We start from the raw sequence: 144,179 nt of genomic DNA on the forward strand, positions 1-144,179 counted from the left end.
TGATCTACAATAGTGAGATGCTAACCTAAACCCTGTAACACTTAAAAGTTCTATACCAGTGGTCACATGATGTTCAGAGAGGCAGATTATGTCAGCTGGGTTTGAAGACTCTAATTCATCTATGCAGATAGTTAATTCATTAATTTTATTTCTCAGTCCTCGAATATTTTGATGCAATAAAGATAGCTGACATTTCACATTGACTGACTTAAAATTGGATGGAGTTAAAATATCTGCTGACAGTTGAAAATTCTTAACCAATGGCTGTTTATGTTGATGTAATAAGCTGGAATTATGTTTTTTGATTTCTTTCTCAAACTGAAGGTTTGTCTCAGTTCTAACCTCTCTTAAAATTTGTTTTCTTTCTGTCCTCCCTACCCTAAAAAAGGGTCTTTTCTGAATCCTATAACCACTGGTATTTTACCACTCATGACAGTGCCTCCCCCCTTTAACTTTCCTGCTATTTCCCCAGCCAATTTACCCTTCCCCTTCCTGTTGAGGTGAAGGCCATGCCTAGTATAATCCCACCTACTGACAGAATCAACATGAACCACACCAATGTGTGACCCCGCACCCGACATGAGCAGCCGTTGCAGCTCCAAATTAACTCTCTTGACAGAAGAGTTCAAATGAGGTCGGTCATGGCGCCCAAGAACAGATACAAACTCAACACTGGAGTAGTTGAAGTTCAACAATGTGTGATGAACTACATTTTTGAGTTTTTGGGTAAAGAAAAATCCAGAGACTGAACTGAACTAAATGCATGTAGAAAACCTTGCCAGTGCAAAATCTGCAGTACAGTAGAATTTTAGAAATCAATTGAGACAATCATGAATAATTTCTGCCCTAGAAGTGGCTGCTTTTGCTACTATTTGGAATGAACTATGGATTTTGCACATTTGAGGTATTAGTTTTTCTGCTAATTTTATGATGTTCATTTATAGGCCATGGAAGCTGATGCAGCCATAACTGATATGCTAGATGTCAGTAATGCACATTTTAGCTACCAATCCTAACTTGTTCATAATGTAAGCTCAGTTGCAGGTAATTCATACATGTGGCAACATAGTACCTTGGCAATGCAAGAAAAGTATATTCTGACTCTACAATAGTTGTGTGTGAGTGAAATGGTGAACTGTAAGTGGACATTTTGTATTTGCATTTTTATTATGCACACTGAGAATTGACACAAACTAGATACTAAAGGTTTTACACCAGACTGAATTGCCATCTTCATCATGTGAAGTACATGAAGAGAAAAGAGACATTGCACACACTATCTTCAGTTAGATTAAGAAACTTTAAGCTGCCACTGTCACTGAAGTCCTCAAGAGTGAAGAACTGGAGCAAATGCCTTCCAAGGACATTAATGACATCAAACCAATTTATGATCTTTTTACTGATGCAGCTAATAACTATGCTCTTTTCAATTTCTCCAAGAAAGTAACTCAAGCAAAAAATAAAGGCTGGTAATTGAAAACATTAATGCATAACTTCAGAAGGTGAAGGACAGGAAATATATCTCATTATAAAAGATATTCTGAAAAGCAAGGACCAAAACATGAGAAACTTGCAGTCATATCGGAGTATGTTTCGTCTACTTTCCAAGACGCAAGGGTTAATACCATGGTTGTGCATGACGTTCATATAAGATAGTGGGAATTCACAGCAGCTAGGGCATTTGGATGATTGATTTCAGAACTGAATCTGCTAGGGTGTAGAATTTTAAGGCAGTTCTCAAGACTATGAGTTGCAAAGTTACACCATTTGTATTGTACAAACATTCTCAAGTGCAAGAAGTAGTACAGAATTCTGCAATTGCATTCGGTATTGAATTCATGGACCCTACCATTCCTAATTATTTAGCAGCCGAGATTCTAAATACTGACTAGTCTGAATTTAATTATGACTTTCACAGAGACCACACACTACACGCAATGGGTGAAGTAGACACGATTGTCAGGGTGCATTCAGCATCTGGAACATTACATTATTTCCACAGACGGTAGTCTTCTTTCTCCACTACTCCTTATCTTCTGTGAACCAAGTGGTACGTTTTGTCCCCATGTGCAAAAGAAAATGATCAGCTACTAATTGTATGCATACTGGTTTCAAAATCTGGTGAAGTGAACAAGCATATTCTTGAATACTGGCATAACAACTGGCTCTCCCCCAATGTTGGAACAAAATGTTGGTCTGGTTCTGGATACATTTTCACTCCATTCACAGGGTCTGTTCATAATTCCAGATAAACACATACGGGGACTACCATTCCATATGATGCTGCATCCCTTGCTCAACCTTTGGATGTATAGTTTTTTTGCCAGTGGAAAAAGTTTGCTAAACATTTTTATGAGCAAATTTCACTCAACCACAATGATACTGAACTTCACAGTGTTAACCCTATCATCAACCTTCATTCACTTACCCATCATCATCAGTTCAATGCCTGCATATTCAACAATGTGCTCAAGAATGCCTGGAAGAAAGCTACATTTTCCAGTTGATTGTGATGCTTTTGATGCCCTAAAAATTTCATCTGGAATACAGAAGATTCGTGTTGTTCAACAGCCAACTTTGTCACTTACCCAATGTGTGTATTGTCATCTACATTTGTGTTTAACAGGTTGTAACACCAAGACTCACAAACATGTTTAATAATAGGCATGTACAGCTAAGTGGAACAAATAATCATCAGGTTATACCTGTTCCCTGTCCTAATCATTACTATATCACTATCTGTAAGGCTCACCAACATTCACAATTACTGCTAGGGACAGCTACAATTGGTGCAGTAAGTGCTGATTACACCTGATACTTCCATTGTAATTAATTTTACTTCAATAACAGTGAGATACTTTACAAATGTACCATGTGAGCTGTAATGAAGAAACAAAGCTTTTTGGGTCTTTACAGCATTAATCCTTTAACATCTGGGAAGCCTACATCAAAAAATAAACACACTATCAGAGAACAATGGAAAATATAAATGCAGAAAGTGTCTTACACATCATTTTATTTAGACTAAATGGACTACATTCCACATGGATATAATACTACAGTGAAGTGCGAGACTTACACTATATGTGGTATGTTCCACATGAACATCACGATATAGCAAGTATCAAGGAAAAAAAAAATGTCTGGTTTTGTTTTGGGATAAACAGGAAGTATATTAAGGAACATCAATTTGCTGTGCTATTACGGAAATCAAAACTGTTGGTGCATTTGTGGTATGTATGGAAGCATATTCTTCACATCTTATTTTGTCGGGAGACAACTGTGGAGTATCTTTATGTACCAAAAGCTGTGTCCTAATGAAGTCTTTGGCAGTTTTACCTTTCCTTACAATATTTACAGTTTCTCAGTCTTCTAGTTAACTGAATATTATTTTGATGTGCACAGCTCCAAGGGAGTTAATTCAAATTTGTGCCACATAACTGTTGTTTTGAAAGGTGATGAAGGTTCAAATGGCTCTGAGCACTATGGGACTTAACATCTGAGGTCATCAGTCCCCGGTGATGAAGGGTGCACACACGTGTGGCGAGGGGGGGATGGGGGAGCGTGCACATGCATATGCATTTCCCGTATCTCCTTAACCACTTGACCAATTTCAACCAAACTTTGTACATAGATCCCCTACTGTTGGGCAAAAATTGATGTGGGTAAAGAAGCATCTATCAATTATATTTCAGAAGATAGAGACTCCATAAATAATGACATCTGTGAAAAATTGGCCCCATCAAGCGTGACATGCAAATTTATTACTGGCTGCAACTAAAACTATTTGCAATAAATTTCACAGACAGTATCCACATATTCTATTAAATGTACCTACAAACTGTACCATGGTAGCACACACAATTGAGGAGATATGATGTCAATCACTGAGTCACACGAAAAATAGTCATATTGCATTAAGTCTTCAAACATTTATTTGCTACTACTATGGCACTTCTACAGTCAAGTCAGCTGAAGGAAATCCTTGATATCTGGCAGCACGTTTGACAGCTTTCAACCAACATGAAGCAGCAGCCCAAACAAATACTGCTTATCACATCTGTCACACGATGCCCAGTGCATATGGAAGGCATTGGTTTGTTTTCTGTTACGAACAAAATGATTTTTAAAACAGAATTTTACATGATTAGCCAACATAGGTGCCCCAAATTAGTCTAGTGTGATATTCATTTTATTGTTATGAATTAACAGGGACAGTAAAACACAATGAATAACCAGCATTCCAGCAGGAAATGAAAAGCATGCTGCTGCATGGTGGTAGCAGTCACCATAGGCCTGTAGGGTGTTACAGGGTGTTTCAAAAATGACCGGTATATTTGAATCGGCAATAAAAACTAAACGAGCAGCGATAGAAATACACCGTTTGTTGCAATATGCTTGGGACAACAGTACATTTTCAGGCGGACAAACTTTCGAAATTACAGTAGTTACAATTTTCAACAACAGATGGCGCTGCAAGTGATGTGAAAGATATAGAAGACAACGCAGTCTGTGAGTGCGCCATTCTGTACGTCGTCTTTCTGCTGTAAGCGTGTGCTGTTCACAACGTGCAAGTGTGCTGTAGACAACATGGTTTATTCCTTAGAACAGAGGATTTTTCTGGTGTTGGAATTCCACTGCCTAGAACACAGTGTTGTTGCTACAAGACGAAGTTTTCAACGGAGGTTTAATGTGACCAAAGGACCGAAAAGCGATACAATAAAGGATCTGTTTGAAAAATTTCAACGGACTGGGAACGTGACGGATGAACGTGCTGGAAAGGTAGGGCGACCGTGTATGGCAACCACAGAGGGCAACGCGCAGCTAGTGTAGCAGGTGATCCAACAGCGGCCTCGGGTTTCCATCCAAATGACGCCAATGTCCACGTATCGTCTCATGCACCAGAGTTTACACCTCTATCCATACAAAATTCAAACGCGGCAACCCCTCAGCGCCGCTACCATTGCTGCACGAGAGACATTCACTAACGATATAGTGCACAGGATTGATGACGGCGATATGCATGTGGGCAGCATTTGGTTTACTGACGAAGCTTATTTTTACCTGGATGGCTTCGTCAATAAACAGAACTGGTGCATATGGGGAACCGAAAAGCCCCATGTTGCAGTCCCATCGTCCCTGTGTCCTCAAAAAGTACTGGTCTGGGCCGTCATTTCTTCCAAAGGAATCATTGGCCCATTTTTCAGATCCGAAACGATTACTGCATCACGCTATCTGGACATTCTTCGTGAATTTGTGGTGGTACAAACTGCCTTAGATGACACTGCGAACACCTCGTGGTTTATGCAAGATGGTGCCCTGCCACATCGCACGGCCGACGTCTTTAATTTCCTGAATGAATATTTCGATGATCGTGTGATTGCTTTGGGCTATCCAAAACATACAGGAGGCGGCGTGGATTGGCCTCCCTATTCGCCTGACATGAACCCCTGTGACTTCTTTCTGTGGGGACACTTGAAAGACCAGGTGTACCGCCAGAATCCAGAAACAATTGAACAGCTGAAGCAGTACATCTCATCTGCATGTGAAGCCATCCCGCCAGACACGTTGTCAAAGGTTTCAGGTAATTTCATTCAGAGACTACGCCATATTATTGCTATGCATGGTGGATATGTGGAAAATATCGTACTATAGAGTTTCCCAGACCGCAGCGCCATCTGTTGTTGAAAATTGTAACTACTGTAATTTCGAAAGTTTGTCTGCCTGAAAATGTACTGTCGTCCCAAGCATATTGCAACAAACGGTGTATTTCTATCGCTGCTCGTTTAGTTTTTATTGCCATTTCAAATATATTGGTCATTTTTGAAACACCCTGTATAACTGCTGGAGAACCAGCTATTCATCATGTTTTACTTGATCTGTCAATCCATCTTGCTAAAACAAATATTGAACTCAACTAATGTGGGACTGCTCTATTGAATGGGCACACAAAATTCTGCTTTAGAAGTTATTTTGGCCGTAACAGGAAACAAACTGACAATTTCTGTAGAGACTGAGCATCACATGAAAAACATGGTGAGCAGTACCTGTTTTGGCTAACTCTCACTACACACTGCAAAAAGAATTTGCACATATCTGTAGGAACAGAAGAGAAAAATCATCTGATAACTCTTGGGAGAGACACACTGTGTGTGTTTCACACACTGTGTGTGTTTCACACACTGTTTCTGTTTTGTCCACAGCAGTTGCCACTCTAAGTCATGACATTTTGTCTGTTTCCAGTTAGATCATAGTAATGTTTTAACATTTCAGTACACAGAATAAACATATTATACAGTGGAATTTCAATTTTACATTCTCCAATTTTAAGTTTTTTGTGATTCTTCGCCACAAATTAGCAGCCCTTGTGAGGAACCCATAAGATCAATGCTAAAACTTCCCTGTTTTACATTGCTTCCCAGTGAAGTTTACCTCAGTTCTATGTTATTACTGAATGATTCACTTGACTTCGTTTGTTTTCTTCCTCTTGACACTTAATGTGAGGGAATGAATTGTAAGTGGCACAAGATGGTTCAAATGGCTCTGAGCACTATGGGACTTAACTGCTGAGGTCATCAGTCCCCTAGAACTTAGAACTACTTAAACCTAACTAACCTAAGGACATCACACACATCCATGCCCGTGGCAGGATTTGAACCTGCAACGGTAGTGGTCGTGCGGTTCCAGACTGTAGCGCCTAGAACCGCTCGGCCACTCCGTCTGGCAAGTGGCACAAGAGACAGATGGTTCACAACACCACTGGTGGTGGCATTAAGGGACTATTTTAGGCCATTGTCGAGAAGGGAGATATGATAGAGTAAATGCTGATGTAATCCACTATCGGTATTGCCAACAGAACTTGCAACATTTACCTTCACCACACAATTATGATGCAACTGCTACTGAGTTGCAGTAGTAATGGAAAAATGTGGCAGTTGATGCTAAATGTCCCAGACCCAGCCAATATCTGATGAAGGGGCCCATCCACCATCTTTTCTTTTGTATAGTAAACAACAACAATATCAATTGTCAACCTTTCAGATTCAGATACCAAGTCTCAAAGAATATGGAAACATTGGTCATTTCCAGCTAGTGAACTCTTGTTGGCTGGCAACTTATTGTGAGGGGGGATCAAAAAGTAAAGGGAACTAGGCTGCAGTGGGGAGGGGGAGTGGGGAAAGCCGCTATTCAATCAGGTATCCATTACAGTCACACCACCTGAGTCAGTGTGTTACGTTGTGTTGCTGTGAGTGCATTGGTTTGCACACGAGGTTTCTTTTTCTTTTTATTTCTTTATTTCTTTTTTTCTTTTTGAAACTATTGTAATGTTTAAGAGTGCTTATGGGTGGGGCTGTTGCCCTAAGTAATACCAGAGTCTAAGAGTCGTTACCACATTTTAAAGATGGAAAAATGTCAACTGAAGACCAACCCCATTTGGGACACCCCTCAATGTCAAGAAATGATGAAAACATCTACAAAATCAAAGCCCTCGTTCATGAAGACCATCACTGAATCATTGAGCAGCTCCGTGAGGTGCCAGGAATATCATGGAATTCTATTCAGAGGATTTTATCTGAAGATTCGCACCTGAGAAGGGCTGCAGACAAGTTTGTCCCTCACCTTCTCAAAGAAGAGCAAAGGGAGCATCACCTTCAGGCATGTTTTGAGCTTCAAAATCAGCTCAAAGAGGACCCTGAAATTTTTTCCGAGGTGATTGCTGGTGATGAATCTTGCCCCCCCAAAAAAGCAGCAATCGAGCAAGTGGAAGACAAGTGGCTCTCCTCATCTGAAAAAAGCTCGCAAAGTGCAGTCCGACCTCAAGAAAATGCTCGTTTATTTCTTTGATTGCAGAGGTTTTCTGCATACAGAATTCATCCCCCCCCCCCCCCCCCCAGGTCAAACTGGGAGATTTTGAAAAGATTGAGGGAGAGTATCCGGAAGAAAAGGTCAGGTTATTGGCACACAGGTGACTGGTTCTTCCACCATGGCAATGCACCCTCCGACACCATTCTCTCCATTTCCTAACATACTACTGTCACAAATTACACATTGAAACCACAATTTTGATGGTTCTTTCACCTCAAAAGTAGCAAAAATTTGTATCCTACATGGTGAAATAAACTGAAGACTGTGAAATACATTGAAAACTGCTGGATGAAACATCTCGAATGTTTGTTTTCTTCCTGGAGCCAATTGCAGAATAGCATGGTGATGTCATGGTAATGCAGTGGATTCTAGCATACAGAGTGATCAACAGCAAGCTTACTTGGTGGCTTGTTCCAAGTACAGTTGATTTACCAGTGTATAGCAAATGGAGTGCCCACAGCTTCCACTTGGGTATAATTTATATAGTTATGCTTCATACATCCTTCACTACTGTACAATAATTTTATCAACAGTGGTTATGCTCTGAGCCTGTCAACAAAATCTGCAACATTTCGTGCCTCTACTGACTGCAGCCAACACAGGCTACTCCTTGTGCTGTGTGTCACACCACAATTAACAGAGCACAACCAGTGAACAGTTATTTGATGCCGTGTTCGTATCTAACACAGTCCTCCATGGTGTTCAATGTACTGTGATAGCAGACAGATTGTTGTAAACATAACAGATTATTGGGACAAAGAAACACTGAAATCACAGCAAGCTTAACTTTATTTCATGTTCATTTGTATGAATAAGTACCACATGAAAAGAAAAACTTGTGTGTGTATATATGTGCTCTTACAAAACCTGCTGTGTTTACACTACAGCAAATATCAAATTCAAAATACAAATGGCACATGTTGGCAGAACTGCAGAATGCTCCAATTTTACCACTCATCACAATGACCAAGGAAAAGTTTACAAGCAATACACTAGAGGTCACTGTCTTTGCATTACCAGAGTATACTACACAGTCATTGGCTACAGAAGGAAAACACACTCCCAAATGTTAGTTTCTGGTGCCTTTCACCATACTTCACTGTTTTTAATTTAACTCACCATGTTCATCAATTTTTGCTTTTTTATGGGGTAGCTCGAAAGAGAGATCTCTCAATGATGCATGTTTCCATTGATAATTTGTGGTCTTAGTGTCAGAAAGTAAGTATTACCTAGTACCCCGATTCCAATTTCAATTTATTGATGAGTTTTTACTTGCTGTTACATCTGTAATTGTTTAAGAACTGATGAAATTCATTACCACAAACTACTGTATGAAAATTGTATTGTACATTTGATTTCCTCCACTTATACAGATTTTATGCAATGTATTTGAGAGAACTGTGTTTTTTTAATCCAAATATATTTGTTTTTGCTTGGATTTTAAGGGGTTTTAACATTTGCTTGATTCTGCATTTTCCTGCATTGTATGTTTTTGAAGTCTGGACCACATGAAAACACAAAAAAGGGGGTTTCACTGCATTAATTGTTACACATGACCCTTCACCCTCCTACCATACTCACCTTGTTGCCTTACTGCTGTCATGAATGTGTACACAGAAGTATTAACACAGGAGTTGGTTTTATTAAAACAAACGTAGTATGTCCAATTGGAACCTTACATACACTACTTGCTTTGTGGCAGCTTTCCTCATTATTTTCATATTTAGCAGTGTGCCTCCTTGTGACTAGCAGTATTTGAACCAAACCCATTAAAAATATGCCCTGTGCTGTTGCCTTCAGTCAGTAGGACTCCTGCAATAATGTTGTACACATATGGTATCCTAAAGGATATACCAGCAACACATTTTCAATATTAGAGGTACGGTATATTTTATTTGAAAATAAAATATTCTTTTGTTAACCCTGCACACATCATTTCTTGTTATTCACTCTGTGACACTGGAGTGTTTATTAGTGGCTGATAACTGCTGCATTTAGCTAGTGTGGCAATGCTTTGACCGTGTGAGCAACACATTTTCTAATCCTATTACTCTATGCAGCTAGATGTAACACCATTGTCTCGACACTGCTTTGAGTGGTGTGGATATATAAAGAAACACTGAAATCACAGTAGGCTTTTTATTTCATATTCATTTGTATGAGTAAGTACCACATGTGAAGAAGAACTTTTCTGTACATACAACACTTGTGATTTACTTCAGGGTCTATCTATTCCCTTGCCCTGTTCTTCCTCACCATCAAACTACTTTCTTCCATCCACATTTCTATAAATGAAATTACTATAACATAAAAAACTGCTTCTCTACTCAAATCAAGTGTAGATTGTTTCCAATTAACACTATATATTGTCACAAACTTACACAAAACGTTACATGTTACATGGGAAGGACCTAATATTACTGAGTCAAAGAGCTCTCATTAACATTCTGTGAATGGTATATATCAAGAACTTATATACATCATATCTGTCTTCCTTGGTACCAGAAATTTTCTGTGGTACCCGAGCTGCAGCTTTCCTCAATGCTCCACAGAGATTACTACTGCTCTCCAGAAGGTAGACTCCAACCTGTTGAGTAATACTTTTCCACAGCATGTTGTCTGATGTTTGCAAACTAATTGTGATCATGCACATCTTTACTCTGAGCTCTATATTTGATGTATGTGATACACACCCCTCCATGAATGGCACGGATCACTACAAGATATTGTAGCACTGTTTCCAAGCCAGATAACAGTCATGGTCTGTAAAAAAAAAGCTACCTTTATTGATCTTTATTTTGGTGGAACTGTCTACCCAGAACTTTTAGTCTATTCGACACCTCTAACTCAAGCAATTTTTTATCTAATATTCACAGAACCACAACATTTATAGCCATTATTGTGCATAATATTTTCTTCCATAGCAAACACACATTCACAACACAGCAGAAGCATCAAGAGTAATAAGACAAGGCAGTAAAATGCTGTAACTTGGCACTGATTAGAATAGTAAAAGAATAGTGCACAAGTCTGTTTGGTTACTGCAACTCACCTTTAATTATGAGACAATTTTAGACTGATGAATGTCATGTAGACTGCACCTACATCATGTATTAGCTGCCACTTAAAGTAGTTACACAGAATTTGTGATAAAGTGCTTTTCGTACAGTATTCTTGCATAGACATAACACCAATACACTGAATAAAATGCTATTTTTTGAAATAGTACTTAGCACATTAAAAGTGTTAGGTCCTCATTTGTCAATGTGAAGAATAATTACTTTCTGATAAGAACTTCTTTTAGTCAATGAGCATCGTGACTTTTTTCACCAGGCTGAATAGTTTTGGGGAGAGAGTTGAGTAAACTGATTAACCAAGGTTTGTGACAAAGCAAGCTGGGATATTTTTACTTCTCCTCTTGTTTTACCATCTGTCTCCTTAAATTTGTTTTTTCCCTTTTAACTAGTTACCATTAACAGAAGTGAGTATAATCTGCATTTTCATAAAAGAGAAATGTTGGCCCTCTGTTTTAAAGAATAAAACACCAGATCTAGTTTTGTGTACATAATCAGTTTCCTAATTTATTTTGACTATTCCTAGATAGTATCTTTCGTTGTAGGATGAAATCAGTAATTGTTTTGTAACTTAAATTCTATTGTTGACTTATGGACAAATACAAATTCTGCACTAATTATAAACATTTTAAAAAACAAACACTGGCATTCTTGAAGTATTTATTTGGCTCTGTTTGAAAACATGTTAGCAAAGTCAGCCCTTAATTCCAAAGTAATTACGAGTTTTGTCAAAAGTATTGTTTGCATAACTATATCTGTTAATTGTGTGATTTAAACAAATAATATGGCTTAATGCTTGTAGTAGAAGAAACTGTTAAAAAGACAAAATTTTTCTGTGTATTCAGTTAATTTAATGAAGTAGTTTCAGTTGTAATTTCTGTAAAGACTGATTTTTGATCCCAAAACAGTCAGTCCACAGCTGATTTTCAGACAAGAGACCATGCTGGTTAGGTCAACAACAATGCATCAACTTAACTGTGAAGTAAGTATACGACAAATAGGCCATGTGTTAAAACAATGACAGTGTTTGTTCAATACATACGATATAATTCATACTGTATATATATATATATATATATATATATATATATATATATATATATATATATATATATATATATATATATATACAGTAAACTATTGTAGCAGTATGTTGATGTTTGCCTGTGAACTATTAATGAGGCTTATCAAAAGTTAACCAAAAGAGAACTAACCACGTGACTCTGTATTATTTGGAGGAGGGGGGAGGGGGGTTGTGAACAGTGGAAGTAAAGAACTGTGAAAAGCAACTATGCAACTGTCAGCTGCATCATTTAAAGTAGCCAGTGCTGACTTTCAGTCCCCTATTTTTCAGCCAGTATATCAACACAGTACATTGACACTGAAGACTATCAACAGAGTAATAAGGGAGGTGAACATCACATATGGTGTCCTTGCGGGTGAGGATTATTGTATGTGGGCACAATAAACTAGGACTTGCGAACTTTGAACAGTGCACTCAAGAGCAGTTTACAGTGCAGTGATTTTAACAAAGGAGGTGCAACAGCCAATCAGCACTTGCGTTTCATGGCCACAATAGGACAGCAGCCGATCAGCAAGCAGGTTCTATGGAAGCAGATATTGAGTACAGGAGCAGCCGATCAGCACAGCCAACTGGGATAATCAAGAGGACTCACTGAGAAAACTGCAACTTGTAACAGCTGTTCAGATGATGAATCGAGATAACAGCAGCAGCAACTGCGATAACAGCAGCAGCAGCAGCAACAGCAGCAGCAGACAAGTGAATAAGAATAAGGTAACTTCATAGCAAAAGCTATTTTGTATTGAGTGATACAGAATGAGTGGCATTAATGAATGAGATAGTGAGATGGGAGACAAGGGACAGCAGGGGACTGATTCTGTAGATGATAGTGATTATAAATCAGACATGAATGTAACTTTGAATGATGGGGACAAAAGTCCTATTTTAAATGAGATGATAAAAGTGTCATCTACACTGTATGGCGATGTGAGTGAAATGGATGAAAACAGTACTGAACTGGATGAGATCGTTCAGGTTAACAGGGAGGAATCTAGTAGCAAAAGTCAGAAAGGGCAACAGGTTATGGCAGACCAAAAACTGGAAGTGATGTCAAGGTAAATTGTGAGTAGTATGCATACAAAATAAGACAGTAGTAGGGTGGAAAGTAGTATGAAAGAAGACATTAATAGAGTGGTAAAGTAAACTGATAGCTTTAGGGCTGACATGGTTAGCTTTAAGGATGAACTGAAGAAACAAATTATAAAGGAGATTCAGGTAGGCAGCTTGTTAAATAACAAGGTTGAGGCAGTAGCTAAAGATTGTGATGAAAAGATAAAGAAAGAAAGTAGAACATAACACTAATGAGAAATTAATATTAGTTAGTAGTAAGTGTGTAGAAGAAAGAAAGAAGCTTTGTGAAGACACTTGTAGGAGCATGGAGGCTTACGAAAAACAGTGTAAAGATGTCAAAGCTGCCAGGAAATTTTGTGCTGAAAACAGGGTTAAACTTGAGAACCAAATCAATCAGATTAATAATGATTTTGAAACGGAGGTGGAAACCAAGGGTGCAGTAGTGGTAGAGGAAAAACTGGTAAAATAAATAAAAATGTAAATTCAAAATTTGCTGAAATACAGACAAAGATGGGAGAGGTACAAAATCTAAACCGTAGAGTATGTAGTGTCCCAAACAGAAATTTAATAATTTTCAACCATATGGGGAACTGCATCCATTGGATTTCATTAGGGAATTTAATGATTTGCCTGAAACATGGAATGACAGAGAGAAAATGTGATTTGTGAGAGGTTTTTGAAAGGTGGCACTTATGGCTGGGCAGCTCAGGTATCTGATAGCTGTACTTCATGGCAAAGCTTTGAGAAAGCATTTTTAGATGAATATTGGTCCAAAGAGAAGCAGCAGGGAATTTTGAGTGAATTTTGAGGAGGAGAGAGATTTGTCTCTAGGAAGTGTACCGTGAAAGGTTTCTGTCAGCTTTGGATAAACAAACTGAAATATCTGGACAAAGAGCTAGGTAGTGAATCAATAATTTTCGGTTTAGAGACTAAATTTCCTCAGAAAGTTAGATAATTGCTTTTACCTGCCCCTAGAGATAATATGAGTGATTTCTTGAATTATGTTCATAAAGTGGAGAGGGTGAAGCCCTCAGTGGAAGACTGATTATAGTCATCAAAATCAGGGAGAGAATTTCAGGTAAACAGTATGAACTGGACTAATTACAGTAGAAATTTAAGGAATGGTTGGGTGGAGGATAGCCAGAATAGTTGCGAGAAATTTAAGTAACAGAAATGGAGGAGATGATTTTAATTCTGTATCAAACCATTTAAACTAGATAATGCTCCAGTTTTGGCTTGCACTAGAGCAGGTAGTGATGAATAGCCCCTTGTATATAAATGTGCTGTAAATCACAGGTAAGGGTAATGCAAATGATAGCAGTAAGATGAGTGTAATTACTAATTACACCGAAATGTTGAATGATGATGTGGGTAGCAAAGGTTTTCCTGTAAAAAGATATGAGGAACTTGCTATAACGTGCATTGAACCAGAAGTAAGACCTACAAACAAGTAGGGGGTTCAACATTCTGTGTTGGATTCATTATGTGGTGATAATGCTTACCCCATCTGTCTGTCTCATTTTTCATAATTGTGTGAATCTTTTTGTTGTGCCTATTGCAACTCAGCATCTTCACTATATGGTGAGTAGCAACTTTCCTTCTCTGGTGTTGTTATATTAGGTTATGTTAGTGACAAGTAAGGGAGTAAGAAGATGTAAGGAAGTAAGGTGGTACCATGGTTAACTCTCCTGTTACCAACCTTTTTCACACCTCTGTTTTACCAAGCGGGGTATTTGGACTACCCCAAAAGATTTTTGTGTTTTATTGTAATATTTGTTCTCAGATTTCATTATTTCCTTTGAATTGTTTTATTTAGTATTGAAAAACAGCTTTTCAGGTTATTAGAAATATTTAATCAGATCACAGATACAAAGTACAAAAAAATTTTTATATCTTTCACTAAATTCAGTACTCAACGAACAGAAAATTAATAATCTATGTACCTCAACAGTCACTGCAGTAAAATAACACAAGACTTTTTTCAACTTTTCAGTCAAGTACATTTTTGCACTGCATGCACTTCATGGTAACAGTTTCTTCTCTGTGTATATTACAAACAGGTTTCTTGCACATTACACAACAAAATCTTGTTTTCTGACCATTTCTCTTGCAATCTCGACATCGTTGTGGTGTTGGTAACTTGGAACACTGGGTCTGGATCCCTGAGGTAGGAATTGCAATACCACAAGCTTTCAGTGCATCTTGTACATCTTTATGAAGACCATTGATATTTTTGGCTCTTTCTTCAATGTTGCCTTTGCTGAGTACAAATGCCAGTTCAGTCAAGAAGAGTTTACATTGGCTTCAATTATTCTTCTGCCATTCATGAAATCTTTGAGTGTACAGAATAAATGCATTCAGTGCTGAAATATCTATCATTTCCATGAAGATTCTTAGTGGCCACTGCCTCGTTCCTCTAACACAACTGTATTCTCTTGTCATTTTGTCCCCATTTTCTATAGCATCTTTGGTTTTGTTGTAGTGCAGTATGATTTTGGGTTTGTGTTCACTTTCTTCACCATTCACTTGTCTCTCATTATGCTGAGTAGAGAGTAGTATTACTGCCTTTCCCTTCTTTGGAACATAGGAAACTAGGGTCAAGTCATTTGTGAAACCAAACATTGAAGAGTGAACTTCTCTCTTTCTTTTTGGCAAGAATTCCTTCAGAATTTCTTTATTATTGGAACGCAATCAATGTTGCGTATCATTTTAGTAGTTCAGCAGCCAATGGAAAACTGGTGAAAAAATTATCAGTTGTTACACCATGACTGTTGTTAAGGAATGGTTCCATCAGATCCAAAACAACTCTCTGTCTTTGATTCACTTCCCAAGTATTGTCTACCATTCCTGTGTAAATTTTGATCTGTGATAAGATGTCTTCACATCAGCACGAACCAAAATTTTAATGCCATGTTTGCCAGGCTTGCTCTTCATATAAACCCTAAAAGGGCAGTTTCCTCGGTACGTTGCTAATCGCTCATCAATAGTCACGTATTCATAAGGATAGAAGTTCTTGCACAAGTTAGATTGAAATGTGTCGAACACTACCCTGTTGGCTTGTAGCTTGTCCTTGGCTTCTTTAATTCTCTGTGCGTTTGTGTGACTGTTGTCAAATCGCAAGAATCAATTTCTTGACATGGCAGCAGAAAAAAATGGTTGCCGAAAGGCAACATTACCTCCCCACAAATCGGAAGCACTTGTGTGATGCCCATGATTTCGACCAGCTCCTATTAGAATTGCTAATATAGCGTACACTTCAGTTGCATTTATATCTCTCCATGTCGTTTTGTTTGAAGAATGAGCTACATTCCACAAAGAAATTACTTGTTTGGCTTCTCTGTTCGTTTCTTCTACAATGGTTCTCACGATTTCCTGTAAGATAAATAATAAAAATGACTCTGTTATTGTTTTGATTGTTTCTGCATCATTCACTGGGCCAAGTGTTATGTTCAAAATGTTGCGACGTCGACACTGGCCATCTTTTGGTGGTTTACTGGAAAATTGTAGTCCACTTCTAGAAACAACTTCTACTACTACTACTACTACTACTACTACTACTTCTACTACTTCTACTTCTACTTGTTCATGTGAATGTGTAGTGTCTTCTGATGTTTCATCATCAGCTTCATCTGATGCTATGATATGGTCTTTGTCAAGAGGTTCCATATATTCATTCAGTTCATTATCAATGTCCCATTCCTTTTTATCATCACTGACATCAGAATTGTATAGAATTTCCTTAATCTCTTCGCTAGAAAGTCCTTTGTACATCCTTACTTGCAGATGAAATACTGACTCGTGTAATGTCAGCTCAACAGTGAATGTCAAATACAACTCAACAATAGTAACCAGCAACAATAACAAACATTGGATCTATGGCAAAACTCAACAAAGAAAATGAATGACAGATATATTTCCCAAAATAAGAAAAATAAGACATTTCATACCAAGTGGGGTACTCTCACAATCCCACCAATAAATGACTTGAGTAACAATGATAAAGCCAAAAAAATTAGACAGTCGTGAGTGTTAATTCAATGTCAATCATTTTAATACCAAGTCATGAAACCACAGGCATGTGGCCCTTCAGATAACATTATTATAGGTAAAAAAATCAACCTGGGGAAGTCAGAATACCTCGCTTGGTAAAGTGAGGGTTAAAGACTTTCTGTCAAACAAAGAGGTATGGTAAACAGAGAATTAAAGTTGTCAGCATGCATGGGGGAGAAGGTCTCTGTAGTAGGGATATTTTTTGAGAATGCACTCCACTAGCTAACAAGATAAGAAAAGTAAGTAAAATAATGGAGCTGACAGACATGATTGAGATATGGAAAAGGTAACTGTATATAAACAAATGTGGCGTAACTGTACTGATGATTAATTTTTGATTGGGTACTGTGTATATTGTGCAATTCATGACAGTGCAGTTGGGAATGAGAGCTTAACTGAAAGAGTAAAATTCTAATGAGGTACAAGTCATATAATTCTGCATCATTGGCTCAAGAGGTTATCTGCAAACTTCTGTTTGTGTTCTGAGGAATTATGAGCTTAAAGTGGTAATACTGGGATGAACAACAATAATTTTGCTGATTAATTGATAACTATGATGCTAGACTGATGTGAATATTCTGACAGGTAAACTATTTGGTAACATTTCATGATTTTGTGAGGATTTTATTTAATGGTTGAGTGAGAGTAGTGCTCAGAGTTGAATAGAGAAGTGGGGCAATGATTTGGTACAACTTCCACTCCCTTAATTTTGATCCGTGTAGTAATTAAGTTGTGTGATAGTGACTGTTCTTTTTCCATAGTAATGATTAGTAAATCTATATTACTGCACATCTTGAGTTTCTGCTATTTTGCAAATGTGAAAGAGACCCAAATCTTTCAAGTTTAACCAGTTTCAGACAGGGCTATAACCTAGGGTAATGTTTTGTAGTGTAATGGGACTTGATTTTAAATTTTTACTAGTCCCCACCTTACGTCCTATGGTCAATTTTAGTGCAAATTATTGTGATGTTATGAGGACTATGTAATGTATTTAATTATCAAGTAATGAGCATTATTTGGCATTAGTGTTAAACATTTTTTCCTTATATTTAGAAGTAAAAGTGAGTGTACTAAAGTAAGGTATTTTGTCTGATTTCTTCATGTGGCAGAGGAGAGCCACCTCCAAGGGAACTGACAGTGCATTTCCTTTCTACCTGCCACTTGGATCTGTTGAAGGCATGGACAACTTGATGAGGAAATGGGTAAAAAATCATTAAAAGAGTGAAAGTGCTTGTGAAAAATACTAAACACTGAGCAAGAGAAATGTTCTGTCTAAAAAGTGAACTGAAATGTGCAGTGTAATTTAACTTTCTGCAACCCATGAGGATTTATTTGTTTAAGCAACACAGGACTTGTATAAACTGATATGAATCTTTGAACGTAATCCTAGTTTACCCAAAAAGGACATCACTTACAATAAAGATGCTTAAATTTTATCAACAATATAACTTGTGGATATTTTGTACAATTGTACAATACACTGTATGTAAATATTTTGTATGGAGATTTTCATATGGCCAGTTCATATGTGTATAAATTTAAAAAAAAAAAAAAAGAAAAAAAAAATTGTGTAGTTTTGATGAGATTTGTGTGTGTGTGTGTGTGTGTGTGTGTGTGTGTGTGTGTGTGTGTGTGTGTGTGTGTGTGTGTGTGTGTGTGTAGATTGTTAAAGCCAACACATCTGGGGTCACTTATGATCACTGAATTGCCCAGTTAGCTATTGACAATATCTGTCTGGTCAATCAAACGAGGAGGCGATATGGCGATGCAAGCAGAGATATTTTAACTGCCCCTCTTGTTTTATCACATGCCTCCTTAAATTCTTTTTTTTTCACTTTCAACTAATTACCATTAACATACACGAGTATAATCTACAGTTTCATAAAAGAGAAAGGTTGGCCCTCAGTTTTAAAGAATACAACACCAGATCTAGTTTTGTGTGTGTCATCAATTTCCTAATTTATTTTGACTATTCCTAGTTAGTATCTTTTGTTATAGGATGAAATCAGTAATTGTTTCATACAAACTCTATTGTTGACTTACAAACAGGTATAAATTCTCTACTAATTATAAATATTTAGAAGAAGAAACACTGGTGTTCTTTGAATATTTACCTGGCTCTATTCAAAAACACGTTAGCAAAGCCAGCACTTAATTCCAAAGTAATTACCAGTTTTGTCAAAAGTATTGTTTGCATAACTATATCTGTTAATTTCATGATTTAAACAAATAATACGGCTTAACCCTCGTAGTAGAAGAAACTGTTAAAAAGACAGAATTCTTCTATGTATTCAGTTAAGTGAATGAAGTTGTTTCAGCTGTAATTTCTTTAACTTTAACATTGAACAATGTATAGTTTCAGTGCCTATTATTTTGATAATATACAAAGGCCTGATGTTTGGTCCCAAGACAGTCATTCCACGGGCGATTTTCAGAAAAAGAGACCTGTGCTGGTCAGGTCAACAACAACGCATCAGCTTAACTGCAAAATAAGTGTAAGACAGACAGGCCATGTGTTTAAACAATGACAGTGTGTTTTCAATATGTGCCATATTATTCTGCAAGAACTTTGAACTGGTGGTTAGGTTTTTACTGCTCATAGATATACAACAGTAAACTACTTTAGCAGTATGCTGATGTTTGCCTGCAAACTATTAATGAGGTTTATCAAAAGTTAACCAGTAGTGAACTGGCCATGTGACTGTATTATTGAGGGGGCGGAGGGGTGGGGGTGGGGGTGGGGTGGGGGGGGGGGAGGGGGGAGGGGAGGGTGGAGGCGAGGGGGGAGGGGAGGCGAGGGGGGAGGGGAGGGGAGGGGGTAGGGGAGGGGGGAGGGGGTAGGGGAGGGGGAGGGGAGGGGGTAGGGGAGGGGGGAGGGGGGAGGGGGTAGGGGAGGGGGAGGGGAGGGGGTAGGGGAGGGGGGAGGGGGTAGGGGAGGGGGTAGGGGAGGGGGGAGGGGGTAGGGGAGGGGGTAGGGGAGGGGGGAGGGGGTAGGGGAGGGGGTAGGGGAGGGGGGAGGGGAGGGGCAGGGAGGAGTTGTGCACAATGAAAGTAAAGAACTGCGAAAAGCAACTGCACAACTGTCGGCTACATTATTTAAAGCAGTCAGTGTTGGAGTTTCACGCCCCCATTTTACAGCCGTTATAGCAACACAGTATGTTGAAACCGAGAATCATCAATGGAGTAATAAAGCAGGCAAACATCACAAGTTCAAATATCAAAGATGTATTATAACCTTCCTTACCAGAAACCAAACTGACATCTTCACGAAGTCTACCAGAACCAAGATTTTCATCTGTGAGGTCAATGATGATAACTGCAGACTCATTTTGTGATGAATCTCCAATCATAATTTTCACGAGTGGGTTTTCTTTCAATTACCTGCAAAAATTTGCAAGTTAAAAATGTAGTGTAAGACAGGGTACCAAAATAATTACTAATACTCATTTATCACTGAAACAATGCTGTTTATATACATGTATTTCCTAAGTACTTGTGCTTCACATGGCAGTCCTCAAAATAGGAATTAAGATGTCAAGGACAAAAGAATCTTTTGGTACTGAACTACCTATATATTGTACCATTCTTTGTTGTGCAACATGTACAGTGTAACATCATGTTATTATGTGATGACAGATGTTTGGCTTAATGTGTGGAAGTGGTGAAGATTTTCCTATGAGAACATTATAAAAATTTTTTTTTGACACACCATGTCTAGCAACAAGATGCTGTTAAATATTCCTACAGTTAACAATTCATAAAGTTTTAAGTAATCAGTCACATAGTCAATGTGCTTTTACAGACAATGTCCACATACCATACATTCCTCTGTTTTCCATTATGGTTTGCACTTAAGTTACTAGTGATCAAATTTTCAGTTTTGTTTCATAATGCAAAGGAATATCTTGCATTTTTGTAGCATGTACTTAATGGAAGCTACTTTAAAATGAGTCTTTTTTAAAATTTATACCATTAAATTTCTATAAAGCTTTTTTCCCTTTTTCTAATAGGTCAGTTTTGTCTAAGTGTTACGTAAGTTAAATGTGTATATCATAGTTTTTCTTCATTCATTCTGGAAAGGAAGATTTTTAGTAAGTAAATGCAAGTTACCTGGTTCCTTCTAAGGTATCCTCTAACAAATAATATTCCTTCTAGAATATACAAAAAATGCAGTGGAAGAATTTACAGCTATGTAAACAAAGTTTTGCAGGAGTTTGCTGAAGCAGTTGATTGCATGGTTTTGTTAATACTCCATGGTACTTTCAAGCTTTTTTTTTTCTTTTGCAGTTCAGGATGAAGACCACAGTTGTAACTTGTTTTATCTTAAATATTACTAGTGGCAAGATTCTACAACCTGAAAATAAGGAACCACTACTTTACAAGCTTACATTGTGTAACAAGAGTTTTCAGTCTACCTTTTTATTTACAGATTAGATTAGAGATTAGATTAATACTCGTTCCATAGATCATGAATACAACACTTCGTAATGATGTGGAACATGTCAGGTTAATAAAAAATGTCTGTACGAGATATTACATTACACAAAATATTGCATGACACTAATGTTTAAGTTTTTTTTCTTTTTTTTCAAATTTATATCTAAAAATTCAGCCAATGAGTAGAAGGAGTTGTCATCTAGAAATTCTCTTAATTTACTTTTAAATGTTAGTTGGCTATCTGTCAGGCCTTTGATGCTGTTTGGTAGGTGACCAAAGACTTTTGTGGCAGCATAATTTACCCCTTTCTGTGCCAAAGTCAGATTTAACCCTGCATAGTGAAGATCATCCTTTCTCCTGGTGTTATAGCTATGCACACTGCTATTACTTTTGAACTGGGTTGGATTATTAACAACAAATTTCATAAGTGAATATATATACTGTGAGGTTACTGTGAGGATCCCTAGATCCTTAAATAGATGTCTGCAGAATGACCATGGGTGAGCTCCAGCAATTATTCTGATTACACGTTTTTGAGCAATGAATACTTTTCTACTCAATGATGAATTACCCCAGAATATGATGCCATACGAAAGCAGTGAATGAAAGTAGGCATAGTAAGCTAATTTACTGAGATTTTTTATCACCAAAATTTGCGATAACCCTAATAGCATACGTAGCTGAACTCAGACGTTTCACAGACCATCAATGTGTTGCTTCCAGTTTAACCAATCATCAATGGACACACCTAAAAATTTTGAAAATTCTACCTTAGCTACAGACTTCTGTTCAAAGTCTATATTTATTACTGGAGTTGTGCCATTAATTCAAAATACTACTGGCAAAAAATTAAGTTTTTTAATGAAGACAATTCCGTTTTCATATTATAGAATTTTAACATGACCAATGTATGGCTGTAAGCTACAGAACCCCATAAAAAAAGACATTATAAGATGATATAACATACAGATGGTAGAGGTCACTTGTGCTGTAGGTGTAGTGTCTTTGACTAGTAATCAAAAGGACCTCAGTCCTAGGTTTGAATTCAACCACTGCTTAAATTTTGAATAGAAATTATCAGCAATTGCAGTCAAAGACTTCTGGCATAGAGGGCACAGGAGCAGACTACAATCCAGTGCGCTCTCTTCCCCTAAAAAGTGGAGGAATATGCAATGATCAGTGGTACTTGGCTGTAGAACGCAAGTATTAAAGGTACATAACATGTATCCACAGGGCATGTGGCCTATAACTGCAAAAGTCTCTACAATGGCAAAAGATTACAGAATAGTACCCCATTTGGCTCTCCGAGAGGGCACTGCCAAGGAGGTGGTGACCAAGAGAAAAAAATCGAACAAACAACAAAATGATAACATTCTATGAGTCAGAATGTGGAATGTCAATAGTCTGAACATGGTAGGGAAGCTAGAAAATATGAAAAGGGAAATACAAAGGCTCAATCTAGATATAGTGGGGGTCAGTGAAGTGAAATGGAAAGATGACAAGGATTCCTGGTCAGATGGATTTGGGGTAATATCAATAGCAGCATAAAATGGTGTAATTGGTGGAGGATTCATTTTTTAATAGGAAAGTAGGGCAGAATGAATTACTGTGAACAGTTCAGTGATAGGATTGTTATCAGAATCAACAGCAAACCAACACTGACAACAATAGTTTAGCCATACATGCTGATGTCACAAGCAGAAGATGAAGAGAGAGAGAAAGTATATGAGGATACTGAGTAGGTAATTCTGTACTTACAAGGAGATGAAAATTTAATAGTTACAGGAGACTGGAATGCAGTTGTAGGGGAAGAGGTAGAAGACAGGGTTACAGGAAAATACGAGTTTGGTTGTAGGGATGAGAGAAGAGAATGACTGAGTTCTCCAATAAATTTCAGGTGGTGATAGTAGTGGTGGTGGTGGTGGTGGTGGAGTAGTAGTAGTAGTAGTAGTAGTAGTAAATACTCTGTTCAAGAAACAGAAGAGGTGGTATACTTGGAAAAGGCTGGGAGATGTGGAGAGGTTTCACTTAGATTACTTTGTGGTTAGGCAGAGTGTCCAAAATGGGATACTGGATTTTAAGGCATGCTCAGGACAAAATGTAACTTCAGAGAATAATTTAGGAATTATGAAGAACAGGCTGAAGTTTAAGAGACTAGTTAGGAAAAAATCAATGGGCAAAGAAGCGGGATGTGGTAGTACTAAGAAATGAAGAGTTGTGTTTGAATTTCTCTGAGACTGTAGTTACTGTGGCAATGTAGGCAGTTCAGCTGAGAAGGAATGGAGGTATCTAAAAAGGGCAGAATTTGGGAAGAAAAAAACAATATGGGTATAAGGAAGAAAAAACAAAATGGGTGTAAGGAAGGAAAAACAACACAGATATAAGGAAGAATAAACAGCGCAGTCATAAGGAAGAAAATTGTGAGGAAATCATGGATAACAAAAGGAATACTTCAGTTGATTGACTGAAGAAGGAAGTACAAAAATGTTCTGGGCAATTCAGCAATGTAGAAATATGAGTCACTTGGGAAATGCAGGGAAGCTAAGGTGAAATGGCTACATGAAAAATGTTAAGAAATAGAGAAAAAAGTTATTGTCAAGAGGACTGACTCAGTATACAGTAAACCTAAAACAAGTTTTGGTGAAATTAAAAGCTAGGATGGTAACATTAGAGTGCAATGGTAATTCCACTGTTAAATGCAGAGGAGATAGCAGAAACTTGGCAGAAGAGAAACAGGTAGGGGATCCAATATTACCATCAGAATTTAAAAAAGCTTTGGACAACTTATCAAATAGGGCAGAAGGTTTAGATAATATTCCATCAGAATTTCTAAAATCACTGGGGCAGGTAGCAACAAAACAACTATTCTTGTTTGTGTGCAGAGTGTATGAGACTATAATAATAATAATAATAATAATAATAATAATAATAATAATAATATTATTGTCTTTAAGCCATTACAGCAATAGACAAAGTCATACATATAATACAATACAGTACATGCTATAAAAGAACAGAATTGTCATTAACGTTACAGTTTAATATCACAGGTCATGAAATTTTTTATATTGTAGAATGGGCTTACAACTAACCAGTCATAGAGTATTTGTTTGTATTGTTGCTCTGGTGAATTTTGTATAGCTTGTGGAAGTTGGTTAAATAATTTGTGGCCCATAAGTCCATAACTTAACTGATTTTGACAGTCTGTGGTAGGGTGTGTAGATACAGCTGTTTGTCCTAGAGCTGTAACAATGTATATTTGCCCTGCATTTTACTTTAGGTAAGTTGTTTTTTTTTGTGTAGATTAAAACATAATAAATTTATACATTTATCACTGTCACGATTTTTTGTTGAGTAAACAAAAGGTTTACAGTGAGCCTTGTATGATGAGCCTGTCATTATCCTAGTAGCTATCTTTTGCAGCAATAGTATATCATGCACAGAAGTGGAGTTTCCCCATAAAATAATACCATAGGGTATGATGCTTTGGAAAAATGAGTAGTAAGATCCTCAAACATAATTTTTAGGTACAGAGTGCATTAATCGCCTTAACAAATATATTGTTGTTGTTATTGTGGTCTTCAGTCCTGATACTGGTTTGATGCAGCTCTCCATGCTACTCTATCCTGTGCAAGCTTCTTCATCTCCCAGTACCTAAAGCAGCCTACATTCTTCTGAATCTGCTTAGTATATTTATCTCTTGGTCTCCCTCTATGATTTTTACACTCCACGCTGCGCTCCAATACTAAATTGGTGATCCCTTGATGCCTCAGAACATGTCCTATCAACCAATCCCTTCTTCTAGTCAAGTTGTGCCACAAACTTCTCTCCAATCTTATTCAATACCTCCTCATTAGTTATATGATCTACCCATCTAATCTTCAGCATTCTTCTGTAGCACCATATTTCGAAAGCTTCTATTCTCTTCTTGTCCAAACTATTTATCATCCATGTTTCACTTCCATACATGGCTACACTCCATACAAATACTTTCAGAAACGACTTCCTGACATTTCAATCTATACTCGATGTTAACAAATTTTTCTTCTTCAGAAACGCTTTCCATGCCATTGCAAGTCTACATTTTGTATCCTTTCTACTTCGACCATCATCAGTTATTTTTCTCCCCAAATAGCAAAACTCATTTACTACTTTACGTGTCTCATTTCCTAATGTAATTCCCGCAGCATTGCCCGATTTCATTCGACTACATTCCATTATCCTCGATTTGCTTTTGTTGATATTCATCTTATACCGTCCTTTCAAGACACTGTCCATTCCGTTCAACTGCTCTTCCAAGTCCTTTGCTGTCTCTGACAGAATTACAATGTCATCGGTGAACCTCAAAGTTTTTATTTCTTTTCCATGGATTTTAATACCTACTCCAAAATTTTCTTTTGTTTCCTTTATTGCTTTCTAAATATACAGATTGAATAACATCGGGGCTAGGCTACAACCCTGTCTCATTCCCTTCCCAACCACTGCTTTCCTTTCATACCCCTCGACTCTTATAACTGCCACCCGCTTTCTGTACAAATTGTAAATAGCCTTTCGCTCCCTGTATTTTACCCCTGCCACCTTCAGAATTTGAAAGGGAGTATTCCAATCAACATTGTCAAAAGCTTTCTGTAAGTCTACAAATGCTAGAAATGTAGGTTTACTTTTCCGTAATCTTTCTTCTAAGATAAGGCGTAGGGTCAGTATTGCCTCACGTGTTCCAGCATTTATACGGAATCCAAACTGATCTTCCCCGAGGTCAGCTTCTATCAGTTTTTCCATTTGTCTGTAAAGAATTCATGTTACTATTTTGCAGCCGTGACTTATTAGACTGATAGTTCGTTAATTTTCACATCTGTCAGCACCTGCTTTATTTGATATTGGAATTATTATATTCTTCTTGAAGTCTGAGGGTATTTCGTCTGCCTCATACATCTTGCTCACCAGATGATAGAGTTTTGTCAGGACTGGCTCTCCCAAGGCTGTCAGTAGTTCTAATGGAATGTTGTCTACTCTGGGGGCTTTGTTTCGACTCAGATCTTTCAGTGTTCTGTCAAACTCTTCACGCAGTATCATATCTCTCATTTCATCTTCATCTACATCCTCTTCCATTTCCATAATACTGTCCTCAAGTACATCGCCTTGTATAGGCCCTCTATGCACTCCTTCCACCTTTCTGCTTTCCCTTCTTTGCTTAGAACTGGGTTTCCATCAAAGCTCTTGATATTCGTGCAAGTGGTTCTCCTTTCTCCAAAGGTCTCTTGAATTTTCCTGTAGGGAGTATCTATCTTACCCCTAGTGAGATAAGCCTCTACATCCTTTCATTTATCCTCTAGCCATCCCTGATTAGCCATTTTGCACTTCCTGTTGATCTCATTTTTGAGACGTTTGTATTCCTTTTTGCCTGCTTCATTTACTGCATTTTTATATTTTCTCCTTTCATCAATTAAATTCAATATTTCTTCTGTTACCCAAGGGCTTCTACTAACCCTCGTCTTTTCACCTATTTGATCCTCTGCTGCCTTCACTACTTCATCCCTCAGAGCTACCCATTCTTCTTCTACTGTACTACTTTCCCCCAATCCTGTCAATTATTCCCTTATGCTATCACTGAAACTCTGTACAACCTCTGGTTTAGTCATTTTATCCAGATCCCATCTCCTTAAATTCCCACCTTTTTGCAGTTTCTTCAGTTTTAATCTACAGTTCATAACCAATAGATTGTGGTCAGAGTCCACATCTGCCCCTGGAAATGTCTTACAATTTAATACCTGGTTCCTAAATCTCTGTCTTACCATAATATAAGCTATCCAATACCTTTTAGTATCTCCAGGGTTCTTCCATGTATACAACCTTCTTTCGTGATTCTTAAACCAAGTGTTAGCTATGATTAAGTTGTGCTCTGTGCAAAATTTTGCCAGGCTGCTTCCTCTTTTCTTTCTTAGCCCCAATCCATATTCACCTACTATGTTTCCTTCTCTCCCCTTCCCTACTCTTGAATTCCAGTCGCCCATGACTATTAAATTTTCGTCTCCCTTCACTACCTGAATAAATATATTACCCTAGACAATTTGCCACTAATACACTTAATATGTGGATTCCAAGGCAGTTATCATCCAAATATAACCCCCAAAATTTAACACAACTAGAATCATCTGATGGGAACTTGTCTTTTAAACTAAATACCATCTGCTGGGTTTTGCTTTCATCAAGAAAGAACCCATTTGCCTTAAACCAGAGTGAAGCTCGCTCAATTGTCTCTGCAACAGATGTTTTAAGGATATTAAGATCATTACTGCTGTTCAAAAACGTTGTATCATCAGCATAGAGTACTGTTCTGGATTTAATAAATGATGGCAGGTCATTTATCATTACTAGGAAAAAGAATGGGCCCAGCATGGATCCCTTCGGGACACGTACCTTAACTTGTTCTATACTGGACATATCTTTCCGAACACAGACAGCTTACTTACGGTTTTGTAAATGTGATCTTTAACACCATAAATGTCCATTTTTTCTAGTAGTAGTGTACGGTCTACACAGTCAAAGGCTTTGCTTAGGTCACGAAAAGTCACTTGAGCAAGGCATTTATCTTCAAATACTTGATGGATGTATTTATCAACATTGTCTATGGCATCAATGGTTGACAGGTTTTTCCTAAAGCCATACTGTGATCCACTTATCAATCCTATGTTATCAAAGTAAACAGATAATTGTTGGTAAATTATGCATTCTAGAACTTTTGAAAAAACTGGGACTATGGATATTGGCCTGTAACTTGCGACAGAATGTTTATCTCCTTTTTATGTAATGGAACTATCCTAGACAATTTAAGCTCGTCTGGGAAAAACCCCTCCAGTACATATTTGTTTATACAAAATGTTAGGGGATAAACTATACAGTCTATTAATTTCTTCAGCCTGTTACAAGACACGTCATATATGTCTACACTGTTGATGATTTTAACTACTTCTCTTTTCTTAACACACAACCAGGTGAGACCTCAGAGAAATTGAAAGTACTTGTGTTTGTTGATGACCTAGCAACATTTTTTGACAGTAACTGTGATGAGCTGATTTCGGGTTTGATTATTGCACTTCCTACTTCCTCAACTGATTTAATAAAAGAGTCATTAAGTTCCTGGGGAGAGATACTAATTTTGTCACTTCTTTTATTTTTGGTGACACTGTTTATTAGTGTCCATGCTGCTTTGCACTTGTTGGTCGATTTCTCAATACTTCTGAGATTGTGCGCTTGTTTGGCTTCCACATTTGCTTTTTTGTACTCATTCTTAGATCTAACATAGGCTGATTTAGTATGGTTGGCTTTCAGATTTTCATAAATATTTTACAACAACATAACTTGATTTTTCATAGTAGACAGCTGTTTTGTATACCATGTATTTTGTCTATTTGGAGCTTTTGCTTTTAGGACTCTGTCAGTTACTTAGCATTTCTTTATTGGAATGCAGTCATTAAAGTGTCCCAAAAATGCTTTAAGAAACCTATCAAATAGTACCTTTGCTGGCAGATAATTGCTTAGAGTATAATGCGTGTTATCATTACACAGGCCAAAACAATCTCTGTTAGAAAAGGACATATGAAACTTGTCAATTTTCTCATCTGTGACTGCTCTAGTGACCACAACTTGTGAGACAGGCTTATTTACATTACTCTTATCAAGAGGGAACCTATTTGTATAATTTAAAGATACTGAATCGTGATCAGAATATGGAAATACTGTCACACAACATGATTCTTCTGTTTTAAAATTTACAAAAAATATTGTTAAGACATGCATGTTCTCTTGTAGGCTTGTTATTGATTGAAAGTAAGTTGTACTGTCTTAGTAGGTTTTGGAGTTCAGTGACAGTATGTTTTTGTGTTGTAACATCAAAATCAGCATTCACATCTCCACCTATCACAATATCATAATGTATCCATCTAGTATCTGTAAGTACATGTAACAGCAGTTCAACTTTTTCTAAAAATACATTGGTTATACCCTTGGGTGACCTGTACAGGGAAATTACAACTAACTTAAAACTGTCTATTACTATACCAGCAGCTTCAAAGTTTTATTCATCACACAGAAAATCTAGATGTAATCTATTGACTGTGCCGCTAAGTGACTTGTTAATATAGATTGCCACACCACCTCTTAAATGCAATTTTCTGCAGTATCTACTGGCTAGATTATAATTATCAAATTTAATAAATGTAAGTTCACTCTCACTAGCCCAGTGTTCACTTAAACAAAAGATATCAAACTTATTTTCTAATCCAAAGTCATTGACAATAAATTCTTTATCCCTTACTACTTCAATGTTAAGATAACAGATTATAAAATCAAACCTGTCTTTCTTTACAGATGCACTATTTTGCTGAGAGGCTATTAAATCTCATGCACTATTCATCTTATGGGCTTCTTCCCCTTGCTGCCTTCTACTAAAAAATCATTTAGACGTAATGGAGATACAGTTTTCCGTTTGCCCGCTACACTTGATACTGCTTCTACTCTTGGAGGTCTCTTTTCTTCTTGTTCATGACATGATCTAAGTGGCTGAGTTCCCACTGTAGGTAGTTCAAATATTGCTGCTGAATGGACAGCTGGATCACCTGTTGGTACACTTTTTGCTGAATATGCTGCCACCTTTGTTGTTTCTATTATCTTAGTTCCTGAATAAGGTGTTCTACCTGTTGTAACTATAGTTACAGCTTCTTCTCTCCCAATACATTTTTTCTGTACTCAGTGATATCTGATGATGTGTTACTGCTGCAACTGGAGTAAGATACTTTGCAGTTGTCCTTTACCAGTGGTAGTGCAATAGGATCACTTTTCTTACATCTGGGAGAAACACTATCCACTAACATTTTGATCTTTTGACTGAGAAATGATTTGTCCCATTTATTTAAATGCATTCCATTGTTGTGCAGTGCCATCTTTCAAGATCATCAATACCGAGGAAAAAAGCATTTGAAGAGGTCTTGCAGATCTTTTTATACACCCTGTTTGCTTTTTGGATTTCTCTGTTCACACTAGAAGATTCAGTAAGTTCATGTCTGTGTGTTATGCCTACAACAATAACTTTTTGATCCTCTGTTGTACAGAGTGCACCTCTTAGCATTCTGTTTGCTACTATTAGTTCATTTTTCTACACATCGTTTGTGCCACTCAATATTACAATGCAACTGGTAATGTAGCATCAGACTTTTGGAGAATCATCATCCACACAATTATGATGATTGCAAGAGCCAACAAGTGTGGGAATTACTGCGCAATCAGTGTTACAGATCATACATTGAAGTTGCTGATAAAAATGATATACGGAAGAACAGAAAAGAAAATTGAGGACCTACTAAAAGATTATAAATTTGCCTTTTTGAAAGAAAAAGGCAGCAGAGTGGCAGTTCTGATGTTGCCATTGATAATGGAAGCAAGACACAAGAAAAATCAAGACACATTCATTGGATCTGCAAGCCTGGAGAAGTATATCAAACCGTACAAGGTGTCTGAAATAATGAGAAATAGAGGGAAGCTATAGGAAAAAATGAGTGATATACAATACATACAACCAAGAGGGAACAATGAGAGTGGAAAACAAAGATTAAAGTGATCAGATTAAAAAGGGGTGCAAGTCATGGATGTAGTCCTTTTCCTCTACCATTCAGCATATGCATCGAAGAAGCAATGACAGCAAAGAAAAAAGTTTATTAATGGGATTAAAATTTGTGGTGATAGGACATCAGTGATAAGATTTGCTGATGACATTGCTATCCTCTGTGAAAGTGAAGAAGAATTACATGACCTGTTGAATGGAATGAATAGTCTATGGAGTATGGAATATGGATTGAGAGTAAAATGAAGAAAGATGAAATTAAGTAAGTGTAGCAGGAAAGAGAACAGCAACAATCTTATCAGAATCTGTCATCATGAAGTAGAAGATAACGAATTCTGGTACCTAGGAACCAAAAGTAACCCATTATGGATGGAGCAAGAATGACATGAGAAGCAGAGTAGCACTGGCAAAAAGGGCATTCCTAGAGAAGGGTAATCTAGTAGTATCAAACACAGGCTTCAATGTGAGGAAGAAATTTGTGAAAATGTACGTTTGGAATGCAGCACTGTATAGTAGTAAAACATGGACTGCAGAAATACCAGAACAAGAGAATTGAAGGATTTGAGATGTGGTGTAACAGAAGGTTGACAATTGAGTGGACTGATAAGTTTAGGAATGAGGTGTGTTCTCCACAGAATTGGTGAGAAAATGTATGTATGGAAAACACTAACAAGATGAAGATACAAGAATTACAGTGCATCTGTTAAGACATCAGGGAATTAATTAATTAATTAATTAATTAATTAATTTACTTACTTACTTACTTATCACCAATATCATCACATTCATGATACTGAACTTGTCAAAGTAAATAAAATAGTGTAAAATATTATACAGGGTGGTCCATTGATCGTGAGCGGGCCAAATATCTCATGAAATAAGTGTCAAATGAGAAAACTACAAAGAAGGAAACTTGTCTAGCTTGAAGGGGGAAACCAGATGGCGCTAGGGTTGGCCTGCTAGATGGTGCTGTCATAGGTCAAACGGATATCAACTGTGTTTTTTAAAATAGGAAGCCCCATTTTTATTACATATTCATGTAGTATGTGAAGAAATATGAATGTTTTAGTTGGACCCCTTTTTTCACTTTGTGATAGATGGCACTGTAATAGGCACAAACATACAGCTCACAGCTTTAGATGAACAGTTGGTAACAGGTAGGTTTTTTAAATTAAAATACAGAACGTAGGTACGTTTGAACATTTTATTTCAGTTGTTCCAATGTGATACATGTACCTTTGTGAACTTATCATTTCTGAGAACACATGCTGTTACAGCATGATTACCTGTAAATACCACATTAATGCAATAAATGTTCAAAATGATGTCTGTCAACCTCAATGCATTTGGCAATATGTGTAATGACATTCCTCTCAACAGTGAGTAGTTCGCCTTCCATAATGTTCACACACGCATTGACAATGCGCTGATGCATGTTGCCAGGCATTGTTGGTGGATCACAATAGTAAATATCCTTCAACTTTCCCCACAGAAAGAAATCCGTGGACATCAGATTTGGTGAACCTGCGGGCCATGGTATGGTGCTTCGATGACCAATCCACCTGTCATGAAATATGCTATTCAATACTGCTTCAACCGCATACGAGCTATGTGCCAGATATCCATCATGTTGGAAGTACATGACCATTCTGTCATGCAGTGAAACATCTTTTAGTAACATCAGTGGAACATTATGTAGGAAATCAGGATACATTGCACCATTTACATTGCCATCTATAAAATGGGGGCTAATTATCCTTCCTCCCATACTGCCACACCATACATTAACCCACCAAGGTCACTGATGTTCCACTTGTTGCAGCCATCGTGGATTTTCCGTTACCCAGTAGTGCATACTATGCCAGTTTATGTTACCACTGTTGGTGAATGATGCTTCGTCGCTAAACAGAATGTGTGCAAAAAATCTGTCATTGTCCCGTATTTTCTCTTGTGCCCAGTGGCAGAACTGTACACGACATTCAAAGTTTTCCTTTCTCAGATGCTATGTCTGGTTAAAAATGAAAAGTGACATGGACCTTGATCAAGCATGACTTCCTTTTAACTGTACGGTATATGTTATATTGCATTTAGGAACTTTCGGGTAATTGAACAGGTATCAATAATTACAGATTTCTGTAGTTGTATATATACGTTTGGATGTAGCTGTATTGCGTTCATGTACTGGTGGATATTGTGTGGTATGACTCCTGCAGCTGTTAGTATAATTGGTATAATGTCAACTTTATCCTGATGCCACATGTTCTTGACTTCCTCAGCCAGTTGAATGTATTTGAAATTTTTTATCCTGTTTTCTTCTGTATATTTCTTGTATTAGGTATGGATATTTTGATTAGTTGTGTTAATTTCTTCTTTTTATTGGTGAGTATAATGTCAGGTTTGTTATGTGGTGGTGTTTTATCTGTTGTAATGGTTCTGTTCCAGTTTTATTAGTTTATGCTGTATGGCAAATTTTTGATGTATTATTTTTGCTACATTGTCATGTCTTCTGGGGTATTCTGTATTTGCTAGTATTGTACATCTGCTTGTGATGTGATCTACTGTTTCTATTTACTGTTTGCAAAGTCTGCACTTATCTGTTGTGGTATTGGGATCTTTAATAATATGCTTGCTGTAATATCTGGTGTTTATTGTTTGAGGCTGTATTGCAATCATGAATCCTTCCATCTCACTGTAAATATTGTCTTATCTTAGCCATGTGTTGGATGCGTCTTCATCAATGTGTGGCTGTGTTAGATGATATGGGTGCTTGCCATGTAGTGTTTTCTTTTTCCAATTTACTTTCTTTGAATTTGTTGATGTTATGTGATCTAAAGGGTTGTAGGAGTGGTTATGAAATTGCAATGGTGTAGCCGATGTATTTATATGAGTGATTGCTTTGTGTATTTTGCTAGTTTCTGCTCGTTCTAGAAAGAATTTTCTTAAATTGTCTACCTGTCCGTAATGTAGGTTTTTTATGTCTGTAAATCCCCTTCCTCCTTCCTTTCTGCTTAATGTGAATCTTTCAGTTGCTGAATGTATGCGATGTATTCTATATTTGTAGCATTGTGATCGTGTAAGTGTATTGAGTGCTTCTAAGTCTGTGTTACTCCATTTCACTACTCCAAATGAGTAGGTCAATATTGGTATAGCATAAGTATTTATAGCTTTTGTCTTGTTTCTTGCTGTCAATTCTGTTTTCAGTATTTTTGTTAGTCTTTGTCTATATTTTTCTTATAGTTCTTCTTTAATATTTGTATTATCTATTCCTATTTTTTGCCTGTATCCTAGATATTTATAGGCATCAGTTTTTTCCATCACTTCTATGCACTCACTGTGGTTATCCAATATGTAATCTTCTTGTTTAGTGTGTTTTCCCTTGACTATGCTATTTTTCTTACATTTGTGTGTTCCAGAAGCCACATTTATATCATTGCTGAATACTTCTGTCATCTTTAGTAATTGGTTGGGTTGTTGATTTGTTGCTGCCAGTAGTTTTAGATCATCCATGTATAGCAATTGTGTGATTTTGTGTTGGTATGTTCCAGTAATATTATATCCATAATTTGAATTATTTAGGATGTTGGACAGTGGGTTCAGAGCAAGGCAGAACCAGAAAGGACTTAATGAGTCTCCTTGGTGTATTCCACACTTAATCTGTATTGGCTGTGATGTGATATTTGAATTTGTTTGGATATTAATTGTGGTTTTCCAATTTTTCATTACTATGTTTTGGATCTGTATCAGTTTAGGATCTACTTTGTATATTTCCAGTATTTGTAGTAACCATAAATGGGGTACACTATCAAAAGCTTTTCAGTAATCAATGTATGCATAGTGTAGCAACCTTTGTTTAGTTTTAGCTTGATACGTCACCTATGCATCTATTATCAGTTGCTCTTTACATCCTCGTGCTCCTTTGCAGCAGCCTTTTTGTTCTTCATTGATAATTTTGTTCTGTGTTGTATGTGTCATTAATTTCTGTGTAATGACTGAAGTTAATATTTTGTATATTGTTGGTAAGCATGTTATGGGGCGATATTTTGCTGAATTTTCTGTTTCTGCTTGATCTTTAGGTTTCAGATAAGTTATTCCTTGTGTAAGTGTATCAGGGACTGTGTATGGGTCTGCAATGTAACTGTTAAATAATTTAGTTAGATGTGAATGTGTTGCAGTGAATTTCTTTAGCCTGAAATTTGCTGTTTTATCTTTTCCAGGGGCTTTCGAATTGTGAGTAGAATTAATTGCTCGGGTGACTTCATGTTGCAAAATTATCACTTCAGGCATTTTTGGTGTCATCTTGTATGTGTCTGTTTCTGCTTGTATCCACTGTGCATGTCTGTTATGTTGTACCGGGTTTGACCATATGTTGCTCCAGAAGTGTGCCATGTCTGTTATGTTTGGTGGATTGTCTATTTTAATGTGTGTGTTATCTATTGTCTGGTAAAATTTCGTTTAGTTTGTGTTGAATGTCTGGTTTTGTTTCCTTCTATTTTCACATTTTTTTGTATCTTCTAAGTCGTTTGGCCAATGCTTGTAATTTCTGCTTCTTTTCATCTAATTGCTCTATCGCTTCTTGTTGTGAGATTTTACCTAACCTTTTTTGTTTCTTGTCCGATATTTCATTTCTTATAAATTGTGTTAGCTGTCTGATGTCTTTTCTCAGTTTTTCTATTCTGATCTGTAGCCTGTGTTGCCATGCTGGTTTTGTGGGTTTCTTCTGTGTGTTGGTTGGTTCTGATCTCTGCCTAGTGTGAATATTTAGTGTAGTGAGTGCTCCTATATAAACCAGTAGTTGTAACTCTTCCATAGTTGTGTTTTCATTTATTTTGTTGTGTATGATTGTGTTGATAGTTTTTATAGTTGTTTCGACTTGTGGGTTATTTGGCGGTCTATGCAAGAATGGTCTAATATCTGTATTTGTGTCTTTGTATTCTATATATGTCAGCTGAAATTTTTCTTCTATATCTAACATGTGTGTCACTTCGTGTTCTATTTGTGCTTGTTCTGGTGGCTGTCTTAAGATTTCGTTTTCCTCTGATTGTTTAATTGGTGTGTGTTGTTCTTTGTTTGTTTGCTGTGGGATGTTTGAGTCCATTACTGTATTTTCTTCTTCTTCTTCTGATTGCACATTGTTTTGTTCCAGTATTTGTTGTACTTGTTGTTTGATGTTTTCTAATTCTGACTGGGGTGTCCTGCTATTTTTGATTATTACACGGATCTGATCAGCTAGTCATTGTTCTGTTAAAAATTTTAATTCTGGGTATCTGGTAATAAATGTTGTGTATACTTGGGATCTGTATCCAGTTGTGTTGGTTCCTAAGTTTGTTGCTTGGTAATAACAGAACATGAGGTGTCTGTTAACTTCATCTGACCATCTCATCCTCTGTCTTTGTTTTCCTTCTAGAGTGGTTGCAGGAAGCATATCCTGCAAAACACCTCTATTTGGATTTAAATCATTTTCCAGTTGGCTAGCAGTGTCGTTACCATTGTGGGCGGGCATAGGGTTCAAGTGTCGTCCCCGACCATGACAGCACTTGTCCGAGGCTTCTTTAGTTCTGTGCTGAACCAACTAATCAGACTAAAAGGGGGGTTAGCCCTATTAGTGATTTTTTCTTTTCATCGCCTTTTACGACTGGCAGAACACCGGAGGCCTATTCTTTTCCCGGGCCTCCACGGGAATTATTATTATTATTATTATTATTATTATTATTATTATTATTATTATTATTATTATTATTATTATTATCATCATCATCATTATCATCATCATTATTATCATTATTATCGACCTACAACAACAGTTTTCAATAGCTGATACTATATTATTTGCTGATGATACCAGTTTCCTTATGAAAGGAAAGAATGATTGTGAGATGAAGCAATAACGGACAAAACAGCAGAAGTATGCATGAACTTCAACCATATAAGGAACAAAAATAGTACCAATGTGAAACTCATATGGTCATATAACCAAATTCAGCAAAAGAATTGCATAAATTTTTTAGGATTATGGGAGGATGAGCATCTAAGATGGAACAAATGTAGACATGCTTAACAAAATAATTAAGCATGTACTGTTACACATTAAGGCTGCTTAGATTTCTGCAATACTGAAACAGTGTTAAGAGTTTATTACACGTACATGTGTAATCTATTGAGGTACGGTATAGTATTCTAGAGAAATTCCTCTTTTGCAAAGCAGTCTTACTAAATTCAAAAGGAAGCTGGGAAGTTAGTAAGTGATGTTGCTTACGGAGAAACATGTAGAGGTATATTTAAGGAATTAAAAACCATGGCATTACCTTCTATATTTATATTTGAAAGTATCTGCATCATCAAAAACCATCAAGTTTCATCTTTGAATATTGAGTCACAATTATGAAATATTAATACATTTAAAAAAGAACTAAAAGTCTACTAATAAACAACAGCTTCTACAGCATTAATGAATACCTGGAATTTTGTCCAAATTTGTAGTTATACGTCATAATCTCTCTAAACAAAAATTCATAATCATCAATGTATTCTTAGATAAATGATATGAATATAATAGAGGGAAACATACCATGTAAAAAATTTCAAGCTTTCGCAACCGAAGGTTGCTTCATCAGGAAAGAGGGAAGGAGAGGGAAAGATGCCTTTTTCCCCCCTAAGGTAAGTCTTTCTGCTCCCAGGATTGGAATGACTCCTTACCCTCTCCCTTAAAACCCACATCCTTTTGTCTCTCTCTTTCCCTCTTCACTCTTCCCTGATGAAGCAACCTTGGGTTGCGAAAGCTTGAAATTTGTGTGTGTGTGTGTGTGTGTGTGTGTGTGTGTGTGTGTGTGTGTGTGTGTGTGTGTGTTTTTATTGTTTTTATTGTCTCTAACTACACACCAATGCTTTTGTTTGGTAAGTTACAGCTTCTTTGTTTTTAGATATATTCTTAGATAAAACTAGACTTCTACTTCAATTTAAGTATCTAATTAGGCACATATTGCTATTTTGCTAACGTAGTGGTGTTTAATAGTTTTAGTAAAATTGACCAAGTTGTCTGACTAGCATTTATTTTATGTGTATGTATGTATTTAATTATATAATCTAATTAAGCAGAATAATGGTTTTGTTATAAAGATTGGTTGATAAGAATGATAAGATTTTGTGCATGGTGTAAATATACAGGGTGGTCCATTGATAGTGACCGGGCCAAATATCTCACGAAATAAGCATCAAATGAAAACACTACAAAGAACAAAACTCATCTATCTTGAAGGGGAAAACCAGATGGCGTTATGGTTGGCCTGCTAGATGGCACTGCCATATGTCAAATGGATATCAACATTTTTTTTTTTTTTTTTTCTCTTTTTCTTTTTGAGAAGGAACACCCCCCCCCCCCCCCCCCCACTTTTTTATTACATATGCATGTAGTACGTAAGGAAATATGAATGTTTTAGTTGGGCCACTTTTTTCACTTTGTGATAGATGGCACTGTAATAGTTACAAACATATAAGTACACGGTATCACGTAACATTCTGCAAGTGCGGACGGTATATGCTTCATGATACATTACCCGTGTTAAAATAAACCACTTACCAATTGCGGGAAAGATCATATATTCAGTTCTTTGCAGATTCTGCAGAAAACAACCTCATTCTTTACTTTATTAATTCACCCAATTTTTATCATTCTTCTGTAGCACCATATTTCAAATACTTCAACTCCCATTCTACTATTCCCACAGTCCATGCTTCACTATTGTACAATTTTGTGCTCCATATGTACATTTTTAGAAATTGCTTCCTCACCTTTAGGCCTATGTTTGATAGATGTAAACTTCTCTTGGCCAGGAACGCTCCTTTTACCAGTGCTAGGCTGCTGTTTATGTCCTCCTCACTCCATCCATTATCAACTTTTTGCTGCCTAAGTAGGAGAATTCCTTAACTTCACCTACTTTTTTATCCCAAATTCTGATGATGTCAAGTTTCTCACTGTTCTAATTTCTGCTACTACTCATTACTTTTGCCTTCGATTTACTCTGAAATCATATTCTGGTCTCAGACTGTTCATTCCGTTCAACATATCCAGTAATTCTTCTCCACTTTCACTGAGGTTAGCAATGTCATCAGCAAATCATATTGATATTCTTCCACTTTTAGTTTTATTTTCATCATTTCTTCTTTGAAGTACAGATTGAAGAGTAGAGGGTGAAAGACAAAACCCCTGCCTCACACCTTTTTTAATCCAATCACTTCATTCTTGGTCTTCCACTCTTATTGTTCCTTCCTGGTTCTTGTATATATTGTGTATTACTAATCTTTCCCTGTATGCATGTACCTCAGAATTTCTAACATCTTGCACCATTTGACACTAGGCCTAATGCTTTTTCCAGGTTGACAGATCCTATTTGTGTGTCTTTATTTTCTGTCAGTCATACTTACAGTAACAATACCAACATCAAAACTGCCTCTCTGGTGCCTTTACCTTTGACAAAGGCAAATTTATTGCCTTCTAGCAGATTCCACATTTCTTCTTCTGTTCTTCTGTATATCATTCTTATCAGCAACTTTGATGCATGAGCTGTTAAGCAGATTGTGCAATAATTTACACGCTTTCTGACTCCTGGAATCTTGAGAAGTGTGTGGATGTTCTTCCAGAATTCTGATGGTCAATCATCAAGGTCATGCAATCAGCAGACCAAAATGAATAGCCATTTTGTTGCCACTTCCACTATAATTTTGGACATTCCAATGGAATGTTATCTATCCCTAGTGTCTTCTCTGATCTTAAGTCTTCCACGGCTCTCTTACATTCCGATTCTAATTCTGGATCCCCATTTCTTCCAGTTTTTTTCCCCTTCTTTCTTCTAAGATGTTATGAGACAAGTTCTCCCCCTCTTGAAGGCCTTCAATATTTCCCTTCCACTCATCTGCAATCATCTGCATTTTAACAGTGGCATTCTCATTGCATTCTTAATCCAGTTACAAAATTGTGTTACAGTGAGGCAAGATCAGCGAGAATCATCCCTACAATAATAAGGAGAACTTGCACCAAATTCTACTACAAATACTTCCAAATATGAAGCCACATCTCTCAAGATGGTAAAAGCTGAATGACAGGAAGGATTTGCTAGTTTCTGTAAATTTAAAATTTTAGCAGAATTAAGTTTTCCTTTGTTTCTCTACTTTTGCTTTCCAATTCCACATATACTCTACTGTAAAGATATTTCTTCAGAACAATTACAGTGTAATAAACCTTGTACCATGTGCCAAATTCAGAAATTGTTTTGAAAAAGGACGATTATTTCAATAAAGAAGTGGAATGAACATTAGCATTTAGTCTCCCATCAATGATGATATAGTAGTTACATGTACTAGTGAACGTAGTAGTTACATGTTGTAAAGATACAATGAAAGACCTGAGAAGACTGATACAAGATTACTGACCATTATCATAGCAGGATATAAATTTTGAACACGAGATGGCACTGGTAGGTAGGTTGGTTGGTTGTTTTAAAAGAGAGGGGAAGGGACCTAACAGCTATGTCATTGGTCCCTTGTTCTGAACAAAACCATGCCACAAGGGTGAGAATAAAACAAGCAAGACTGAAAACACAAAATGGAGAGAAAGGAAAAATCACAAGATCAACAGAAGGGCAACAAACACGTAAATGGAAAAAAGGGGAAAAGAAAACCACAGGAACACAAGAAACAGGTAGAAGAGATTAAAATGATAAAACAGATTACCATGGCTGGCAGACCATGAGAATAAAAACGAAAAGCCAGTCACACTGCAACACATCAAAACTTCCACCCTAAAAGCACTAGGGTGGAGGACACAGAGGGACAAAGGAAATGCGCTAAAATTTAGATCTAGTGATAGAACCCACCCTCACAAATAAAACGTAAAACTAAATGAGCCAGTGAGGCAATGTCAGATAAAATTAGTGGTAATGAGTCTGGTAACCAAAGACTTTAATGCATGGCAGTCAAATTGGGACAGTGCACCAGAATATGGGCACTGTGAACTGGGTGCCACATCGACACTGAGGCGGGTCTTCAGAGCCCAGGAAATAGCTGTGGGTCGCCCAAATGTGGCCAATGTGGAGCTGGCAGAGAACCACAGAGTCCCTGCGAGAGGCCCTAATCAAGGGACCGAGCGAGGTGGCGCAGTGGTTACACACTGGACTCGCATTCGGAAGGACGACGGTTCAATCCCGCGTCCGGCCATCCTGATTTAGGTTTTCCGTGATTTCCCTAAATCACTCCAGGCAAATGCCGGGATGGTTCCTCTGAAAGGGCACGGCCGACTTCCTTCCCCATCCTTCCCTAATCCGATGAGACCGATGACCACGCTGTCTGGTCTCCTTCCCCAAACCAACCAACCAACCCTAATCAAGGACTGCCACACATTCGTAGTCTCCTTAATGGCACAGAATTTGTTGTGCATATTCAGACTATGCCATTCTGTCTCCCAAAGCCAAAAAACCTGGTGACATAAAAAAGAATGCAGGTCAGTTATCTCCATAAGCGGTTTCCGTGTAGCCTGTTTGTCCAGCCTGTCAGCAAGTTCACTGCCAGGGATTCTGACATGTCCTGGGGTTCACACAAACACCACTGAATGACTGAACCATTCCAGGGCCAGATGGACTCCTGGATGGATGCTACCAAAGGATGACGAGGGTAGCTTGTAGGCTGCTCAAGGAGTCTGTACACAGAAGAAACGACTCCCCAGGGCATGAAAGGATGTGCTCAAGAACACCAGATATAGCCACCAGCACTGCAGTGAAAACACTGCATCCATTGGGCAAGGAATACTGTTCATTATATCCTCCCTGGACATATGCTAAGCCGACATGGCCATCAGCCACTGAGCCGTCACTGTAAATCATTTCATGGCCTCAGTACATGTGAAGAATCGAGATGAAGTGGCAGTGGAGGGCCGCAGGGTGAACTGTGTCCTTTGGGCCATGTGAAAGGTCCAGGTGAAGCTGAGGCCTAGGTGTACACCATGGAGGTGTACGTGACTGGACCTCGAGTATAGGTGGTAAGGGTAAGGGCTCCAGTTCAGACAGAAGGAATCAGACGTGAACTGCAATTGGAAGCCCTGACCTGGGCCACCAATATGGAAGATGGACTGCTATGGGTTGGAAAAGGAGACAGTAATTCGGATGTGCAGGAGAACTATGAACATGTGCAACATAACTGGCGAGCAGTTCTGCACACCTGACCTGCAATGGAGGGACTCAGTCACCCACCAGTATGCTGGTCACTGGACTGGTCCTAAAAGCTCCTGTCGCTAGTCAAACACCACAGTGGTGCACTGGGTTGAGTAAACGCAACACTGAGGGTGCTGCCGAAACATAAACCAGACTCCCATAGTCAAGGCGGGATTGAACAAGGGCTCTGTATAACTGCAGCAGCGTAGAGTGATCTGCACCCCAGTTGGTGTTGCTCAGGCAGTGGAGGGCATTAAGGTGCTGCCAGCACTTCCACTTAAGCTGACGAAAGTGAGAAAGGCAAGTCGATTGGACGGCGAAAACCAGTCCTAAAAATCGATACATCTTCACTACAGAGGCAGGTTCGTCAGTAAGGTAAAGTAGTTGTTCCGGATGAACGGTACAACGCCGACAGAAGTGCATAACACACGACTTTGCTGCCAAAATCTGGCATCTGTGAGCTTGAGCCCACGACTACGCCTTCTGGATGGCTCCCTGTAGGCGCCGCTCAGCAACATGACTACTGGTGGAGCAGTATGAAATGCAGAAGTTGTCTGCATACAGAGAGGGTGAGACAGACCACACTACAGCTGCTGCTAGACCATTAATAGCCACTAAAAATAGAAAGAGACTCAATACAGACACCTGCAGGACCCCATTCTCCTGAATATGGGGAGAACTATGGGAGGCACCAACTTGAACACGTAAAGTATGAAGCGACAGGAAATTCTGGACAAAAATCTGGAGCGGGCATTGGGTACCCCACTAGTATTATGTGACAAGGATATGACGTCGCCAGGTGGTGACATATGCTCTCCATAAATCAAAAAAGATGGCAACAAGGTGTAGGGTTCTGGAAAAGGCTATTACGATGGGAGACTCGAAGGACACAAGATTATCAGTGGTAGAGCGTCCCAGGCAGAAACCACCCTGTCACGGAGCCAGCAGGCCACGTGACTCCAGGACCCAGCCCAACCACTGACACACCATACGTTCCAGCAGCTTACAACGTACGTTGGTGAGGCTGATGGGCCAATAGCTATCCACATCAAGCGAGTTCTTACCGAGTTTGAGAACTGGTGTGACGTTGCTGTCCCACCAGTGTGACGGAAAGGCGTCATCGCACCAGATCTGGTTGAAGATCACAAGGAGATGTCGCTTGTAGTCAGACGAGAGATGTTTAATCATCTGTCTGTGGATCCAATTGGGCCCAGGAGCTGTGTTAGGGAAATGTACAAGGTCACTTAGGAGTTCCCACTCCATAAATGAGGCGTTATAGGGTTCACTGTGGCGTGTAGTGAACGAGAGGAATTTCTCTGCTATGCACTGTTGAGAGAGTGAAAGGCTGGGGGATAATTCTCCGATGCAGGGGTGCGAGCATAGTGTTCAGCAAAGTGCTCGGCAATCGCGTTTTTGTTGGTAGATAACACGCATCTTATGCTAACACAAGGAACACCTGTTGGGGTATGGTACTCAAAAACTCGTTTTATCTTTGCCCAGACTTGGGAAGGTGACGTATGGCACCCAATGCCTGACATGTACCTCTCCCAACACTCCTGTTTCCACCTTTTGAGAAGCTGGCGAATGCGGGCACAGAGCTGTCAGGTGCTCCAGTGATCGGTGCCGCTTATGCCGCTGTAGAGTTCACCGGCACTACTTTATTACCTCAGTGACTTCCGGCGACCATCAAGGGAGTGTCTTTCACTGGGGGCATCCTAAAGATCGAGGGATCGCCTTTTCCGCCGCAGAAATGATCGTTCTAGTTACCTGCTCAACCTCTACAATGATGTTATCATGTGGGGGGAGTTTCAATGGTGACAACAGAGGTGAAAGTTTCCCAGTATGCCTTGTTTAAAGCTCATCTGGGCAGGTGTCCATGGGCCTGATGCTGGAGCAGTGACAGGAAGATGGGGAAGTGGTCACTATCACGCAGCTCGTCATGTGCTCTCCAGTGGATAGATAGGAGAACGCCAGGAGACGTCAATGGCCGAATATGTGCCATGTGCCACACTGAAATGTGTGGCGGCCACAGTATTTAAGAGGCAGCGGTCGAGTTGCGACAGTAAATTTTCGACATCTCTGCCTGAGCTTGTAAGAACTGGACGCCCCAAAAGGGATTATGAGCGTTAAAATCTCCTAAAAGTAGGAAAGGTTTAGGGAGTTGATCCATCAGTGCAGCCAATGCTTTCAGAGGCGATGCACCATCTCGAGTAAGATATACATTGCAGACAGTTATTTCCGGCGTCATCCTTATGCTGACAGCCACAGCTTCAAGAGGAGTTTGAAGGGGTGCCCTACACTGCATACTGAGTTCAGGACATAGACGCAAAACTCCACCTGACACTCTACTATAGTTGCTACAGTTCCTGTAATATCCCTTATAGCCATGGAGGGCAGGGGTCTGCTTTGCCGGGAACCAGGTTTCCTAGAGGGCAATGCCGAAAGTAGGTGTAAAGCTGAACGCTTTCCATAGCTCAGCCAGGTGGTGGAAGAAACCGCCACAATTCCACTGGAGGATGATGTTATCACGAATCTGAGAAGGCAAGAAGTGTGTAAGGCGGCAGGTTGTGCCTCAGGGTCACCTGCTGCCTCTGACTGCGTATTTGTAGCCATTTGTATGATGGATGAGACATCAGTGAGATCCAGGTCTGCAAGGGACGCTGAGATCTCCACTGCATTCACAAATGCAGAATTGATAGGGAGTGCTGGTTTTGGGGTCATCAGAGGGTCCTGTTTTTTTAGCAGACTACTACTGAGTTTACTTGCTCTCTCACTTCTTTTTAGGGGCTTGCTGGGAAGGTTTCTCTGAAGCAGCTTCAGGCATGGAGGAAAAACATTAAGCTCTTTGATCAGCAGCTTTTGGCTCCTTGAGCCACTGGTGAGTGTCCTCCGTAGCATTGGTGGAGACCTTGGAAGAGAGAGCCCTAAGGGACTCATTTTGCATGAGTGGAAGCAAAGGAGACTTGCTTCTCCAGCAGGGGGTAGGGGACCGATATCCCCTACATTTGGGGGTGGGGGGCGCCTTTGCTTCCAAAGTACGTGCTTTGGGAGCAACGGAGGAAGATTTTCCCCCTACCACCAAGGGGGCGAATGTACCCTGGTGGCCCAGAGGGCCCACTGTTTGTGGCACAGAGTGAGGAACCATTGGCACTTGGGACAGTGATGGTGATGTAGCGGCAGCATATGTCGACTTCAACTGAATGGGATGTAATCTATCGAATTTACATTTAGCCTCTGTGTAAGTCAACCGGTCCAGGATCTTGTATTCCATAATTTTCCACTCCTTTTGGAGTACTGGGCAGTCTGGCGAGCAGGGGAGTGATACTCTCCACAGCTGATGCAAATGTGAGGTGTCACACAGGGAGTATCTGGGAGCAGTGGATGTACGTAGTCTGAACATGTGGTGCTGGAACTGCAGCGAGAAGACATTTGCCCAAACTTCCTGCACTTAAAGCACTACATATGTGAAGGGATGTATGGTTTAACGTCACAGTGCTAAACCATCACCTTGAACTCTTCAGGTAATTAGTCACCCTCAAACGCCAAGATGAAGGCACCGGTAGCAACTGTGTTGTCTTTGGGTCCCCTGTAAATGCTCTGGATGAAATGAACACTCTGCCATTCTAAATTGGCGCAGAGCTTGTCAGACTGCAAGAGGAGGTCACGATGGAAAATGATCCTCTGGATCATGTTGAGGCTTTTATTGGGAGTGAAGGAAACAGGAATATCGCCCAGCTTGTCACAGGTGAGTAACGCTTGGGATTGGGCTGGGCATGCTGTCTGAATCAAGACTGCGCCGTTTCGCATCTATGACAGCGCTGTGACTTCTCCAAACTTATCCTCAAGTGTTCAACGAAAAACTGAGGCTTCATTAGTAGAAAAGAGTTCCCATCGGTTCTGCTACAGACTAAAAACCGAGGTGAATATGGCTCTCACTGTTCTGTAGCTCTACATTCCTCCCATATAGTAGTGAGGGAGGGAAACGATTTAGGGTCATACCTGTCGCCATTGTACTCGATCTTGCCGTTCTTAGATGGTTGGTTGGTTGGTTGAGGTTTAAGGGACCAAACAGCAAGGTCACAGTCCCTTGTTTCAAATATGCGCCATTCTGCTAATGGGACAACTCAGTGAAGTCAGAACAATAAAACGGAAAAAGGGAAAAAACGTAAAAAGGCAGTCATGTTGTCATTGGTAAAAAACAAAATGAGGGAAGTTGGCAAGAGAACGAACCCAACACTATGCTGAAGCAGCATAGGCAAGACCACCTGTGACTTAAAAGACAACTGCTATAATGTAGAAAGTACTTACGGGAATAGAAAGACTAACCAAGCCTTAAAAAAAAGGGTAAAAACAGAGTAAAAGGGGAAGAAAAAAGGAATTTGGTCAGGGAGGTGAATCAGGAATCTCCGAACACTGCTTACAGTGGGAGACACCCAAACACTCACCGCCCTGCCCCAACACCAGAGAGAGATTAAAAACCTTAAAACTGAGAATAAAAACCACTTTCCCGGAGGAAACCGAGTACCAGAGAGACCATCCGGGAATCGTCAGCCAACATCAAAGGTAAAGTGTGGGGGAGCCTGTACTTAGCACGCAGAGCCAAAAGAAGGGGGCATTCAACCAAAATATGGGCTACTGACTGGAAGGCTCCACAACCACATAGTGGGGGTGGCTCATCACGCAAAAGAAAACCATGGGTCAACCGAGTATGGCCAATGCGGAGACGACACAGTGTGGTCGAGTCCTTTCGGGAGATGTGAAAGGAAGAACGCCACGGGCCTGGTGTCACCTTAATTGCACGAAGTTTATTAGACAGAGGAGTAGCCTCCCAAGAATTGGCCCATGACTGCGCGAAGTGGGATTTGATGTGAAGCCGTAAATCCGCTGCAGGAGGGGCTACAGAAAACGGGGGGTAAGTAACTGCTCCCCCAGCCAAACGATCAGCGAGCTCATTACCCGGGATACCCACATGGCCAGGGACCCAAAGGAAGTCAATAGAACAAGCAGCACGGTGAATATCAGCGAGATGGTCATGGATGGCAGAGACCAAGGGATGGCGCGAAAAACACCGGTCAGTAGCAAGAAGGCCACTCATCGAGTCCATGCATAACAAAACGCAGTTGTGTTGGGACTGTTTAATAAAGGTAAGGGCCTGGGAAACTGCCATCAATTCCGCAGTAAACACCCCACATGTAGGTGGCAGCAGATGACTTTCCGTTCCAACAGAGGACGTGAAGGCATACCCAACACGATCAGCAGATTTAGAGCCATCAGTGTAAAAAACAACAGCATCCCGAAACTCCCACAAAATTTGGAGGAAAAAGGAACGGAACACCACCGGGGGATGGAATCTTTCGGAGCGCGGCGGAGATCCATCCAAAGTCGAGGCCGAGGAACTAACCAAGGAGGAGTGGAGGGGAGGGAGCGAGGAAGACAGGACAAAGAAGGAAGCTGAAAATCACGGCAAAGAGACGCAAGGCGCAGCCCAACTGGTAAACCCGCCCGAGGGCGGGAGTCGGGTGGGCGACGTCCATGGTCTGGGCACAGGATAGAATAGGAAGGATGAGTGGGAGAGGAATGGATAGTGAGTGCATCAGACACCAGAAGCTGGGACCGCCGAACAGAAAGGGGGGGGGGGGATCCCAGCTTCAACCAGGAGACTATCAACAGGGCTAGTAGGGAAGGCACCGGTGGCCAAATGGATACCACGATGGTGGACTGGATCCAGCACGTGCAGTGTGGAAGGAGCAGCTGAACCATAAACTTGACAACCATAGTCCAAGCGAGACAGAACTAGAGCATGATAAAGACGGAGGAGGAGGGAACGGTCCACACCCCAAGAGGAGTGGGCAAGGAAGCGAAGGACATTGAGTTTACGGAAACATCGTACCTTCAGGAGTCTGATATGGGGCAGCCAAGTGAGCTTGTTGTCGAAAAGAAGACCCAGGAAACGAAACTGTGGGACCACAGCCATCGTTGTGCAGCGAGATAGAGCTCTGGATCAGGGTGGATCGTAGTACGGCGACAGAAGTGGACCACTCGCGATTTTAAAGGAGAGAATTGAAACCCGTGTGAGAGGGTCCATGCAGAGGCACGCCGTATAGCTACCTGGAGCTGCCGCTCTGCAGATGCCATCGAGGAGGAACTAACCCAAATGCAGAAATCATCCACATACAGGGCAGGGGCGACCAAGGGACCGACAGAGGCCACAAGTCCATCGATAGCAATGAGGAAAAGAAGGACACTCAAGACAGAACCCTGTGGGATGCCCGTCTCCTGGGTCCGTGGAGAACTAAAAGCAGTACCAACTCGAACCCTGAATGACCGATGGATCAGGAACTGGCGGATAAAAATCGGGAGTGGGCCCCAAAGACCCCACTGATGAAGGTAAGTAAGATGTGATGGCGCCAGGCCGTGTCATAGGCCTTGCGAAGGTCAAAAAACACTGCAACCAAATGGCGGCGCTGGGAAAAAGCTTGCCGAATTGCGGATTCCAAGCGAAGTAAATGATCGATTGAAGACCATCCCTCTCGAAAGCCACACTGGTAAGGCGACAATGGATCCCAAGATTCGAGGACCCAATTGAGCAAACGGGCTACCATCCGTTCAAGTAACTTACAAACAACATTGGTCAAACTAATTGGACGATAGCTGTCAACAGATAGGGGGTTCTTACCAGGCTTAAGGACAGGAACAACAATGCTATCCTTCCACTGAGAAGGGAAGTCACCCTGGAGCCAGATACGGTTAAACACCTGAAGAAGATGTTGCCATTGTGGAGCACTGAGATGTTGAAGCAGTTGGTTATCAATGGAATCTGGGCCAGGGGCCGTATCATGAGAAGAAGATAGAGCAGAAAGAAATTCCCATTCAGTAAAAGGTTCGTTGTAAGATTCTGACTCACAAGGGGTGAAACGTAAGGCAGAAGCTTCAGCCAGCTGTTTTTGATGAAGGAAAGCAGCTTGATAGGAGGCTGACGCTGACGCCACTGCAAAATGGGTCGCAAGATGTTCTGCAAGAACTAATGGGTCCGTACAAATGCCATCTGGGAGGTGAAGGCCTGGGAGGGTGGACTGCCGATGGCAACCTTGGAGAGAACGAAGTGTAGCCCATACCCGTGACAGAGGGACAGTAGAACCAAGGGCAGAAACGAATCGTTCCCAACATATCCGCTTACCCTGTTTGATTAAATAATGGGCTTTAGCACGGAGGTGTTTAAAGGTAGTAAGGCTGGCTATGGATGGGTGCCTCTTAAAGTGTTGCGAAGCTCGACGGCGATCACGGATGGCAATGGCAATGGCCGTACTCCACCACGGGACTTGCCGGCGACGAAATGGTCCAGATGAGCGCGGGACAGCAAGGCTAGTAGCGCGAACAATCGCGTCAGACACGTCACGTAGGACGTCATCAATACAACCAGACAAAGAGGGAGAAAACTCGACCTGTGCAGTGTATAGAGGCCAATCGGCGCGGTGGAAAGACCAACGAGGTAATCCGTCCATCGGGGAGCGGGAAGGGAGCGTGATAATCAACGGGAAATGGTCACTATCACAAAGGTCGTCATGTGGCGACCAGTGTAATGAAGGGAGGAGAGAGGGAGAAGAAAGAGAAAGATCAATGGCAGAAAAAGTACCATGACTGGCACTGAAATGAGGAGGGGAGCCATCATTAAGAAGGCACAGGTCGTGGTCTGCAATAAATTGGTCTATAAGAAGACCACCTCTAGATGGAAAGGCACTGCCCCACAAAGGATGATGAGCATTAAAATCCCCAAGGAGGAGGAAGGGAGGAGGAAGTTGCTGAAGGAGGGTGGTTAAGGCAGCAGGTGTAAGAGTCCTGTCAGGAGGGAGATAAAGATTGCAAACTGTGACTGCAGAGTCTAAGTGGACCCTAACAGCAACCGCTTCCAATGTAGTTTGGAGAGGAATCCACGTGCTAGCAATGTCTGTACGGACCAACGTACAAACGCCACCAGAAGCCCGCAAGGGTCCGACCCGATTTCGACAGAAAACACGGAACCCATGGAGGGTCTGTGAGTGAGCATCAGTAAAATGAGATTCCTGGAGAACCACACAAGCTGCAGAGTAGGACGAAAGAAGGGATTTCAATTCCGGAAGGTGACGATAGTATCCATTACAATTCCATTGGAGAACCACAGAACGATGGTTTAAATGAGGGCTGAACACGCTAAATCCAGTCATACCGCTGGGTCCCCACACGTCACCGACAAGGAGGGGGCGACATCCATGAACGACAGATCAGAATCCGGTTGTGAAGTCGGGGAAGGGACCTCTGGTGACACCAGAGGCTCTTTGTCCCGGGACTTGTGTTTCTTCTTCTTTTCAGGCTGAGATCGAGGAGGGCTGTGTGGCATAAAGGAGCCAGCTGCAGCAAGATCAGGAACAGAAAGAGACCGGGCGACCTGGGGGCCGACAGACCGCGGCTCTCGCGGTCGTCACGCGGCAGCAGACCTTTGACCTGGAAGGTGCCGGGAAGGGGCATCCCGGGAGAGGCACCCTTGACTGGCAGACGCCGAAGGAGTGGGACACTTCTCCGGCTGGGGAGGGAGAGCAGCGCCCATAGGAGAAGGCGTGGGAGCCGCAGGGGAAGGGGGGAGGAGGGGGGTCCGGGATGGGGGTAAGGAAGGGGGAGGAAGGGGGAGGAAGGGGTGAAGATGTAACCAAGGCGTAACTAGATGTCATGGACACAGGGTGCAGTCGTGCATATTTCTTACGGGCCTCTGTATAGGTTAAACGATCGAGGGACTTCTACTCCTGTATCTTTTTTTCTTTCTTATGTACTGGGCAATCTGGTGAACGTGGAGAATGACTACCATGACAATTTACACGTACGGGAGGGGGAACACAGGGACTCCCCTCATGGGGTGGACGTCCACAGTCACCACAGAGAGGGGCCTGGGAACAGCAAGAAGACATGTGGCCAAAACGCAAGCACTTAAAACACCTCATAGGAGGTGGGATGTATGGCTTCACATCACAGCGATAGACCATAATCTTAACTTTCTCAGGGAGGGTATCCCCTTCAAAGGCCAGGATAAAGGCACCAGTATCAATACGATTATCTTTAGGACCATTCTGAACACGCCGAACAAAGTGAACACCCCGCCATCCGAGATTGTCCCGAAGTTCCTCATCAGTTTGAAGGATGAGGTCGCTGTGAAAAATCACACCTTGTACCATATTTAGAGACTGGTGAGGGGTAATGGACACAGGAATTGTGCCAAGATGGGTACAGGCACGAAGGGCCGCAGATTGGGCAGCTGAAGCAGTTTTTATCAGCAACGAACCCGACCGCATCTTGCTCAGGGAGTCCACTTCGCCAAACTTGTCTTCAATGTGTTCCACAAAGAATAAAGGTTTGACACTGGTGAAAGTATCTCCATCAGTCCTGGTGCAAACTAGATAACGGGGGAAAGGTTTTGCCCCTAGACGACGGGCCTGACCCTCTTCCCAGGGGGTAGCCATGGAAGGGAAGGCCGAAAGGGCAAGAGAAGCAGCACTTGAGGAATCAGTTCCACGCAGAGAGACGGCCGCAGAAGAACGGCCAGAGTTTTGGACCCGTATGCGTTTCATCTGCATAGCGTCCGCCCTGATACCACCCACTCCGATCAGGGGCTCTCCTCACGGGCACCACCCAGCCACAGCAAGGGCCGTCTGGCACGGCGGTCATTGCCGGGAGGTCACAGCTCAGGTATCAGAAGTGTGATCCCTGTGTGTTCAGGGGGCTCAACCAAAAGGGTACATAGCGACCCCACCACACGGGGTGGCTACCGTGCTGGCTATGCACCCTAGCATCAGACAACAACGTGAAAGAAAAGGTGGAATGTACTAGGAGGGAGCACATCGGAGACACTAGGTAAGGTGCTCTTCCCCAAATGGCTCACACTACGGAGGAGAAATTTTGTAATGGAGGTCAAACCCCAGAGGGGGACCAAGGAATGCCAAAAGAGGAGATGATTACGCAACAAAGCCGGAGTGTAAAACCAACAGAACCAGCAGGATAGCGGGGGCCAACATAAGCAAGGACACCAATAGAGGGAGAGGAGAGGGCGAGGGGAAAGGAGCATGGAGGGGAAAGGAGGGGAAGGCAAAGGAAATGCAGCCCGGGAGAGAAAGAAGGCTGCAATGGCTCGGGGCCCCGTGCTCGCCACGCACGTATCCACAAAAGAGTTGTGGACCCCCTGGGGGGGCCCTTCTTAGAGACTGTTGGTGCCATACAGTCACCAGCAACAGGTGACTTAAACCGCTTCATTGCTGGTCATCCGCCCTGATGCTACCCATTCCGACTAGGGGCTCTCCGCACGGGCGTCACCCAGTCACAGCAAAGACCATCTGGCATGATGGCTGTTACCGGGAGTCCTGATGCCTCAGGAGGACAGTCATCTACTCCTTGGCATATGTTGGAAGTTTACAGCTCAGCCATCAGCAGTGTGATCTCTGTGTTGTCAGAGGGCTACCACCAAATGGGTACATGACGGCCCCACCACAACGGACTGGCTACTGTGCTGGATATCTGATGCAAAGGAATCCAATATTGTCACGGGGGCGAAAGAGGACAGGAGACAACAGAAGAAAATTACATACCCTTGTAAGTGTCCTCGCCAAATAGTTGGATCACAGGTGGAGATGCAAAGCCATGACAAGAGATTCGGAGATCGAATCTAAGGGCACTCACGTGCACCACGTAAGGCATTCTTCCCCATATGGCCCGCACTTCTGTAGAATTCTTAAAGTGGCAGGTCAAACCATAGAATGGGACCTGAACTCATAGTGCCAAAAAGCGTGAGACTCCATTTAGTTGTCTCTTACGACAGGCAGGAATACCATGGGCTTATTCTAACGCCAGACCTGCAGGGAGTAGATGGCATTACATGAGTGGGCGTATGAATTACCAACAGCATTAAACCAAGAGAAATACAACGAAATGTACAATAACAGTAATTAAAGTAATAATAAGCGTAATGAAAAGAAAATTACGAAGTGAAGTACACAGTATTTTCATCGTGATGAATGTATATCCTTCGCACAATTTACATTTTAAATAGAAAGTAATGGACGGCTCAACTAACTTGATCTGAAAATTAAAGGAGAAGGTAAAGGGTTTGGTTCACATAGTTTTCATAAGCCTGTTACTACAAACAAAATCACTGGTGCTGGGTGCTGATTTGTGCCACCCCCGTGTATACAAACGAGCATCTTTTCAAGCAGTGTTTGATAGACTAGCAAAACTGCACCTTGATAGCGATTGCACAGATATGGAAGTTGATGTTATTGTGCAAATAGGTTTGGACAACGGGTATTTATTTTTAACATGGGCAAAGCTGTTTTTCATTAGCAGACTTTCAGCCCTGTTGTAACTGATGACAACATTCAGTATGCCTCTATCTCATTTTGCGGTCAATTTTTTGAATTAATTGCTAGTGCTTTCAGAAAGTCCAAAGTACAAATTGACTTCCATATATGGAAGGAACTCTTCTCCATCTTGCAAGCCTCAGAAGACCAAAACTTAGATAAATTTTCAAAGTCAGGTGCTTACAAAGTTGCATGCGAAACCTGCATCGTATGTACGTGGGGCAGGCTGGTCGTGACTTCGGGATTAAATTTAGCGAGCGTAATTGTAAGGACGCGCTGCCCTGTGATGTCACTTAGCTAGCGATAAAGTGTGATGTCCGTCTTGCACTTTGAGTCGAAAATTATAGAATTATACGTACTTTAAGAACTTTAAATTTACAAAAATTACAGGAGTAACACACAACGCACTAAGCGAGTGAATCAGCTGATCGTATAAGGTTTGTGGATATTATACAACGATTTATTGGATACAGATATCTCGTTTGCTCTCCCTTACGTCAGTAGGCCTACCGTACCTCCATTCTCGTTTCCTTCTTTTTGTCAAGATTTTAACTACACCCACTCCCCTCACCTTTTTCATATTATCTACACTCCATATGTGTGCTCATAACAGATTATTATGTTTTTGGCTTTCGTGTCTAATTGTGTATGGGAGACTATGCTCGTTTTAACATTGTTTCGTCAGGCATTAACAAAATACTACACAGTAACTGCTCTGAGGATTACTCTTGATAGCGCCTCAATGCTTGCTCATTATGATTATACTCATTCTCATGAACATGTTATATTTTGCTTTATTGTGCTGGTATTTCGGCACTGCGAATGTAAATCTTTTACGCCATTGAGTGCATCTAACTGCTTTAGCGCTGATGTACGCTAGTTTTTACTTTGTGCAGGCAGAGAATTTACTGTTTTGTTATGCTAATATGTCGGCTCTAGATGTTTATTTCCTTGTAACTATTTACAAAAAAAAAAAAAAATGGTTCAAATGGCTCTGACAAGGGAACCTCCCGATCGCACCCCCCTCAGATTTAGTTATAAGTTGGCACAGTGGATAGGCCTTGATAAACTGAACACGGATCGATTGAGAAAACAGGAAGAAGTTATGTGGAACTGTGAAAAAATAAGCAACATATACAACCTGAGTAGTCCATGGGCTACATAGGCAACATCATGACAATGTGAGCTCAGTAGCGCCGTGGTCCCGTGGTAGCGTGAGCAGCTGCAGAGCAAGATGTCTTTGGTTCATGTCTTCCCTCGAGTGAAAATTTTACTTTCTTTATTTTTGCATAGTTATTATCTGTCCGTTCGTTCATTGACGTCTCTGTTCACTGTAATAAGTTTAGTGTCTGTGTTTTGCGACCGCATCGCAAAACCATGCGATTAGTAGACGAAATCACGTGCCTCTCCAATGGGAACCGAAAACATTTGATCGCAAGGTCATAAGTCAACCGATTCCTCCACAGGAAAACATGTCTGATATATTCTATACGACACTAGTGACGGCATGTGCGTCACATGACAGGCATATGTTGTCGACCCACCTAACTTGTACACTTGGCGAATCGGTAAAAAGATTCTTCTACCTTGCCCGATTTAGGTTTTCTTGTGGATGTGATAATCACTCCTAAAAAAGTGATGAAAACATAAGAGTTTATCACATAAGCTGAAAATAAAAAATTAAACTTTTCACTCGATAGTAGATTTGAACCAAGAACCTCTCGTTCCGCAGCTGCTCACGTTACCACGAGAGCACAACACTCATGCGTTCGAAGTGTCCTTGATGTTGAATATCTTCCCATGAACTACTCAGTTTGTATATTTTGCTTATTTTTTCACAGTTCCACACAACTTCTTCCTGTTTTCTCAATTGATCTGTGTTCAGTTTTTCAAGGCCTATCCACTGTGCCAACTTATAACTAAATCTGAGGGGGGTGCGATGGGGAGGTTCCCTTGTGAGCACTATGGGACTTAACATCTATGGTCATCAGTCCCCTAGAACTTAGAACTACATAAACCTAACTAACCTAAGGACACCACACAACACCCAGCCATCACGAGTCAGAGAAAATCCCTGACCCCGCCGGGAATCGAACCCGGGCGTGGGAAGCGAGAACGCTACCGCACGACCACGAGATGCGGGCTAACTATTTACAGCTTGTAGCTGTTTTAGAGCTTATATACACAGCTCATCATCCAGAACTGGTAGATGAGTCACTGTGCTTACATCTCGGTACTAAAAGTGTAATTCCTTTCACTACTTACGCCATACAGAGCATACAGCTGTTTTAGTATTTATGGACGTTACTTTTCATTTGTGACGAGCAGGTAAACTTTCTGTTCTGGTTCTCTGTATAGCGCTTGACATCAACAAGCAAGCTTATTTTTATTGCGAGTGGTGTCACATTTCGAAGTACTATATTTGTATATACAACCAATTATAACTAGATCACTATGTGGCGGCATACTTGCATATGCGACGCCATCTGGTGTTGAGCACTTGTACCCTCGTCAATCGTCACAATGAAAATGCTGCGTATTTTATCGTGTAATTTTCTTTACATTACACTTTTCGGTGAACTATTACCGCTACCGTACATTTCGTTATATTTCTCTTGGTTTAATGCTGTTGGTAAGTCATACTTATGTAATTTCATACGATGGCGCTAGAGAGCGCCATTTTTTTGCCCGATTTTTTTAACAACGTGTGATGTCCAAAATGTGTATCTTTTTATCATCGTCCTAACTGCCGTCTACTTCACATCTCCTGTGGAGCAAGATACGTAAATTTAAGTATTAAATGTGTTTTTCTTACTTGTCACTTCTTTTTCCGTGTGTTTTTGCTTTTAGAAAGTTTTAATTTTCGAGTACTAGTAATAGTGTTCCACAGATTTCGTGTTTGTTTTGAATACAGTCCAGAGACAGACAGTGCTTATTTTCATTGCGTCCAACAAGAAGTGTCTAGTAACCACAGTTTAGTCAGCTATCAGCCGCCTTTGTGAATTAGCACTCTAGTTAAAAGTTGATTACTTACCTCTCTACAGTAAATTGTTGATTTCATAGGATGGATAGGATGTGTGACTGCTGTGTACGGACACAGGAGGTGCTGGCCACTGTTCGCGAACGGCTGAACGTGCTGATGCCGCGGTCAGCCGTCTTCAGGCTACTGCCTCGGAGTGTGGCGGCAGTGGGGAGTCTGGTGCGTTGTAAGATACACCCCAGGTGTTACATGCTTCACCCACGGTCCCTGCTGTCAAGACATCTTCACGGGTACTGGTCGCGGTTGGGCCATCCTCTCCCCAAGGGGAGTGGCGGGCTCAGCGGCGTTTGCATCGCATGAGGTGGAAGGTCAATGTGGAGGCTGGCTGTGTGGCATCGCCCGCTCTGCCTGTGAGTGAACATCTGGCCATTCCTTCAGCAAGGTCCGAGTAGGCACACACGGGGGAGGGGTTTATTAGTGATTGGGAGCTCCAATGTTAGGTGGGGGATGGAGGCCCATATGAAAATAGCGGAAAGGTCAGGTAAGAAGGTCAGTGTTCACTCTGTCTGCTTGCTGGGGGTCTCATCCGAGATGTGGAGGAGGCCCTGCCGGCAGCGATAGAGAGCACTGGGTGCACCCGACTGCAAATTGTTGCTCATGTCAGCACCAATGACTCCTGTCATCTGGGTTCAGAGGTCATCTTTAGTTCATACAGGTGGTTGGCGGAGTTGGTGAAGGCAGAAAGCCTCGCTCGCAGGGTGGAATCTGAGCTAACTATTTGTAGTGTTGTTCCTAGAACCGATCGCGGTCCTCTGGTTTGGAGCCGAGTGGAAGGCTTAAACCAGAGGTTCAGAGGATTCTGTGGAGATATCGGGTGCAAATTTATCGACCTACGCTATCAGGTGGAGAAATGTAGGTTCCCCCCTGAATAGGTCAGGCGTGCGCTACACAAAGGAAGCGGCTACAAGGGTAACAGAGTACGTGTGGAGTGCACATGTGGGTTTTTTTAGGTTAGAGAATTCCCTCCCTAGGCCCAACAAGACGCCTCCTGAGACACAACAAGATAGCAGTGGGCAAAACGCAACAGGAAATGACAATATTAATGTGGTAATAGTAAACTGCAGGAGCGTCTATAGTAAGGTCCCAGAACTGCTCTCATTAATAAACGGTCACAATGTCCACATAGTACTATGGACAGTAAGATGGTTGAAACCGGATGTAAACTGTAATGAAATTCTAAACTCGGATTGGAATGTATACCACAGAGACAGGCTGGACAGTGAAGGGGGAGGCGTGTGTATAGCGATAAAAAGTGCAATAGTATCGAAGGAAATTGACGGAGATCGAAATTTGAAATAATTTGGGTGAAGGTCACGGTTAAAGCAGGCTCAAACATGGTAATTGGATCCAGAATGAGATTTTCACTCTGCAGCGGAGTGTGCGCCGATATGAAACTTCCTGGCAGATTAAAACTGTGTGCCCGACCGAGACTCGAACTCGGGACCTTTGCCTTTCGCGGGCAAGTGCTTTACCATCTGAGCTACCGAAGCACGACTCAGGCCCGGTCCTCACAGCTCTACTTCTGCCAGTACCTCGTCTCCTACCTTCCAAACTTTACAGAAGCTCTCCTGCGAACCTTGCAGAACTGCAAGGACCGGGCGTGAGTCGTGCTTCGGTAGCTCAGATGGTAAAGCACTTACCCACGAAAGGCAAAGGTCCGGAGTTCGAGTCTCGGTCGGACGCACAGTTTTAATATGCCAGGAAGTTTCATGGTAATTTGGTGTCTCTGTAGGCCCCCTGGCTCAGCAGCTGTTGTGGCAGAGCACCTGAAGGAAAATTTGGAAAATATTTGGAGTAGATTTCCCGATCATGTTATAGTTCTGTGAGATTTTAATTTGCCGGATGTAGACTGGGAGACTCAAACGTTTATAACGGGTGGCAGGGACAAAGAATCCAGTGAAATTTTTTTAAGTGCATTATCTGAAAATTACCTTGAGCAGTTTAACAGAGAACCGACTCGTGGCGATAACATATTAGACCTTCTGGTGACAAACAGACCCGAACTATTTGAAACAGTTAACGCAGAACAGGGAATCAGCGATCATAAAGCGGTTACAGCATCGGTGATTTCAGCTGTAAATAGAAATATTAAAAAAAAGGTAAGAAGATTTTTCTGTTTAGCAAAAGTGACAAAAAGCAGATTTCAGAGTACTTCAACACAAAAGTTTTGTCTCAACTACAGATAGTGTTGAGGATCAGTGGACAAAGTTCAAAACCATCGTACAATATGCATTAGATGTGTATGTGCTAAGCAATATCGTAAGAGATGGAAAAGAGCCATCGTGGGACAACAACCGAGTTAGAAAACTGCTATGGAAGGAAAGGGAACTTCACAGCAAACATAAACATAGCCAAAGCCTAGCAGACTAACAAAAATTACACAAAGCGAAATGTAGTGTAAGGAGGGCTATGCGAGAGGCGTTCAACGAATTCGAAAGTAAAGTTCTGTGTACTGACTTGGCAGAAAATCCTAAGAAATTTTGGTCTTATGTCAAAGCGGTAAGTGGATCAAAACAAAATGTTCAGACACTCGGTGACCAAAATGGTACTGAAACAGAGGATGACAGACTAAAGACCGAAATACTAAATGTCTTTTCCCAAAGCTGTTTCACAGAGGAAGACTGCACTGTAGTTCCTTCTCTAGATTGTCGCACAGATGACAAAATGGCAGATATCGAAATAGACGACAGAGGGATAGAAAAACAATTAAAATCGCTCAAAAGAGGAAAGGCCGCTGGACCTGATGGGACACCAGTTCGATTTTACACAGAGTACGCGAAGGAACTTGCCCCCTTCTTGCAGCGGTGTACCGTAGGTCTCTAGAAGAGCGTAGCGTTCCAAAGGATTGGAAAAGGGCACAGGTCACCCCCGTTTTCAAGAAGGGACGTGGAACAGATGTGCAGAACTATAGACCTATATCTCTAACGTCGATCAGTTGTAGAATTTTGGAACACGTATTGTGTTCGTGTATAATGACTTTTCTGGAGACTAGAAATCTACTCTGTAGGAATCAGCATGGGTTTCGAAAAAGACGATGGTGTGAAACCCAGCTCGCGCTATTCGTCTACGAGACTCAGAGTCGTAGACACGGGTTCCCAGATAGATGACATGTTTCTTGACTTCCACAAGGCGTTCGATACAGTTCCCCACAGTCGTTTAATGAACAAAGTAAGAGCATATGGACTGACAGACCAACTGTGTGATTGGATCGAGGAGTTCCTAGATAACAGAACGCAGCATATCACTCTCAATGGAGAGAAGTCTTCCGAAGTAAGAGTGATTTCAGGTGCGCCGCAGCGGAGTGTCGTAGGACCATTGCTATTCACAATATATACAAATGACCTTGTAGATAACATCGGAAGTTGGGTGGGTGGTTGTTTGGTTGGTTGGTTGGTTTAAAGGTGGGAGAAGGGACCAAATTACGAGGTTCAAATGGCTCTGAGCACTATGGGACTCAACTGCTGAGGTCATTAGTCCCCTAGAACTTAGAACTGGTTAAACCTAACTAACCTAAGGACATCACACAGATCCATGCCCGAGGCAGGATTCGAACCTGCGACCGTAGCGGTCTCGCGGTTCCAGACGGCAGTGCCAGAGCCGCGCGGCCACTTCGGCCGGCAATTACGAGGTCATAGGTCCCTTGTTCCTAATAAAACAATGCCACAAGTGTGAGAATAAAACAGCGAAACATATAAACACAAAATGGAAAGAAAGGAAAAGCCACAAGAACGAAGGAAGGCAACGAACACTAAAAGGAACAAAAGAGGACAAGAAAACAACAGAGACGCTAGAAACAGAAGAGAGTAAAACATGAAAGCAGATTACAGTGGTTGGCCAACCACGAGAATAAAAAGGGAAAGCTAGCCACTTTTCAACACATGAAAACCTCCACCCTAAAAGCACTAGACTGGAAGACACAGGGGACAAAAGACATCGGCTCAAACCTACATCGAAGTATAAAACCCACTCTCACAGATAAAACGTAAACCTAAAGCTGCTGTGGAGGCATTGTCGCCCAACACCGAAGGCAGGGTGCTGGGAAAGTTAAAAGTCTGTTGCAGAGCGGCTAAAAGTGGGCAGTCCAGCAAGAGGTGGACGACTGTCATTTGAGAGCCACAGTGATACTGAGGGAGGGTTCTCGTGACGGAGTAGGTAACCATGCGTTAGCCATGTATGGCCAATGCGGAGCCGGCAGAGGACAACTGATTCCCTGTGAGAGGCCTGCATGGAAGACTTCCACACATTCGTAGTCTCCTTAATGACATGCAGTTTGTTGTGCGTGCTGTTATGCCATTCTATCTCCCAAAGCCGGAAAACCCTGCAGTGTAAGACAGAACGCAGGTCAGCTTTGGAGATGCCTATCTCCAGAAGCAGTTTTCGTGTCACCTCTTTGGCCAACCTGTCGGCAAGTTCGTTGCCGGGGATTGGGACGTATCCTGCAGTCCACACAAACACCACGGAACGGCAGGACTGTTCCAGGGCATAGATGGACTCCTTAATGGACGCTACCAAAGTATGACGAGGGTAGCACTGATCGATAGCTTGTAGGCTGCTCAATGGGTCAATACACAGGAGAAATGACTTGACAGGGCATGAGCGGATGTACTCAAGAGCACGAGATATGGCCACCAGTTCTGCAGTGAAAACACTGCAGCCAACTGGCAAGGAGTGCTGCTCAGTATGTTCTCCATGAACATATGTGAAGCCTACATGACCATCAGCCACTAAGCCGTCGGTGTAAACCGCTTCAGAGACCCGGAACACGTCAAGAATCGAGATGAAGTGACAGCGGAAAGTGGCAGGGTTAACGGAGTCCTTATGGCCATGCAAAAGGTCCAGACAAAGCTGCATCCGAGGTGTACACCATGGATACGTACGTGAACAGACCGCAAATAGAGGTGGTAAAAGGAAGGACTCCAGTTCGGAGAGATGGGACCGTACACGAACCACAATAGTTAGCCCCAATCTGGGCCGCCGATATAGGAGAGGGACTGCCATGGACGGGAAAAGGGGATGGTAATTCGGATGCTCAGAGGAACTATGAATGTGTGCTGTGTAACTGGTGAGCAGTTGCGCGCGTCTGATCTGCAGTGGAGGGACACCAGCCTCCACCAGGACGATGGTCACTAGGCTCGTCCTAAAAGCTCCTGTCGCTAATCAAACCCCACAGTGGTGAACAGGGGCGAGTTAATGCAATGCTGAAGGCGCTGCCAAACCATAAACCACACTCCCATACTCAGTTCAGGCTTGGACAAGGGATCTGCAGAGCTGCAGCAGTGTAGAGCGATCTACGCCCCAATTGGTGTTGCTCAGACAACGGAGGGCATTGAGGTACTGTCAGCACTTCTGCTTAAGATGACGAAGATGAGGGTGCGAAGTTCATCGAGTGTCGAAAACCAGACCTAGGAATTGATATGTCTCCACTACAGTGAGTGGATCGTCATTAAGGTAAAGTGCGGGTTCCGGATGAACGGTACAACGCCGACAGAAGTGCATGACACACCATTTCACGGCTGTAAACTTGAGATAGAGCCCATGACTGCGCCTTATGGCTGGCTCCCTGGAGGCGCTGCTAAGCAACAACAGTACTGGAGCAGCAGTACGAAATGCAGAACTCGTCTGCATACAGAGAAGGTGAGATGGAGGGTCCGACAGCTGCTGCTAGACCGTTAATGGCCACTAAAAATACAGACACGCAATACAGAGCCCTGCAGGACTCCATTATCCTGGATATGGTTGGAACAATGGGAGTCATGAGCTTGAACACGGAAAGTACGGAACGACAGGAAGTTTTGGATAAAAATCGGGAGTGGACCCCAGAGAACCCCCCCTCATACAATTTGGCAATGATATGATATCGCCAAGTCGTGTCGTATGCTTTACGTAAATCAAAGAAGATGGCCATCAGGTGTTGCCGTCTGGAAAAGGCTGTTCGGATGACAGAATCGATGGACACAAGATTATCTGTGGTAGAGCGACCCTGGCGGAAGCTGCCCTGATATGGAGCCAGCAAGCCATGTCATGTCAGGACCCAACCCAACCACCGACATACCATACGTTCCAGCAGCTTACAAAGAGCGTTGGTGAGGCTGATGGGCCGATAGATATCCACATAAAGTGGGTTTTTACCGAGTTTGAGCACTAGAATGATCGTGCTCTCCTGGTATTGTGATGGAAAGACGCCATCGCAGCAGATCCAGTTGAAGATGGCGAGAAGATGTCGCTTGTAGTCAGATGAGAGATGTTTAAGCATCTGGCTGTGGATGCAATCAGGCCCAGGAGCTGTGTCGGGGCAATGGGCAAGGGCACTGAGGAGTTCCCACACTGTAAATGGGGTGTTATAGGATTCACTACAGCGTGTAGTAATGAGAGGACGTTCCCTTGAGGCCGCTGTTTGAGTGTGCGAAAGGCTGGGGGATAATTCTTCGACACAGAGGCTCGAGCAAAGTCCTCAGAAAAGTGCTCGTCAATCGCGTTTGCGTCGGTACATAAATCGTCATTTATGGTAACACCGTGGACAGCTGTTGGGGCCTGATACCCGAAAGACGTTTGATCTTTGCCCAGACTTTGGAAGGTGACGTGTGGCACCCAATGGTGCACACGTATCTCTGCCAACACTCCTTCTTTCGTTGTTTGACAAGGTACCAAAAACGGGCATGGAGCCGTTTAAAAGCTATGAGGTGCTCTAGGGAAGGGTGCTGCTTATGCCACTGAAGAGCTCGCCGACGCTCCTTAATTGCTTCAGCGACTTCCAATGTCCACCAAGGGCAGATTTTAATGCTCATAACCCCCTGTAGGGTGGTACCATGCTTACTGGCCGAGGCAGAGATGTCGAAACTTTACTGTCTCAATTCGACCACCGCCTCGGGCAGCCTAAAGAGTGAGGGATCGCGTTTTCTGCCGCAGAAACAATTGAGCTAGTCACCTGCTCAGCCATCACATCAATGTTACCGTGTGGGGGAGATTCAGCAGTGACAGCAGAGGTGAAAGTTCCCCAGTCCACTTTGTTCAAAGCTCATCTGGCCAGGCGTCCGTGTGCCTGACGCTGGGGCAGTGACAGGAAGATGGGGAAGTGATCACTAGCACACAGGTCGTCATGTGCCCTCTAGTGGATGAATGGGAGAAGTCCTGGGCTGCAAATTGATAAATCAATGGCCGAGTAACTACCATGATCCACGCTCAAATGTGTGGCGGCCCCGGTATTTAAAAGGCAGAGGTAAGCATGGTACCACCCCACAAGGGGTTTTGAGCGTTAAAATCTCCCAGAAGTAGGAAAGGTTTAGGGAGTTGATCAATCAGTGCAGCTAATACATTCAGGTGTACTGCATCATCTGGAGGAAGACATACATTGCAGACAGTTATTTCCTGCATTGTCCTTATTCAGACAGCCACAGCTTCAAGAGGGGTTTGAAGGGGCACGTGTCCACTACAGAACGAGTTTAGGACATTAACGCAAACGCCACCTGACACTCGATTATACTCACTACGATTCCTGTAATATCCCTTATAGCCGCGGAGGGCAGGGGTCCGCATTGCTGGGAACCAAGTTTCCTGGATGGCAATGCAGATAGCAGGTGTAAAGCTTAACAGTTACTGTAGATCTGCCAGGCAGTGGAAAAAACCGCCACAATTCCACTGGAGGAGACATCGTGAGACTGGACAGGTATGGAACATTCAATGAGGCAGTTTACGCCTCAGAGTCACCTGATGTCACTGATGTCACTGATTTGTTGTCTGAGCAGTCTATGTCCATAGTATGAAGGTCTGGCGAGATCTAGGTCCTCAGCAGATGCCAAAATCTCCACCTCAGCCGCAGAGCTTGTAGGTAGCTGTGTTGTGGTTGCCACTGCAATTTCCTTAGCCTTAGGGGTTTTCTTTTTGGATTTCTCTCACTGCTCCTTGGGTTTACCTGGCTGGGAGGACTTCACTGGCTCAGTGTTTGGGACTGAAGATGAGCGTGAAGCCCTACAACCAGCTGCTTTTGGGCTCTTCAGCCACTGGCGGGTGTCGTCTTTCCTACTAGAAGAAACTTGGGAAGGTAGTGACCCAGGGGACTGCTTACTAGTGAGAGAAGCCAAAGAAGACTTACACTTCTCTGGCTTAGAAGTGGGAATGGACTTCCCTGATGGTTGGGGGCGTGTACCTCCTGAAGTAGGTGGTGCAGGAGCAACGGGGAGGGAAATGTCCCCCCACCATCAAGGGAGCAGGTGTAGTCTTCCGGTTCTGAGAGGTGACCTGCGTTGGCAGAGCTGAAGGTGCTAGAATTGTTGTAGCAGCTGCGTAAGACGATGTCATGCGCACAGGATGCAGGTGTTCAAATCTTTTCTTAGCCTCAGTGTAGGTCAGTTGGTCCAGGGTCTTGTACTCCATGATTTTCATTTCTTTCTTGAGAATCCTGCGAGCTAGACAAATGGTGCTCTCCACAGTTGACACAGATGGCAGGTGGGGCACATGGAGTATTGGGATGTGATGGGCATTCGCAATCTCAGCATGTGACGCTGGAAGTACAGCGGGAAGACATATGGTCGAACGTCCAGCACTAAAACCACTGCATTGGGGGAGGGATATAGGGCTTCACATCACACTGGTAAACCATCACCTTGACCATCTCGGGCAATGTATTACCCTCAAAGGCCAAGATGAAGGCACCGGTGTCAACCTGATTATTCTTCAGACCCCAGTGGACACGCCGGACGAAATGTACACCTCGCCACTCTAAATTGGCACCCAGCTCATCGTCGGACTGCAAAAGAAGGTCTTTGTTAAATACGATATCCTGGAGCATATTTAAGCTTTTATGGGCCATGATGGTTACAGAAACATCCCCAAGCTTGTCATAAGCGAGTAACTCCTGTGATTGGGCAGAGGATGCTGTTTTGATCAAGACTGACCCAGATATCATTTTGGACAAGCCCTCCACCTCCCCAAACTTGTCCTCTAAATGCTCAACAAAAAATTGAGGCTTCATCGTCATGAAAGATTTCCCAATCAGCTCTCGGACATACAAGGTACCGGAGCGAGTAAGATCCGCTACCATCCTTAGCCTGACAGTCCTCTCATGGTGTGGCCAGGGAGGGGAACGATTTGAGGTTGTACTTCTGTGGATTGAAATGAGCTCGTGATAGCTTAGATACTGCTGGTGTTTCACTAAAAGCAAGAGATGGACTACACTTCATTGACTGTCATCTGCCCTGACGCTACCCACTTTGACCAGGGGCCCTCCCCACAGGCGCTACCCAGCCGCAGCAAATGCCGCCTGGAAGGATGGCCATTGCCAGGAGTCCCGATGCCCCAGGGTGACGGGCATCTACTCCTTGGCATACCTGGGGGGTTAACGGCGCAGGCATCAGCAGAGTGATCCCTGTGTGGGCAGGGGGCTACAACCAACAGGGTACACGGCGGCCCCACCACAACGGACTGGCTACTGTGCTGGATATCAGGTGCAAAGAAGTCCATGATCAAAATCAATGCAGAAATCGACACTGTATCATGCATGGTGAAAACGCACCCGGGAAGTTGTCCTCGCACAAGAGATGGAGAATGGGCAGGACTACAATGCGACGACGAGAAAGTGGGTTAAAGATATCAATGCACAATGGACACGATGCACCTTGTAAGGTGCCCAGAACAATTGGCTCGCTCTTTGGGAAAGTTTTGAAGAATGGAGGTCAAATCCTACAAGGGACTATCACGTAAAGGCTGAAACACGTGAAACTCCTTTCAGTCACCTCATAGCACAGGCAGCAATACCTCAGCCTATTCTAACCCCCAGATCCACAGGGGGGGGGGGGGGGGGGGGGTCGGGGTAACATCGGAAGTTTACTGAGACTTTATGCGGATGATGCTGTAGCATATAGAGAGGTTGTAACAACAGAAAATTGTACTGAAATGCAGGAGGATCTGCAACGAATTGACGCATGGTGCAGGGAATGGAATTGAATCTCAATGTAGGCAAGTGTAATGTGCTGCGAATACATAGAAAGATCCTTTATCATTTAGCTACAATATAGCAGGTCAGCAGCTGGAAGCAGTTAATTCCCCGAATTATCTGGGAGTAGGCATTAGGAGTAATTTAAAATGGAATGACCATATAAAATTAATCGTCGGTAAAGCAGATGCCAGACAGAAATTCATTGGAAGAATCCTAAGGAAATGCCGTCCAAAAACAAAGGAAGTGTGAACTCTAGAATCTATTTAATTTATGAAAAAAATGAATGAGCTGTTACGTTTTAAACTATGTTTATAAATAAATCAAATTTTGTAGTTAATTATCTCAGTTTTTACCACAGTTTTTAATAGAGTTGGAAAATTCTAGAGTTTTATACACATGTAAGTATGGTTTGTATGCTGTGCAAAATTCAACAAAGAATCTCTCATACTTGTGAAGAAAAATGTACCTATGGCAACAAATGCAGCCAACAGTAAGTGAAAAAATGATGAAATTTCATATCTAAAAAAAAATTATTTTGCTATGTTTTTGCACTTCCACTGCTATGAGTGTGAATCCTGAATCCTTCCTGGTCATGCTGACAAAGTTTTATGAATTTATTTGTAAAAATATAGACAGCAGAAAATAAAATGTCCTGTGGTGCCTCTCCTACTCCAAGTCGGCCCGTTTGGCGTCCTATCCCCCTTAATAAAAGCAAGGCTTCCGGTCCTAACTGTATACCAGTCAGGTTCCTCTCGAGTATGCTGATACAATAGCTCCATATTTAGCAATTATATAGTACCCCTCGGGCACAGGAAGATCCGTACCTAAAGACTGGAAAATTGCTCAAGTCACAACAATACCCTAATAGGGAAGTAGAAGTAATCCGTTGAATTACAGGCCCATATCACTAACGTCGGTTTGCAGTCGGATTTCGAAACATATACTGTATTCGAACATTATGATGTACCTCGATGGAAACTATTTATTCGCACGGATTCAGAAAATATCGTTCTTTTGAAACACAACTAGCTCTTTATACTCAAAGTAATAGTGCCATCGACAGGGGATGTCAAATTGATTCCATATTTTTAGATTTCCAGAAGGCTTTCGACACCGTTCGTCACAACCGTCTTCTAACCAAACTGCTTGCCTACGGAGTACCACCTCAGTTAGGCGACTGGATTCGTGATTCCCTGTCAGAAAGGTCACAGCTCGTAGTAATAGACGGAAAGTCATCGAGTAAAACAGAAGTAATATCAGGCGTTCCCCAAGCAATTGTTATAGGCTCTCTGTTTTTTCTTGTCTATATTAACGACACAGGAGACAAAGTCAGTAGCCATCTCAGATTGTTTGCAAATGATGGTGTCATTTACAGTCTTGTAAAGTCATCAGAGGACCAAAACGAATTGCAAAATGATTTAGATTAGATATCTGTATGGTGCAAAAAGTGGTAATTGACCCTGAATAAAGGAAAGTTTGACGTTATTCACATGAGTATTAAAAGAAATCCGCTAAATTTCGATTACGGAATAAGTCACACATATCCGAAGGCTGTAAATTCAACTAAATACTTAGCGATTACAATTACATATATCGTATACTGGAACGATCGCATAGAAAATGTGAGTAGAGCCAACCAAAGCCTGAGATTCATTGGCAGAACACTTAGAAGGTGCAACAGGTCTACTAAAGAGACTGCTTACACCACCTTGTCCGCCCTGCTCTGTAGTATTGCTGTGCAGTGTGGGATCCTCATCAGGTGGGACTAACGGATGACATCGAAAAAGTACAAAGAAGGACAGCTCGTTTTGTATTATTGCGAAGTAGGAGAGACAGTGCCATAGACATGATATGTGAATTGGAGTGACAATCATTAAAACAAAAGAGTTTTTCGCTGCAACGTGATCTTATCATGAAATCTCAATCATCAGTTTTCTCCTCCCATTGCGAAAACATTCTGCTGGCACCCACCTACATAGGGAGAAATGATAATCTCGATTAAATGAAAGAAATCATGGCTCACACAGAAAAATGTAAGTGCCGGTTTTTCCCGCGCGCCTTTCGAAAGTGGAAAGGTAGAGAGACATCTTGAAGGTGGTGTCGGTAGCTACCGTGTCGGTAAAAAAGTTTTTCTTAAAACTAAAAAATGGATAAATTAGATTTTAGTACAGTTGACTATTAGCATCATGTAACATACAGTAAAAATATTGAGGTCATGCATCACTTAGTTTTTCAGAAATAGGTAAAATACTTGCCTAAATTGACATGGGTTAGACAGGCAGCGTGTGGTCCCCTTAAGAACCAAACAACATCGATGCTGCTTAACTGTTGATCGAACTACGGCTGACACTGTTACCGGTGTGGTAGCCGCACAGGACGCCCCGGTTGTTTCTCATAGCTCGTTCATTGTAGCTGGCTTCTGTTGATAAACTTCATGTTTCAAAGTCCACCATAGGTAGAAGTCAATGCGTGTAAGGTCTTGAGACAGTGGTGGGTACTAAACAGCTCCTCTTCGACCTCTCCATCGTCCAGGTAGATTTTCATGCTAGTCGGCTCTGACGTCTCTGTGGTAGTGAAGCGAAATGCCATCTTGTACGTAGAATCTTTCATTTGCAAGCACCTCTCGGATGGCAGGTAAAATCTATGAAACTTTCTGGCAGATTAAAACTGTATGCCAGGCTGAGACTCGAACTCGGGACCTTTGCCTTTCGCGGGCAAGTGCACTGCCAACTGAGCTACCCAAGCACGACTCACGCCCCGTCCTCACGGCTTTACTTCTGCCAGTACCTCGTCTGCTACCTCCCAAACTTTACAGGAGCTCTCCTGCGAACCTTGCAGAACTAGCACTCCTGAAAGAAAGGAGCGCACACCCCGCTGCAGAGTGAAAATCTCTTTCTGGAAACATCTCCCAGGCTGTGGCCAAGCCATGTCTCCGCAATATCCTTTCTTTCAGGAGTGCTAGTTCTGCAAGATTCGCAGGAGAGCTTCTGTAAAGTTTGGAAGGTAGGAGACGAGGTACTGGCAGAAGTAAAGCCGTGAGGACGGGGCCTGAGTCGTGCTTGGGTAGCTCAGTTGGTAGAGCACTTGCCCGCGAAAGGCAAAGGTCCCGAGTTCGAGTCTCGGTCCGGCACACAGTTTTAATCTGCAAGGAAGTTTCATATCAGTGCACACTCCGCTGCAGAGTGAAAATCTCATTCTGGTAAAATCTATGTTTGCAGCATATGAAGATACACTTAGCAGTTACGGTACCTTCAAAGAAGAATGGGCGAAATCAATCCGACCGATGACAAATTACACCACTTATTAACAACCGGTAGATTAACATGGTGGTCCACGTGAACTTTATTTCCATTAGCACCGTAATTGCAGTTGTGGCAGCTTATAGTACCATTCAGTTTGAAATGCGCCTCGTCAGACCAGATAACCATCCCAGCAAACCGTTCATCGTTGCGAAGCATGCGTTCAAACCACTCGCAGTACTCCATCTTTCCATCCGGGCCGTCCACGTTCATAGCGTGCAGCGATCTTGGAAAGTAGACTTTCCACCTTGCCGCTTTGAGAACTCGTCGTACGCTTGATCGGCTCACCCCGCTTTCACGTGCACCCTGCTGCACTGAATCTTGAGGTGACATAGCAAAATGTTGTAATACAGCAGGGCTGGTAACTGGACTCCATGTTTTTGATCGGCCAGACCTTTCCTTATGCGCATCCTGAACAGTAAGGACGATTTCAATTTTATCCCGATTAAACTGTTTTAGATGTTGGTGCCTGAGTTCCGTACACATTACGCCATTGCCGTTGAACCGCCATCATGTTTCCGTGCTTCCAGTACCGCTTCAATACGACCTTGCTTTGCTCTAACGACAATCTTATTCCATTCAGTGCTGCGCTGTCATCTGCAGGAAAATACGCGGCATGTTCTTTTGAGAACACAACGGACTACGCTACTGCGCAAAATTGCAACGATATGTCGTTTTGTTACAAAGAGTAAGTACCAAGAGTATCTGCATTTTTCTGGACCAATTTGTATAAAAAAGGGAAATGTTGTTACTGAAAATCTCCAGAAATTCTTGTCCGATTTACTTCCAATTTTTACGCGATATTCTGATCAAGATTCGGACACACACAAACGTTATAAAATATCTGGAAAAGATCTTGACGGGTTTATTGTAAATATTTACACTATACGACTACTCTGACATTCAGAAGGAAATGGACACAGAGAAGAGGGAGGAGGAGATGGACAAGAAGAGGGGAAGGAGGTTATGGACAGAGGGAAGTGGGAGGGGAAGTGGACGGACCTATTTAACATTCGGACGGGAACACACACACACACACACACACACACACACACACACACACACACACAGAGAGAGAGAGAGAGAGAGAGAGAGAGAGAGAGAGAGAGAGAGAGAGAGAGGGGGGGGGGGGGGGGGGGGCGTAGCAAGGAATTTTGGATGTATGTTCAATTTTTTTACATATTTAGCAATTGCGAAGTGTTGCCAGCTTCACCAAGCCGTTATAAATTTTTATTGGTTGCAGTACACCACTACAGACGTTATATCTTCTAGGTCTAGCAACTTCTATGGAAAGATTCTGCTGCGATTCGGGACAGAGGAATAATACAACAATGAGCAGCATAAATGCTAGAACGCCGAAATGAACAAAGCTGTCTTGTTCATTGTAGCGTTACGTCCCACAGCGGGCGTCGCAGTTTTTTCTGCGGAACAAAACATGTTTGCCACGGCCCGTTTCCGGAGAAACGGCTGGAAAACTTATTCCCCACCGGCGGATACTGGAATAGTCGCGAGCCCATCACTGCCCGTGAGTACTGTGGTGACTGCATCTATCTCACCCCTAAAAAAGAGCGTGTAGCGCACAAAAGACCGGCGGCGATGATAAATTAGTCGCTGCTAGTGACATGTGAGGGCACAATGGGGAAGCGCCTTCAAAAGGGCGTGAAACGCGGAGCATTGTGCGGCCGGTCGCATTCACGGCCGGTATTTGCGCTGCGGTTGTTGGTCTGCTACCGCTTTCAGCGCATACGGTGAACCGAGGAAACCGGCCGAAAGAGCAGCCCATTCTGCGCGCACAATTTCCGGCACAAACAAGAGCGACTGCGCAGATCGTTACCAGTAGCGCGGGTCAATACGTGGCACGTGGGCTTCCTTTTGTTGCACGACCCACACTCTTCTAACACGAAACTGGCTTTTTACTTCAGTTTACTTACTGCACTGCCCATTACGTACAACCGCAAATTACTGTGACTGTTTCAGGTCTCTACTTGTTTTTACATAATTTTACAAGAAATTAGACACGGCAGTTTAAAACAGTTTTTTGCGGTACTGGGACTGGTTACTTACATAGATATATGATCCATATGCACATGCCTATCAGTATAAATAGTACTTAAGCAAGCAAACAAACACACACACACACACACACACACACACACACACACACCAAACAAGAAAACGTAAAAAAATATACCCTGCTTCTACAGGGTCCTCGGTCGTTAGCTGGTCTTGTGTTATAATCATTACTAGTATCATATATGTAAGCAAAGACAATGTACAACTTTGTTATAATCACAAAATCTCTTCATAAGCAAATTTTGACATTCCTAAATTTTTCTCTGCAACGTTCTCTCCGTCGTAATTTCGTGAGACACTTCACAAATATCTTTCGGAGGTACCATTTTGTTGCCTTCAACAGATCGTACAGAAGTAACTCATTCCAGATTTAGAAAGCAAACGGAGAAAGCTGGCCGTTTACTTCAAAACAATGCATTTAAGGTTTGCACGACGTCGACATCACTGCAGGGCTATCCAGTCCTAACACAAAGGAAAGAGTGCGTTCAGTTCCGTGATGCTCTTATCTTTCAACAAAGAAACTGTCTTCACGATAATGTCTGGGTGTCATCAGTAGCCCAAAGGTCTGGCGTTTTGTCACCAGTTGGCCCTAGGCTTTTATTCATTAACTAAAATCACCGCTGGCATAGAATTTCTTATATGAGAAAGGATCGTTTTCTATCGTGGTTAGAACTAAAAAAGAGATTTCTCAGATAAAGACAGGTAAGACTGCACCTACGGTAGGACTACAATTAAAGCATTTTCATGTTCAAATCAACCCTAAGCTAGATAATAGCTTTACTTTAAAACGTTGGCTACCTGGATTAAACTATCACTTATTTGCCCCACGAGTTAACAGAACAGACAGCAGTACAAAAGTAACGGACCTATGGAAACAGAAAAAATTACTAATATTAGAACAAGATGAAAATAAAATTAAGTCTAATAGTCCCCTACAGATATCTATAGCAAAACAAGGAGAAATTTGGGAAAGGAATTAAAATTCTGGTAGAAGACGTACAATTTCTTTAGGATTGTAGATGTCTTTGCAATTCTGTCTGAGACTTCAGAGGATTTGCGAGAGCAGAGGAATAAATCAGGTGAGAGAAATAATAAAGTCAGTAGGTTGGTTGGTAGTTTTGAGGGAGGGGACCAAAAAACAAGGTCATCAGTCCCATGACCTAGGATAGCAGAAATCAAGGGAGGAACAACACAAACAGCACATTCCAGTTAAGGGGACGGGATAACGTGCTAACAAAGAGGGACAACGGATGTCAGGGTAGCAGGAAATGGAAAGAACAAGAGGGGAGTAGATGAAAACAGGGAGGGCAGAAGTGCCCCAGAAATGCTACGTGTTGTGGGGTACCAGCACCACCACTAAAGAGTGCGCGCCTTGGTTACCAGCATGGCCAGGAATCCAAAGGAAGTTGACCAAACAAGCAGCCTCACATGAGCAACGTGACGAAGGGATGCCAGGAAAAAAAACAAGTGAGTGGCCTTCAGGCTATCGCTGAGTCCACACACAACAAAATTCTGATGAGGGAGGTCCATTTCATTTCATAAAACAGAGGGCACGATAAATGGCAATCAATTCTGCAGTAAACACCCCATGGCGGCAAGAGATGGTGTTCTGTGCCAATAGAAGACATGATGGCATACCTCAAATGATCAGCTGATTTAGTCAGCAGTACCAAAAAAACAGTGGCATCTTCAAACTCCTATATGAGTGTTTGGAACAAACAATGGAACACCTTTGAAGTGAGGGGGGATTTTGGACCCTGGAAGAGATCCAACCAAATATGTGGCTGAGAAACTAACCACAGGGGGTTGTCTGGAGAGAATGTGGGGAAGAGGACAAGGAGAGGGGATGGAAGTCATGGCAGATAGAAGTGAGGCGGAGCCAAACTGTTAAACCCACATGAGGGCTAGCAGCGGGCAGCCGAAGGCTGAAAGCAGCAGGAAAAATAGAGTGGGAGGGGTGAGCATGGGAGGAGTGGATAGTGTAGGCATAGGAAACAAGGAGCTGCAACTGCAAACTGAAAGGGGAGGGATCCCAGCGTCATCCTGAAGATTATTAACAGGGCTAGTGCAAAAGGCAGCAGTTGCTAAATGGATACCACGATGATGAACCAGCTCCAAGAGGAGCAGCATGGATGTGGCAGTTGATCCATAAACTTGGCAACCAAATTCAAGTCGATTCAGAACTAATGCCCAGTAAAGGCAGAGATGAAAAACGATCTGCAACTCAAGAGATTTGGGCAAGGGAGCGAAGAACATTGTGTAAACTCAAGCAGCCAACCTTCAGATGATGGATACGAGTCAACTAAGTAAGCCTGTTGTCAAAAAGATGATCCAAGAAACAGAACTGGGGACTAGAGTCAGGCACTGGACATCTAAGTAGAGTTCCAGATCAGGATTGACAGTAGTATGGTAACAGAAATGCACCAACCTCGACTTAGGGGGGGAGAGAACTGAAAACTGTGCTGGAGTGGCCATGTTGAAGTGCAGTGGATGGCACTCTGGAGCTGTCGTTCTGCAGATGGTATTGAGTGTGAGCTAGCTCTGAAACAGATATCATCCACATACAGAGCAGGGGTGAAAAATGATCCGGCAGAGGCCACAAATCCATTAATGGCGATTAGAGAAAGGACATAATTCGGAGCCATGTGGAATGTCATTCTCCTGGGTCTAGAGTGCTGAGAACAGCGCCAGCGTAGTCTCTGAACAACCAGCGGGACAGGAACTGGTGAAAAAAAGCGGGAGGCTGCCTTGAAGACTTCATTCATTAAGCATAAGGAGGATTAAATGGAGCCAAGCTGTGTTGTAGGCCCCACAAAGACCAAAGAGAATGTAACAAGATGGTAGTGTTGAAATAATGCCTGTGAAACTGTGCTTTCCAATCGAAGTAGATGAACGAATAGAGACTGTCCCTCCAAAAAGACACTTTAGTAAGGGGATTTGAGGAACCAATTGAGAGGACGAGCCACCATCTAATATAATAACTTGCAGGGGACTTCAGTAAGGCTGATGGGCTGGTAACTATCAAGGGTCGACAAATCGTTGCCAGTTTTAACGACAGGAACCATTGTACTGTCCCTCAATCGAGAAGGGAAAATGCTTATGAGCCAAATATGTTAAACGCCTGAAGGAGATACTGGAGTTATGGCAGATTGAGTTGTTAAAACAATTTATTACAGATGGAATCAGGCCAGGGGCTGAATTGTGGGAAGAAGGTGCCCTTCAGTAAAAAATTCATTGCAGTATTCCATCTGAAAAGGGGTAAAACGTTAGGAGTCAGCTTCTATGCACTGATTCCAGAGGAAGGCTACTGGATAGAAGGCTGATGCAAAACGGATTGTGAGGTGTTCCACAAGAATTGATGGATCTGCACAAAGGCCACATGGACGGTCAAGGCCTGAAATGGAACACTGCTGCTGACAACATTGGAGGGTTGCAGAGGGTAGCCCACACACATGAAGGGACAGAAGAACCAAGAGAGGAGACAAAGCGTTCCTAACTCCTGTTTGCTCTGTGTGATTAAGTAACCAGCTTTAATGTGAAGACATTTCAAGATAATAAGTCCAGCAGAGGATGGGCACTGCTTAAGATACTGCAAGGTGTGACGATCACAGATAGAGGTGGCAATAGCTGATGGCAAATGGGCCCTGTGAAGCAGGGAATGGCAATGCCAGCAGTGTGGATTATCTTACTGGACAGATCACCGACGACTGCTTCAGTACAACCTGACAAAGAAGGTGGAAACATGACCTGGGAGATACACAGAGGTCAATAAGCACGATGGGAAGCCCAGCAGGGTAACCTGGTCAGTGGGAGGTGGGAAGGGGGGAGAGAATCAACAGGAAGTAGTCACTATTACAGAGATCATCGTGTGGCGATCAATTTAGGGAAGGAAGAAGGGGAGGGGACGAGAGCGAAAGATCAATGGCGCAAAAAGTGCTATATGCAGCACTAAAATGTCTCGGGGAACCATTAAGAAGGTGCAGCTCGTGGTCTGCAAGAAATTAGTCAATGAGGAGCTCCCAAATAGATGAAGCTCTCTCCCACAAAGGGTGATGGTCACTAAAATCTAGGAGAAGGGAAGGAGAAGTAAGTTGCTGAAGGAGAGCAGTTACGGCAGCAGATGTAGGTGGACTATTAGGAGGGACTGATTGAGTCAGGGGGTTATGGGAGTAAACAGCGAGGTCATTAGTCCTATGATTCAAAAGTTACTTGTGTAAGACGGAGGAGCTGCTGAAAGTGGGTGGATCCAGTCATAGGGGTCAAACTATAAACTGAGGAAGCTCAAAAGATGCATCGCAGAACGGTAGACAAAATCTAAAAACTATGGAAGCAGAGGGATAAAAGAGCGGTCTTTACATGGAGTTGTGGTCATGGGTCTCAGACCTAATAACCTGGAAGAGAGAGACCACAGCCACCCCACCCCTGCTCCAGGAGTAAAGAAAACCCTATAACTGAAAATATAATTTATTTTCACATAGGGAACTGAGGACCAGTTCAACCATCTGTGAATTGTCTGCCAATATTAAAGACAAGGAATCAGGAAGGCTATACTTAGTATGAAGTGTCATAAAAAGGGGACATTCCGCCAAAATAAGGGATACCATCATTCTGACTCCACAGTCAGATTGTGGGGGTGGCTCATTACGCAAGAGAAAACAATGGATGATCTTAGCATGACCAACACGTAGATGACGTAAGACAGTGGATTCCTTTCTAAAGGAGTGGAAGGAACAGCGCTAAACTGCAGTCATCTCCTTGATTGTGTGGAGTTTATTGCTGAGAGTAGTAGTGCACCAGATGTCATTCCACTTTGGGGCAGAGAGATATCTGATGTGTGTCTGCATATCTGCACCTGGAATGATGAAAGGGAATGAGGCTAAGTATCTGCCTGTCTAGCCAAATGGTCAGCCAGTTTATTCTCCCAGGGATGCCCAAATGACTTGGGACACAGAAAAAGGCAATGGAGCATGTGGCATGTCCAACAGCAGAGATGTGGTCATGGATGGCAGAGACCACAGAGTGACTACAGTAGCATCAGTTTGTAGGCTTCAAGCTGCTCATTGAGTCTGTACATATTAAGGCACTGTGGAGGGAGGCCTGAGAAAAAAAAACAATGCAGTGCCCTGTTAATGGCGACCAGCGTCTCTGAGAACACTGATTCCAGTAGCAAATGGCGTTCCAAGCCAGTAGGAGACATAAAACCGTATTATGCCTTATCAACCATTTTAGGACCATCAGTGTAGAAGATAGTAGCACCCTGGAACTCTTCAACAATGGAATATACAAGACGCTGGAATATCTTATGGGCGACAGAGACCTTGTGATCGTGCAGTAGGTCAGTCCTAATCCACGGTTGTGGCATCAGCCAAGGGGGAGGAGAGTGGGAGAAAATACACGGGGACTTTCAGTGGGTGGAGATGGAGATCCTGCAGTCAGGGAATCGTCGAACGGCGATTTCATAAGAAACTCGAGTTGGCTCCATCATATTTGCGGAGGGGGAATCCCCATTTCTGTCAGGAGACTATCGACAGGACTGGTGTGAGAGGTACCAATAGCCAAATGTAACCCATAATGATGAACAGGGTCAAGCAGTTTCAGAATGGGAGGAGCCACTGAGCCATAAACCTGATAACTATAATCTAGTCTGGACAAAAGCCAGAGTACAGTAAAGATGGAGAAGAGTAGCAAGGTCTGCGCCCCAAAATGTGTGGCCCAGGAGGGTGAGAGCATTAAGCTTTCGCATGCAGATAGTTCTCAGGTGACGATTATGGGGCAGCAACATCAATTTTTTATCAAACATATTGCCCAAGAAATGAGATTGTGCTACATCAAGGTACTGATTCCCTAAATAAAGTTCTGGATTGGGGAGTACAGGGGGTTGACAGTAAAAATGCATAACCTGCGTTTAGGAGGGAGAAAAGTGGCAGCAATGGGAGAGCGCCCACACTGAAGTACATTGAATGACACATTGAAGCTGGCATTCCTCAAATGCTACCGAGTGGGAGATGCACCAGATGCAAAAATCTGTCGACATACAACAATGGGTAACCAGGGACCCAACAGAGGGTACAGGCCTACTGATTTTTTTTTTTGTTTTGCTTTAGGGCGCAAAAAGCAACTGGCATCACACGCACCCAAGTCAAAACTAGAGAACACTAAGTCAGAGAGAAGTTAAAAAACGACTATATGTCAGTCCCAATTGACAGCTAAGAACAGGCAGGTGGAGAAAGGACTAAAAGAGAGACCATACAGAAATGGAGGTCCAAAACTAAGAATTGAATGGCCTTCGCCATATTGCTTTTGCTGATAAGTAAAACGTGGTAGACAGCAAATGTGCCATTTGCTAAAATAGCCGATAAATCAGATGGCAGACCCAAGCAGGAACGTAAACGGTTAAAAAATGAGCATTCCATCAGCAGCTGGTGGACAGCTAAAAATTGGGTCCAATGTGTACAAAGTGGTGGGGTAGCACCACATAGCAAATGACGATGGTTAAAAAGGCAGTGCCCAATACGCCATCTAGTTAAAATGACCTCTTCCCAGCGGGAGGGTCGAGAGGAAGTCGTCCAAGCCACTAGGAGCGGCTTAATGAGCTGGAACTTATTCCAGTGAAGGAAGGACCATTGGCGATGCCAAAAGGACACCACCTCCTGACAGAAGGCGACACAGAGATCATCAGACGGAATATAGGTACTCGTGGCCTGAGGTACGAGAACTGAAGCCTTGGCAGCAGCGTCAGCAGCCTCGTTTCCTGGCAGACCGACATGACCAGCAACCCACAGAAACATCACAATGGCTCCACCAAGAGTGAGCAGTTGACAGTTTTCCTGGACCCACTTCACTAAGGGATGGGCGGTGTACAGTGCATACAGACTTTGAAGGGCGCTGAGTGAGTCTGAGCAGACACGTAATTGAAAAGGCTCTGTCACCAGATGTACTCTGTGGGCGGATAAAAAGTGAAAGGGTTGGCTGTAAATACTGAGGAGTGTGCTGCAAGCCGACATCGAAAGATAAGTGCCAATGACGAAGGCACACCCAACCCCATGGTCAGTCCGAGAGCCATTAGTGTATACAAAGGCACTGTTGCTAAGTTCCATGCGAAGGTCATGAAACTGAAGGCGATAGACCGAGGCTGGAGTAGTGTCCTTAGGAAATGAATGACGGCCAAAGACAACTTGAGTCACTTCACTTCACTTCATGAAGGTAAGGTGGTGAAGGGTTTACACCCTCTGGGGAAGTTGCAGGTAGTGTAAAGTTATGCCGCCATATCAAATACTGAAAGCGAACTCCAAGAGGTAACAGAGAAAAAGGACGTGCCCCATACAGACGACCAAAGGAATCGTCAAAGGAGGCAGCACAGGATGGGTGGCCACACATGGCAGACAAGTGGCATGCATACCTGCTGAGGAGAAAGTCACAGTGGTAAGACTGTGGTATTTCAGCAGCTTCAGCACACAGGCTGGGCTAGTTTAAGGGGCGCCCGTGGCCAAACGGATGGTGTTGAGATGGCGTAAGAGGAATGGGCATGCAGATGCTTAAACGAAGCACCCACAGTCGAGTTTCGAACGGACAATGGAGCAGTTTTTTTTTGTGGTTTTAGTGCGCACAACTACAATGGTCACTAACGCCCAGACTAAGTTAGGAATGCACTGCGAGGCACAAGGTTAAAACAGCAACTAAAAGGAACAACACTAGAAAAGACATTAACAGGCATAGGATTTAAAAAAAAAGTATAATCAAATGTCCTTAGACAGATTTGTCAAGTGGATAAAACGAAGAACGCGAGCAGCTGCTCCTGGGTCATCCGCTAAAATGGCACCCAGAGTACATGGCAGGCCAAGATCAACGCGCACTGCATTAAAATTCGGACAGGACGTTAAAATGTGGCGTACCGTCAGCAATTGCCCACATGGGCAGAACGGCGCCGGCGTAGCCGTCAACAGATGGCGATGGCTGAACCGGCAGTGTCCAATTCGTAACCGGGCCAAAACGACCTCCTCCCGCCGAGAAGGGCGTGAAGAGGTCGTCCAAGCCGCGGGAAGAGGTTTCAAGGCCCAAAGCTTGTTGTCCGTAAGTGTAGCCCAATCGGCATGCCACAGCGATAAAATGCGCTGACAAATGACCCTGCTACAGTAAGATGAAGGGACACAACAAGAAGCTGTCCGAGGCTGGAGGACCGCAGCCTTGGCCGCAGGATCTGCAGCTTCGCTCCCAGGGAAACCGACATGGCCAGGAACTCACATAAAGGTAACGGGAGAACCGTCGTCCGCTAGCTGCTGAAGAGAGTGTTGGATCCAGTGCACGAAAGGGTGAACCGGATACAGATCACTGAGACTCTGGATGGCGCTCAGGGAATCAGAGCAGATGACCTAAGCAGAATGTCGGTGGCGGCAGGTGTACAGAACAGCCTGGTAGAGGGCAAATAGCTCAGCTCTGAAGACCGAACAATGGTCATGGAGCCGGTGTTTGAAACTCTGTGTCCCAACAATAAAAGAACACCCGACACCATCATTGGTCTTAGAGCCATCTGTACAAATGAAGATCATATTAATGAACTTCGAACGAAGTTCGACAAAACGGGAGCAGTATACCAAAGCTGGGGTCACCTCCTTTGGGAGCGAGCTGAGGTCAAGGTGAACGTGAACCTGAGCCTGGAGCCAAGGTGGCGTTTGGCTCTCGCCCACTCGAAAGGTTGAAGGGAGTGAAAAATCAAGGTGCTGAAGGAGGCGACGAAAGCGAGCTCCAGGGGGTAGCAGGGCAGACACATACAACCCGTATTGACGGTCGAGAGAGTCGTCAAAAAAGAAACGATAAGACGGGTGGTCGGGCATTGACAATAGCCGACAGGCATACCGCAAAGCAGTATATCGCGCCGGTAGGTTAGTGGCACTTCAGCATGAAGACTCTCGACGGGACTAGTATAGAACGCTCCGATCGCAAGACGTAAACCCCGATGTTGTATAGAGTTGAGGCAGCGTAAGATAGACGGCCTTGCAGAGGAGTACACGAAGCTCCCATAATCCAGCTTTGAGCGGACGATCGACCGATATAGGCGAAGTAGGGCGGTTCGATCCGCTCCCCACGACATACCACTGAGAACACGGAGGACATTTAGGGAATCGGTACAACGGGCAGCCAAATATGACATGTGGAGACCAGCTAAGTTTCCTGTCAAATGTAAGACCTAAAAATTTTGTTGTCTCCACGAATGGGAGAGCAACGGGACCGAGTCATAAGGACGGTGTGAGAAACTCTTTGTAGCGCCAGAAGTTAAAACAGACCATCTTCTCGGCAGAAAAACGGAAGCCATTGGCGACACTCGAAGTGTAAAGACAGTCAAGATAACGCTGAAGACAGCGCTCCAGGAAACATGTACGCTGCGCGCTGCAATAGATGGTAAAATCGTCCACGAAAAGGGAGCCTGATACATCAGCTGGGAGGCAGTCCGTTATTGGATTGATCACTATGGCGAAGAGAGCGACGCTCAAAACTGAGCCTTGTGGCACCCCATTCTCCTGGCGAAAGGCGTCGGACAGGACAGAACCCACACATACCCTGAACTGTCGATCCATTAAAAAGGAACGAATAAAAAGAGGGAGGCGACCGCGAAGGCCCCATGTATGCATGGTGCGGAGAATGCCCGCCCGCCAACAGGTGTCGTAAGCCTTCTCCAAATCAAAGAACACAGCCGCGGTCGGGCGCTTCCGCAAGAAGTTATTCATAATGAAGGTCGACAAGGTAACCAGATGGTTAACAGCAGAGCGGCGCCTACGAAATCCACATTGTACATTGGTAAGTAGGCGTCGAGATTCGAGCAGCCAAACCAAACGAGAGTTAACCATTCGTTCAATCACCTTACAGACACAGCTGGTAAGGGAGATCGGTCGATAACTGGAAGGCAAGTGCTTGTCCTTCCCCGGCTTAGGAATCGGGATAACAATAGATTCGCTCCAGCATGTGGGATCATGACCCTCAATCCAAATGTGATTATAAGTACGAAGAAGAAAACCTTTACCCGCAGGAGAAAGGTTCTTCAGCATCTGAATATGAATCGAGTCAGGCCTTGGCGCGGAGGACCGTGACCGGGCAAGTGCATTTTCGAGTTCCCAAATGGTGAATGTGGCATTATAACTTTCACGATTCGAGGAGCGCAAGTTAGGTGGCCTTGCCTCATCTGCCTGTTTTCGGGGGAGGAAGGCAGGGTGGTAATGAGCGGAGCTCGAAACCTCTGCGGAAAAGTGGCCGAAGGCATTGGAGACATCCTCAGGGGCCACAAGGACGTCATTCGCGACCGTCAAGCCAGAAACTGGTGAGTGGACCTTAGTGCCAGACAGCCGGCGCAGGCTACCCCAGACAACAGGAGGAGGAGTAAAACTGTTGAAGGTGCTTGTGAAAGCAGCCCAGCTGACTTTCTTGCTTTCTTTAATAACATGACGACACTGTGCACGTAATCGTTTATAATTGATACAATTCGCCATCGTAGGATGGCCTTTAAAGGTGCGTAAAGCACGTCGACGAGCACGTAATGCATCTCTACATGCTGCACTCCACCAGGGGACCAGTATGCGACGTGGAGAAGAAGTGGTGTGAGGGATGGAATATTCAGCAGCAGTGAGAATGACTTCCGTGAGGTGTGCGACCTGACTATCGCAGCTTGCGAAGGTTTGATCCTGAAAGGTTGTCCCAGAAGAGAAGAGCCTCCAGTCTGCTTTGGAGATGTTCCAACTAGTTGAGCACGGAGAGGGGGTATGATGCAAGAGATGGATAGCACAAGGGAAGTGGTCACTCGAATACGTATCAGAAAGTGCGTACCACCCAAACGGGTGTGCAAGTTGGGTAGTACATATAGAGAGGTCTAAATGGGAATAGGTGTGAGTTGTGTCCGAAAGAAAAGTAGGGGCGCCAGTATTGAGGCAGACAAGATTGAGGTGGTTGAAAAGGTCTGCTAACAGGGAGCTTCTCGGGCAGGATGCTGGAGAGCCCCAAAGGGGATGGTGGGCATTGAAGTCTCCAGTCAACAAAAATGGTGCAGGTAGCTGAGCAATATTTTGCCCTGGTAACGCCAGACGATGATGGAATGTAAATGGTACAAATGGAAAATGTAAAAGTGGGGAGAGTAATTCAGACGGCAACTGCCTGCAGGCCGGTGTACGATGTGATGGGATCGTGGTAAATATCATCCCGGACCAGCAACATAACCCCTCCATGAGCCGGAATACCTGCCACAGGGGGTAAATCAAAATGCACAGAGGCATAGTGTGCCAAGTCAATTTGATCGCATGGGCATAGCTTCGTTTCCTGGATAGCTACGACGAGCGGACAGTGCAAGCGTAGCAGCAACTTTAAATCCTCTCGGTTGGAGCGAATTCCGCGAATATTCCAATGAAGAAGTGCCATCATGAGAAGAAAAAGAAAAAAGAAAGGCAAGAAGGGGTCACCTCGAAGGCCGCTGAGTGCCTGGCTTCGAGCGAGCACTGCCGCTGCTATCAATATGCGGAGAGTCATCGTCCATTGGTTTAATAGGTTCGTCGGCCATCTTGTTAAGATGGCCGAGAGGGGGAGGTTCCTCCGCCGGTGAAAGGCCGGATGTTCGGCTACCAGCGGAGCGGCCAGGCGAAGTGGATGACGGCCTGGGGTGGCAACCGATGGGTGGCGCAGGAGGAGAAACGCGCCGTGGCGGAGAAGGAGAACTTTGCTTCCTATGAGCCTTCTTGGAAGGTCGTTGAGTGGAAGTACTGGTCAATGGCTGGGAGTTCGAGGTACATAGAAGTCTGCACGGGATGGTTCCTTCTTGAAGGCCCATGTGTCTGACTTCTGGGTCTTAGTCTTGGCAGAAGCTGATTGTGTCTTAGGGGTGACGGGAGGAAGAGGAGGCATTGAGCGGGCGATCTTAGCACTGGCCGAACGGACGACCGTAGTGCTAAAGGTCAGATCGCATGTCTGCGTCGACACCTCCCTGGTAGTCCGAGGAGAGGTGAGGACAGTACTGTATTTCCCCACTGGGAGCGGCGTGGGCTTCCTACTAGCAAATAGCTTGCAAGCAGCTGAGGTGGACACTTTCTCTTTGACCTGAATTTCCTGTATACAGCATTCATCCTTGTAGATGGGACAGTCACGGGAGGACGCTGCATGGTCACCCTGACAGTTCACGCTATGAGGAGACGGAGGTGGACAGTCACCCTCATGGGCGTCCCTGCCACAAGTGACACATTTAGCCGCATTAGATCAAGACTGGCGAGTGTGACTAAAACGCTGACACTAGTAGCAGTGCTTAGGTGTCGGGACATAGGGGCGAACAGAAACAACCTCGTAGTCCGCTTTGATGCGCGACGTCAGCTGAACACTATCAAAGGTCAAGAAAAGTGTCCAGGTCGGTACAATGTCATTGTTGACCTTTTTCATGATCCTATGGACAGCCGTCCCGCCCATCTCAGCGAGGAAAGACTGAATCTCCTCGTCAGTCAATCCGTCAAGTTATCTAGTATATACCACACCACGCGATGAATTCAAAGTGCGGTGAGCCTCCACTTGGACAGGGAACGTGTACAGGAGTGTGGCCCAAAGCAGTTTTTGTGCCTGAAAGGCGCTCTCAGTTTCCAACAACAAGGTACCGTTATGCATCCTGGTACAAGACTTGACAGATCCGGCTGTGGCATCTACACCCTTCTGGATAACGAAAGGGTTGACAGATGAAACATCCTTTCCGTCCTCAGATCTAGAAACTACGAGGAACTTTGGGGCAGGCGGTAGTAGTTTTGTCACCATTGGCTAGTTAAGTTTCCGTATTTGGGCAGCAGTCGAGAGAGATTAAGAGAAATCCATTGCGGAGGAATCCCCCATGATTGCCAGCGTCTCTGATGGTGCGCTCCTTCCTTGTAGGGACCCTCTCAGAGGGCACTCCCACCTTAGGTGAATGTTTACACCTCAGGTCACACCTCCCAAGAAATGGACGGAGGGACCAATCGGCATGGTCGGAAGGTGACAGCTCAGGCAATCACCCTTCCCTGGGCCTGGCCTTTACCAGGGGGTACGTGCGTGCCTACTTGTCTACCCAGGGCGGGTAATTACGCGTTACCCCATCACTGGCTATGCGTGCGAATGCGTGGGTTGTCCTTCAGGCAGGAGGGAAGAAGAAGAGGGAAAAAAGGGAGAGAGGGAGAGAAAGGACAAACTGTCTCAAACGCCGAGGTGGAGACCAGAGGGTGGAGTAGAAGGCAAGGAGTAGAAGGCAAGGAGTAGAAGGCAAGGAGTAGAAGGCAAGGAGTAGAAGGCAAGGAGTAGAAGGCAAGGTAAAAAGTAAGGAAGACAGTGAGAGGGAGAAGGACAAGGAAAGGTACCAAACAAAGGAAGGAAGAAACCAGAGTAAGTGAAAAACCAAAATGACCACAAATGTAAGTCGTGGAACCGTCCATCTCCAGACGCAAGCGCAAACTACCCCCTTGAGGGCGAGGGACTCCTTTTAGTCGCCTCTTACGACAGGCAGGAATACCTCGGGGCTATTCTAACCCCTGGACCCGCAGGGGGAAATGGGGCAGTGCTAACAGAGGAAGGTGGTTCGATAGGCACCCCAGGAAGTACCATTGAGGACACGTAGGGTATTGAGGAATAGTGTACAGCAGATTGACAGGTAATACACATGGGAGGACTAAGAGCTTCCTATCGAACATGAGCACCAGGAATTTCTTAATTTCAAAGAATGGAAGGGCAACAGGGCCAAGAGGTAAAGATTGTGGGAGAAACCATTTGCGTCGCCAGGAATTCATACAGATGGTTTTGTCAGTGGAAAAGCAGAAGCAGTTGTTGATGCGCCAGGAGTAAAGATGATAGAGGCATCGCTGACGACACCGCTCAGTAAGACAGGTCCATGAAATACTGCAATAGATAGCAAAATCGTCAAAGAAATGGGAGCCAGAGATGCCAAGTGGAAGACAGGCCATTATAGGGTTAACGGCAACAGCAAAGAGGAAAACGCTCAGGGGTGGAACCGTGAGGCACACCGTTTCTCTGGATGAAGGTGTCCAACAAGGTAGAACCCATGCGCACATTCAAAACTCTGTCTTTTAAAAATGCCCGAACGAAACAGGGCAGGCGGCCATGGAAGCCCGACACGTAAGGAGTATGTAGGATACCAGTTCTCCAGCAGGTGTTGTGGGCATTCTCCAAATCTAAAAACACGGCCACAGTCTGGGATTTCCGCAGAAAACCATTCATAACATGGGTTGACAATGTAATGAGATGGTCAACTGCTGAACTTCGCACTCTAAATCCACACTGTGCATTCATCAGCAAACTGCGAAAATCGAGCTACCACATCAGCTGGGCGTGAATCATACATTCCATCACCTGGCAAATGCAGCTAGTAAGACAGGTGGGGCAGTAGCTAGAAAGAAGGTTTTTGTCATTCCTAGTCTTTGGTATGGGTATGATGGTGGCTTCACGCCAGCACCTCGGAAATGTGCCCTCGACCCAGATGTAGTTGTACACATTAAGCAGAAAGTGCTTGCCCACAAGAGAAAGGTGCTCTAACATCTGAATGTGGAAGGCGTCTGGCCCTGGAGCAGAGGATCGGGAAGAACTGAGAGCATGATCTAGCTCCCTCATAGTAAAGGCGGCACTGTAGCACTCATGATTTGGAGGATAGAAGGGTATCGCCTGAGCCTTTTCCGCTACTGGTGGAGCGAGGCAGGGTGATACTGGGAAGAGCTCGAAACTTCTGCAAAATGGTGGCTCAACGTGTTGGAGACAGGAATGGAGTCCACAATAACACCATCTGCTACTGTCAAGCCAGAAATTGGAAAATGGATCTTGGTCCCAGAGAGCCTTCAGAGGTTGGCCCACACGACAAAGGGAGGGGTGCAAATGTTTGAAGAACTAGTGAATGAAATCCAGTTAGATCTTTTGCTATCCTGAAAAACGCGACGACACTTGGCACACATCTGTTTGTAATGAATGCAGTTGCCACTGTAGGATGACGATTAAAAACGCGGAGAGCATGTCTCCATGCACGAATTGTGTCACAGCATGCCTCAGTCCACCTAGGAACAGGAGCAGGAAGTGGTAAAGAGGAAGTGCAAGGAATGGAATGTTCCACAGAAGTAAGGATAATGGTTTTGAGATATTCCACCTGGGTATCACAACTAGTGAAATCTTGTTCTGTGAAGGTCACCAGGGAGGAGTAAAGCTGCCAGTCAGCCTTAGTACGCTGCCATTTGGGCGTGCATGTGGATGGGGTAGGAGCCAGTAAACGGATAGCACATGGGAAATGGTCGAGTAGGTGTCAGAAAGAACAGACCACTCATGACAATGGGCAAGCTGGGCAGCGCAAAAGGATAGGTCCAAATGGGAATCATAAAGGAGAATGTGTGCTCCAGAGTTAAGGGGTCACCTCTCTGGATGGTCATGGGAGAATCCCGAAGGGGATGATGCACATTAAAGTTATCGATTAGCAAAAATGGAGGAGGTAGCTGCCCAATAAGCTGAAGGGAGTACACCTTGGTGACATCAAACGAAGGAGGGACATAAATGATACAGAGGGAAAAAGTCAGGTGGGGAAGGAAAAGGCGAACTGCAACAGCTTGAAGATGGGTAGCAGTCAGGGAGAGGGGCTGACTATGAATGTCATCCCGTATGAGCAGCATGACGCTCCCCCGAGACAGAATGCCAACCTCAGGGGGGAAGGTCAAAACGAATTGGTAAGTAAAGTGAAAGCTCAAAGTGATCGTGAGGGTGCAATTTCGTTTCCTGAAAGCACAGTACAAGGGGATGCTGTGATGCTAAAGGCAGCCGTATGTTCTCTTTGTGGGACTGAAGGCTGTGAATGTTCCATTGGAGGACTGTCATAATGAGGAAGAGATATAGGGGTGTAGTCTGTGTAAAGTCACTACTACAGGGCACAGAAGCAGGAGGATCCTGCTCCATGGGGCGACAGAAGCATTGGTTTGCTTGTGCAGTCAGTCCGTGGAGTCCAACGCTGAAAAATGGTTGGACGTGGGCACTGGCGATGCAGAGGCTGACCGGGTTAAGGTACCACCATGAGGCGACACTGCTGAAGAGGATCTTTGAGTTGACGAAGGAGAAGACTGTTTACCTTTGATGGACTTCGAGCCTTTCCAGTTAGAGGAAGACTCAGGTGGTGTTTGGCTGGAGGGATGGAGGAAGTCTACACAGGAGTACTCCTTCTGTCCTTTCGGACTAATCGGTTGCGTAGCTGGTGGCTTTGCCCCTTGAGGCCAGAGTTGGATGGTTTGTTGCACACATGGACGGGGGGATGACTATGCTACCTTGACACTGGCCGATTTCACAACTTCAGAGCTGAATTTGAGGTCGCATGTCTGTGTGGCCATATCCTTCATGGAGCGAGGGATAACAAGAAGAGAACTATAGGTGCCAGACAGGAGAACACAGGGTTTTCGACTAGCCAGTAGCTTACAAGCAACTGGGTAAGGCAATTTTTACTTTCTAGCCCACTCATCAAGATACATGGGACAATCCTGAGAGGAGGCAGCATGGGCACCGCTGCAGTCGATACAGTGGGGAGGAGGAGGCAGACAATTGTCCTCGTGTGCATCCATACCACAGGTTATACATTTGGCTGGGTGTCAACAAGACATTTTAGTGTGGCTGAATTGATGACAATGGTAGCAGCGCATCAGGTTCGGAATGTATGGCCAGACTGTGATAATTTCATCGCCTGCTTTGATCTTGGATGGCAGCACCACTCTATCAAAGGTGAGGGAAAGAGTGTGATTGGGCAATAAGGAGGAATCTACACTTTTCATTACATGGTGGATGGCAATAACGCCCTGTTCAGGGAAGTACGACTGGATTTCAGCCTAGGTTAGACCATAGAGCAACATGGTGAAAATTACACCACGGGAAGAATTCAAAATTATATGGGCCTCGACACAAACAGGGTAGCCATGGAGAAGTGAGGTGGCAAGTAGTAGTTGTGTTTGAGATTCAGAAGCAGTCTCTAAAAGCAAAGTGAGATTCAGTAAACGAGAGCAAGGTTTCAGGAGGCCAACAACTGCATCAAAATCTTTCTGAATAATAAACAGATTGACCATGGTGAAGGACTAACCGTTTTCAGTATGTGAGACAATGAGCAACAGTGGTGCAGCAAGAAGGGTTTTTGAATCACTAGCCTCATTACGTTTCGTAGATGTGGACTGGGAAGATGAGTGATTCATTGCGAGAAAATCCCCCATGATTTCCGGCGTCTATGGTGACGTGCTCCTTCCAACTGGGAGCTCCCTTCACAAGGGGGCATACCCACCTCCTGAACACCTGACAAAGTGACCAATTGGCAATTTGGGAAGGTTGCAGCTCTGGCAATCACCCCTCCCTGGGCCTGGCCTGTACCAGGGGATACATGCAAACCCTACCTGGTGACCTGGGACTGGGAATTACTCGTTACCCAGTCACCTGCCACGCATCAGATGCATGGGCTTGCCTTCAGGAACGCACAGGGAGGAAGAAGAAAAAGAGGAACCTCAAACGCCGAAGTGAAGGAACGAGAGGAGAAGGGAAACAAAGAAAGGAAGAGAGCGAAAAACCAAGATAAGAGTGTTCTCATATCAGGGACAGACCATGCAGAACATTCCAAAAAAACATCCCAGACATGTTCCCCAAGGGAAGGGAAAAAGAATAGCAAGAAGTTAGACATGCAGCACAGAAGGGAAAAAATGCTGAAAAGGCTGGAGCCCCATGGTATCCAAGCACAAACCTACCAAAGAGTGGTAAGCCCCCTGGGGGGCCTACTGATAGTGATGATTGTGACACAGCTACCTGTGGGACTGTTTTCCTGGAGGGTTGTTGAGTGAAGTGCCAACTGGAACCCAGAAGAGCTAGTGGGGAAAAAACTTCTGGATAAAGATTGGAAGGGGCCGCAAAAGCCCCAGTCATGAAGAATAACTAAAATATGATGACTCCAAGCCACGTCCTATCCCTTAAGTAGGTCAAAGAAGACCACAATAAGGTGTCAGCAGTTAGTAAAAACCAATCGGATTGCCATTTCCAACCTGAGTGAAGGATCAGTTGTAGATCGTCCTCCCCAGAAGCCACATCGATATGGTAACAAAAGGCCCAGAAGTTCGAGTACCCAACATAACTGGAAGCTAACAATCCTCTTGAACAGTTTAGAAAGTACGCTGGGCAGGCTATTTGGGCTGCAACTGGAGATATATGTTGGGTTCTTCCCAGGCTTAAGGACAGGGATAACTGTGCAGTTTCGCAAGGGAAGACAACCTTGAGCCAAATGCATTTGAAGACCCTTAGTAGATGATGCCTCTGAGTAACGTTCAAGAGTTGGATCATCTGGTTGTGGATGGAATCCAGGACGGGGACTGTCATGTGAAGAGATAAGAGCCTGCAAGAATTCCTATTTAGTGAAGGGTTCCTTATATGATTTAACTTGGTGGGGGTTCTAACAGAGGGTGGGGGGGGGGGGGGATTCATCAACTCATCGTTTACATTGGAGAAAGGTAGCAGGATAGGAAGAAGATGCCAACACTGTCACAAAGTGTCACGAGGTGTCTGTAATATGTTGGTCAATTAGAAGATCCCTTCCTTTCAAAGTGGCGCTCCCCCAGAGGGGGTGGTGCACATTGAAATCCCCAAGGGGCAGGAATTGCTGTATTAAGGTAGGCAGGTCAACCTAAGTATGTTATCTACCTGGAGGGAGGTTGGCATCGCAAATGGTGATTGCAGGGGTTGTTTGCATTCCTATCGCCATTGTTTCCAGATTGCTATGAAGGGGAATCCAGTCACTAATGGCACTGGTGTGAACTGAAGAGCAGACCCTCTAAATGCTATCCTGGGGCTGGCATGTCTAACAGAATGCCCAATAACCATAAAATGCTGGAGAGTGGTCATTACAGAAACATGTTTCCTGAAGAGCAAGAAAGAATGCAGGGGAAAAGGAAACAAGTTGTTGTATTTCTGGTATGCGATGGAAATATCCATTGCAATTCCACTGAATCATCATGTGACAAGAGGCCATGTTAGACAAAGAAGCCAGAGGACGGTCATGTCACCAAGGTCAGTGGTTGTCACTGAGGATGGAGTGACATCCACAAAGAAGATGTCAGACTCTGGATGAGAATGGGAAGGGGCGTTGTCCTGAGAATTACGTTTCTTTTTTTTCTCCTTTAGAGGTTGAGGGGCCTTGGGGCACACAGACCATGCATGCCATGGGCAAGATACTTGTAATTTAAGATCTTTTCTTTCTTGTAAACTGTGCAATCTGGCGAGTGTAGAGATTGGTGGTCATTACAGTTTACACACCAAGGTGGTGGAAGACAGGGGCTTTCCTCATGAGTGGATGGCCACAATCATCACACAGAGCATCTGCCATACAGCAGGAAGACATATCCAAACTTCAAGCTTGAAAGCACCACACCACATCAGCAATACACTACCTTGACACTGTTGAAGAGGATACCCTCGTTAAAAGCTAGAATAAGTGCTGGTATTGGTTCAGTTGTCATTATGACCGTGCTGCATATGTTGAACAAGATGAACACCGTGTCACTTCAGATTAGCCTGGAGTTCATCAGTTTGCAGGATGAGGTCCCTATGAGGAAGCACTCCCTGTACTGTATGCAGAGACTCGTGTAGGGTAATAGACACTGGGACATTGCCAAGGCGACCACAAGCACAAAGGGCTGCAGAATAGTTGGCGGAAGAAATTTTGATCAACAGGGAGCTCTACCACATCTTACTGAGACACTCCACCAAATTTGTCCTTGATATTCTCTGCAAAAAACAACAGTTTTGTGGTAGTGAATGTGTCCCCATCTGTCTAATACTGACCAGGTAGCATGGAAAGTGTTTCATCCTAAGATTATGAGCCTTGCCTTCCTCCAGGGTGCGGCAAGGGAAGGAAAGGGAAGATTGCAGGTTCACACGAAGCAGCATCCAGTGATCCACTACCACTCCAAGAGATGGCCGTTTGAGAATGGCCAGATTTTGGCAGTTTGATACACTTTGTGCTCCAAGCATCCACCCTGATACCACCCACTCCCATGAGGGGCTCTCCCCATGAGGGGCTCTCCCCATGAGGGGCTCTCCCCATGAGGGGCTCTCCCCATGAGGGGCTCTCCCCATGAGGGGCTCTCCCCATGAGGGGCTCTCCCCATGAGGGGCTCTCCCCATGAGGGGCTCTCCCCATGAGGGGCTCTCCCCATGAGGGGCTCTCCCCATGAGGGGCTCTCCCCATGAGGGGCTCTCCCCATGAGGGGCTCTCCCCATGAGGGGCTCTCCCCATGAGGGGCTCTCCCCATGAGGGGCTCTCCCCATGAGGGGCTCTCCCCATGAGGGGCTCTCCCCATGAGGGGCTCTCCCCATGAGGGGCTCTCCCCATGAGGGGCTCTCCCCATGAGGGGCTCTCCCCATGAGGGGCTCTCCCCATGAGGGGCTCTCCCCATGAGTGCCAGCCAACGAAAGCAAGGGCCATCTGGATCATTGGCCATTGCCAGGAGTTACAATGCTCCAGAATGACAAGCAATCAATCCTAGGCATACAAGTGGAGGCAACGACTCAGGGATCTGAAGTGTGATCGCTGGTGGTGAGGGGCTCAGCCAGATGGGTACAGAACAGCCCACCACATGGACTGGCTACACATGCTGGTGACCTAGCGGGGCAGAGGGAGGCTAAAGCAGGGAAAGAAGAGAGGGGAAGGATGGCAGGGCAATGAATCTACACTGTAGATGCTAGGGAGGGAGTTCTTCCCCAAAAAGCTCACACTAAAGTGATAATTTAGAAGTACAGGTGAAACCCCAAAAATAATGAAGGAGAACAGACAAGAGGAACAAATCATAAGCAATACAGGGAAAAATGTGGATAGCCAGGTCGAATAAATAAAAGCACCTAGAGAGGGGAAGGAGGGCAGCAAGAAAGGATGTAATGTGCGAAGGGATGGGCACTGGAAAGGAAATACAGCTCAGGAAGAAAGAACAGTCTCTGATAATTCATGGCCCCACGTGCACCATGCATGAACTTACAAAAGAACCGTGAGGCCTCTGGTGGGTGCCAGGAAAGAGGTAGAGATGGCAAATCATTCCGTCCAGGTGGACACAAACAGCTGCTACTTCCAGTGGGGTACAAAGTGGGATCCATGTACTAGAATATCCATACAGACTAACGTGAAGATGCCATCAGAAGCCCTCAAAGGGCTGACCCTGTTCTGAGAGAAAGCATGGAACCCATGAAGTGTTGGTGAGTGAGCATCACTAAAATATTCCTGGAGAACGATAAAAGCTGCTGAGTAAAAGGTAACAAGGGATTGCAACTCTGAGACATTACACTAGTATCCATTACAGTCCCATTGAATAATCATGTAGCAGGTATCCAAATGGGCGGTGTAAGGGCTGAGGTCAGCCACACTGCTAGATCATCATCTGTCACTAACAATGATGGGGTCACATCCATAAATAAGATCTCAGACTCAGGTGACAATGGGGGAGATGGCACCTCTGGTGAGTACTGTTGGGGGGCACCCTTGTCCTGAGAGTTGTTTCTCCTCCTCCCCCTTTCACAGGTGGAGGAGGGCAGGGCAGAGAGGGAGAGCAGGTTTCTGCAAGATCTGGAACTGAAAGGGAGTGTGTGTCCTTGGAGCACACAGACTGTGTCCTGGAGCTGTGATATGGTAGCAGGCCTCCAGCCTGAGAGATGCCTGGAAGAGGGGTCTCAGGAAGGAGACCCATCGCTAGTGGGTACTGAAGGAGGGCACTACTTCTGACAGGCATGGGGAGCAGCAAATGGAGGGAAGGGGATGGGAACTGCAGGGGAGGGGGATGGGACTGAGGTAAGGAAATGGGAGGAAGGGGAAAGGATGTAACAGAGGCAGAACTAGAAGTCATTGACACAGGATGAAGTTGCTCAAATTTCTGATGAGCCTCAGTGTCAGATAAACAATCCAGGAACTTATACTCTTGGATCTTTTTTCTTTCTTATCAGCCAGCCAATCTGGTTAGCATGAGAGATTGTCATGAAAATTTACACACATGGATGGCAGAACATAGGGGCTCCCCTCATGGATTTGCTGTTCACAGCCACCACATAGAGGGTCTAACAATACATTGGGAAGATGTGCCTGAAATGCAAGCACCTAAAGCACCTCATGAGTGGTGTGATGTACATCTTCAGAACACCCCAATAATGCATAACCTTGATCACCTCTGGGAGAATATCTCCCTTGAGAGACAGAATAAAGGAGCCAGTATCGGGGTGGTTGTCCTTTATGACCTTTCTGCATACAGACAAAATGAATGTCTCATTGTTTCAGACTGGTCTAGAGTTCATCAGTTTGGAAGATGAGGTCCATATGACAAATCACTCCCTGCACTGTATCAAAGACTGGATAGGTGTAATGGACATCAGGACATCGCCAGGATTATCACAAGCACCAAGAGCTGTAGACTGGGCAGCAGAAGTAGGTCTGACCAACAGGGAACGCGACTACATCTTACTTAAAGACTCCACTTGTCTGATATTTTCCACAAAAAATAACAGTGTTGTGGTGGTGAATGGGTCCCTGTCCATCCTAGTACAGATCAGGTAGCAGGGAAAGTGTTTCAGCCCAAGTTGGGGAGGCTTGTCCTTCTCCCAGGGCGTAGCCAGGGGAAAGGTGGCCTTAGGGTAATAAGGAGTAGCATTCAATGATTCGTTACCATGCAAAGAGAAAGACGTAGGAGAATGGACAAGTCTTTTGAGCTTGATATGCTTCATGTGCAAACCATCCACTGTGATACTACCCACTTTGATCAGGGGCTCGCTCTCCACAGGCACCACCCAACCACAGGAAGGCCTGCTTGGAAAGGTGGCCATTGCCATGTGTTCCCATGTTCCCGAATGATAAGTAACCACTCTTAGGAATACATGAGGAGGCAACAGGTCAGGTATCAGAAGTGTCGTCCCTGTGTTGTCAGGGGCTCAGCCAGATGGGTACATAACAGCCCCACTACAAGACTGGCTACACAGGCTAGTGACCTAGTGGGGCAGAGGGGGTCATGTCAGATAAGGAAGAGGTGAAGGAAGGGGACAAGGAGTCCACACCATAGATGCTAGGGATGGAGTTCTCACCCAAATGGTTCACACTAAACACAGAAAATTTAGAAGTGGAAGTCAGACCCCAGAGGAGGAACAAAAACATCAGAAAGGATGGATGACAGAAAAGGCAAGTGAAACAAAACCGCAAGGAATACAGGAAACCAGGTGGATATCCAGGTCGACACAAGTAAGAACACCTCTAGAGGAGAAGGAGGGGACAGAGGGAGAGGAGTGACAATAGAGAGGGAGAGGCATGGGGAAGGATATGCAGCCCTGGAAGGAAGAATGGGCTGCGATAACTCAGACCCCATGTGCACCACACAAAGTCACAAAAGAACCCGTAAGCCCCAGGGGGGACCCAACCCTTTTACATATACTTATATTTCAACAAAATATAGTTAAAAAATACATTTTATTTCATTTTCATTCCTGACCAAACGCTGACGTTAGTTCCCCTTCCTCCCTCATTGACTCCCGTATCCACCTATCCCAACCTCCATTCGACTATCCTTGGAGTTTTACGAAGTTTCCCTCTGTTGGTAATTAATTGCTGGGTGCACATTCGTAGGTTTTCGTTCGTTCAAAACGTCGAATTCACCAATTCACATCGAGCTGAATGCTGTGTCTGTGCTGAAAGTCTGAGTGAATGTGAAACGTAGTTCGTGAAAGAGAGTTGTAAATATGGAACATGTGAGTCGAGTGCAAAGCGTCAACTTAGGATTTTAAGGAGAAACACAAAACACTCCCTTTGACAAGACGTGATCGAGTGTTATTGTGTGGAAAACTATCCATGAATGAATCAATTCTGAATGTTGTCAGTGTACAAGGGGACCAATGGACACAAGAAATACTCAAACGCATTTCCACTCTACGTGAGGGATCTGACTATAGTATCTGATGCAGAATGCCTTTATCACGGTACAAAATAATTGTACAATAAAGGCCCTACTGGGATGAAAAGAGGGCACCGAGGATCACGTAACATCGATGAAGCCATGGAATTAATTTTCTTCTATTTGGAAGATAATTCTGAAAAGTATCAATTTCCACTTGAAGACTTTGTTAACCAGACTGAAGTAGAGTTTCGTCTGGATATTATGTGTTGTTCGTTGATTCGCATTGCCAAGTATCAGATCAATGTTTCAGAAAGACTTGTTATAAATTTCTCAGTGATAACTGGCACACCAAAAGGATAAGCAACTTGAAAGAAGGTCGTTTTCGAATTCTCAAGGCAGCAGCTGACATCATTGTAGAACACATTCGTTCTCAAGTTAATCATAATAGTGTATATACACCTTCAGTCGACATCATTCAGAATATGGGACCTGGGATACTTTCTTTCTTAGAATGTGTAGTTCTGAAACACAAGGAAGGCGAGCTGGATGGATGGAGGAGAAAGTGTGCGGCATTTCACAGTCAGAGATATCCGCGGCAAGACCACGATCATTTTTGTCATCACGTCTCACTGGAGTAGGGAGTTATTTATACGAAATAACTCTATCTCGACTTCTTGTAAATATGTCATAATCTCTAGTACTTTCTAAATTGCAGCTACTTCCTGTGCTTCTCTCAGATCCATGCCTCAAGAAGAATGCATTCAGTCAATTCTCATTTGATAATGCTGACTTCAACATTAACACGTTGAATGGAAAAGGTGCATTTATGGATTGAGAGAGGAGATGTCTGTTACTCCAAGCACCTTTGTGGTCCTAGACTAAAATATTCAACGTGTTACAAAGTGTCTGAAGATTTATTGGCACAAATTAGTTCTGTTGAGATGCGATTGTTCGAAAAAAGAAAGAACTGTGGACTGGAAACTATTTTGTTGAAATGTAACTATATGTGAAAGTGTTGCAAATTTGTTTTTCTTTTTTAAAAATACCTATTCTCCAGAAATTACATTAATCTCGTGAACTAATGTATATATTGCACTCATAATCACTTAATGATGATATTAAATTTAGAAATACTATTTTTGACCACGGACGGTATTTTCAGTTTTAAGTCCACTTCGAATAAAACCATTAGGCCTAATGCAATATTTCTTGACGTATATAGTGAGTAAATAATAGTATTTTGTACGAATCTTTAAGGAAATAATCCTCTCCAACACTGGTTATTATGCATTGTGTATAAAACTGCATTAAAAAATTTAGGCGAAACTATTGGCAAGTTTAACTTTTTTCGATTTCTCAACATTTTCCAACATGTTATCTATGAAACTTGCAGGAAATTTAAAGCTCTTTAAAACTGATAATGTAATATTTTTGTCTAAAATGCACTGGAGTCGAGTTACTGAGGAAAACCTGAAAAACGTGCTGTTTCTTAGAGGTTTTTCAAGATGGCGGATATTGCTCAAAGGGGATAAGGCATAAATCTCGGATTTTTTACGAGAGGGGTAATATATACAACTTGTCTGGAAATCACAAGGTCTCCACGTTTTTGTAATTCAAAATGCTACTCTACTGCGCTTCCCCTCTGACCATGAGTATTGTTTATTATTACTGCAAACTAATTCTTTATTGGGAACTGAAGTTGCTTGCATAGTTGTGTATACAATTTTCGTTCGAAATTATATACAAGGATGGAGAACATATATGGGAGCTACAACTTGTTTAATCTTTAAATGTGGTGCTTTCATACGTCGTTAAAACTCACTGCAAGAAAGGTAACGAAAACGCAGTTTTTCAGTACAGCATTCCATTTTCTATCACACAGTTTTAAAAGAAATCTTGTACGTTGGTCTACAAAAAAGCATATAACTGTCAATGTTTTTTGAATTATAGGGAGAAAATCTGAAGCAGATCAAAAGTTTAGAGATTGTTGTTGTTAACTTTTCTATATTGTATATAATGTACATGTTTGTATAATTAATGTCCGTCCAAATGTTTATTACAGCATCATATAAAAGTCTGAAACGTTTATTAAATTAAGTAAAAATTTTAGGTGAAACGGCGAAGAATCTCTTGAGATTTTTGGGAACAACGTATAACAATAATTTCTCTTTACGTAGTACTACAGATTACTTTCCGCAACATGCAAGGTGAGTACAAAAGAACTTAACTGTTCCAAAATTCCCACAAAGGAAACGCCTCGACTTATTCGCATCAAACCTTAACCTGTTAACCTCTGAAACCGTTTTTCATGTATCGGCGTAATTCTTCTGATACAGACTGTCACCGCTAGAGACCACTTAGTGTAGAAAGTGGAAACTGCACTACAACAGAACAGCTAGTGTCTCCTTCCGTTAGTAAAAAGAGGTCGTTAACTGCTGTTCAACTACCATTTCACTCACACTTTCACCAGGAACCACCCAGAAAAATCTTGATCTATGCCTAGCACAAACAGTTTGAAGAGAAGGGGTGCTTTTGTAAACGTGAAAGGCTTCGTCGGCCTCCTGTGTCGGAACAAAATGTTGACAGCGCTCCAGCAAAGCAAAACAGAAGTTCGAGCTTGTCGAGCATGTCGTGAGCTTTGGCGCCCACCAACAACTGTTTCCGAACTCCTGCGTAAATTCTTGCACATGGAACAGGATGGACTGTAGTCGGTCCAGGCACCCACTCTAAGAGATTACGTTAAACGATCTTTCTTGTCCACCAACACTCAAGGATGGACAGTAACGACACATCAAGGTTAATTTTTAGTGACGAAGTAACATTTCACACTAATTGTAAAGTTAATCGGCAGAGTGTTCGTTTAAGGAACAGAAAAATCCCAATTTCTCCATTGAAAATTCAGGAGAATCAAAAGTTCGTGTGTTCCGAGCTATGTCGAGGGAGAAGATTTATGGACAACCTTTTTCGTGGAGAAAACGATCATAAGTATTTTTTACTATGATAGGCTTTCTTTGTGGCTTCTATCGCTACTGAAAGAAGTGTCCAACAAGTTCAACTTGCATGAAGATGGTGCACCTCCTCACTTCCACACACCTCATGCTTTCGCATAGGATTATGTGAAAGAAAGAAAGTTTCTCTTCTCTGCCACAGTCGTCGCGACAGCTACAGCTACGGCGGCTAGTCGCAGAGTCCACCACCACCAACATGTTGCACAACGTTTGGGAACAGTCTGAATATCATCTCGATGTTTGTCTCTGACTCGAGGAGCACATATCGATTCACTGTAACCCAAAAAAATTCCAGAGATAATTTATTACCAGGATAAGGTTGGAAGCTAATGAGTTGCACAGTTTCGTTCATATGAACACTCGAAAATGTAAAGTTATTTTGTGCTCACACTGTATGTAGGGTGTCTGAAACCTTTTGATCAAATTGAAAGAATTGATAGTCGGTCCACAAACAGTTATATTGAGAAAGGAATCCAACAGTCGGAAGTGAATATTTATTTATGAACACAGTGCATACATCGTGCAACAGCAACGTAGCTCATAGTAATTCTTCAAAGTGACGACCACCAGTCTCAATGCATGCATGGCAACGGAACAAAGTTCTGTCGCACTCTCTCAAATATCTGTGGAGTGTTTTACACCAGGAGAAAGGCAGCTTGGACCCTAGCAAATGGGTCTTCATCCTTCACTGCGGGGATGTAACCCCAGAGGAAAAAGTCCAGAGGTGAGAGATCCGGTGATCGCACTGGCCATAGGACAAAACCTCTCCTTCCAATCCAACAATATGGGTTCGTGTTGTTTAGGCGGTCAATGACATTAACTTCGAAATGGGCTGGGGCACAGTCTTGCTAAAACCGCACCCTTTCGCGGACAAGGGGTACAGTCTCCAAGGACTATGACAGCACATCTCATTGGAACAGAAGATAACGTGGAACAGTCAAACGCGGAAACAGCAAATAAGGTCCTATTGGTGATCTTCAACAATGACCGTCCATACGGTGACAGAACCATTGATGGTGGCCACCGATGTGGGTGGCTTGGGGATTGTCCTCACTCCAGACTTCGGTGTTGCTGCTGTTCAAAACACAATCACGGGTGAATGAGGTCTCATGCGTGAACAATCCAAAATGTAAGAAATTCGGCACTGTGGCTGATAATCTATCGAGAGAACTGAACGCAGGGCTCAAAATCCGTTGGTCCCAGTGCTTTCACGCGTTCTGTATAATAGGGGTGTAACACATGCTCTAACAATAACCTCCACACGATCCTTCGAAGTGTCCGTTTCACGGGTAAGTTGACGAGGCTTGTTGCTGGGTTGTCGACCAAATGATCCAACACGATATCCTCGAAGTCTGGTGTTCGGACATGTCTTTGGCAGCAACCTTGACTGGCTCTCTGTGGCGTGAGCGAGCCCGTCTCTTGCAAGCCGGTATCCAAGGAGATCAACGTCTTCGAATTAGGATGACGTTTGTTGGGAAAGTGTTTTCTGTATGTTCGTATGGCTTTACGGGCACTACATCCCGCTGCACCGACCGTTAAGCACATGTCTGCCAACTTTCACGACGAGTAGCATTCCATCTTTGACTACGCGTCATGCACATTACACAGATCACAAGCTGTCTGATGCAATGGACAAATGACGCCAGGGAGAGTGGTGTGCATGCTGTTCAGGTTAATACGTCGGTGCGGTGCATACTATCGTCCAGCGACACATCTGCTATGAGCTAAGGTGTGTACAGTATCTCTGTCTGGTGGTCAGAAGTGTCGGCCATTCTTTTGTACGGATTATTGAAAGTCAGATAGCGTTACGCTAAAAATATTGTGTGTCAGTTTAGTGATGATCAGAATAAGTAAAGAGAGAAATGTCCCAGTACATTCAGTTTTGCTCAGCTGTTGGAAAATCAAATAACGTAAGAGGTTTACCAGCAAAGTAATTCATAAATTTTTCGAAGGGGATGTTTCAGGTACAACAGAAAACGTCCCGAGTCCTCTCTCCGTCCCGAGTCCTCTCTCCGTCCCGAGTCCTCTCTCCGTCCCGAGTCCTCTCTCCGTCCCGAGTCCTCTCTCCGTCCCGAGTCCTCTCTCCGTCCCGAGTCCTCTCTCCGTCCCGAGTCCTCTCTCCGTCCCGAGTCCTCTCTCCGTCCCGAGTCCTCTCTCCGTCCCGAGTCCTCTCTCCGTCCCGAGTCCTCTCTCCGTCCCGAGTCCTCTCTCCGTCCCGAGTCCTCTCTCCGTCCCGAGTCCTCTCTCCGTCCCGAGTCCTCTCTCCGTCCCGAGTCCTCTCTCCGTCCCGAGTCCTCTCTCCGTCCCGAGTCCTCTCTCCGTCCCGAGTCCTCTCTCCGTCCCGAGTCCTCTCTCCGTCCCGAGTCCTCTCTCCGTCCCGAGTCCTCTCTCCGTCCCGAGTCCTCTCTCCGTCCCGAGTCCTCTCTCCGTCCCGAGTCCTCTCTCCGTCCCGAGTCCTCTCTCCGTCCCGAGTCCTCTCTCCGTCCCGAGTCCTCTCTCCGTCCCGAGTCCTCTCTCCGTCCCGAGTCCTCTCTCCGTCCCGAGTCCTCTCTATGTCCCCGAGTCCTCTCTATGTCCCCGAGTCCTCTCTATGTCCCCGAGTCCTCTCTATGTCCCCGAGTCCTCTCTATGTCCCCGAGTCCTCTCTATGTCCCCGAGTCCTCTCTATGTCCCCGAGTCCTCTCTATGTCCCCGAGTCCTCTCTATGTCCCGAGTCCTCTCTATGTCCCGAGTCCTCTCTATGTTCCGAGTTCTATGTTTCTTGCAGCGCAGGTTAGTAATAACCGTTCAGCTTGACTTTCAAAATAGGTTGGTGTGAATCCTCCTACAGCACAGAGCATTAGACGATGGCATGAACAATTCAGAGAAAGAGTTTGGTTGTGTGAAGGCAAATCGCCGGGCCGTCGCAGAGTGCCCGACAGAGACGTCGAACGCATCCGCCAGTTTCACAAGGAGTCCGCAAATATCCGTTCGCCGTGCAGCTCGACAGCTCAACATGCCACCGATGTCCGTCGACGTTTACACATTAAATCATACGAAATTCAGCTACTGCAAGTTCTTCGTGGAGGTGACAAACAATAGCGTGTAGAGTTCTGTAATTTCGTTCTTGACAAGCTGGAGGATGGTAGTTTTCTTCCACGCTTAGTGTTTAGTGATGAGGCAACATTCCATTTAAATGGAAATGTGAAGCATCATACTATGAGAATGTTGGGTATGGAACAACCAGTTAAAGTTTTACAACATGAGAAGGGACTCTAAAATTTAATGTGCTTTTTGCAACTCCACGGGAAAAGGTGAATGATCCAATTTTCTTTGCCGAGAACACTGTTACTGGAAGCACGAATCTCGATATGCTTGAGAACATTCTTTTCCCACAGTTGGAGACTGATTCGAATGACTTCATTTACCAACAGGATGGGGCACATTACTGGCCTCCAAGGTCACTGGACCTGACTGTATGTGATTGTGTCTTTCTTTTTTTTTGGGGGGGGGGGGGTTATGAAAAACTGTTTATGTGCCTCCCTTATCAACAACAATGAATGAACTGAGACATCGCGTAACAGCAGCTGTGGAAGCTTTAACTCAAGACACGCTCGCTGCTGCGTGGGAACAATATGAATACCGCATTCACATATGCCGTGCATCTCAAGGGGTATATTGAATACGTATCGAAAGGTATGAAAAAGAGTTTCCCAGTCATCAAACAACAAAATTCGTTTTTTACGTTTAGTACTCTCAGAAATAAAGTGTCAAATAGGATGATTCTTTTTGATACACCCTGTATTGTTATACGATAGAAAAACAGTCACTGGAAGTAATCACATCCGTAAGATATCTAGAAGAGTACACACGAAGCGATTAAAAGGGGAACGACTCCACAAGATAGATGCCAGACAGATTCGTTGGATGAATCCCCAGAAAGAGCAGTCGCGCCATAATGTAGGTAGCTTACAAAACCACCGTTTGACCAATACCTGAATATTGCTGGTCATTTTGACACCTGCAGGAGACGGGACTGATAGAGAAAAGAGAAAATCCAGGGAAGAGCAGTGCGTTTCGTTGCAGGTTTCCGTCTCCGTGTAACTACTGCAAGCAACATCCATTTGAATCTGCGTACTGTATTCAAGCATTGGTCTCTTGCAGTACTTTCCTACAATAATCAACTAATGATTCCTTGATGTGTCCCGTCAACCAGGCCATTCTTTTAGTCATCTTGTGCCACACTCTTTTCTCCTCAGAGTGAGTAACTGCTCACTAGTTGTACGATCTGTCTACCTAATCTTCAGTTTTCTTTCATAGCACCACATATAGAAGCTTATTTTCTTCTCTTGTCTGAAATGTTTATCTCCACGCCTCACATTCGAAGATGGCTAAACTCCAGACAAATGCCTTAAAAGACTTACTAATGCTTAAACATATATTCGATGTTAACAAATTTATCTTCATCGGAAACGCTTTTCTTGCCATTCTCATCTACATTTTATATTCTTTCTACTTCAGCAATCATCAATTATTTCGCAAAACAGCTACTATTTTTAGTTTCTCATTTCCTAAGCTAAGTCCCTTAGCACAACCCAATTTAATTCCACTAAATTCCATCACCCCAAATGAGATGACAATTTCAGAGAATTTTTTGGTCTCATACAGGTATGATTTTGTGTGTATAGACAACCGGCGAGTGAAAGTTTGTACCAAAGCCGGGAATCGAACCCGGGCCTCCTGCTTACTAGCAGGTCCGCCAGCCACTAAGCCACCTAGGGACAGCGATTTACACAAATGCACGGTGATCATGTATATCATTCCATTTGTGTAAGTACCTGCACCTGGGCTTCAGCTGGATCTCCCATCTGCGTTTGATGCTGAGGCGCAATTCCAGAACATGGAGAGCCTCAGAAATTCTGTTCGTGTCTAACTGGAAATTTGAAAGACTGGGGCGGCAGTGAGAATTTGGATCGAGAAGGAGCCATGCCAGGCTAATCAGTGCAATTGTGCAAACCGCTGTGCTAAGTTGGTTGAGTGGCTAGTGTACCTGCCTAGTAAGCAAGAGACCCGGATCGATTCTAGGCCTTGGTACAAACTTTCACTCACCGCTTAAGAATATATGCATGTAATTTCATTACCCCTGCTTTGATTTTGTTGATGTTCTTATATCCTTTCAAACCACAATCCATTCCGCTCAGCAGCACATCCGAGTCCTCTGCTGTCTCGTGAAACGATTACACGATTCGAAAATCTCAAAGTTTTTATTTCTTCTCTTTGACATTTAACAACTTCCCCAATTTTTGTATTGTTTCCTTCACTGCTTGGTCAGTATTGTTTTGTTTTAGGGCGTAAAAAAGAACTAGGGTCAGAACCGTAGAACACGAAGACGAGAAAGGGGTTAAAATCGACTACACGTTAAGCCCAATCGACGAAAGGAAAGACAGCTAAAAACAGGGACTTTGAGAAACGCCCATAACATACGCCATGGAGACAACGGAGGTTCTGAACTAAAGATTAAATTTCCTTTTCCATACTGCTACGACGGAGAAATAATAAAACGCGGTCGACAGCCCGCGAGTCGTTCGCTAAAATGACCGATAACTCAGACGGCAAACATAAATGAGAACGTAAGTGGTTTTAAAAAAGGGCATTCCGTCTGGAAATGGCGAACCGTCAAGGGTTGAGGGCAACGAGCACTAAGTGGTGGGGGAGCACCGTTTATATGGCGATGGCTAAAAAGACGGTGCCCAATACGCCACCTAGCTTATTTGATCTCACTGCTAGAGGGCCGAGAGGAGGTCGTCCAAGCCGTTGGGGGAGGCTTCAGTTCCCGGAGTTTGTTCCCATGAAGGGAGGATAAGTGGTGATGGCAAAGTGAAACCACCTGCTGAGCCTTAGCGGCAGCGGCCTCATTTCCCGTCAGACCGACATAACCAGGAACCCACATAAACATCAAAGTGACTCCGTCAAGAGTGAGCAGATAACAGCTTTCCTGGATCCGTGGCACTAAGGGATGGACGGTATACAGCACACAGAGAATTGGAGGGCACAGAGAGAGTGCAACTGAAAATCCTGTCGCCGGATGTACTACATGGCTCGACACAGGGCGAAGAGATGTGCTGTAAACACTGAATAGTGTTCCGGCAGCCGACACCGCAAATCGTCGGTGCTAATGACGAAGGCACGCCCGACACCACGGTCAGTCCGAGAGCAGTGTACTATCGCAAACTTCCGTGAGGAGGTCGTGAAACTTACGGCGATAGAGAGAGACTGGAGTGGAGTCCTTAGAAAGCGAATGAAGGCCGAGGTGAACATGGATCATAGCACAAAGCCAAGGTAGTAAAGGGTTCACACCCATCGGGAAAGAGGCAGGCATAACCTGCCGGATGACGATCATATTTTGGGGTAATTCAACACTGAGGAATAAAGTATTTATTGCACAAAAGCGTGTAATCAGAATAATAGCTGGAGTCCACCCAAGATCATCCTGCAGACGTTTATTTAAGGATCTAGGGATATTCACAGTAGCTTCTCAGTATATATACTCTCTTATGAAATTTGTTATTAACAACCAAACCCAATTCAAAAGTAATAGCAGTGTGCATAACTACAATACTAGGAGAAAGGATGATCTTCACTATTCAAGATTAAATCTAACTTTGGCACAGAAAGGGGTGAATTATACTGGCACTAAAGTCTTTGGCCACTTACCAAATAGTATCAAAAGTGTGACAGATAACCAACAAGTACTTAAGAAGAAATTAAAAGAATTTCTGAATGACAACTCCTTCTACTCCATAGAGGAATTTTTAGATATAAATTAAGAAAAAAAGAAAAACTAAACTAAAATATCAAAAAAATAAAAAAACACAAAAAATAAAAAGTTGTTGTATTAACTTAAGTATGTAGTTAAATTAACCTAATTATGTCATGTATTGGAAAATTCGACTCGTTCCACATCATTACGATATATCGTATTCATGATCCACTATGGAACTAGTATTAATCTAATCTAATCTAATGATGATGGTTTGTGAGGCGCTCAACTGCCCGGTTATCAACGCCCGTACGAGTCCCAATTTTTACACGGTCCAATGATTCCACAGTCCAATCCACTTGCACGAGTGATGGTGGTGTTGAATGGATGAGGAAAACACAAACACCCGGTCCCGAGCAAAGAAAATTCCCAACCCGGCCGGGAATCGAACCCCGGACCCCGTGATCGAGAATCAGACACTAGCCACTTTTTTTTTGTTGATCTCATTTTGTTCTAGATTGTTCGTTGAATTTGTTCGTGGTGGACGTCCGATGACATCCGTCCGGTTGATCGTTGATCCTTTCACTGCAGTTTTGTTGTTACAGAGGGTAGCTAAACCCTCTGCCCCGACACACGCGAGCTACCGTGCTGGCACACACTAGACCACGAGCTGCGGACGTAAAGCTGTCGGAGCAAGAGCCGAAAGCTAACTGCAGGAGGTAACAGAGAAGAGGAGGCGCCCCATACTGGCGATCAAAGGACTCATCGGAAACGTAGGGAGAGAGAGGGGGGGGGAGAGGGGGAGAGGGGGAGAGAGGGAGAGAGAGCGGAGAGAGAGAGAGAGAGAGAGAGAGAGAGAGAGAGAGAGAGAGAGAGAGAGGGGGGTAGACAGAGGGAGGGAGAGAGAGAGAGGGAGGGAGGGAGAGAGTGAGAGAGGAGGGAGGGAGAGAGAGAGAGGGAGGGAGGGAGAGAGAGAGAGGGAGGGAGGGAGAGAGAGAGGGGGGAGGGAGAGAGAGAGAGGGGGGGAGGGAGAGAGATGGGGGGGGAGGGAGAGAGAGGGGGGGGAGGGAGAGAGAGGGGGGAGGGGAGAGAGAGAGAGGGAGAGAGAGAGAGGGAGAGAGAGCGAGGGAGAGAGAGAGAGAGAGAGAGGGAGAGAGAGAGAGGGAGAGAGAGAGAGGGAGAGAGAGAGAGGGAGAGAGAGAGAGGGAGAGAGAGAGAGGGAGAGAGAGAGAGGGAGAGAGAGAGAGGGAGAGAGAGAGAGGGAGAGAGAGAGAGGGAGAGAGAGAGAGAGGGGGAGAGAGAGAGAGAGAGGAGAGAGAGAGAGAGGGAGAGAGAGAGAGAGGGAGAGAGAGAGAGGGAGAGAGAGAGAGGGAGAGAGAGAGAGAGAGAGAGAGAGGGAGAGAGAGAGAGAGAGGGAGAGAGAGAGAGGGAGAGAGAGAGAGAGAGGGAGAGAGAGGGTGAGAGAGAGAGGGAGAGAGAGGGTGAGAGAGAGAGGGAGAGAGGGAGGGAGAGAGAGGGTGAGAGAGAGAGGGAGGGAGAGAGAGGGTGAGAGAGAGGGAGAGAGAGGGTGAGAGAGGGTGAGAGAGAGAGGGAGAGAGAGGGTGAGAGAGGGTGAGAGAGAGAGGGAGATATATAGAGATAGAGAGGGAGAGAGAGGGAGGGAGATAGATAGATAGGAGATAGAGAGATTTTCATTCAACGTTGCCAACAGCTTTCTGTAAGTAGGCTTCCACCAGCTTTTTCCATTTTTCTGTAAATACTTGTTAGTACGAGGCGTGTTTTTTAAGTGAGTACCGTTTTGGAATTACAAAAAGACCTGCTGAGAGATCTCAGTTTTATTATTACACGAAAGCCTGTACCTTAATCTACTTTTCTACATAATTTCCGTCAATATTGAGGCACTCGTCATAACGTTATACCAGTTTTTGAATACCCTTCTCATAGGAGTCTGCCGCCTGACTTGTTAACCATCACCACTGTTTTGACTTCGTCATCGTCTTGAAGACGCTAACCGCCCAGGTGTTTACTTAAGATGAAACATGGATAGGCTACGTCACACCAGAATCAAAGCAACAGTCTATGGAATATCAGCATTCAGATTCACCCAGAAAAGTGACGCTTAAGCAAACAATCTCTGCCCGGAAAATCATATGCACAGTTTTTTGGGACAGAAAAGGAGTATTGCTTGTGGAATTTCTGCCTCGTAATGAGACAATCAATGCAGCAGCTTACTGTAAGACGTTGCACAATCTGCGCCGTTCAATTCAGAACAAAAGACGTGGCAAGTTGAGCAAGGGCATAGCTTTGCTGCAAGACAATGCCCGTCCGCATGTGGCGAATCAGACCGAAGATCCCCTCACATATTTTCGATGGGAAACACGAAATCATCCTCCGTGCAGCCCCGATCTTGCGCCAAGTGACTACCATTTAATCCTGCACTTGAAGGAACACCTGAACGGTCAGCGTCTTCATGACGAAGTCAAAATAGTGGTGATGCAGTGGTTAACAAGTCAGGCGGCAGACTTCTATGAGGAGGGTATTCAAAAACTGGTACAACGTTATGACAAGTGCCTCAATATTGACGGAAATTATGTAGAAAATTAGATTAAGGTACAGGCTTTCATGTAAAAATAAAATTATTGAGATATCTTAGCACGTATTTTATTAATTTCAAAACGGTACTTACTTAAAAAACAAGCCTCGTATTTTGCAAGCATGACTTATTAAACGGGTAGTCCGGTAATATTCACACCTATAACCACATGCTTTCTTTGAAAAATTGAATTACTGCATTCTTGTTGCAGTCTGGGGGGTTTTTCGCCTGTGTCATCTTCCACGTCCTCCTACGTATGTTTCTCACAGATATTGCAGGTATAATCAGAATGAAAACTCTCTCACAGAGGCTTACCAACAATCATTCTTCTCACGGCCGTTCGCGACTTTAACAGGAAAAAGGGAAGTTAGAGTGGCACGCAAAGTATGCACCCACCACACCGTAAGGCAGTTTGTGGAATACGGATTAGAGGTCAGGCGTGAGCTCCATATGATCGCTTTAAACTCGCCAGCGAGTCCTGTGACGTCTTCTCCATGCTCGCCATCTCCGTGTACTGGCAGAGTCCACTCCTGAGCGTCCGCCACACCCACTCGTCACCTGAGTCTGTTGTCGGGCACAAGTGGGCTCTACTCACGAAGGAGAGAGACTGCACGAGTTCGTAAGCATGACCGCGCACTCGCGGCGTTCCCGCTACACAAGTAACTGATTTGAAACAGAATTTGCCTTATTGAACTGTAATTTACTATTCGTTTATTTAGCGCAAGCATGATTTCGACTTTATAGCCAGTCTAAAGTGCAAACTCAAGTATCATGGAAATCCCGACCTCCCTAAAAGGCAGAATGAAGTTATATACCAATAAAATGACTGTTCGTTTCGCAGTGAATATTGTTCTGTTTATACGTAGGTTTATACGGATAAAACTTATTCGAATACTGATGTAGATTTATTTTGATATTTAATACCTATTCGGAGAAAGTCCAAAAATTACGTTGTCATATACACGATTTCCAGACGTGTCAGAGGTCCCATATCGCTCCAACTTCACGCGCTAAACACCATTGTAGAGCCTAGTGTGTAACGGCACTGCCATAAAATGCAACATAAGGATGAAGTACTGTCTCTAACTGGCAATTAATTATTAAACATACACAATTTCCTGCTGTCCTATAAACTCAAGTTGCCATAAATACAGAGATAGTGCGCTTTTTCTCACAGGAACATACACGAATGACAAAAAATGCTGGTACACCTGCCTAATACCGTGTATTGTCCCCGCGAGCACGGAGAAGTGCCGCAACGCGACATGGCATGGACTCGACTAATGTCTGGAGTAGTGCTGGAGGGAACTGACATCATGAATCTTGCAGGGCTCTCCATAAATCTGTAAGAGTACGAGGAGGTGAAGATCTCTTCTGGAAAGCACGTTGCAAGGCATACCGGATATGCTCAATAATGTATGTGTCTGGGGAGTTGCGTGGCCAGCGGAAGTGTTTAAACTCAGTAGAGCGTTCCTAGAGCCACTCTGTAGCATTTCTGAACGTGTGGGGTGTCGCATTGTCCTACTGGAATTGCCCAAGTCCGTCGGAATGCACAATGGACATAAATTGATGCAGGTGAGTAGTTAGGATGCTTACGTACGTGTCACCTGTCAGAGTCGTATCTAGGCGAATCAGAGTCCCATATCACTCCAACTGCACACGCTCCACACCATTGTACAGCGTCCACCAGCTTGAACAGTCCCCTGCTAATTTGCGGGTTCCATTGATTCACGAGTCTGTCTCCAGACCCTTACACGTCCATTCGCTCGATACAACTTGAAACGAGACTCGTTCGACCAGGCAACATGTTTCCGGTCATTAACAGTCCAATATCGATGTTGACGGGCCCAGGCGAGGCGTAAAGCTTTGTGTCGTGCAGTCATCAAGAGAGTCTTTGGCTCCGAAAGCTCATATCGAAGCTTCGTTGAATGGTTCGGACGCTGACACTTGTTGATGGACAAGCATTGAAATCTGCAGTAATTTGCAGAAGGGTTGCACTTCTGTCGCGTTGAACGATTCTCTTCAGTCGTCGTTGGTCCCGTTCTTGCAAGATATTTTTCCGGATCCAGCGATGTCTGAGATTTAAGGTTTTACAGGATTCCTGATATTCACGGTGTACTCGTGAAGTGGTCGTACGGGAAAATCCCCACTTCATTCGCTACCTCGTCGATGCAGTGTCACGCCGGCCGGAGTGGCCGTGCGGTTCTAGGCGCTACAGTCTGGAGCCGAGCGACCGCTACGGTCGCAAGTTCGAATCCTGCCTCGGGCATGGATGTGTGTGATGTCCTTAGGTTAGTTAGGTTTAATTAGTTCTAAGTTCTAGGCGACTGATGACTTCAGAAGTTAAGTCGCATAGTGCTCAGAGCCATTTGAACCATTTGATGCAATGTCCCATCGCTCTTGCGCCGACTGTAACGCCACGTTCAAACTCACTCAAATCTTGATAACATGCCACTGTAGCAGCAATAATAGATCTAAAAACTGCGCCAGACACTTTTTGTTTTATACAGGCGTTGCCGACCGCAGCGCCGTATTCCGCCTGTTCACGTATCTCTGTATTTGAATACGCATGCCTGTATCAGCTTGTTTGTCGCTTCGGTGTAACAGTGTCGTTCCTCTGTGGCAAGTTTTCATTTGACGCAGCGCACACATTTTCTCCTGGTGGACCTGGATTGAACAAGAATACGATTATTTTGTTTGCATTGGACAAATTTTGTGCATTTTTATTCCAAAATGTGGACTAGAATGTGAAATTTATTCCAGAACAACCCCTCTAACGAAACACATTTGCAATTTAGAAAAGGCATTTTATGCCATCAGCTGTACAACTATATGTTTATTCTCTACCGGTTTCGACTATTACAATCCTCTTCAAAGGCGCAAAACAGTGTACGACAATGGATGAAACATACAATTCTATATTAATGAATTGCCATTCTATATTCACGAAGATGCAAAGCTGGTACTTTTTGCCGATGATAAAAGTATAGCTATCACACCCAACAGACAAGAATTAACTGGTGAAATTGTAAACGATGTTTTTCACAAAATCATTAAATGGTTCTCTACAAATGGGCTATCATTAAACTTTGACGAAACACAGTATATACAGTTCCACACAGTAAACGGAATGACACCATTAATAAATATAGACTTCAATCAGAAATCTGTAGCTAAGGTAGAATATTCAAAATTTCTAAGTGTATGCATTGATGAGGGGCTGAACTGCAAAAAAACACACTGAGAATCTGCTGAAATGTTTGAGTTCAGCTACTTATGCTATTAGGGTCATTGCAAATTTTGGTGATATACATCTCAGTAAATTAGCTCACCACGCCTATTTTCATTCTCTGCTTTCGTATGGCATCATCATATTCTGGGGTAACTCACCATTGAGTAAAAGAGTGTTCATTGCACAAAAGCGTGCGATCAGAATAGTTGTTGGAGCTCATCCAAGATCATCCTGCAGACACTTATTTAAAGAGCTAGAGATCTTCACTGTAGCCTCACAATATATATATTCACTTACGAAATTTGTTATTAATAATCCGAACGAATTCAAAAGTAATAGCAGTGTACATGGCTACAACACTAGGAGAAAGGATGATCTTCACCACTCAAGGTAAATCTAACTTTGGTTGCCGCAAAAGTCTGGTCACTTACCTAATAGCATCAGAAGTCTGACAGCCATATAGTATTTAAAAGGAAATTAAAAGAATTTCTTAATGGTAACTCCTACTCATTAAATGAATTTTTGGATATAGTAAGTGGGTAATTTCCCAACCTCCACATAAAAATTGAGTGTCATGTAATATTTTGTCGAATGTAATATCTTGTATAGACACCTTTTATTAACCTGACACGTTCCACATCATTACGAAGTATCGTATTCATGATCTATGGAAGAAGTACTAATCTAATCAAATATGACCCAACGAAATGTGGAACATATGCCGCAAATGTATGTATGATCCACTGATGTACCCTGTTTCTTCTGTGAAGATGATCGTAATAACTGTAATTGGTGGATAGTAAGTATAAAATTGTGCAGCTGATGGTGTAAACATTTTTTTCGCGCTATCTGACAGTGTAAGACAGTCACCTACGAAAAGATCTATTAGCATTTGTAATTGTATACTTCGGATCAATATTTTCGCCTTACACCCCCCAGAGTCTCACAGAACACAGCTGCGTTTGAGGAAACCTGATCCGAGAGTCAGTCATTTCGCCTTGTCGGCGCTGCTTTACAGCAGCAAGAGCGCGTACCCATCTCCCGTGCTACTAACAGTAAGTCACAACTAGCCTTACACTTACTTATGCATGCTTCGGAAAGACAGAACGAGTCTACGAGGCCGGCCGGGGTGGCCGAGCGGTTCTAGGCGCTACAGTCTGGAACCACGCGACCGCTACGGTCGCAGGTTCGAATCCTGCCTCGGGCATGGATGTGTGTGATGTCCTTAGGTTAGTTAGGTTTAAGTAGTTCTGAGTTCTAGGGGACTGACGACCTCAGCAGTTTAGTCCCATAGTGCTCAGAGCCACTTGAACCATTTGAGTCTACGAGTAGAATGCGACTGCAGCGCCACATTTCTCGTACCCGACATACTCGCGGAGTTACAGCGGGAACAATGGAAGTCCGTAGCACTGATATAACAGCGGCCCATTGATTTGTGAAATATGCAACCCCATCAGTGGACGCTTACTCGGTCCGCTTCTGATTTCTGCTATGGTTTTAGATTAAGATGTGGACTGTAGTTGCTCCATCACTCGTTATTCTTAAATGAACAGAAACTACCCCCAGTGACACCACCACCGAACCGGCGGTACCGGCGACAAGCCGTCGCGGCTCGGATACCTGCAGCAACATTTCTGCCGTGCCGACGAGTCACGCACAGCGGTTGCTACCTAATGGACACGCCGGTGGGAGTAACTTGCTTTGTACCGGACGCCGCCGTCGCTACCAGACAGCAGCGAGGCCGTAGCCAGAGTCCTCCCGCGCATAACTCGCCTTCTCGGAACGGAGAATAAATAATCCATTTAGAAGGCCTGAGAAATATAGTAGCGACATCGATTGCGCCGAGCAGAAAAAAAAAAGCGATCGCACGCCGCGAGTGAGGGGATATATACTTTGGTGAGACAAAAGAGCGCCGGTTCATTTGAGGTCTCTCCGACTGTGACCGTATCATCCCCGCCTAATATAAATGATAGCTGCACGCCGTAATGGAGTGCCGCACAATATCAGTCGGGGGGAAACAAAAATTGGAGGCAATGACAGGTGCAGTTTTCAGCAAAGGACGGAAGGGTGGTGGGGGGCAACGCCATCAGTAGCAGCCCTTTTGTGCCATTGCTATGTAAATACTCCCCTACAAGGTGCTTTTTTTTTTCTTCCTTGCCTCAGCCAAGGCGAACAAATGAAAAGCGGGGCGCGTTCCTTTGGCGGCAGACGACACAGCGGCAAAAGGAGCAAACCGGTCGCCATTGTTGCCGCCGCCATTAGCGGCTCGACAATAAGCTACGAGACACCTAGCGGTCGCAGCAGGAACCACCTCATCAATCATGGCGGGGGTGTTAATGCAGTGGCGCGGAGCTGGAAATGGAAATGGACGCAGCGAGGAGGCAAACGCCGGTAGAAAAAGTTACGACTGTTCTCGCACGCCATTCATGAAACGAGGTAACCAGCGCCGTTTCGAACTGGTACGAAGAAAACGGTCTCATAAGGTACAAGAACAACGATGCACTCGTGTGTCTTATCCCGCTATACGATCAGCACGTTATGATGATTACAGTTGAATGCTTAATAAGAAGACAAAGCTCTTAATTGAATAAATCCAAATGTGAGACTGGTATTTAAGTAAGACGAAGTTTTCTAAGGTTCCTGACAAGATGCTACCTAAACTAGTTTTAATCTAATGCTGGGATGGTTTTCTCCGCAAGGACACTCCTTATTTCGCTCTATCTCAGCTGCTGTTCCGCCTCGTTACGTTCCTTTCCGAGGAAATAACTATACAGATACAAATAGAAAGCCCTCTTAACATTCTAAGATATGGGTAGCACTTCTAACTTTCGATGATTGTCTCAATTGCAGTCATCAGTTCAAAGTGATGAACGCAGCCCCTGCCCTCGTCCATTATGCATTTTCCGTTATGTTGATACATACACCACTGGTGATTAAAATTGCTACACCAAGAAGAAATGCAGATGATAAACAGGTCTTCATTGGACAAATATATTATACTTTAACTAACATGTGATTACATTTTCACGCAATTTGGGTGCATAGGTCCTGAGATATCAGTACCCAGAACAACCACCTCTGGCTGTAATAAAGGCCTTGATACGCCTGGGCATCGAGTCAAACAGAGCTTGGATGGCGTGTACAGATACAGCTGCCCATGTAGCTTCAACACGATACCACAGTTCATCGAGAGTAGTGACTGGCGTATTGTGACTAGCCAGTTGCTCGGCCACCATTGATCAGATGTTTTCAATTGGTGAAAGGTCTGGAGAATGTGCTGGCCACGGCAGCAGTCGAACATTTTCTGTATCCATAAAGGCCAGTACAGGACATGCAACATGCGGCCGTGCATTATCCTGCTGAAATGTAGGGTTTCCCAGGGATCGAATTAAAGGTAGAGCCACGGGTCGTAACACATCTGAAATGTAACGTCCACTATTCAAAAGCCATCAATGCGAACGAGAGGTGACCGAGACGTGTAACTAATGGCACCCCATACCATCACGCCGGATGATACGCCAGTATGGCGTTTTGCTATTCGTGCACCCAGGTTCGTCGTTGAGTACACCATCGCAGGCGCTCCTGTCTGCGATGCAGCGTCAAGGGTAACCGCAGCCATCGTCTCCGAGCTGATAGTCCATGCTGCTGTAAACGTCGTCGAACTGTTCATGCAGATGGTTGTCGTTTTGCAAATGTCCCCATCTGTTGACTCAGGGATGGAGACGTGGCTGCACGATCCGTTACAGTCATTTGGATAAGATGCCTGTCATCTCGACTGCCAGTGATACGAGGCCGTTGGGATCCAGCACAGCGTTCCGTTTTACCCTCTTGAACCCACCGATTACGTATTCTGCTAACAGTCATTGGGTCGCGACCAACGCGAGCAGCAATGTCGCGATGCGATAAACCGCAATCGCGATAGGCTACAATCCGACCTTTATCAAAGTCGGAAACGTGATGGTACGCATTTCTCCTCCTTACACGACGCATCACAACAACATTTCACCAGGCAACGCCAGTCAACTGCCGTTTGTGTATGAGAAATCGGTTGGAAACTTTCCTCATGTCAGCACGTTGTAGGTGTCGCCACTGGCGCCAACCTTGTGTGAATGCTCTGAAAAGCGAATCATTTGCGTATCACAGCATCATCCTCCTGTCGGTTAAATTTCGCGCCTGTAGCACGTCATCTTCGTGGTGTAGCAATTTTAATGGCCAGTAGTGTATTTTTTTCTAGAATGAAAGGGCCTAAGGTCGACACCCAAACAGAACACAGTTTTAATCTATCAGTAAATTTCTATACTTTTTCATTCGGCCCCGTGACAGTGAGACGCTACAGCAAATACTATATTAGCAGCATGCAACGGAATTTCAAATTTACAGCGCAAATGGAGAAGGATGGCAAGTGACCATTTTTAGATGTGTTCGTTGAACGGAACGACCCGGCCATTCTGTATATCAAAAGCCTACACATACGGGCTTACACTGTGACAAACTCAGAGGGATACCTAAGAACATAGTGTCGGATCCCCTTTTGTCTGGCTAGTACGTGGTACGGACTCAAGTTGTTGGTAGTCCCATGCAGAAGTACAGAGTCATGCTCCCTCTATAGCTGCCGTAACTGCGAAAGTGTTGCCGGTGCAGAAGTTTGTGTACGGACTGACATCTCGATTGTTGTTGTGGTCCTCAGTCCTGAGACTGGTTTGATGCAGCTCTCCATGCTACTCTATCCTGTGCAAGCTTCTTCATCTTCCGATACTTACTGCAACCTACATCTTTCTGAATCTGCTTAGTGTATTCATCTCTTGGTCTCCCTCTCCGACTTTTACCCTCCACGCTGCCTTCCAATGCTTAATTTGTGATCCCTTGATGCCTCAGAACATATCCTACCAACCGGTCCATTCGTCTTGTCAAGTTGTGCCACAAACTCCTCTTCTCCCCAATTCTATTCAATACCTCCTCATTAGTTATGTGATCTACCAATCTAATCTTCAGCATTCTTCTGCAGCACCACATTTTGAAAGCTTCTATTCTCTTCTTGTCCAAACTATTAACCATACATCTTTCACTTCCATACATGGCTGCACTCCATACAGATACTTTCAGAAACGACTTTCTGACACTTAAATCTATACTCGATGTTAAATTTCTCTTCTTCAGGAACGTTTTCCTTGCCATTGCCAGTCTACATTTTATATCCTGTCTGCTTCGATCATCATCAGTTATTTTGCTCCCCAAATAGCAAAACTCCTTTACTACTTTAAGTGTCTCATTTCCTAATCTAATTCCCTCTGCATCACCCGATTTAATTTGACTACATTCCATTATCCTCGTTTTGCTTTTGTTGATGTTCATCTTATACCCTCCTTTCAAGACACTGTCCATTCCGTTCAACTGCTCTTCCAAGTCCCTTGCTGCCTCTGACAGAATTACAATGTGATCGGCGAACATCAAAGTTTTTATTTCTTCTCCATGGGTTTAATACCTACTCCGAACTTTTCTTTTGTTTCCTTTACTGCTTGCTCAATATACAGATTGAATAACATCGGGGAGAGGCTACAACCCTGTCTCACCCCCTTCCCAACCACTGCTTCCCTTTCATGCCCCTCGACTCTTATAACTGCCATCTTGTTTCTGTGCAAATTGTTAATAGCCTTTCGCTCCCTGTATTTTATCCCTGCCACCTTCAGAATTTGAAAGAGTATTCCAGTCAACATTGTCAAAAGCTTTCTCTAAGTTTACAAATGCTAGAAACGTATGTTTGCCTTTTCTTAATCTTTCTTCGAAGATAAGTCGTAAGGTCAGTATTGCCTCAAGTGTTCCAACATTTCTACGAAATCCAAACTGATCTGCCACGAGGTCGGCTTCTACCAGTTTTTCCATTCGTCTGTAAAGAATTTGCGTTAGTATTTTGCAGCTGTGACTTATTAAACTGATAGTTCGGTAATTTTCACATCTGTCAACACCTGCTTTCTTTGGGATTAGAATTATTGTATTCTTCTTGAAGTCTGAGGGTATTTCACCTGTTCATACATCTTGCTAACCGAATGGTAGAGAGTTCTGTCAGGACTGGCTCTCCCAAGGCTATCAGTACTTCTAATGGAATGTTGTCTACTCCCGGGGCCTTGTTTCGACTCAGGTCTTTCAGTGCTCTGTCAAACTCTTCACGCAGTATCGTACCTCCCATTCCATCTTCATCTACATCCTCTTCCATTTCCATAATATTGTCCTCAAGTACATCGCTCTTGTATAGGCCCTCTATATACTCCTTCCACCTTTCTGCTTTCCCTTCTTTGCTTAGAACTGGGTTTCCACCTGAGCTCTTGATATTCATGCAAGTGGTTCTCTTTTCTCCAAAGGTCTCTAATTTTCCTGTAAGCAGTATCTATCTTACCTCTAGTGAGGTAAGCCTCTACATCTTTACATTTGTCCTCTAGCCATCCCTGCTTAGCCATTTTGCACTTCCTGTTGATCTCATGTTTGAGACGTTTGTATTCCTTTTTGCCTGCTTCATTTACTACATTTTTATATTTTCTCCTTTCATCAATTAAATTCAATATTTCTTCTGTTGCCCAAGGATTATATCCCATTGATGTTCGATGGGATTCATGCCGTGTGATCTGGGTCAATTGTGGCCTGGTGACATGGTGCATTGTCAGCCATAGAAATGCCATCGTTGCTTGGGAGCATGAAATCCATGAATGACTGCAAGTAGTCCCCAAGCAGCCGAACACAACTAAGCACCCAGTCCATTCCATTCCATACAAAAACAGCCCACACCATTATGGAGCCACACCTAGCTTGCACAGTGTCTTTTGACAACTTGGATTCATGGCTTCGTGGGGTCTGCGCCGCACTCAAACCCTATCAACAACTCTTACCCAAACGAAATCGGGACACATCTGACCAGGCTACGGGTATCTTGACATCAAGGGTCGAGCCGATATGGTCACGAGCCCAGGAGAGACGTTTCAAGCGATGTCGTGCTGCAAGCAAAGGTACTCTCTTCGGTCGTCTGCTACCATAGTCCATTAACGCCAAATATCGCCGCGCGGCTACGTTCGTAGTACGTCCCACACTAATTTGCATGGTCGTTTCAGGTTGCGTTGCTTGTATGTTAGCACTGACAACTTTACGCATGCACCGCTGCTTTCAGTCATTAAGTGAAGGCGGTCGGCCACTGCGTTGTGTCTAGCTCCGGCTACCATTCCGCGTTAATTCACGTCGTGCGGCCGTAACCATGTCGGGAACGTTTTCGCTTGAATGACCTGGGTACAAATGACAGTTCCGTCAATGCGCCGCCCTTTTATACCCTGTATAAGCGATGCCGCAGTCCATGTATATGTACACTACTGGCCATTAAAGTTGCTACACCAAGAAGAAATGCAGATAATAAACGGGTATTCATTGGACAAATATATTATACTAGAACTGACATGTGATTACATTTTCATGCAATTTGGGTGCATAGATCCTGAGAAATCAGTACCCAGAACAACCACCTCTGACCGTAATAACAGCTTTGATACGCCTAAGCTCTGAGTCAAACAGAGCTTGGATGGCGTGTACAGGTAGAGCTGCCCATGCAGCTTCAACACGACACCACAGTTCATCGAGAGTAGTGACTGGCGTATTGAGACGAGCCAGTTGCTCGATCACCATTGACCTGACGTTTTCAATTGGTGAACGATCTGGCGAATGTGCTGGTCAGGGCACCAGTCGAACATTTTCTGTATCCACAAAGGCCCGTACAGGACCTGCAACATGCGGTCGTGCATTATCCTGCTGAAATGTAGGGTTTCCCAGGGATCGAATCAAGAGTAGAGCCACGGGTCGTAACACATCTGAAATGTAACGTCCACTGTTCAAAGTTCCGCCAATGTGAACTAGAGGTGACCTAGACGTGTAACCAATGGCACACCATACCATTACGCCGGGTGATACGCCAGTATGGCGATGACGAATACACGCTTCCAACATGCGTTCACCGCGATGTCGCCAAACACGGATGCGACCTTCATGATGCTGTAAACAGAACCTGGATTCATTCGAAAAAATGACGTTTTGCTATTCGTGCACCCAGGTTCGTCGTTGAGTACACCATCGCAGGCGCTCCTGTCTGTGATGCAGCGTCAAGGGTAACCGCAGCCATCGTCTTCGAGCTGATAGTCCATGCTGCTGCAAACGTCGTCGAACTGTTCGTGCAGATATTAATGGCCAGTAGTGTATATCGCTATCCCATGTATTTTGTCACCTCGATGTATACAGCGCACTGCTGATTGCTGTACTGAACACCGGTGTCACCTGAAATACAGGAAGTTTCAACAGTCAGCGGTGGTCGACCAGTCTAATGACTACATCTAAACAGACGATTCTGGATGGAACTTTGATCTGCTGGGATTTTGGCGCGTTCCTAGGGGCTCACTTTGAACCATTTTAACGTATTTAAATTTAAATCTAATGATCATGGACGTATGTTATTTTAAAATAAGCACTACATAAAAATTCCTCGGCTCAGAAATAAATATCTGAATCGAATTTGAGCTCTAAACAACAAGAATAAAGAATTCATTTCCATTTTAGATAATCTGAGAGACCACTGAAAGCTTTTAGTGAAAGCTAAAGGAACGAGACCTGTTGTATTGTTTTACGTTCTAGAAAACTGTGATGTCTGGTAGACTAAGTTGAAAAAAATGAATGTTTTTGGGTGAAGTCCACCACGAGCAGAACATTTTTCTATTGTTGCTCAAGGAGGAATTGCTCGAAACTCATTTATTCGTAAGGAAGTACCTCAAGAGCAATAGAATTGTTAAGAAACATTTACCGTGCGATGTACGGGAGACTAGCTTTCTCTTATGTGCATGCCACAAGGCAGTGACAGGCCTAATGAAATGAAGCTGTTCCCCAGTTGGCATCTCGTGTGAATAGATACCCTCACCCTGAAAAACATTCGTAGATGATCAGCTCTCAGCAAAACGACCACCACAAACAAAGTCGACAGTAGCATCGTTTCTAAATGTGTGAAACGGATGCTGAAGGAGCGGCCACCCGCCCACTCACAGGGTGAACGGGCGAGGCCGGGCGGCCAGTCTCCACACGGACCCTCCGCCTCGATCCACGCGAACGCGTTACCAACCACCTCACACTGCCGCGGGACAGACCCACTGCGTCGGTGCACTAGGTGCCGCCTCGGAAGCAGGGCCGGTTGAGGCGCAGCGCCGTAGAACGATACTGAATTGGAGGCGGGAGATGTGTCTCAGAGCTGGATAATGACAGATGGTGACGCGAGACTGGACACGCACGTAGTTTATGTATCAGCCGATGGAGGACAATACTGGATAGGGGGACTGTGATTTTAGTTTCGATTGTGCCCACTAGAGTGCACTTAAGTAACAGAATGTTTTTCATAAACTGTTCCAGTATTTTCATAAAGTGTTGTTATGTCTTTTTGTGTAGGTAAAATGTTATAAATGTGTTTTAGCAGTATGAATGATGCGTGAGTGTGGTTTAAGGTTAATATGAAGATAATTGTTAAACGAGTTATGTAGTAGGATTTAGTGTGGGAACATTTCGAAGAGGTATGGATATGAACAAAGAGCATTTTTGTAGAATAGATTTGTAAAGTAAGTTTACGGTAAAGGGAAAGTTAATTCAGGTGTAAATAACAATAGCAAATAACTTTATGCATAAACAAAACTTCAGCATATTAGATAATTACTTCGGTAAAAAGTGCAGTGATTAGGTTTACTATTTTGCGTTTGGTTATTGATGAAAAGCGCGGACTGACGTGGGAGAACGTTGTTTTGCTACTGGCTGTTGAGTAAACTGACCAATGGTGAAGCAATATTCTTCGCGCGCCTTTCTCTGCTGGTAGAGGAGACTGAGTATTCTAGAGAAGAGTGGGAGCCTAGCCATGAAACAGTTCGGATATGTGTAGTAGTAGTTCCGATGGAAATGATAAGTTGCCGGATCTAGCAGTGTTTCATACATCAAAAGTGTTGGAAAGTGACGGCTTAATTATTCCGATGTGTGTGTAGAAATTTCGGAATTTTTAAGTGAATTTTGTGACGAGAAAAGACATGTATTCCGCGTGGCGTATTGAGCAGGTCGGCGGGTAAAAAATGTGACTGCATTTGGTACCGACAGACTTAATATTTGGCGAGCATTATCAATCAAAAACAATCAGTATTTTTGTAACTACTACGTTTTCGGGAAATGCAACACCATAAACTTGCTAACGTGAGTGAAAGGGATTATGAGTGACTGTGTTAAGACTAGCACAGGCTTGGCAGTGATATTTGTTCACTTAAGTTTCAGAATATAGTGAGGACAAAATTTCCAACCTTTCATTTCGTGTTTCACCCGAAACGTAGATTAGTGACTTTAATTGCAGCCTGGTTCACGTCGAAGTACAATAGGTTTCACTCGGCTTTCCTGCTGATGATCTGCTGAGACAATGTTCGCAGGTAGGTGCAGGTCCGTCGTAAAGGGACTGAAAGAACCGCGCCGCCGCACTGTGGGCAAAACAAGCGGCTGCTGAGGTGTCCCATGTAAAGCGCCAGATTCTCTGCCACCGCTACACCCCGAGGAACAGCCTGAGGGCGGCTGACTGTAGGCAAAAGAGCATTCAGCTGTAGGCGAACTGCGCTAGCTGCTTCCCCAGTATGCACACAGCCTAACCATCCCAGCAAGACTAACTGAAGAAGTAAACTATAAGGGACAGAGTACTAGATATGCAACTTGCTATCCTCCTGATGTGTGACCAACGACGGCTGATGCGTTAATGAGGTACGTTCCTGACTTCAGTGAGCAACTACTGCGCCGCAGTCTGAGTGAATTTACACTCACAAAAACGCGAGATTAAACCCCTTAAACAAAACAACAGCACGGAATTTAATCAAAATACGACGAAAACGCACAAAAAGATAAACACTTAACTTCCTGCTCTGTAGACGTGTATCAGTCGAGAGCCGGAGCCTGAATGTTGGGCTTGTTTATTGCTCCAGCAAACGGAACCTTGGTTGGGAACTGAAGTGGATTAAAATGAAGTGGTGAATTGGTTGGGATCACTGGTGTACGGGAGATGAGAGGTGGGTCTCCAGCTGCTTTATTTTCGAGGATAGTAGCTTCCATGACAGTGTTTCGTATAGTTTTGATCCGCGAATGTGTAGGATTGCGAAGTTTCAGACGATTCCGATTCTATACTACGAGAATGTGCTGAAAAGTAACGCTCCCGAATTTTTATTACGAGAACTCAAAGCTTTTAAAATAAAACTCTATTGACGTTCTACATTTCTTCATGTCTACATATTTACTCTTCAGCATAGTTACCCTAGCGAAGAATACATTTTTCCGAAAGAGAGGCCAGTTTGTTGATACCATCGATGTAGAATGTTTGATTCAAATGGGTCCGAGCACTATGGGACTTAACATCTGAAGTCATCAGTCCCCTAGAACTTACAAGGGAACCTCCCCATCGCACCCTCCTCAGATTTAGTTACAAGTTGGCACAGTGGATAGGGCTTGAAAAACTGAACACAAATCAATCTAGAAAACAGGAAGAAGTTGTGTGGAACTATGAAAAAAATAAGCAAAATATACAAACTGAGTAGTCCATGTGCAAGATAGGCAACATCAAGGATAGTGAGAGCTCAGGAGTGCCGTGGTCCCGTGGTTAGCGTGAGCAGCTCCGGAACGAGAGGTCCTTGGTTCAAGTCTCCCCTTGAGTGACAAGTTTAATTTTTTATTTTCGGACAATTACCAAAGCTCAGGCACTCACACATAATCAACTTCGCTCTCCAACCAGTGTCGTATAGAATACATCAGACGTGTTTTCCTGAGGAGGAATCGGTTGACCTATGACCTTGCGATCAAACGTTTTCGGTTCCCATTGGAGAGGCACGTCCTTTCGTCTACTAATCGCACGGTTTTGTGGTGCGGTCGCAAAACACACACACTAAACTTATTACAGTGAACAGAGACGTCAATGAACGAACGGACAGATCATAACTTTGCGAAAATAAAGAAAGTAAATTTTTCACTCGAGGGATGACTTCAACCAAGGACCTCTCGTTCCGCAGCTGCTCACGCTAACCACGGGACTACGGCGCTCCTGAGCTCACACTATCCTTGATGTTGCATATCTTGCGCATGGACTACTCAGTTTGTATATTTTGCTTGTTTTTTTTTTTCATAGTTCCACACAACTTCTTCCTGTTTTCTAGATTGATCTGTCTTCAGTTTTTCAAGGCCTATCCACTGTGCCAACTTATAACTAAATCTGAGGGGGGTGCGATGGGGAGGTTTCCTTGATAGAACTACTTAAACCTAACTAACCTAAGGACGTCACACACATCCATGCCCGAGGCAGGATTCGAACCTGCGACCGTACTGGTCGCGCGGTTCCAGACTGTAGCGCCTAGAACCACTCGGCTACTCTGGCCGGCAGAATGTTTGGCTTCCTTGATGAAGCCACGACCTCACCTCCCCTTGCAGCGCTTCATCACTGACAAAGTAAAGTCCTCCGAGATGTTCAAGTTCTGGAAACAGACGAAAATCGGATGGGGCGAAGTCGTGACTGTGTGAAGGATGATAGATGCCAGTGAACGAAATGCGTCATATTGTTGTCGAGGTTGTGCCACTCGTGTGTGGTCTGGTACTGCCACGCTGAAGGAGACGGTACTCCATGTGTGGAAGAACTCTTCGGAAGCTAAACTATTACAGTACAGTGTTTCTCACGCACCGACATAGTTACGTTGGACGCTGCAATGTCACACACTACAAACTGGAGCCCTCCAGTGGCATAGAATGGATGGGGTTAAAGGGACGAAGCTACAAGGTCGTCGGTCCCTCAGTCCTCTTGTGTCGAACTGGGGCTAGTTCCCACAGAGGAAGGATGTTGTTGTGGTCTTCAGTCCTGAGACTGGTTTGATGCACCTCTCCATGCTACAGTAAAGCTGCATGCCCTCGGGAAAAATTACAGCTGTAGTTTTCCCTTGCTTTCAGCCGTTCGCAGTACCAGCACAGCAAGGCCGTTTTGGTTATCGTTACAAGGCCAGATCAGTCAATCATCCAGACTGTTGCCCCTGCAACTACTGAAAAGGCTGCTGCCCCTCTTCAGCAACCACACGTTTGTCTGGCCTATCAACAGATACCCCTCCGTTGTGGTTGCACCTACGGTGCGGCCATCTATATCGCTGAGGCACGCAAGCGTCCCCACCAGCGGCAAGGTCCATGGTTCATGGAGGGGGGGGGGGGGGGGGGGTGAGAGGAAGGCTACATAATACAAAAGCAAGTAATAATGAGACAGGGGTATAAAGTTGAAAATGGAAAAGTTGCCCACACATGAAACTGCTGGAGACCCCAAACCCCTTGCCTCAGGACACGATGTGCATTTGGAAACGCACCCTCTGCATCCCACCTGTGCTTCCACATGATCAGGAAAACCTAGCAACATGGAAAATGGATGAAATCTCTGGAAAGGAAACTACGACAAGACCAATTTCTGAGTGAGAAGATAAAGTCAATTCCAGAATATGCATGGCAGGAGCCACGCTTTTAATATACAGGTTTTTTGTCACAACCGACTGCGAGAAAGAAACGAAACATCACATTGCTGACTATGCAAATTTTGTTTAAAATTACGTATACGGAGAGACAGTATAAATTGGGAGAGAAACTGTCTTATGGTTTGAATGCTCTGCTATCGCAATTAAAACCGACAGCTTGATAGAAGACGAAACAGCACAAATTTCAAAGAACGGAATTTTATTTTTCACAGTTTGTTTTGATCAAAATTTTGTACGTTTTATTGTTTGAAAAATATATGGCCTATGGCCACCTGATTTTTTTAGAATATCGCGTAAAAATTTGAAGTAAATCGATCAAGAATTTTGAGGTTTCTGGATAAAACCTCTAGTCTTTATAGAGCAGCATAACATGCCAACCTCGTTGAAACGGAGAACAGGTAAAAATATATAAACGAAACACACTACAAAAAAGAGCCAAAATAAAAATCCAACAGAATGTTATCACCATGTACTTCGAGTGATTCCATTTGATCAGACGATTACGAAATTCTCATCACATTTTGTCTAGGTAACTAATATGAAAGTAATGTATGTATCTATGCTGTAATTAATAGTAATTAACATACGGTTTTTAAGTGAAATCAGTTGGCAGAAGCAAGGTATTTTGATTCGTTAATTGCGTAGCATGTGTAAGACCCACAAAAAAATTTTTCATTATACGTTAAATGCATTCGCAATGGCGAATATGGACAACCATTAGCTGTAGAATGGAATGACAATGAAAATTTGCGCAGGACCTGGAATCGAACCAGGATTTCCCGCTTAATGCGAGCGGTCGCCTTTGCACTGGGCTACCTGTGCAGGATTCACGGCCAGACACAAATTCCAGTATGTCATCAAAAATGTGTCAATAACCTATTCTCGTATTTCCATTATGTACGAGGGTTATTCCAAAAGTAAGGTCCGATCGGTCGCGAAATGGAAACGACTATGAAAATCCGATAAAGCTTTGCACAGATGTGTTGGGTAGTGTCTCTAGTATAACCCCAGTTAGCATCACGTCGCTCTTCTCATTTCTGAGCTCGCAGTGAGTGCGTAAAGATGTCTAGAAAATAGTGTCTGCCGCCAAGTACGAGGGCCTGGTGAGAAATTTCGCCTGAAGCTATGCAGTCAACATTACATAACTGTCGTGCTGTTTCGTCTTCACGACAATTCTCAGCCGCATTTGTCTCCCCCTGAGTTTCATCTCTGGTCACATGAACCGCTGGCTTTGAAGACAACATTTTGACACAGACAACGAGGTGTAGGCCAGCGTGGAGAATTGGCGGAAAGCACTGGCGGCTGCCTTCTATGATGAGGCTATTGAAAAGTTGGTACAACGCTATGACAAAAGTCTAAGTCAGAACGGCGACTACGTAGAGAAGTAGCTGAAAGGTGTAGCTAATTGTTACAAGTAAAACATTTCTGATGTTCACTGTGGTTTCAATTTGGCAATCAATCGGACCTTACTTTTGGAATAACCCTCGTACATTCCCGTACAGGCGAGACTTGTACTTGAGAGTCGCTTGCCAGCCGTCGGCTGATAAATACGGTATTGTAGGGCCTGTGTTATTTCGAATTACGATGCAGTGTTCTTGGGACATGCATGCATGTTCGAAATAGTGCATGCATCTCTAATGGACATTGCACCGTAATTCGGAATAACTCAGGGACTGTATGTTTATGAAATGTATGGACCACAGTGTTCTTTTAATTCTTTCTATGATAATAAAAGAAGGCACAGTCCACATTTTTTCTGCAGCCAGCAAGGAGATACCTTGCTGCTTCGTATCTCTTGTCCTTCAGCTTTTGCTATGTAAGCATCTGTCTTTTTAGTTCGTAAGAATCATGAACATGTTTACGTTTATTTAAATTAATACCTTTCGGATTTACGTAACAACCCAAACATCCCTTCGTATTACTCTAATTGTCAGCTTTGTTTGCGGCTATTTGTTAAAGAAATGCGAAGTGCTAACGTCGAGCCCGTCCGCCATTGGCGTGATCACTGACTTTTTAATTACCAGGTCTTTTATCGTGCACCAATGAACCTCTTCTCTCAGAAACATAGTGTATATACAAGCACTCGCTCACAGAAAGATCCGTACCTAAAGACTGAAAAATTGCTCAAGTCACACCAATACCCAAAAAATGAAGGAGTAATCCGCTCAATTACAGGCCTATATCACTAACGTCGATTTGCAGTAGGGTTTTGGAACATATACTGTATTCGAACATTATGAAGTACCTCGAAGAAAATGATTTATTGATACATAGTCAGCACGGATTCAGAAAATATCGTTCTTGTGAAACTCAACTAGCTCTTTGTACTCATAAAGTAATGAGTGCTATCGACAGAGGATGTCAAATTGATTCCATATTTTTAGATTTCCAGAAGGCTTTCGACACCGTTCCACACAATCATCTTCTAACCAAACTGCGTGTCTACGAAGCATCGCCTTAGTTGTGCGACTGGATTCGTGATTTGCTGTCAGAAAGGTCACAGTTCGTAGTAATAGACGGAAAGTCATCAAGTAAAACAGAAATAATATCCGGTGTTCCCCAAGGAAGTGTTATAGGCCCTCTATTGTTCCTGATCTATATTAACGACATAGGAGACAATGTGAGTAGCCTTGTTAGATTGTTTGCTGATGATGCTGCCATTTACCGTCCTGTAAAGTCATCAGATGACCAAAACGAATTTCAAAGTGGTTTAGATAAGATATCTGTATGGTGCAAAAAGTGGCAATTCGCCCTAAATAAAGGAAAGTGTGAAGTTGTTCACATGAGTACTAAAAGAAATCAGCTAAATTTCGATTACGCGATAAGTCACACAGATCTGAAAGCTGTAAATTCAGCTAAATACTTCGGGATTACAATTACAAATAACCTAAATTGGACCCATCACATAGATAATATTGTCGGTAGAGCAAACCAAAGACTGCGATTCACTGACAGAACACTTAGAAGGTGCAACAGGTCTACTAAAGAGACACTTTACACCACGCTTGTCAGCCCTGTTCTGGAGTATTGCCGTGCGGTCTGGGATCCGCATCAGGTGGGACTGACGGATGACGTCGAAAGAGTACATAGAAGGGCAGCTCGTTTTGTATTATCGCGAAATAGGGGAGATAGTGTCACAGACATGAAACGTGAATTGGAGTGGCAACCATTAAAACCAAGGCGGTTTTCGCTGCGACGGAATCTCCTCATGAAATTTCAACCACCAGTTTTCTCCTCCGATTGCGAGAACATTCTGTTGCCACCCACCTACACAAGGAGAAATGACCATCACGATAAAGTAAGAGAAATCGGGATTCGCACAGCAAAATTTAAGTGCTCGTTTTTCCCGCGTGCCGTTAGAGTGTGGAACGGTAGAGAGACAGTTTGAAGGTGGTTCATTGAACCCTCTGCCAGGCACTTTATTTTGAATAGCAGAGTAATCACGTAGATGTGGCATAGAGTGTAACGCGGTTGACCGAGTGCGTTATGCACTCGCCTTTTCGAAATTACGTTCGGCCACGACTGTAACTTTTCGTTTCTCTCCAATACCAGTCTGGGGTAATAGGATATCACAACAGGAATTAGCAAGCACTGCTCAGCTAATTTCAATCAACATTACTGATTTGACTTCCTGCTGGGAAGTGGTAGGTGATTACTATTGTATTATTTACATTCTCCTTCTTCCTTCCAACTTCGCAAGCAGGTAAGGTAGCGGTTACAAGTCACATGTTTACATTTCAGGTTACAAAAGATGCTCAACCTGACGACCATCTGCATCCACGACAGCCTGGACGTTTGTACAGACACTATTTCACCACTGTTCAGGGCAATTTTCGAACGTTGGATCATGGATTGTTCAGCTGTCCTGGCACAGCTGTCGCACCGCTTGAAAATCGCACATTAAGTCCAGCATTCTCAGGCATTTGTGGCGGAACTGGCCGTAGGTCTCTACCAGGAGCAATCCTCAAATCGCTAGTTAATTCGAGATTCCAAATCACTGTTCTCAATCCCGGTGAGGAAAGATATCTTCTCAGCAATCCTTTATAGCGTCGGTACCCGCAAAGAGCTTTCCAAGGAAACCCCTCCTCACTTTGTTCAGACCCATGTTGACTGCATCTGTGATGCAGATTGATGCTCGGGTTTTTACTCTGTCGTCATACCAGTACTGCCGCCTAACGGCTAGTCAGGACACTATCACCACTAACAACGCATATCCTGCAGCGCACAGTCCGATCATCATTTCTGCAAGGTTGGGTACCAAACGGTAAATAGTTTTCCGTCTACCATGGCTCACGTAGCGATAGTCTAGTTTTAATCACCCTGTGCTTTCATCAGCTGCTTCCAAAGGCTTTTTTAAAGCAAGTGTTGTCTCATACGAGACTTCGTAGTATTAGTTTAACAGATCTCTCCTCCACCAAAACCTATTACGTCACTGCGAACAAGAGTTTGTTCGACTTCCAATACATACACTCTAAAATTTGACAAATGGGAGTAAGAGGAATAGGACAGAAATCACTTAATGGACATCAGTTGGACCAACAATAATAAATGAGGTGAGACCAATAATAAGGTCAATAGGTTGGTTGGTTGGTTGGTTGGTTGCCTAGGGGGAGGAGACCAAACAGCAATGTGATCAGTCCCATGATCTAGGATGGCAGAAGTCAAGGGGGAGACAACACAAACAGCACAGTCCAGTAAAGGGGAGGGGATAATGTACAAACAAAGAGAAAAGAGACATCAGGGCAGCAGGAAAATGAAAGAACAGGAAGTGAGTAGATGGAAATGGGAAGAGCAGGAGTGTCCCACAAATGTTACCGAAAGAGGAGCACCAGCACTGCCACCAAACTGTCCCGACAGCCACACCGTACTGTACCATTACTATGATACAATGTGAACAACATGAAGGGAAGAAGACACAAAAGAAGCAGAAACAAAACAGCACAACAGACTAGATAAAATGTAGGGGAAAGGTGGTGAGAACCTTGTCACTGTGGAGTCAAGGTCAAGGCCTCCATAACCAACGCCTGCACTGAGGAGTTCAAGTTCCAACGGAAATTTCAAGGACCTGATGAAGAAGCTTGCACAGGATAGAGTAGCATGGAGAGCTGCATCAAACCAGTCTCAGGACTGAAGACCACAACAACAACATGTCAGAGTATGAACAACTTTCACAAAGAAAACTGAAGACAGACGTAATCATGCAAGGGCTGTCCGCTAACAACTGAGACAAGGAAGATGAGAAGTCATATTCAGTGTGAAGGGCCAAAAGGTGGGTGCAGTCGAGTAAAATATCAATCACCGTGAGTCGAACCCCGCAACTACAAAAGAGGGGGAGGGGGAACGACTCGTTGTTGAGGAAAAACCCATGGGTCAACTTAGTATGGCCAATACAAAGACGTTAGAGGATAGTAGGTTCCCACTGGGAGGGACAGATGGAAGAACGCCACATGGCGTGGATCTCCTTGATGCTTGATGGCACGAAGTTTACTGGACAAGGGGTCATCTCCTAAGAGTCAGCCCATGATGATAGGGAACTAGTTGTAGGTGGCTGCCTCCCAGCCAGTTGATCATCAAGTTCAATAGCCAGGATACCTAAGTGGCCAGGAACTCTAAGTCAACCAAACAAGCAGCATCACCAAGATTAGCTAGAAGGCCGTGCAACCATTTAATAAAATAGGGGGCCCAGTAGATAGCCATTAGTCCCACAGTAAACAACCCACATGGGGAAGGCCAGAGATGGTATTCCACGCCAACAGAAGACGAAAGCATACCCCTCATGATCAGTGGATTTAGAGCCAACAGTGCAAAAAAAATACATCCTGAAATTCCCATAAGAGCGTTCAGAACACATGGGGCCAGGCAGTAGGCAGGCAACAGCTCAAAGCCTCAGGTCAGTAGGTGTGTGAGGGCACATGTAAGAAGCTGTAAGGTGTTAAACAAGTAACATACCTTATATTGAATTTCTGAAACAATTCCGGTGAACTTCCAAAGCTGAAAAACCTTGTGGCGTGATAATGATCACAGGTCAATTATGGGGATGCCAATCTCCAGAAGCGGTTTCTGTGTAGGCTGTCTGGCCAGCCTGTTGGCAAGTTCACTTCTTGGGATTCCAATGTGGCCTGGGGTCCACAAAAACACCACAGAACGACTGGATCGATCCAGTGCATACATGGAATCCTGTATGGTCGTTACCAAAATGGTCGTTACCAAATGATGGCGGTGGTAGTACTGGTCGATATCTTGTAAGCTGCTCAAGGAGTCAGTACAGAGAAGAAACGACTTCCCATGGCATGAGCGGACGCGCTGAGGAGCAGGAGATATGGCCGCCAGCTCTGCAGTGAAAGCACTGAAGCCATCTGCCAAGGAGTGCTGTTCAGTTTGTCCTCCATGAACACACAAAAAGCCAATGTCACCATCAGTCATCGAGCATTGATGTACACCACTTCATAGTCCCTGTTCATGTCAAGAATCGAGAGGAAGTGCTAGCAGAGCGCCACTGCGTCAACTGAGTCCTTAGGACCATGTGAAAGGTCCAGGCAAAGCTTCGGCCTAGGTGGACACCATGGAGGTGTACATGAATGGACCTCGAGTATAGGTGGTAATGGCAAGGACACCACTTCAGACAGAATAGATCGGACACTAACTGCAATCGTAAGCCCTGACCTGGGCCTCCGATGCAGGAGATGAACTGCCATAGTTGGGAAATGCAGACAATAATTCGACGCTCAAGGGAACTACGAATGTGTGCAATGTAACTGGCAAGTATTTGTGCATGCCTAACCTTCAATGGAGGTACTCTGGCCTCAACCAGGATACTTGTCACCAGAGTCGTCCTAAAAGCTCACACTGCCAGTCAAACGCCTCAGTGGTGCACTGGGTCAAGTAAACGCAACACTGAGGTCGCCACCAAACCGTAAACCAGACTCCCATAGTCAATGGGGATTGAGCAAGGGCTCTGCACAGATGCAGAAACATAGAGCAATCCGAATCCTAGTTGTTGTTGCTCAGGCAGCCGAGCGCATTGAGATGCTGCCAGCACTTCCACTTCAGCCAACGAAGGTTAGGAATCAAAGTCAATCGAGCGTTGAAAACCAGTCCTAAGAATCGACATTTCTCCACTACAGTGAGTGGATCATCATTAAGGTAAAGTTCTTGTTCCAGATGAACGGTGCAACGCCGACAGAAGTGCATGACACACGACTTTGCGGCTGGAAACTGGAAGCCATGGGCTAGGGCCCAAGACTGCACCTTGGGGATGTCTCCCTGTAGGCGCCACTTAGCAACACCAGTACTGGAGGAGCAGTACGAAATGCAGTAGTCTTCTGCATACAGAGGTGAGACAGATGGCCTGGAAGCTGCTGCTAGACAGTTAATGGCCACTAAAAATAGAGATACACTCAATACAGAGCCCTACTGGACCCCATACTCCTGGATATTGGGGGGGGGGGGGGGGGCTATGGGAGGCACCAACTTGGATATGGAAAGTAATGAGCGATAGGAAACTTTGGATAAAAATCGGGAGTGGGCCCCAGAGACCCCTCTCATATAATGTGGCAAGAATGTTATGTTGTCAGATCGTGTTGTAAGCATTTCATAAATTAAAAAAGATGGCAACCATGTGTTGGCATTTGGAAAAGGCTGTTGGGATGGCAGACTCGAGGGAAATTAGATTATCAGTGGTAGAGCGACCCTGGCGAAAACGCCCTGGCATGGAGCCAGTAGGCCTCATGACTCGAGGACCCAACAACTGCCAACTTACCATACGTTCTAACAGCTCAAAAAGGACATTGATGAGGCTGATGGGCTGATATGTACTCAGATCAAGCATGTACTTGCCGTGTTTGAGCACTGGAGTAATGGTGCTCTCTCGCCATTGCGATGGGAAGATACCATCGCACTTGATCTGGATGAAGACGTTGAGGATCCTCAAACACTGAAGCCGAGGAACAAGAAGAGAAGGAAAACATAGAAAGAAGGAGGGAGTGAAAAAGGTGAAACTGCTCGCACGTCAGCGACAGAACGCATAAAATTCCCCATAATAACCCAGACATGTTAGCTAAGGGAGGGGAAAAAGAATATCAAGACCACATAAAGAAAAAAATGCTATAAAGACTGGGGCCCCATGGTAGCCAAGTACAAACCTGCTATAAAATGGTGACTCCCCTCAGGGTTGTAAAGCATAACAGTTGACATAGCTCAGCCAGGTGGTGAAGAAAACAACAGCAATACTACTGGAGGGTGAAGTTATCATGAGGCTGGGAATGCATGAACCATGCAAGGAGGCAGGTTACACCTCAGGGTCACCTGGTGCCACCAATTGAGTATTTGTATCCATTCCTATTGTGGATGAGGCATCAGTGAGATCCAGGTCCTCAGGGGACGCTGAGATCTCCACCTCATGCAAAGGTGCAGAATTGGTTGGATGTGGTGTTGTTGGGGCCACCAGATGGTCCTTTTCCTTAGCATATTTTTCTGTTTGCTTGCCTTCTCACTTCCCTTTAGGGGCTTGCTGTGTGAACTACTAAGTAGCTTCAGGCATGGAGAAAGACCGTGAAGTTCTTTGTTCAGCAGCTTTTGGCTCCTTTTGCCACTGGTGAGTGTCTGCTGTGGCATTAGTGGAGACCTTGGGAGAGAGAGAGTCCAAAGGGACCCCTTCTGGACGAGAGGAGCTGGAGGAGGCTGTTGCTTCTCCAGCAGGGGTGTGGGGGGTGGGAGACAATGTCCCGTGCATTTGCGGACGCTTTGCATCTGAAGTATGTACTTTGGGAGCAACAGAAGAAGATTTTCCCATTGCATTGAAGGGTGCAGATGTATTCTGGAGGCTCAGAGAGCCCACTGTTCGTGGCACAGTGTGTGGTACGACTGGTACTTGTGATGGTGATGGTAATGTAACGGCAGCATATGTGGACATCAAGTGAATGGGTTGTAATCGTTCAAATTTACGTTTAGCCTCTTTCTAAGTCAACCGGTTCAGGGTCTTGACTCCATGAGTTTCCACTCCATTTGGAGTACTACGCAGTCTGGTGAGTAGGGGCGTGCTGTCTCCACAGTTGACAGAAGTGGGAGGAGATGCACAGGAAGTATCTGGATGCAGTGCACGTCCGCAGTCTCGACATGTGGCGCTGGAAGTGCAGTGGGAAGACATGCCCGAATTTCCAGCGCTTAAAGCACCACATAGGGAAAAGGACGTATGGTTTGACATCACAGTGGTATACCATCACCTTGACGTTTTCAGCTCACACTCACCCTCAAAAGCCAAGATAAAGGCACCAGTGGCAACCCTATTGTCTTTGGGTCCCCTGTAAACGCACTGGATAAAATGAACACCCCGCCGTTCTACGTTGGGGCGGAGCTCGTCGTCCGACTCCAAGAGGAAGTCGCGATGGAAAATAATCCCCTGGACCAAGTTAAGCTCTATATGCGGAGTGCCGAAACAGGGATATCACCCAGCCGGTCACAAGTGAGTAACGCCTGGGATTCGGCTGGTGATGCTGTCTGAATCAAGACTGCACCGTTTCTCATCTTGAACAGTGCTGTCACTTCGCCAAATTTATCCTCAAGAGGTCCAACAAAATACTGAGGCCTTCTATGACCATACTGCTACAGACTAACTACCGAGGCGATATCGAGTGGAACGATTTAGGGTCTTATCTGTCAGCATAGTATTCGAGCTTGTTCTCCTTAAAGACTACCGGCAATGTACGGTCACCAGCAAGAGATGACTAGTCCGCTTCATTGCTGGTCATTCGCCCTGATGCCACCCACTCCGATCAGGAGCTCTCCCCATGGGCGGCATCCAGCCACAGCAAGGGTCACCTGGCATGATAGCCGTTGCTGGGAGTCCTGATGCCCCAGGAAGACAGGCATCTTCTCCTTGGCATACATGGACTGTTTACAGCTCAGGCATCATCAGTGCGATCCCTGTGTTGTCAGGGGCTACCATCAAATAGGTACATGACGGCCCCACCACAACGGACTGGCGACCGTGCTTGATATTGGGCGCAGAAGAGTCCAATATTGTCATGGGGGCGAAAGGAGACAGGGAACAACGGAAGAAGATGACATACCCAGGAAAGTGTCCTCGCCCAAATAGTTGAATTGCAGATGGAGATGCAAAGCCATGACAAGAGTTTCAGGAGATCGAATCTAGGGGCACTATGGATAACTCATACAAAACGTAAGGCGTCCTTCGCCATGTGGCCCGCACTTCTATAGGGTTTTGAAAGTGGCAGGTTAAAGCATAAAATAGGACGTGAACTTACAAGACCGATAAGTGTGAGACTCCTTTTAGTCGCCTTTTATGACAGGCAGGGATACCTCGGGCCTATTGTAAACCACAGACCCGGAGGGGGGCGAATGTTTGAGCAAGACGACTCGCGCCGCTCTGAGACTATTGCGAGGATTACTATGTGAACACTTGTTCACAGGCTTGTCTTAACTCGTAAGAAGTTGAACTGCAAAGTCCTCCAGCTAGTACGGAGAATCGCGCCGAGCACTGACAGTTAACGCTTGCGAACGATTTGAGAGCAACGACGTAAGCACTATTCCAGCCAAATAGCGTGTACGATGCCAATTAACTTAGCTAGGGAATGAATAGGAGTCTCGGCTTCACCGAAGACGTAGGAAATGTATCAGACTGGTGTCTAACTGTCGAGAGAGTTTAAGAATAAATTCTCAGATTCACAGATCGTTCACGTCGCGCCAGCAAGTGATATTCAATTGACACTCATGACTGCGGTCGTCTCTCTCTCTCTCTCTCTCTCTCTCTCTCTCTCTCTCTCTCTCTCTCTCTCTCTCAATTATCGTACATTCAACCACGACCTGTAGTTAAACATATTCACGATTATCAGGCGCAATTGAAGTAGAAAAGCGAGATGTCCGATCTAACGAAAAGGATTGACCAGTCACTGTAGAGTTATGAATTGTTTTAATTGTGTACTTTTTTGATTGCTCTTTACCAACCCCCGTTCGATTTTGGGTATTTTCATTGTGCATTTTAGCGTAATTGATATCTTTGGCCCAACTGTATTTAATTTGTTTGTATAGTAATCGAACTCCACGCATGGTCATCAACAATCTTTCCATTAAAGATCTTTAAAATAGTTAAGAATTTCGCTTCACAGCATCAATATTTTACCACCCTGTACGTAATTTTGTTAAAGTTGTTATATCATGAAGTCATACTTAGAGTAAAAATAAACCTTAATAACGAAAATCGAAGCTTTTTATTTTTGCTGACATATAGTTGCACCTGAGCATATACACTAATTTCTGTTAATGATAACGTTTCATTTACAGGGAATGTAGTCGAACCAACATTAAGACCATTGTCTGATTACATCACTGTCCGTATTGCTGCACTCTTCTGAACTCTGCATGCGTAAGATTGTATCTTCCTATCTTGCAGGCCGTATGTTCAACACCAAATTCCTAAAACACTCACAGAGCGTCCTTGCGCAACTGTTGTAGGAAGACAGATCAGAACTAATCTCACATGTGTTAGAAAGCATCCCGATCATATTACGTGGATTAAAATCTGTTAAGAGCAGAAATTACGGCGGAAGTTATTTGCTAAATATCGGGGATAGTTCTGAAATATTCTGTGAGATGGCGGATAAACAAGGACATGATAATCCTATGTAGGTCATAATTTAGAAGACAAAGTTGTCTCTTCCCTGATAGGTTAGGGACAAAAAGACACTGAAATGGTATCTGAGAGAATTGCACTGTGCCACTGAGCGTATGAAATAACAGTAGTATTAATAACAACAATAAAGAAGAAAAATTTAAGCTGACATATATAGAATACAAAGACGCAAATACAGACATTAGACCATTCTTGCATAGACCACCAAATAACCCACAAGTCGAAACAACAATAACAACTATCAACACAATCATACGCAACAAAATAAATGAAAATACAACCATGGAAGAGTTACAACTACTGGTTTATATAGGAGCACTCACTACACTAAATATACACACTAGGCAGAGATCAGAACCAACCAACACACAGAAGAAACCCACAAAACCAGCATGGCAACACAGGCAACAGACCAGAATAGAAGAACTGAGAAAAGACATCGGCAGCTAACACAATTTATAAGAAATGAAATGTCAGACAAAAAACGAAAAAGGTTAGGTAAAATCTCACAACAAGAAGCGATAGAGCAATTAGATGAAAAGAAGCAGAAATTACAAGCATTGGACAAACGACTTAGAAGATACAAAAAAAGTGAAAATAGAAGGAAACAAAGCCAAACATTCAACACAAACCCAAAGAAATTTCACCAGACAATAGACAACAAACACATTAAAATAGACAATCCACCAAACATAACAGACATGGAACACTTCTGGAGCAACATATGGTCAAACCTGGTACAACATAACAGGCATGCACAGTGGATTCAAGCAGAAACAGACGCTTACAAGATGATACCACAAATGCCTGAAGTGACAAGTTTGCAACATGAAGTCACCCAAGCAATTAATTCTACTCACAATTGGAAAGCCCCTGGAAAAGATAAAATAGCAAATTTCTGGCTAAAGAAGTTCACCTCAACACATTCACATTTAACTAAATTATTTAACAGTTACATTGCAGACCTGTACACATTCCCTGATACACTTACACATGGAATAACTTATCTGATACCTAAAGATCAAGCAGACACAGAAAACCCAGCTAAATATCGCCCCATAACATACATACCAACAATATACAAAATATTAACTTCAGTCATTACACAGAAATTAATGACACATACAACACACAACAAAATTATAAACGAAGAACAAAAAGGCTGTTGCAAAGGAGCACGGGGATGTAAAGAGCAACTGATAATAGATGCAGAGGTGACATATCAAGCTAAAACTAAAGAAAGGTCGCTACACTATGCATACATTGATTACCAAAAAGCTTTTGTTAGTGGTTACTACAAATATTGGAAATATACAAAGTAGATCCTAAATTGATACAGCTCCTAAACATAGTAATGAAAAATTGGAAAACTGCACTTAATATCCAAACAAATTCGAACAATATCACATCACAGCCAATACAGGTTAAGTGTGGAATACACCAAGGAGACTCATTAAGTCCTTTCTGGTTCTGCCTTGCTCTGAACCCACTATCCAACATGCTAAATAATACAAATTATGGATACAATATTACTGGAACATACCAACACAAAATCATACATTTGCTATAGATGGATGATCTAAAACTTCTGGCAGCAACAAATCAACAATTCAACCAATTACTAAAGATAACAGAAGTATTCAGTAATGATATAAATATGGGTTTTGGAACAGACATATGTAAGAAAAATAGCATAATCAAGGGAAAACACACTAAACAAGAAGATTACATATTGGATAACCACAGCGACTGCATAGAAGCGATGGAAAAAACTGATGCCTGTAAATATCTAGGATACAGACAGAAAATAGGAATAGATAATACAAATATTGAAGAAGGACTAAAAGAAAAATACAGAGATTGACTAACAAAAATACTGAAAACAGAATTGACAGCAAGAAACAAGAAAAAAGCTATAAATACTTATGCTATACCAATATTGACCTACTCATTTGGAGTGGTGAAATGGAGTAACACAGACTTAGAAGCACTCAATACACTTACACGATCACAATACCACAAATATAGAATACATCATTCTTTCAGCAACAGAAAGATTCACATTAAGCAGACAGGAAGGAGGAAGGCGATTTATCGACATAAAAAACGTACATTATGGACAGGTAGACAATTTAAGAAAATTCTTTATAGAACGAGCAGAAACTAGCAAAATACACAAAGCAATCACTCATATAAATACATCGGCTACACCACTGCAGTTTCATAACTACTTCTACAGTCCTTTAGATCACATAACATCAACAGGTACGAAGAAAGTAAATTGGAAAAAGAAAACACTACGTGGCAAGCACCTGCATCATCTAACACAGCCACACATCGATCAAGACGCATCCTACACATGGCTAAAAAAGGCAATATATACAGTAAGACGGAAGGATTCATGATTGCAACACAGGATCAAACAATAAACACCAGATATTACAGCAAGCATATTATTAAAGATCCCAGTACCACAACAGATAAATGCAGACTTTGCAAACAACAAATAGAAACAGTAGATCACATCACAAGCGGATGTACAATACCAGCAAGTACAGAACACACCAGAAGACATGACAATGTAGCAAAAACAATACTTTAACAACTTACCATACAACATAAACTAATAAACCAACACGTTCCCACATACAAGTATGCACCACAAAATGTACTGGAGAATGATGAATACAAATTATACTGGAACAGAACCATTATAACAGATAAAACAACACCACATAACAAACCTGATATCATACTCACCAATAAAAAGAAGAAATTAACAGAACTAATCGAAATATCCATACCCAATACAACAAATGTACAGAAGAAAACAGGAGAAAAAATTGAAAAATACATTCAACTGGCTGAGGAAGTCAAGGACATGTGGCATCAGAATAAAGTTGACATTATACCAGTTATACTATCAACTACAGGAGTCATACCACACAATATCCACCAGTACATCAATGCAATACAGCTACATCCAAACTTATATATACAACTACAGAAATCTGTAATTATTGACACTTGTTCAATTACCCGAAAGTTCCTAAATGCAATGTAACATATACCGTACAGTTAAAAGGAAGTCGCGCTTGATCAAGGTCCGCGTCACCTTCCATTTTTAACCAGATATAACGTCTGAGACAAGAAAGAAATAATAATAATAATAATAATAATAATAATAATAAAGCAACAAAAGTGAAGGTCACTAAGTTGGGATGTGTTATATGAAAAAGTCGGTAGGACTGTTTCCACATATGGTACATGGCTATTCATATTTCGTGCCAGTCACATCAGAATGGCGCTATTATCGCAGCAATGGGGATGAAAATCAGGTTTGCTTTAAATACACACTGTAACGGTCGTGAGCATTAGTTACATTGAGATTGTACGTGGTGAGTTGATGTTAGTTATGAATGCCTTGAAGGCGACAAAGACACCATTATCAGAACCTCACCGAGTTTGAACGAGGGCGTGGAACAGGGCTATGAGAAGCTGGATGTTCATCCTGCGACGTTGTAGAAAGTTCTGAGAGAAATGTACATTGTTACTGTCTGCAGTGGTCAGGAGGAGGTACGGTAGCAGGGAGACTGAGCTCTGAACAGCCACGTGTTACTACATAGATACCATCGCGTTTGGCGAATGGCTCTGGCGTACCGTAGTGCATCTTCAGTAGCAATCTAAGCAGCTTGGTATCACCGTGACAACAAAATTACAAATCTGCTACTTCAAGGACAGCTCTGCGCCAGACAGCCTGTAGCGTGCAACCCACTGACCCCAAACCACCGCCATATGCGACTTCAGTGGTGTCGGTGATAATGAATATTTGAGGTGAGGCGCGCTCAACATCATGGACATTAGCGCCCTGACGGGAAGTCAACACGCTGATCTCGTGGGTCGGGACGAAGGCTGTCCCCACATGAAAAAATTATTGTAATGCATTAAAGTTTGCCTCCCTTCCCCACCAATTTAGGGTTGAGGCCTGACAGTTCACAAGATTTCACTACTCTTAGATCTGGAAGCAGTATTGGTGAGGCTGGTAGGCAGATCTCCACCGAGACTGAGAGCTGCCCTAGTGTCAGTATACAGGACACACGTTATCAAAAAATGCTGAGCTGTAAGTGGCACACAGCAAACCTCAGTGGTGGATCCTCCCACCAGACGAGGAAGCCATGTATTAGAAGGATATGTCCAGTGCGCGGCCTGGTAAGCAGAACCTCCATCCAGTGGTCGGACTGACGAAGTTCGCCATGCCTGTGTGATCGATTTGAGCGACCGCAGTTATTTTTCTGTCACCTGCAACCATTCAGTCCTCCACTGACGCAAATTGGACTTCAGTGGTGCCAAATGAGACCTCACTGGGAGGCAGCGTGGAGGTCTGTTGTGTTTTCTGATGAAATCTGGTTCTGGCTCGGTGCCAGCGATGGCCGTGTGTGTGTTAGGAGTTGACCAGTTGAGGGCCTGCAACCGACATGGCTGCGTGCTAAACACACCACACCTACGCTTGGATTTACGGTTGGGTGCGATTTGGTATGGCAGCAGAAGCACTCTCGTGTTATCCTACGCACCCTGACTACAAATTTGTACGTCAGGCAGGTAATTTGACCTGTTGTGCTACCATTCATGAACAGCACACCGGGAGGCGTTTTCCAACAGGACAACGTTTTCTCACACACTGCTGTTGTAAGCCAACATGCTGTTTCTAATGGAAAACACACGAGATATCATCGGCCGACAACTACAGCGTCATCCACAATCAGCATTCACCATCCCTGTATTCACCGACCAAGTGCGACAGGGATAGAATTCCATCCCACAAACTGACATCCGGCACCTGTAAAACACAATGCTTACACGTTTGCATGCTCGCATTCAACTTTCTGTAGGTAACTCCAGTCATTAATGTAACAGCATTTCACATTTGCAATGGCTTATTCCATTAGAACTACTGACAGCCTTGGGAGAGCCAGTCCTGACAAAACTCTACCATCTGGTGAGCAAGATGTATGAGACAGGCGAAATTCCCTCAGACTTCAATAAGAAAATAATAATTCCAATCCCAAAGAAAGCAGGTGTTGACAGATGTGAAAATTACCGAACTATCAGTTTAATAAGCCACAGCTGCAAAATACTAACGCGAATTCTTTACAGACGAATGGAAAAACTGGTAGAAGGCGACCTCGGGGAAGATCAGTTTGGATTCCATAGAAATGTTGGAACACGTGAGGCAATACTGACCTTACGACTTACCTTAGAAAAAATATTAAGGAAAGGCAAACCTAAATTTCTAGCATTTGTAGACTTAGAGAAAGCTTTTGACACTGTTGACTGGAATACTCTTTCAAATTCTGAAGGTGGCAGGGGTGAAATACAGGGAGCGAAAGGCTATTTACAATTTGTACAGAAAGCAGATGGCAGTTATAAGAGTTGAGGGGTATGAAAGGGAAGCAGTGGTTGGGAAGGGAGTGAGACAGGTTTGTAGCCTTTCCACGATGTAATTCGATCTGCATATTGAGCAAGCAATAAGGGAAACAAAAGAAAAATTCGGAGTAGGTATTAAAATCCATGGAGAAGAAATAAAAACTTTGAGGTTCGCCGAAGACATTGTAATTCTGTAAGAGACAGCAAACTACTTGGAAGAGCAGTTGAACGGAATGGACAGTGTCTTGAAAGGAGGGTATAAGATGAACATCAACAAAAGAAAAACGAGGATAATGGAATGTAGTCGAATTAAGTCGAGTGATGCTGAGGGAAATAGATTAGGAAATGAGACAAAGTAGTAAAGGAGTTTTGCTATTTGGGGAGCAAAATAAATGATGATTGTTGAAGTAGAGAGGATATAAAATGTAGACTGGCTATAGCAAGGAAAGTGTTTCTGAAGAAGAGAAATTTGTTAACATCGAGTATTTATTTAAGAGTCAGGAAGTCGTTTCTGAAAGTATTTGTATGGAGTGTAGCCATGTATGGAAGTGAAACGGACGATAAATAGTTTAGACAAGAAGAGAATAGAAGCTTTCGAAATGTGGTGCTACAGAAGAATGCTGAAGATTGGATGGGTAGATCACATAACTAATGAGATGGTATTGAGTAGAATTGGGGAGAAGAGGAGTTTGTGACACAATTTGACTAGAAGAAGGGATCGGTTGGTAGGACATGTTCTGAGGCATCAAGGGATCACCAATTTAGTACTGGAGGGCAGCGTGGGGGGGGGGGGGGGGAGGGGGGGGGGGTAAAAATCGTAGAGGGAGACCAAGAGATGAATACACTAAGCAGATTCAGAAGGGTGTAGGTTGCAGTAGGTACTGGGAGATGAAGAAGCTTGCACAGGATAGAGTAGCATGGAGAGCTGCATCAAACCAGTCTCAGGACTGAAGACAACAACAACAACAACAACAACAACAACAACAACGTGTTGCTTTTTTCCGCGAGTGTAATGAAAGTACAGTACTGAGGGATTCAACCTTTACACACGACAAAAAAGTATTTCGATATACGATCAGTGTCCTCAGTTCTTATGAATACATCAAGTTGCAGCTTAGCGCCTGAAAAGATTCAGCAAATTGAGCCAACTTCTCAACCTAAAAATAGTTTGTTGGGTTTAGCGTTCGCGTGTCAACACCTAATGCTGTACTAGCTCTTCTCAGCTACTGACGTCGTGGAGATCGGAAGCCTTCCATTGTTCGCCTGGTAATTCCATCACAGAGCAACAGTGATTCGCGAGAAATGAAGAGACGGCAGGTGGGAGCCGACCACGTGGAACAGGGCGGGCCTCTGCCTGAGGAAGGACGGGTCGTGGCCCAGCGCGCTCATTTCCTGCACTCTCCGAGAACCAGCCTCCGGTCTTCACAGACAGTTCCCTCCAAAATTACTTTGCCGCCTCCAGCCGTTACCTCCAACCGCGATCGTACATTCTCTTGGTCTTCCCCCAGTCAGGTAAGCTAAACGGTATAAGCGAAGTTCGGGTTGCATTGGACAGCCGGATTGTATTTGACGAGATACGGAGTGCGACTATAAAATAAAGGGGGGGGGGGGATGCTGTCACACGTGTAACTACGCATGCGTCAAAAATGAACGATCAATAGCTGTGAAGCGTGTAAAGGGAAAGGGACACCCTGCTCTAACATTACTATTATTCAACAGAAGTTATCGACACCAAAAATACTTTCTACCTTTGAACAGGTTAATATTATCTCAGCTGTTTAACTAAAAGAATTTCATATGATTTAGTATACGATGTATTATATTTCAGGCTAAAATGTATGAAAAAAATTGTTTTACTCTCTTTAACACAATCGAAATATACAGTTAAAATTACTCTTCTTTTATACATATTTGACATTACGAAATATCTGGCACACTTAAAGTTCATATTATTAATTGCGCAATCTGACGATATTTATTA

Source organism: Schistocerca serialis, chromosome 9 (assembly GCF_023864345.2).
Source record: "Schistocerca serialis cubense isolate TAMUIC-IGC-003099 chromosome 9, iqSchSeri2.2, whole genome shotgun sequence".
Taxonomy (NCBI): Eukaryota; Metazoa; Arthropoda; class Insecta; order Orthoptera; family Acrididae; genus Schistocerca; species Schistocerca serialis.